The 139058-nt window shown below is 56.7% G+C and overlaps 4 protein-coding genes and 1 long non-coding RNA gene across 24 annotated transcripts; 2 read left to right on the top strand and 3 right to left on the bottom strand.

Annotated features, from left to right (window-relative positions):
• The first annotated feature begins 794 nt into the window (after nt 1–794).
• On the top strand, nt 795–3415 carry LOC116821402 (protein phosphatase 1 regulatory subunit 3C-B-like). Its single transcript, XM_032774565.2, has 2 exons — nt 795–829; nt 1316–3415. The coding sequence occupies exons 1-2, from the start codon at nt 816–818 to the stop codon at nt 2211–2213; spliced, it is 912 nt and encodes a 303-aa protein (XP_032630456.1). The 5' UTR covers nt 795–815; the 3' UTR covers nt 2214–3415.
• Nucleotides 3416–7262: 3847 nt separating this feature from the next.
• Nucleotides 7263–19664, top strand: GPAT4 (glycerol-3-phosphate acyltransferase 4). 2 transcript variants are annotated; one of them, XM_032774563.2, is made up of 13 exons: nt 7263–7410; nt 10296–11162; nt 14046–14115; nt 14579–14876; nt 15345–15419; nt 16004–16093; nt 16200–16293; nt 16872–16987; nt 17300–17355; nt 17682–17767; nt 18193–18321; nt 18409–18488; nt 19293–19664. In XM_032774563.2, the coding sequence occupies exons 2-13, from the start codon at nt 10998–11000 to the stop codon at nt 19399–19401; spliced, it is 1368 nt and encodes a 455-aa protein (XP_032630454.1). In that variant the 5' UTR covers nt 7263–7410; nt 10296–10997; the 3' UTR covers nt 19402–19664. The 2 variants fall into 2 exon arrangements, with proteins under 2 accessions (XP_032630454.1, XP_032630455.1); XM_032774564.2 differs by lacking the exon at nt 18193–18321 and having other exon boundaries at nt 7310–7410.
• Nucleotides 19665–29677: 10013 nt separating this feature from the next.
• NKX6-3 (NK6 homeobox 3) lies at nt 29678–33035 on the bottom strand. The gene is made up of 3 exons (XM_032774625.2): nt 32465–33035; nt 30491–30660; nt 29678–30224 (listed from the first exon to the last, which is right to left on the bottom strand). The coding sequence occupies exons 1-3, from the start codon at nt 32832–32834 to the stop codon at nt 30006–30008; spliced, it is 759 nt and encodes a 252-aa protein (XP_032630516.1). The 5' UTR covers nt 32835–33035; the 3' UTR covers nt 29678–30005.
• A 1792-nt stretch (nt 33036–34827) lies between these two features.
• ANK1 (ankyrin 1) lies at nt 34828–115130 on the bottom strand. Of its 19 annotated transcripts, none has more exons than XM_032774556.2 (45): nt 115011–115129; nt 99072–99173; nt 87174–87272; nt 79737–79835; nt 73853–73951; nt 73550–73735; nt 73170–73268; nt 71725–71823; nt 71254–71352; nt 70440–70637; nt 69542–69640; nt 68548–68646; nt 67738–67836; nt 66913–67110; nt 66589–66687; nt 66414–66512; nt 65048–65245; nt 64321–64419; nt 63792–63890; nt 62972–63070; nt 62653–62745; nt 62231–62303; nt 61559–61582; nt 60482–60575; nt 59625–59703; nt 58629–58726; nt 58320–58544; nt 56433–56587; nt 55945–56156; nt 55476–55680; nt 54308–54404; nt 52202–52430; nt 51795–51920; nt 51586–51705; nt 51100–51184; nt 50636–50710; nt 49251–49382; nt 48464–48610; nt 44507–44896; nt 44341–44413; nt 43347–43626; nt 41410–41493; nt 40992–41144; nt 40590–40711; nt 34828–37056 (listed from the first exon to the last, which is right to left on the bottom strand). In XM_032774556.2, the coding sequence occupies exons 1-44, from the start codon at nt 115062–115064 to the stop codon at nt 40613–40615; spliced, it is 5670 nt and encodes a 1889-aa protein (XP_032630447.1). In that variant the 5' UTR covers nt 115065–115129; the 3' UTR covers nt 34828–37056; nt 40590–40612. The 19 variants fall into 19 exon arrangements, with proteins under 19 accessions (XP_032630447.1, XP_074918890.1, XP_032630442.1 ...); XM_075062789.1 differs by having other exon boundaries at nt 70440–70655; XM_032774551.2 differs by having other exon boundaries at nt 44341–44896; nt 70440–70655; nt 115011–115130.
• On the bottom strand, nt 92320–96753 carry LOC142046366 (uncharacterized). The gene is made up of 2 exons (XR_012655303.1): nt 94569–96753; nt 92320–94385 (listed from the first exon to the last, which is right to left on the bottom strand). It is a non-coding gene; the product is annotated as an uncharacterized LOC142046366 (long non-coding RNA).
• Nucleotides 115131–139058: the final 23928 nt, after the last annotated feature.

Consider the following 139058-nt stretch of genomic DNA (forward strand, 5'->3'; position numbering starts at 1 on the left):
TTTCCCACCTCACTAGGTGCTCCACTATTACAGTGCTGAAGGTTATGTTAGCATCCACCTGGATAATACCAGAGTCCTGATCTTCATGGGGCCCTCTGTGGCCTGCAGTGATACACTGCAAAAATCATGAACTTCCCTAGCAGAGAGACCAGACCCTGCACTCAGGTGCTGCACCCTTGTCCTCTGGAGTGCTCAGCAATCCCTGGCACCCAGGGCGGCTGCTGGGTCTAGCTGGTCACAGAGCGCATTATGGGGCTGTTAAGCCTGGCGGATGGATTTAGCAGCAGTGTCTCGGGGCGGGTGTCAGTGGCTGGGTTAGCAGGGAAGGATTAGCCATTAGCCGCCGAGCCCAGGCTAAAGCTAATTCCAAGTGGGCAGTGACCGGCTCCTGAGCCCGGCCGGCGGGGAGGCGGGGCGCGACTGGCGCGCGCAGCAGCATTTCAGGTCCGGGAAGGGGGTTGAGCAATAACCCGTTCCCCGAAGGGAAGTGACGGGCGGCCCCTTTCCTCATCCCAGCTGCCACGGGCCCAGCACGTGTCCCGGGTGCGGGATCTGGAGCGGGACCCCCGGCCCGCTGCGGGGCCCGGGCCTGACAGGCCGCGCTGGCACCCCGGGACCCCGGCCCCTGAGACCGCAGCGCAAGCCCCGCGCCAGCTCCCGGGGCCGGGCTCCGAGGGCGGGGCTGCAGTGTCACTCTCAGATCTCATTGGTCGCGCTGTCCCGAGGGGGCGTGTCCCTCACGCTGATTGGCCGACGGGGGGGTGTACCTGCGGCTCGTGGGTCCCAGGCGTAGCAGTGGGGCGAGGAGAGGAGTCATGAGCTGCGGCGAGTGAGTGAGAGCGGGTGCGGGTAGCTGGTCCGTGAGACGAAGGGGGATGGGGTTGGTCTAGGGGGCGAAGGGGAGCAGTGGGAGTTGGGGGCTGGGTCAGTGGGGAGCAGGGGACTGGTCGGTGGGGTGAAGGTGGGCTGGGGGTGCTGGCAGTGAATTGGGAGGTGGAGGTTGGTTGGTTTCTCTGGCGAAGTGACTGCTGGTCTCTGGTGGGGTGTGTGGGGCTGGTGGGTGGTTAGTGTGCAGAGGAGTTTGGGGGTTGCTGACTGGCCGCTGGGCCATTGGTTGCAGGTCTCTGGCAGTGGGGTTGCTGGTGATTTGCAGTGAGTGGGTCTGGAAGGTTCGAGGGGGCGAGGGGTTGTTGCTAGGGATTCATTCAGCTCTTCTCAGTCTGATCACAATGTCCTCTGGCCCTGCTAGATATCTGTTCTCAGCTCTCCCATCCCCAGGCTACACCCCTAACCCTATGTCTGTGCTTCTTTCCAGGCTGTTCCAGGTGTTTAGCACACCCCCAGCCATGCCTGTGGATTTTGCCATGCGGCTCTGCCTGACCCACTCTCCTCCCATCCGCAAGCTGCTGAACTCCTATGAGGAGCTGCGGGGTGGCCGGGGGCGCAAACCCCTCCGCTCCTGCCTGAACCAGAAGCCCAGTGCAGAGCCAGAGCGGCGGGACAGCGCCAAGGGCAGCCGGAGCAAGAAGAAGAAGGTGGTGTTTGCTGACATGAAGGGACTTTCGTTGACAGCTGTCCGCTTCTTCTCCAAGATTGAGGAGGACCTGTGCGACCTGCAGCAAGCCCTGTCCGACCTGACCTGCCTCAGGCCCAAGCTGCGAGACCCTCGCCCGGAGACAAAGAAGTACACGCTGGACTTCCCACAGCCCTCTGCTGACTACACGGCCTTCCGCAACCGTCTGCACACCAACCTGATCTGCCTGGAGAACTGTCTGATCCAGGAGCGCTCCCTGTCAGGGACCGTCAAGGTCAGGAACATCAGCTACGAGAAGAAGGTGCTCGTCCGCATCACCTTTGACTCCTGGAGGAGTTTCCGGGATGTCTGCTGCCAATACATGCACAATACCTACGGCACTGCTGATGCAGACACGTTCTCCTTCGACATCACTCTGCCCAAAGCACCCAGCCTCCGTGGAGCCATCGAGTTCTGCATTTCCTTCCAATGTGGGCAGAAAACTTACTGGGACAACAATGGTGGGAGCAACTATAAGGTATGCCACACAAGTTCCTCGTCCCCTCCCAGCACCTTCTGCCAGCTAGTAAGGGGGGCCAGTGTGGCTGGAGAGCAGCTGGGCCCCTCCAAGGCAGCAGCGCTGGTCCTCTCTCACTGGCAGACCTGGAGGTGTTCGGAAAACCATGGTCCGTACTGGTAGGAACGAGCATTCTAGGTGTGAGTACCAATGCTCCGCTCCGGCAGAGGCAATGCCATGTGGGAGCCCCGCTGCGGAAGACACTGCTTGCTACTTCACTAGCTTGTCTGTGTCCATTCTGATCTTCGCGGACGCTGTTTCAGCACCAAGACCTGCCATAGAAGCTGGAGGTCGTAGCTCAGCTTGAATCCCAGGTCTGGGTTCTCCATGCAGAACGCATCACTAGCAGAGATTGCCAGGGAGGCTAGGCAGGGATTGTGCGGGGGCATCTCCTGCTGCTGTCTCATCACTTGCGAAAGTCACTGGGGAAGGGCCAGGCCAGACCTTGGCTTGTTTGCAGAGGCCGGCAAAGCTGCTGGCTGATCAAACGACTAACCTGCAATACAAACTGACCAGCCAGCCTAGCAACCAAGGGCTTTTGGACTTGGGGGGGGGGGGGGGGAGGTGAGAATGGCAGACCCGGTGGGCGTATAAACAGGAATGGGAGAGGCTGCCTAAGTGCCTTGTAATTGGGGACAAATAGGCATCCAGGCCCGTGCTGCAGATAATGGTATGACTTTCTGCTGCACCCAATGGCCAGCATGTGTACCATGAGCTATGCCTGCATCTCCCCGAAGGGAACCAGTGGCTGTCACTTTAAATCCCCTCATAAACAGCAAGGGGCTGTGGGACAAGGCATCGACCTGGCTGTTGGGGCTTCTGTCTCATTTACCATGGTGGGGGTGGCTGGCAGGTTCTTCACATTAAAGATGACAGACTGAGGGTGGTCTGACATGGTGGTGAGAGGCTCATTGAGATGTGCTCCTTCAGGACCTGCTGCTGTGGGAAGAAGGCTGGCCGGGGCTTGGCTGACTTTCGCTGAGGGCGCTAGTGACAGCACATGGGTCGATGCATCAGTTCGTATCACGCCTCTGTAGGTGACCGTGCTCACCTGTGTCTGGTGTTACTGGCCGCCCTCCGGGAGTGCAGTGACTCAGCGCAGTGCAGTGACAGTTTGCAAAGTATAAGTGTCCAGGGTAGCCTGGCTCACTCTGAGGTCTGTGTGTCTGCAGCCCGTGCAGGGCACAGGCTGAGCTGGACTGGCTGTCAGTGCTCAGCGGGACCAGCTGCCGCTGTGGTTTCGGTCCTGGGCCACTGGGAAACCTTCTGGTTTTAGCTGTTGTGAATAGATTTAGAACCTTAATAAAGTCTCTGTATTTTGTGAACCCTGTTCCTCTGTCTCTCCAGCCGATGGACAGCGCCTCCCACCCCTCTAGCACACGCCAGGCCCTGCACTAAGCAGTCTCCACCTCAGGTCCATCCTCCACGGGTGCTCTGCTCTTTGGTGAGAGGTGGGAGCAGTGCCTGCCTGTAGCTTCACTGAAGGGCACAAGAGCATGAAAGTTGCCCCGCAGACTGCCCCCTGCTGGCCAAGCTGCAGAGCTTGTGACTAGCTGAAGTTTTTTCAGAAGGTTAGTTTCATTCTGTTTCATGGAGCTGCAGACCAGTAAGCAGATAGACCTGTCTTCTTGGGGCTACAACCTAACCAGCTAAATGCTGATAGTTTCCAGCCCAAGGAATAGGTCCAGCACCCACTGCTCCAATAATGGGCTGAACCCCTTTCCCTCCGTCCCCACAATCAAACACAGGACGGTGAGTTGTGATCTCCCTGGTATTGCTGAGATAGCCCACTCCCTCAAGGAATCACATGGAAGTAGAGTCACAGACCCCCTGGCTGCATGGAGTGTGTTGTCCCCGAGCTGGGTTACTGCTGGGGAGAATTGTAGGTGGATGATAGGCACAAACCTGCCTTTAAGTTTCCTATCCCCTTGGTGAAATGGGATAAGCTCAGTTTAGGGGAGGAAGGAGCAATTTTGCAAACCAGAGAAATGGCAACACCTTCCTCCTCATCCGTCCAACTGCACTTCCTGCTTGCAGCTTCTGGTCACTGCATCAAGCTTAGCAAGAGCAGTGAATCCTTCCCTGCCCACCATCTGCCCTGCCTCCACCACTCTGCTCAGGGCTGGGTGCTTGGAGGCAGGAGGAACTGTGACCAAAATCTCTCTCTCCCTTGCCCTAGTGCTGTGGGAAGAAATGCCAAACCCACACTGCCTCCTAGAGTTTCAACCCAATTGCCATGTGCCAGTAACTTCAATGGTGTTGCAGCGTCTAGGGCTGTGCCAGAAGCCTCTTCTCCCTGGCTTTCCTGTGTTACCTGGTTGCTGGTGCAGCCCCAGGCTCTCTTGCCCCTCTTGTGGCATGTGTGTCTGTTCAAGGTCCCTTTTTCTTATGCCCTTCTCCACTCCTCACCTTTAAGTGGTAAGCTGCCCCAAGGAGCCAGGATTTCAGGGGCTTGCGTCATGGAACTGAAAGCCCGTTAGCTCCTGTGTCCTTTGCCAGTGATTAGGAGGCAGCTGGGATTGGAAGGTGACACAGCAGTGATATCTATAGCTCCTAATTCCTCAGTCCATTAGAGCAAAAGCCTCTTTGGTTGGACTGTGGCCCAGTGACTACTCTGCAGCACCAGCACATAACTCACCCTGGGCCTTGGTAAGTTGCAGCTCCAGGCAGGTACATGGGTCCCAGGTGACTCGCCTTGCATGGACCCAGCTCCTACCACCAAACACCGTCCCTTTCTGCTCCTTGCATACCCCTCTGCAGCTTGCGGCCTTTAGAGCTCCACGGACGTGTTACAGAACAAGCAGCCTTGGCCGTTATTGCCCCTAGGGTGGGCAGCCCCCATTCCTCTCAACAGCTGCCAGAGCTCCCTGTGCCACTGGGAGGAGCCAAGCAAGTTTAGGCTGATCCAGGCCCTTCCCGTTGGGAGAGGTGGTCAGTGGGGCTAGGGGCTTGTCTACACTGGCAAGTTTTGTCACCAAAAACTGCCTTTTAGTTACAAAACAGCGAAAGCATACAAGCTACAATGAGACTTTTGTCGCCAAACACCCAGTTTTGGCGACAAGAAACTTCCACCCCTATGAGAGACTTTTGTCTTTTCCCCTCCCGTTATTGTTGACAAAGAGCCAGCGTAGATGCTGCTGATTGTTTTGTTGACAAAACTGGCTTCCGCCAGTATCCCACAATGCCTGCTCTGATTGCTCTGCTCAGTGTTTTGATCTCTGCTGCCCTGCAGGCTGGCGCCCCTCCCCTATCAAAGCTCCAGGAAATATCTGTGTGCTGCTCCCTTTGGGGAACAAAGAGCAAATCATTGGGCTGCTCCTGTTCTGCCCTGCACTAGGAACACAGCAGCAGGCGGACTGCTGTGCTGCTTTGCCATTCCTCAGCACTGAAAGCTCACAGAGCTACTCGTGATGCTGCTCTTGGCAGCTGAGGGGGCTGTGGGAGAACTGGGAGAGACTCCCAAGATGGGCAGCGCTCTGCTTTTCCTTCCCACAACACTGCACTATGGGATCCATACCCAGGGTGCATTTCTCACCCTGTCCATGATGGTGTCCAGTGTGGACATGATCTATTGACAGAGGGAGCAAGCGTGAACACCCTTTAGCGATTTCTGTTTTGTTGACTTTTGGGTGTTAACAAAACTGAGTAGAGTGAACAAGCCCTAGGAAGAGCCACAGATCTGCCATGACTGCAGCCAAACAGGCATCTCTCTCCCCCGTTACTCCTGTGTCCCCTGCTTAGCGGGGAAACCTGACTTCACTGGTAGCTTGGTAAGTAAATTAAAGCACCTCTGGCTGCAACATCCTTGACCATTATCACAAATAGACAAACGAGGTTTGGCTGTGTGACTTGCAATCTGCAGGTTAGCAAAGCCAAGGTGTTCAGATGGTGTGTGGCTATTGAGTTAGGCCTAAAACCCTTGAAAGCCCCCAACCTTAACCCTAGCTAGGAGGTGCAAAGAGCAGCAATGTTCTCTCATCATAAACAGCTTCTCCCCTGCCAGGGGTGGGTCCAGGACTGAGGCTTGGGGTTAAAAGTTTTTTTTTTTATGTGCCCTAGGTCATGTTATATAACTAACAATTGCCCCCTTAGCCTCAACGAGGTGTCATTAAACCTCTTCCCTCGCCCACCCCATCAGTGGTTTCACAGGCCAGAGGAAGAAATTGAGGGATGTGGAAGGGAGCAGTGCCTCAGTAACAGAACTGGAGCCCAGGACTCAGAACTTGTACTGCACCCCTCTCAATGCACCTGATAAAAGGAAAGAAGGCTACAGACGTAGTTCGTAACATTGCCAGCCCTCTGAATGGAGTTTGCCTGGCTGGGTGGGAGGTGGGACTGGATTGCCCAGGATTGTAGCTTCCAAAGGACGGGACCTCGCTCTGGCCTGAGAAACAGCTGGCGTGAGGGGTTCCCAGCTGGGGGCAGGGGGGGCGGAATGTGGAAACACCCAGATGTCACTTGGGCCTGTGCTGCTTGGGGGGATGACCACGAGCCCGTGACGGGGCCCTGCTGCGCTGCATGCTGGGTGATTACTGGTTGCAAAGGCTCCTGGGATCTGTCAGCACCTGCCCCCTGCACAAGCCTTGGCTCCTAGACCCTGTGCTGCTCTCAGCCGGGCAAGGTGGCAGTTATCCCCCACCCCAGGGTGATCCCGTGTGCTGCTCCCCAAGACTGACCCTCCCAGGCCAGGGCCCCCGGCAACACATGGCGGCCTCCCAGGCCTGCCCGCCGGACGCGAGCCGGGGGGGAGGGGGGGCACTGCGGAACTGGGGTGACAAGACAGCAAATGTGAAAAATCGGGACAGAGAGTGGGGGGCAATAGGAGCCTATATAAGAAAAAGACCCAAAAATCAGGACTGTCCCTATAAAATCGGGACATCTGGTCACCCTGTGCGGAACCCAGGTCCTCCCCCCCACGTGTCCCTTTGCCAGAAGGAGGCGGCGCCGCACGGCCGCCCTGCGCCCTCTGCTGGGCCGGGGGCGTCACTACAACGGGCGGCTCCGCGCGACAGGCCGGGGTGGGCGGGGCCAGGTCTCCTGCCGAGGGCCGCTCTCGCGCGGCTTCTCTGAATACGTCACCACGTCGTGGCCATGTGACATGCGTGACGAGGCTGAGACGGCCCCGCCCCGCTCCCTCACAGCGGCTCCCAGTTCCACGGCCCGCCCCGCGCAGCCCCTGACGCCAAGGCTGCTCGCAGACCGCTGACTCGTCACTGTGCGCGACCCCGCGAGTTGCGCGTGGCTTAATACGTAACCTAGGGCGGGCGCACGCACGATACGTGGTGGGGGCGGAGTTGGAGCCCGGCGGTAGCGGCGGCAGGTGAGTGACAGTGGCTCGGTTCGGCCTGGCTTCACATACCACCCCCCAACCTCCGATCCCTGGGAGCTTCCTGCCGCCGAGCCCGGAGGAGAGCCTCGCGCGGCCGGGAAGCGCCAGCCCCACCCGGGCGGTGATGGAAAACCGTTATCCTCCCGTCCCGGCCTGCACTGAGTGCGCGCAGCGCCCCCCCCCGCCGTGGTGTGGGATGGGACCGTCCGCGCCGCGCTCTCTCACCCCCCCGCCGTCCTGTGAAATGGGACCGTCCGCGCAGCGCCCCCCCCTTCATCCTCCCTCGCCGTGCTGTGAGATGGGACCGTCCGCGCAACGCCCCCACCTTTATCCCCCTTGTCCTGGGTGATGGGACCGTCCTCGCAGTTCCCTCTCCCCCCTACCGTCCCCTGAGATGGAATCGTCCGCGCAGCGCCCGCCCCCCCCCCCCGATTGGCGAGTCCCCCAATCCTCTGTTCCCCAGAGGTGGAAATGGGCCGCAGCCTCCGCTGCGGGAGGGTTTTCTGGTCGCAGTGTCGCGCACCCGCTGGCCTGGGCAGTCTCCAGCGATGGGCCGTTCTGTGCCATCCCCTCCCCGTCCCGAGGCACCCTGACTCCAGAGGGGGACAGTCCCTGCGACACGCCCATCCCCCTCCCCTGGCATCCCACCCCCAGGCACCCTGACTCCAGAGGGGGACAGTCCCTGCGACACGCCCATCCCCCTCCCCTGGCATCCCACCCCCAGGCACCCTGACTCCAGAGGGGGACAGTCCCTGCGACACGCCCTTCCCCAGCAGCCCGCCCCCAAACACCCAACGTTCTGCACAACCTCAAGCTCTGAGCGGGAAAAATATTGGGTGGTTCACCTCAGGGGGCCCGTTTAGCCTGGTTTCCTCTCTTCCGCTACTGTGCTGGGTGGAACCAGTAGGCTCACTTAGCCCTGTGTCTGCTGCATTGGATCAGACCGGCAGAGTCATGTCTCCCCGCCACACACACACACTATGCAGGATCAGATCAATGGAGCCATCTAGCTCAGTGTTACCAGGTGTCACCAACTCCGTGCTACCAGATAAGGCCATCCGATCCCGCATCCCATTTCGGAAAACACACCTGCATTGGAACTGCTGCCAAGCCTTTGAAACCAGGCTGATGCCTTGGGCAGGGACTCTTCATGTCATTTGGCTGTTATGTTGTGTGTTATTCAGAGGAAGCTGTTACCTGTCCTAGCTCAATCCATTTCCTCCAGCATGCTTTTCACTTCCTTGCAGCATGACCTTGGGCTGGTCCTTTTCTTCCTGCTGCTATTGCTTATGAGTAAAGTGGGCAGAATGCTGCTTCCCTGACTGGTTCCCAGGGGCTTGTGAGGAGTAATTGTAGTTTGTACAACATTATACTATGAAAATCTGGTTGTTGGGATAAAAGTTCCTCATCCAACCCTGCTGGTGGTGGAGGACAGGAGCCTGCACTCTGTGGGGTTTCAGCATGAGATCCCCGCAGGGCGTGGACCCTTTGAGCTATCTTAGGAAAGCAGCCAGCTATGCAGCTTGATCTGGGCTGTGCTCACAGGGCCTCTGAGACAATCATTCCAGCAGTTGAGTTCCACAGGGAGAGCATGAGAGTGACACCAACTAGAGATCCCACTGACAATGTCACCACCCTGTCTGGAGACTTCTGTGGCTGAAGCTTGTAAGCAAAGCTGAACAGGGCTGCCTCATACTATGCCTGGTGCTGCTGGCCATTGCCAGAGCATGACTTGAACTGGGCCATTAGGCGAGGACATGGTGTTACATGGAAGGAATGTGCTAATTAAGTCCTGTAATTCTTTCTCTTCTCCACCCAGGCACCTTCGGCTGAGTCAGGGTGGTGGTGGGTAGGCTGGTTGGGCTGACTGGTTAGTTTGCCATGTGAGATTCCTGGGTTTGGTGCTGATATTCTGGGGAGTTAGGTGACATCTTTGGGGAGCAGGGTTTACTGGTGCATGTATTTCATGTGGCACTGAGGATGCTCTTAGCAGTGCCCAATACAGTGGTGCTGAATCAGCAGCCAGAGCCTCCAGTGTACCCCCACCTATTGCCTGTCACTGTGTATCAGAGGGTCAGGTCAGGGCAGTAGGTTAATGGGACCTGCCCCCTCACTCCCCCCCAGTGATCCAGCGAGAGACGCTCTCCACAGAGTGGGAATTGAGCTGTGGCCCAGCATGATGCAAAGGATGCTGTGCACCTGGAGGTGCCATCTCTCAGATGAGATATAACGCTGAGACGCTGACCTTGGTTTTAGTCACAGTATCCTGGCAAGTTCCAATTTGGATAAACATATTTAGCCTCCTTTAATTCTCGCTGCAGGATTACTTCACTTCCTCTCCTAAACTCCATTGTAGTGCTGCCCTGTGTCAAACAGCTGCCAAGCCCCACCCCAGGGAGGCTGTGTTCAGTGGTGGAAGAAATGTTTCTGGGTGTAGCTAGTAAAGTTCTTGGGGATCCCTCAGGATAGAGGTGCTGAGTGGTGATATCCGTATCAGTAGGGTTGGGGTCCCTCGCTCCATTTGCTCCTCTCCTGCTCTGGGAGACTCACCAGCCTCATGCAGTACCTCTGTGAGCCAGGGCAAGGTACAGAAGGCTCCTGCACTGATCTGAATTGCAGACCTGGACTGAAAATGCAGGGCCCCGGAGGGTAGTGAGCCCACTTCCCAGCTCTTTGCGCTGTACCAGTGTGAGGCAGGAGCTGAGGAGTCAGACCCTGCTGACTCCAGAACCCTGCACTGTGAGCAGTGTCTCCTCAGCCTGATCTCTGCCCTCTCAGATCCAGCGCTTACTGCTCCCAGGCCTCAGGAGACCCTCTGTGCGTTGACGTCTCGCTACCTGATTTGCCCTGACTCTGGTTTTTCTTCCCTCCCCTAGCACTGGTGGCATGTGAGGGGCTCTCTTGCCAAGCTCACAGTTCAGGGGCCCTCACAGGGGCAGAGGCACTGTCCCTTTCTGCAAGGACTCCAGCATGGGTGGATGCCAGAGGTCTCTGGAACAACACTTGTTACTGGCGGTGGGAGAGGCTCCGAACTAGTGCCTGCGTCCTGGTGGCAAAGACAGTAGCTCCGCACGCGGCAGGCTCCTAGAAATACTGATTTTTCCAGCGCTCCCCCAATGCGGGATCAGGGATGGACCCCACCTCACCCCTGTGAAGAGACCTTTCTTTCTCTCAACAAGCCAAAGGGAATTCCTCTGCCCGGCCACGCAGGAGTCACCCTGCAACAAGACTTGTTTGGTGGGCCCCAGAGGGAATCCCCGTTCACACAGCTGCCTTGTTCCAGTGCCACTCACAAACCCTCTAAGAACTCGCCCTCCATGTTCCAGCTGCTCTGAGCCCCAGAGCCCAAGCCGCTCAGTCTCACCTGACGGTCCTCTCACCTGGTTCCCTCGCATTCCTCCTCCCACGGGCTGCGAGAAAAGGATGTGAACTTTGGAATGGAGTCTGTGACCAGCTGGGGACTCGGAGCATGCATGGGACTGTTGCTGAGTAGCAGGAGGACTGGCTGATCGCTGTGGACAGCCCTTCTCTCCTGGCTCCAGGGTCGCAGGGCGTTGGCCTTGCCTGGACCCTCCATCATGTTCCTCCTGCTCCCCTTTGACAGCCTGGTTGTTAACCTGCTGGGAATCTCTCTGACCGTTCTCTTCACACTGCTTCTGGTTTTCATCATTGTGCCAGCCATTTTTGGGGTCTCCTTTGGCATCCGCAGGATTTACATGAAAACGCTCTTAAAGATTTTCCGGGTAAGTCATGCTTCCGGGATGTACTGTGCAGGAGCTCGGGTGCCCTGACCACTGTCCATGTGCCTGGGGGAGATCCCTGCCAGGGGCACGTGCCTTTGAGTAGGGGGTGTCCCTGTCCCTGGATGGTGATGGTGTGAGCTGGTGAGAGAGCTGGGCTATTGGTGGTGCAAGTGTTGGTGCTAGAAACCTCCAGAGGGGTCCTTGGAATGGCTCCGGTATCTCAGCTCCATAGATCTGTGCTTGTGGGTCATTCCAGAGGGCCCCCATGCTGAGGACACAGGCCTTGTAAACAAGTGCTGCAGAGTCCGTATTGTCACTGGCTGCCTGGAGCAGAGCCCCTTGGAGAGAGAAGGCCTGAGTCTCACACATGGCAGACCCAAGCAAGGGCAGATTTCAGCACCTCTCAAGAACAGCGCAGTGGTGGGAGGAGACCAAGGGGAGCAGGGCCTGGGGGCGGGTGAGGAGCAGGTGCCTTGTTCCTGGGGATTGGGACAGCTGCTTATCTGGGGCAGTAGAAACAGCATCTCTTCTTTAGAGAGAGTCAGCTGGGCTCTCAGGAAACCCTGGCCCCTTGAGGTCGGTGTGTTCTTTGCTGCCATCTGCCCATCGACCCAAGGAGACATGCCTGGCACCAAGGCCTGCTGCCAGCTGTAGAGCCAGTGTGGAGCTCTCTGGGTGGTGCTGTTTCCAGAAGCCCTCTCTGGACCTGCCCTTCTTGGCTCAGAGAAGCCAAGTGGAATTTCCCCGTCTGTTCCTGCCTGCCCTTGGCAGTCTGATCTCCTGGGCTGTCTTAGAGCTGGGGCCTCCCCCGAGACAGGGTCCATGCAGGTCCAGGACTCTGCTGAGCTCCCAGGAGGTGGGGCTAGAGGAGGCCAAGGCCGCAGGAGAGTGGTGCTGTGTCCTCTACACTCAGCAGTGAAGTTCCATGCAGGGAACCGGAGCACAGTGTGACAATGCTCATGCCCAGCCATCGGTGTCTATAATAGGAAGGAGGGTGCTGCCTGGGGTGATGGGTCTCAGGACTGGCCAGCATGCTCAGCTCTGCAAGTTCTAACGACAGCTAGGTCATTCTCCCAAAGTCAGACTGTTGGTCTGTCCAGCTCCTTCCACTCCTGTTCTCGCCTCTGGCAGTGGCAGGGCTCCATGACACACGTAGCCAGCGGGTGGGAGGTTTCAGGGGAGACTCCTAGCCCAAGAGGCAGTGTTTCCTCTGAGCCCTGGCAAAGCCTGGGGCATGGCCAGGATTTAGCTCGTGGGGATTGGAGACTGCCCTAGGACATGCTCTCAGCCAGCCTTTCTGGGCATAGGGCTGGCTTAGTGCTGCCAGCTCAGCAGGCGTGAGCAGAACTCTGCAAGGGCCCTTTCCCCCTAAACCTTGGTAACAGGGACTGACCTCAGACAGGAACCTCTCCAGAGGCCTCCAGGCCACCAGTTCCTGCCATTATCCCAGTACTTCCTCCCCATAGCCGGTGTTCCTGCTGGGAGCGACTGGGGCTGGGAGTTTTCCGCAGCCAGCATTCCTGCCCTGCTCCCTACTGGGAGAGATGGGGCTGGAGTAGGTGTGCACATCTTGTTCTCCTTTAGCATTTGTTTTCCAGGCCCATATTGAGAAGGCAGGTGTGATAGAATTCTGCTTTTCATTGCTCTCATTTTGACAAGTGATAGCGATGTTTATTTTTAAGCATTTTTTATTTTTATCCGTTTAATTTTTCACTGTTGTGGGAAATTGGGGGGCGGGGGAGCAGACCGTTATAGAATGACACTAGACATTGAGATTCATAAAGTCAAAGCTTTATAATGGTTCCAACACAAATTTGTCAATATCACACGTCAGCATTTACAAAGCAAATCTCTGTAAGTCAGACTCCGATAGGTTCTCAAGCAGCCTTTTTTCCTTTGCTTAGCTATACATTTTGATTGTTATTGATGGAATGATTTTTTCTGGGGTTTGCATGTGTATGGTGAAATAGACATTAGAAAAATCTAACCCTCCCCAGTCTAGCTATTGTGAAGGTTCCGTGGAGGGCAGGCTGACTGGCTGGAAATCTAACCCGTGTGTTTATCTGGTGTCCTTGGGGAGCAGCTGAGGGGGGAGATTTCTGTGAATAAGGGTGATCTGGGCATTGATTCTGGCTGTTGCTGCCAGATAGCTGCTTGGGGGCTGCTCAGCGCTGCTGTTTGTGAGCAATGGTGCACAGAGAAGTAGGAGCAGCTGTTAGCCAAGTGGGAGGAGGGAGGGGTCCCAGCCCCACACACTATTGGCCTGCTGGTTCCATCAGCAACCTTGAAATGCAGCCTCTGATTCCAGGAGGGAGGAAATGAGAATTGGAAAATAGTGCTGGGTTAGTCACCCGCTCACCTTATGCTGGAGCCCTCTCTGCCAAGGGGCGAGAACAAGTGACCAGGGTCCATATGGAGTCCAGCCAATGGCACCCAGTGAGGGAGCAGCAGAGTGCCATGGGACTGCCTGAAAGCAGCAGAGGATGCTCTGGGGCTGGGGAGAGGTATTCCATAACTTCCTCCCCCTGCCCTGGGGTAGGTGTTGCTCTTCTCTAAAGTCCCTCTGTGCTCTGTCAGTATCTCTCAGGTAACACAGTGCCCAGAACTGAATGCAGATGCCTTTACAACAGTCTCCCCCAGTGGGGCTCTCCCCCAGCTCCATGCCATGCACCATCCTCATTAGCAGCCAGGTCCCGCAGGTGTGGGCTAGTGGACTTTCCCAGCCCAATCCCTGTTCTCATGTCAGTGCTGTGCTGAGAACCCCTCTTCAAGCTCCTGGAATCCTCTGTCTGCACAGCCAGGGACTTGGAGGGGAAGAAGCCCTGGAAGATGAGGGTTCTCGAGGGCGGGGTGGAAGCTTTGCTTACCTTGTATCTCTTTCAGTGGGCGACGCTGAGGATAGAGCGTGGCGCCAAGGAGAAGAACCACCCACTGTACAAGCCCTATGTAAATGGTGAGAGCCTGCTGTCCCCTCCCATCAGCAGCTCCGTGTCTGTGTGTGCATGTGGGAGGTCTCTGTCGTGGGACTGCCTCATCTCTAGGCAAAGGAGATAAGTGGGGCACATCTGGTCTGTGGGTGTCCCATGTCTAGGACAGGGCCTGCGGCTGGCTCCACCTGCAGCCAGGGGGTGGTAGGGAGGGTGAGCGGGCCCGGCGCTGGCCCCGCCTGTAGCCAGGGGGCAGGAGGGAGAGTGAGCCCGGGGCTGGCCCCGCCTGCAGGCAGGGGGCGGGAGGGAGAATGGGCCTTGGGCTGGCCCCACCTGCAGGCAGGGAGGTGTGAGGGAGGGTAGGCCCAGGGCTGGCCCTGCCTGCAGCCAAGGGGTGGGAGAGAGAGTGGGCCTGGGGCTGGCCCCACCTGCAGCCAGGGGGTGGGCCTGTCAGGCTGCCATCACTGGAGCACCTGGCCCGTGTTGCAGGTATTATTGCAAAGGAGCCCACGTCCCTGGAGGAGGAGATCAAAGAGATCCGCCGGAGCGGCAGCAGCAAAGCCCTGGACACGCCTGAGTTCGAGCTCTCTGACATCTTCTACTTCTGCCGCAAGGGCATTGAGACCATCATGGACGATGAGGTGACCAAGCGGTTCTCAGCTGAGGAGCTGGAGTCTTGGAACTTGCTTAGCCGGACCAACTACAACTTTCAGTACATCAGCCTGCGCCTCACTGTGCTGTGGGGGCTGGGCGTCCTCATCCGGTACTGCTTCCTGCTACCACTCAGGTTAGGAGCTGCCCCTGGCAACAGCCTCCCTGCCAGGGACCCTGGCACTGCACTGGCTGGTGCATTGCCTGCTTCCAGTTGTCTTGCCCACAATAAGAGAGGGGCCGGGGCTGATGGTTAGAGCCAGGGGCTGGGACTTGGGGCTCCTGCCTCTGTCTTTGGCCCCGGGAGAAGTGTTGTCTGGTGGTTAGAGCAGTGGTGGGGAGCCTGGGTAGCGTGAGCTGGGGTGGGAGTTCCCAAGATGGCCACATGCATTCCCATGGGCCCATCCTCTCTGCAGCAATCCCAGCTGGCGCTGGGGAGCCAGAGGTGCTGGGTCCTCGTGGCAGCACAAGGACACAGAGAGACACCCACCCTGCAGCCGGGTCCATTGAGAGACTGCTGCCTGGCAGACAGGAGCAGGCTTGACGCCCAAAACACTGCATGTTATTTGTTCACCGGCCTGTAACATCCCTCTCCCTCCTGCAGGATTGCCCTGGCCTTCACAGGCATCAGCTTGTTGGTGGTTGGCACCACAGTGGTGGGATATTTGCCCAATGGAAGGTGAGTTGGCCCTTCACTGAACATGGAGGAGTATGGATGGGGGGGCAGGGTGTCTCCCTCTCGACATCCCAGCCACTGTCGAGATGTATGTCTGTGGGCAAGGGGCCAAGGTGACTTGCACCCGCATCCCTGGGGGGCGGACACAACAGGATCTATGCCACTACGGCGCTCCTGTGGCAAACCTCACAGTCCTGAACTCTACAAAGCCCAGCTCAAATCAGCAAAGTGTCACTCTCAGTTCATGGGTTTCTGTCTCGGCTTGTGACTAGCTTGGAAAGAGGTCAGGCTGGACGGATGGATGGGATGGGAGCCAGCCTGCATGGTGTCCCAGTTGGACTGCGTTAGTACAGTTACAAACACCTCTGCCCTTCGCATGCTCCATGAGGGATGGGGAAGTTATTGATCCCTCTTACGTGGGATACACAGTCAGATCAGCCTTGTCACTCCCCCACCCTGTGTCGTCAAGCTCCCCCAGCCCAGCTCACCACGTGGCCCTTGCAGCAGCTCCTAGCTCAGGGTAGGGCGCTCCAGCGTGAGTGGCTTGTGAGCAGTGGGGGATAACAATCTCTGCTCTGACCCTGCAGGTGGAAGGAGTTCCTGAGCAAGCACGTTCACCTGATGTGTTACCGGATCTGCGTGCGTGCTCTCACCGCCATCATCACCTACCATGACCAGTAAGGGACAGCACCAGCTCCCGGCCTGCCTTGCCGTTCTCTTCCCTGGCTCAGGCCGGGCTCCCGCTGCCCTTGTCACCCCATCTTGGTTTTGTGTTATGTTTAGGGAAAACAGACCCCAAAATGGAGGTATCTGCGTGGCTAATCACACCTCCCCCATTGACGTGATCATCCTGGCCAGCGATGGCTACTATGCTATGGTAAGGGCCACTCCCTCTGTCCCCAGGGAGGGCTGAGCTCGGAGCCCAGCTTTGGCCTGGGCAGGTCACCGTGCTGCTGTACGATGGAGCTGATGCTCTCGGGGAAGGAGGGGGTTCTGTGGCTTAGTGAGTTTACAAAACGCGTGGACTTGATTGGGCTTGTCTGGGGCCCGGGCCTGGATGTCCAGCACTGCCTGTGTGCACAGCCCCTCTCACATCTGTTGATGCCCCGCAGTGGTTCAGCAGCCTCTGGGCGCCCCGGCTGCAGAGGCCAGTGCTCCTTTGGTGCGGGGACGCAGGACTTCCAGAGGCCCCAGCACATGGGCTTTGTTGGCTGTGGAAAGGGCAGGTCCCAGTCTCAGCCTACCTGCCCTGAGCACAAAGTGTATGATGGGGGTCTGGGCTCCTCCCAGACCCCCCCTCAGGTGTGACCTTCCCCTAACAGTCACCTGTGAGGGGGAGGGCTGTCCCTCCAGCACTCTGCTGGGAAGCAAACCTGTCTCCTTGAGTCTAGGAGCTGCTTGGTGACTCCTGCAAGCTGAGGCAAAGACTGTAACCTGTGTCTTCCTCTGGCTCAGGTGGGTCAGATCCACGGAGGGCTCATGGGTGTGATCCAGAGGGCCGTGGTGAAGGCGTGTCCCCATGTCTGGTTTGAACGCTCTGAGGTCAAAGATCGCCACCTCGTGGCTAAAAGGTAGGATAGCAAGCAATAGCTTCCTCCCAGGCAGGGGAGGGGAGGGCCTGCTGGAGACAGCGCGTTCTCCTGAACCCACACAGATGTGGCTGGGGAGGGGGAGCCAAGGCTGTCCAGCTCCAGTGGAGGAGGAACCTGCTTCCTGTCAGGGTGCTGGTTGTCCTAGGTGGTTCTTGGGCATTACTTGCATCCAACTAGTGTACCCTGACTGAAGGTTAGTGGGTGCGCACTGTAAGTTCAGGGCTGCTGGATGCAGAGCCGGCAGTGCAGCCCAGGGAGCCGTGCCAGTCAGTGACTTTCTCTTCCCTGCAGGCTGACAGAGCACGTCCAGGACAAGAGCAAACTGCCCATCCTCATCTTCCCGGAAGGTGAGCTGCAGGCCAAGCCACACCGACCCATGGCGGGTTGTGAAGGACACCGTATGGCTGATGCCAGCATGAGTGTCATCCCCTCTCCTCTGGGGCCAGGCAAGGGGGGCTGCATCCTCTGTGTTGCCAGAGCTCTGAGGCTGTCCCTCAGGTCGGGGCTGAGCAACGTGAGCCCGCGACAGCGCTGGGAACTGACTGCCATGGTGGGGGGACCCCATGGGGCTGGCCCTTGAGGAGCCCTAGGGCACAGTCCTCACATTCCCAGCCAGGACTCCGGCATGTGCTCACTGTTGGAGGCTGAAGCAGCTGCACTCGTCTCTTCACAGGCACCTGCATCAACAACACATCTGTGATGATGTTCAAGAAGGGAAGCTTTGAAATTGGAGCCACAGTCTACCCGGTAGCCATCAAGGTGCGAGCGGCTCCGTGCCTGGGGCAGACAGCAGTGTCCCTCCACCCCACGCTTTGGGAAGTTGGCTGCAATGAGCCCATCCCACTAGGGCTGCTTATGGAGGGTGGGGGCAGGGGTGCTATAGAACAAGGCCCTTCCAGGGGCAGTGCGGGGAACTGGAGGAGCATAGGCCCAGCTTCCCTCACCAGGGCCCCAAAGCTATGCAGCCCCGATTGGCCTGAGGGGCTGTTCTCAGCTTTGAGCAGTAGGGAGATGGTCCTGGATCTCTGGGACTCATCTCGTGAGCCTGTCCTGTGGGGGTGGGGAAGCCGAGAACTGGCCAATCTTTTAGGCTGGGGAACCTGAGACTGAGGCCTTGCCCAGGATGATGCCCTGGCCAGCCCTGCTGTAGGTCTCAGTCCCATGGGTGCTCTCCCCCTGTGCAGTATGACCCACAGTTCGGAGATGCCTTTTGGAACAGCAGCAAGTACGGAATGGTGACCTATCTGCTGAGGATGATGACCAGCTGGGCCATCGTCTGCAGCGTCTGGTACCTGCCCCCCATGACCAGGCAGGTGAGTGAGGGGGCTGTGCCAGGCCTGTGGGGGAGCTGCTGAGGGTCGGGTCCCTTGCTCATATTAAACAGCTTTGCTCTCCCACAGCCTGAAGAGGATGCTGTCCAGTTTGCCAACCGGGTGAAGTCAGCAATTGCCAGGCAGGGAGGCCTTGTGGATCTACTATGGTGAGTCAGAATCAGAACTTCTCCTCCCAGTGCTGGGTCCAAGGTCTCAGAGGTGTCCGGCTTGCTCTGCTCCAAGGCTCCAGCCCACAGGAGGGAGGCCCAGCTGCAGATCCAGCCTTCTGGCTGCCTGGTTCAGGGGGGCGATCCTTGTGAGGCAGGCAGCGACTCCTAGCTGCAGTGTGCTGAGGCACACGAAGTCCCACTGAACTGTGCTGGGGCAGGGTGGAGTTTTCTGGGGGATCCTGGGAGGACAGGGCTGTCGGGGGTGCTGGAAGCAATCCACAGAGCCCTGCTTGGAGGTATGTATGCCCCAGATCCATGCTGTAGAGAAGCATGTGCTGAGCACGCCACGGCAGTGCCCTCTGGAGCCTGCAGCTGCCTCTTGCTCATGCCATGTGGGCCTTACTCGTAGATGGCAGCTGGCAGTGAGGCACCCTGCTCTGCACAGCCTCTCCCCTGGGTGCTGTCCTGGAAGAGCAAGCCAGGCAGGTGTCCTTTCCCGATCACTGGGGCTTCTGAGAATGAAAGTCCAGCAGCCAGGCTCCTGTATCGTAGCCAATAGCTGAGCAGCTTGGTCCCTCTGCTGCCCTGGGGGTCTGATGGTTGAGCACGGCCAGGAGCACCGGGACTCCTGAGTTCTGGCCCTGGTTCAGCGAGTCACTGGAAAATGAAGACAGTGTTCCCACTCCAGGCGTGTGAGAGCTGGTCTGGGCAGCCCCAGCATGAACAGGGCTTGGGGAAAGGTACTGTGAGTCCAGGGGTAGTCCTCCTCCACGGCCTGTCTGATCACCCGACTCTCCCCAGGGACGGGGGTCTGAAGAGGGAAAAAGTGAAGGACACATTCAAGGAGGAGCAGCAGAAACTCTACAGCAAGACGATCGTTGGCAACCATGAGGACCGGAGCCGCTCCTGAGCTCTCTGCCTGCACGCTGTCCCCAGGCCCATCCGGAGCACTCTGCCTCCAGTGCTGCCCCGGGCCCCTCTGGATCCACGTTGTATGCTGGACCTCAGGCTGCTCCAGAGCTGCTCAGCCCACTCCTCCATCCTCTGGCTCTGCCCCAGAGACACTTCGCTGCCTGGAGCCTGCAGGCCCTGAGTGGCTGCTGGCAAAGATGCCGCCTTGTTACTGTTACAGCTCAGCCCGTTGCAGGGCCAGCATTAAATGGAACACTGACAGCTGTGCTGTGGTCTGCGGGTCCAGTGGGAGGGGCTGAGGGTGCGAGTGGATCAGTGCCAGGCTACTGCCAGCAGCCAGGAGAGGGGTCCCTGCTGCCACAGATGCCTCAACAGCAGGAAGGGACCTTGTAGACCTGACTTCTGAATGGCACCTCAGAGCTGCGCAGCTTGGGCACATTGCATTGCCCTGTGCCCAGATGGCTGCGGTGTAGGGTTCCCTCCCCCAGTTCAGCAATCCCCTATGGCCCTGGATGTGTCAGCCCCCCAGGCTCTCCTCTCTGGGGGAAGCCAGGGGATAGAGGAACCCGCCTGCACTCAGAGCTGCTATACCGATACGTGCGCCCCCCTCACCCCCAGCTTCTTCCCTGGATGGTGGGGTGGGGCAGGGAGGACACTGTGGCAAGAGGGCCCTGCTGGTGACTCTTGGCCCTGTGTCAGCATCAGGCCTTGTGGGGAGAGGAGTTCTGCGCAGACACATATGAAGCTGAAAGATCATGAGCGCAACCTTTGGCACACTGGCTGCTTGTGTAATGTCAAATTACTGCCAGTCTCCTGTGTCCTTAGTGATTTCCAGGCCCAGGGTTGCACCCCATACTCCCTTCTTTTAGCCCCACACATGCAACCAACTCTGGGGTAGAGGACATCAGCCATTTCACAGCCCACAGCACCACAAGGAAAGCCTGTGCATGGCAGGACCACCTCTAGGGTGAGAGGAGAGTTCAGTCCCCAGGTGGAGCCTGCCAGGGGCTGAGTGCAGCTTGTGCATTTGCCTCTGGCATTCCTTGGAACTACCAGCCCCCCAATTGCTGTGTGAGCAGAGTGCTGTGGGCATGGCTGCGCAGGGCATGGAGCCGTCCTGCTGCAGCCCTTTCTCCTTGGCTGTGTGCTATGCATCCTCCAAGCTACAGTGAGTGCAAAGTCTAGCACTGGCCCCTGCATTCCTGATGCCAGGGGGGCTATCACCTGACTTAACGGGGAGGGAGTCAGGGAAGGCTGGGCCAGGCATGGGTTGGAGAGCAGCAGCCAGGGAACAGGAGAGTAGCTGGATTTGGAATGGAGGTGAAAAGGGATGGGCTGCTCTCCCTGGCCACTGGGCAGCCAGTCCCCCTCTATCCTGGCTCTGCTGCCTAATCGGGGGACTGGATGGATGGATTTCTGTGGCTAATTCCTTGGCCATGTGCTCTGAATATGTTCCCTGATGGGATGAGGCTGCTGGTGATTATGAAGTGGAAGTTAGGTGTCCAGAAGTGCTGATTCAGCTGCAGTGGGCCAGTGAGTGCTCACGGGATCAGCACACGGGTGGCCTGGGGAAGGCTGGCAGTGCAGCTTAGAAGGGGGCCTGGCAGGCTTGTGCCTCCCCAGAGCCATGGCCTTAGTCCCTTGGGAGCCTTAGAGCCATTCCCACCTGCCCTCAGGAGAGCTTGGTGCTGTCTCTGGCTCTGAGCACCCCCCAGGCCTGAGCCTCATAGGGACTCTTCTCCTTTTGTGCTGTGAGCCTGGGCCCAGGCCCACATTAGTCCTGAATTCGCTGCTGCCTCCATGTGCTATGCTCAAGCCCCCAGCTCTCTGGATCTCCCTAGGCCAGCTGCAGGGGGTCCTGGATTGAGGTTGCCCAGAGCCCTATTCTCCTCCCTCTGGTCTGGTTTATTGTGCCTCCTACATGGGGGCTGGAGGGCTTGGCTCCTTGTTCCCTCTGCCCCAGTGCTGGGCTGCTGCCACTCCCCTGCGCCGATACCACCAAATACTGAGGCCTGGAGCCCTATTGTGAGTCCTTGCTGTGTTGGAGGCCTCCCCCAGGCCCTGCTCCAGCCAGCCTCCCACACAGTGCCTGGGGCCTGGCCCCTCCACACCTGGGCCTTTCCCCTGGAGATGAGTGGACTGTGCTCCAGCACCCTTGCCATGGGCACTGCACACCCCAACGTGCCTGCTTAACCCAGGCAAGGGGCTCCAGCGCTGCTCCACTAGGCCCCTCTAACCTGGGGGTAGGAAGAGCCAGTGGGAGTCACTCCAAGGGGAGTCTTTGCCCCCCAGGCCAGGGTCTGGGCTCTCTGTGGGGGATCCCTCCTGCTACCCTCCACCCTCGTTGCAGGCCCCCACCTCAAGGCAGAGAGGCTTTAGCCCCAGCTGTAGCCTAGTTCCAGCTGCATTGCAAGGTATTTTGAAGCACTTCAGGGCCCTCTGTCCACAGGGGTTGGTGTGAGCACCAGGCCCACCCCATTGCAGCATCTGGGTACCCACAGGGGTTGGGGTGAGCACCAGGCACCCCTGGCCAGGGCACCTGTGTACCCAGAGGGGCCACCAGCAGCCAGGGTGACTGGACAATGTGTGAACAATGGGGGCACTGGTTTTTTTGGGGGGTGGGGGAGGAACAGGAACTGCCTATATAAGACAAAGCCCCTAATATCGGAATATCTGGTCACCTTACATGAGTGCCAGGCCCCCCAACCAGACACCCATGTGGGTGTGTGGGGGGGGGGGGGTGGCGAAAGCCTGGGCCCAACTACCTAGTGAGGTCAGTGTAGAGCTGAGCAAGTCACCCAGGCAGCAGGTGGAAGGGGCAGGGCCCTTGCTGAGCCTTTGCTGATAGGTGGGAGCAAGGCCTTTGCCCCACAGAGATGTCCCTGTTCTCACTGGCTGTGTTGCTGGCCCTTGGCCTCTCACCGTCTCCCAGGCTCCCCTGCTTCAGCTGTGAACTGCTGCAGGGATCGGGCCTTCCATGTGCACACCTGGTCATGTCACGCTCTCCAGGCCGGCTTTAGCAAGTGTGGGCCTGATCCGTGGGGCTTGTACTCACCGGGCGGTGCCCCAGTCTTCGGAGCCACTTCGGATTGCCGCATGCCAGCCGGGGTTCTCCCGGGCCCTGCTCCCCGGGCGTTGGCTCGGGAGATAAAGGAGGAACCAGCATAGCAGTGCGCTGTCTGTGCACAGCCAGGCCCCCAGTGCTGAGAGTGGCAATAGGCTGTCCATGCCAGTCTGGGTTCCCCGTGCGGGAGCACAACAATCCCCGCGACCCCAATCCCCCAGCCAGAGCACGGCAAGTCCCACGACCCCGGCCGGAACCCAGCAACCCCGGGGCCCTGATCCCCTGGCCTGAGCGCAGCAATCCCCACGGCCCCGCGACCGCGATCCCCCGGCCGGAGCGCAGCAAACCTTGTGGCCCCACAACCCCGAATGGAGCGGCATTGGCTTGGAAGGTAAAGGAGGAACCGGCAAACTCGGAGAGAAAGGACTAAGCCTGCTGTGAGCTCCCCCAGCACAGTGTCCAGTGCAGATGCTAGTGCTGTGAGCTTCTCTCCAGCAGTACCCTACACTGCCTCACGGGGCCTCCAGTGTGGTGAGCTTCTGCACAGCAGTGCCCTGTCTGTGCCCAGTCAGGCCCCCCGTGCTAAGCGTGGCAATAGGCTGTCCATGCCAGTCTGGGCTCCCCCAGCCCGAACGCGGAAAGTCCCTGCAGTCCCGCAACTCCGGCCGGAGCGCAGCAACCCCGCGACCCCGATCCCCCGGCCAGAGCGTGGCAAGTCCCGTGGCGCCGCTTCCCCCGCACTCCAACCGGGGGATCGGGGCCGCGAGACTCTCCGTGCTTAGGCTGAGGGAGCGGGGTCGCGGGACTCAACATGCTCCGGCTGGGCCTGATCGGGGCAATCAGCCTAAAGCCAGCCGTGTGCGCTGTCCGGGCCCTGCAGGGGGCGCCCTTCCCCCACACACCAGAGCCCTGCCCCGAAGGCTGGGGGAGGAGAGGGGCCTAGCTGCTGCAGGGAGGGGAGCAGCCTCTGGGGGCGGGGTGGGCACACAGCCTGCCCTGCCTATGGCAGCAACCCCTTCCCAGCCCTGGCCCAGGCCCCTGCAAGCTCACGCCATTTGGTGCTGCTAATATGTTCCAACAAGAGGCCTCCCCCCTTGCTGGGCCTTTCCCAGGTCTCTCCACAGGAGATCCCGAGGACTGCAGAGCATGGGCCTCCTGCAGCTCTCCGGCATTGCTCATGTGTGGGCCTGGCCCGTGGGGCTGCGGAGAGCAGTGGCTGGATCCTTCCCTCCATGCAATGGGGCTGGGCTCGGAATGCGAGGACAGCCAAAGCTTTCCAGCACCCGCTTAACCAGCGTGGTTACCTGGGCACCGTGGCTCTGATGCCAGGCCCCAGATGGGACTTAGAAGTGCCTGCCCTGGGGGCAGTGGGTGCGTGGGGGGGGTCTTTATGGACAATGGCCTTGTCCCCAGGAGTGCCTAATCACAAGGCTCCATTCATTCTCCTCACCATTACAGGGCCCCAGGCCTGCTCCCCCTAGGATAAGGAGAGCAGCCAGGCCGCAGTGGTAATGTCTGGGGAGTCCCTGCTCCTGGCCTCAGCTCTTAGGTGCTGCAAGTGTCTCCATGCTGCAGAGCCACGCGCCATGTCTTCCCCGCCAGCCAGGATGGCTGCTCCTGCCTGCTGCCTGGGCAGGCTCTGGCAGGCAAGGTGCGTGCTGGCCAGGTTACCATCCATCTTGGCATGCTCCCCCCTTCCTGCGGCCCCAGTCAATATGTCTCTTTCCGATGGGAAAGTTAATAAATTTAGCTCTAGATTAAAAGTATCGATCATTTCATTTGTAAACGATAAATAAACAGGGGGCGCTCTGGGCAGCCCACAAGGCAGCTGCTGCTGGCTCTGGCTGCGCAGCAGTGGGGAGATGGGGACGGAGGGCACTTGGCCCTTCATCTGCATTCTGCCCTGCTACCGGCATTGATTTCCTATTAGTCTCCCTGCACCACCCTGTAACACATCATTCCGGGAGCCGCTATTAATGGCCTTTTGATAAATAATCACTTGTAAGTCAATAAATTTTTATTAAACAGTGTGGCGCTTTGATTTATGAAAATCTGACGCGGTTTGTCTGGGAGAAAAGGGATGTGGAATTGAAGTGGAGACACCATCCATCTGCCTGCCAGGCCGGCCTGCCTGCCCGCACTCACCACCCGCAAACAATCGTCTTTTAACACAGCCAGCCCAACCGGCCAGGGAGCTGGGGTCCAGAGAAACTTTGTCTGAGTCAAGCTTCTCTGCTCGGCGCAGCTGCCAGCCTGCGTTTCGGTGAACACCTAACTTGGGCAGCGTCCACGTCCCTGCAGGCCTGAGCACAGACCACTCCTGCAGCCTTGGATCAGGAGGTAAAGGAGGAATCAGCAAACTCAGGAACTGACAGCTTGCTGTGAGCTCCCCCAGCACAGTGTCCAGCTCAGATGCTGTGAGCTTCTCGCTAGCAGTGCCCTGCACTGCTTTGCTGGGCCTCTAGTGCTGTGAGCATCTACATAGCAGTGTCCTGTCTGTGCCTAGCCAGGCCCCCAGTGCTGAGAGTGGCAATAGGCTGTCCATGCCAGTCTGGGCTAGGGTACACCCCCCACACCCATCCAAGCAGTCTGAGCTCCCTGCAGGTGACCAGTGGATGGCGCAGGAAGCGGGGACCGAGGGAATGGAAGGGATGACTTTTTTTCAGAGTAGTAGTGTGTCCCCACATTGGGGGCGGGGGGGGCCTGCCTAGCCATGGACATTGTCTGAGCCCCATGGCTGAGGGAGGAGCTTCCACCCTGTTGCCCAGGTGTAACCCAGGGCAGGTAGAGCAGCTCCATTATGTAGTGACCAGTCAATGGCCGCACGTCTAAATCTGTGGGCGGGGGTGGGAGGGGGGACCTTCTGGCCCCATTGTGTTGCCTGGCTTGGAGACATGAGCATGGCTAGGCCAGAGGGTGATGGGGGGCGGGGGAGGCTTGGAAGGGGGAGGGCGAAGGGAGTGAGCTAGCCCTGCTTGGCAGGACAGTGGTCTGTGGGACAGAGCCGGCCTCTCTGGAAGGGCTGAGGCAGAGGAGGCTGGCTACAGCTGCTATTTGTCACTCTCCCTGGCTGGAGGAGGCCCTTTGCCACCTGCTTTATTTGTCTCCTGGTGCTGACGTGGCAGCAGACAGGTGTTAAACTACTTAATCACTTTAAAATTGTTTTAATTTTCTGTTTTGTATTGATCTCCCCAGCACCAATTAATCAGCTCACTGGACCAGGCAGTTAGTACATTAAAAATTGTCAGCCACACCAGGCAGCCTAGAAAATGTCAAAAAAAATATCCCGCCAGCTTCCTCGCAGAGCAGAGCCCAGGCTCCTGGCCAAGCGGCTGCCTCTGGGGCTCAGGGCTGCCAAGACCCCCAAGAACCCACTGACCAGAGGAGTTTGCAGGGGGAGCCCCATATTCCTAGGGCCTGGCTTCTCCAACCACCAGCTTACCTGAGTTTCTGGGCAGGACCTGGGCACGATGCTCTTGGCACGCTGGTGTGAGGCTCCCCCTCCCTGGCTTTCTTTGGGGCTGCTTCTGTCGCTGGTGTTCCTTCAGCCCCACCTGTACCCCAGGAGGAGTGGGGGATGGCACAAGATGGGCAGGGTTGCTGCCCCTGGCACCTCTTCGTTACGTGGGAGAGGGCTGTGGGGGGGGGCGTGCTGGCCCAGACACCCAGGGGACCCCACTGAGAGGGTGGGGTCTGTGCTCAGAGTGGGGCCAGCCGAGGGGCCTGCGAGGCCTGTGCCTGCAGGGCAGGGAGAGTCCCTCTCTGCCGGGCACCTGGCTTTGGGCTCAGCCCCTTACATGAGAGGCTGAGGGAGCCGGGGCAGTTCAAGGAGGCGCGGCGCCAGCAGAGAGACTGGCAGCAGGGAGGTACGTGAATGCAGGCACCACAGGGCCCGAGTGGAGACTGAGGGCGAAGGGGAGGGATGCCAGGGCCAGAGCCGGCAGGAGCCCGGTGCTGGGGGAAGGGGCATCGGCTCCTGGGGAGGGGACTCAGGACAGTTATGTTGCTCTGTCCCAACTGATGGTCACAACTCACCTGGCCAGGCTCATGCATGCTCCAGCTGGGGCTGTGCGGCCTGAGGCTCAGCACAGGGCTGGCCACCAGCGCCCGTGCGCCTGGAGCCAGCAGTGGAGCCTGGCGGGGCCAGAGTCCTCCCTGGCCTGGGAGCGGCACTGGCACCAGGGCTGGGCAGCCAGCGGCAGTGCCCTGGGGACGGGGGGCTTTGCACACGTGCAGCCCAGCCAGGCTCATGGGACCGTTAGTCTCCATGCCACATGCCTCAACCTGTCACCTGGGCCACCTCCCCCAACGGAGTTCCCTGGGGCTACCCCCAACCCTGACGAGATCCCGCCCTGCACCCCTGCAGCGCCACAACAGAGATTTTTCTGTAGCCCATCATTCACCTGGAAGGTGCTGCCAGGAGTCAGGCTGTGCTGGGAGTGGCGGGGGATGTAGGGCCTGGGGCTGTGTTAGAGATTACTGTAGAGTCAGGTTGGGTGTTCACAGGCTGGGCTGCGCAGTGGCGATAGGGGCCGTGGGGTGGCTGGGCTGTGTGTGTGGGGGTGGGGTGGGAGTCCATGCTGTGGCATTGGGTTTGAGGGCTGGGGGTGGGGGCATGGTATGGGGGAGCCTTGCAGTGGCACTGGGGAGGCTTTGCATTGGGGGGGGGTGTCTAGGCAGGGGACTGTGGCATGGGGGGGCTGGGCAGTTGCACTTGGGGGGGGTGTACTGTGGCGAGGGGACTGGGCAGGGGGCTGTACCGTGGCGCCAGCAGACAGGCTGTGCTGCGATCCTGGGGCTGCATTGCATTGGCGGTGGGTGCAGGGCTGTGAGGACTGGTGGGGGCTGCTGGGGGTGCGTTGGGGTCCAACCCCGAGTGGGTCATGGCAGCTGGGCTGTGCTGCCTGGCTAAAAGGTGCCCCCTCGCTACTAATCGCTATATGATGGGCCCACACCACCTTATCTCCGATCGATTTCCTCCCCGGGACACTGCAGCGTGTTTGCTCCCAGCTGGCTGCTGTCATTGGCTCGCACAGTTGGAAAGTGGGTGAGCTTATCGGGGCTGGTTATTTGCCAGTGCACAGTGACGCATACATGGCTCACAATTGGGGGTGCCCAGGTCCATCGCATGTGCCTGGCTAGGGCCCCCTGTCCCCCTGCCTTGGCACAGCCAACATCATGAGGCCCAAACCATGTACCAAGGTGACCCACCAACTACAGTCTGTCTTTTTTGCAGTTCACCCAGGGGCCACATTTTTTGTGGGGAGGCACCTAAAGTCAGGCCAGCCTCCTCCTCCACCACTGCCTCGCCCTCCTGGCACCTGCCTTCTGCCCTGGCATCACCACCTTAATCCCTCGCGGGCAATGGAACAGGAGCCTGCCCCACCCTCACCCTGCAGCAGGAGCTCCTGTCCTGGGGCTGTAGCCAGCTCCCCACCAGCGGTATTGTGCATGACGGAGGGGCAGCCAGGCCAAAACTGAGTAGCATTGTAACCCCCTGCGCCAGTTTGCGTTGCCTGGAACTGAGAGGAAAGCCCAAGCCCAAGCCCACAGGAAAAGAGCTGCAGTGGGGCTGGCTTGTATGACAATAGCCTCCCCCTCCGACCCACTCCAAAGTACCCACCCCACCCCACCCCCCAGGGGCTACCGCACCCAGGCCCGTGGCCGCACAGTCAGATTCTGGCCAGCCCGTGGTTGGTGCAGTAAGAGCAGGAGACCTGTCTTTACATGGGAGTGTTACATGCTTGCACAAGTGTGCACACATCCCCTGGTGCAGGGGCTGTGTCAGTACTTCAACTGAACACGGTGTGTAGCCCACCCCCCGGTGCACCTCACAGCAAGCCTGACTCCAGCTCTGAGTGCAGGCCAGGCCAGGCCAGGCCAGCCCCCTGGGGGCAGCCCATATGCGCCCTGCAGGCAGCGCTGTGCCCAAGAGGGGCTGGGCAAGCCGGCCCAGGGCCTAGCAAGGGCGACCACACACATGCCCACAAACGCTGCTCTGCACACGCCCGCTTGTGACCTGTGCACAGGGCGGACGGAGGCCGTGCGCAGGCTGGAGTGGCAGTAAACACTCCTTTGCTATTGACACAGCATCAATCGTGTGGCTGCGACAGGTGAATGGGCTTTCACTCACCGCCCCAAGATAAATGGTATTTATTTGCTGCTAATATGTTCCAACAAGAGGCCTAACGAGCGACTTTTGAACTGGTGCCTCATGCAGCAGCTCAGGGTATGCTGAGCACCCGAGAGCTACCTGCTGCAAAGAAACCCAGAGCTCCCCTCCCGCTCCAGGGCGCTGACCCTGCTCCCCACAGCACCCCGGCTGGGAGAGGCTGGTGTACAACAGTGTCTCTGCAGCTGTTGGCCTATCCTCCCACCTGGGACTGGTCATGCTGCTCCTAGCCTGTCTGGGTGGTTCCCCAGCACCCCTTGGCCATCGCCCCTTACTGCTGGGCTGGGTCTCTGTGGCTCAGGGCAGCAGCACCCCCAGCATTAGTGCCTGTGCATGAACAGTGCCACAGCAACCGCCACTGGCCTGGCCTTGGCTTCAAACCCCGCCTGCCGCAGTACCCACCCCGCATGGAGCCGCCTGGGGCGGGTGCGACTGAGCCAGGGAGCCGCGCGGGTTGGGTGCGTCTGGGCCAGTGACCGGCCTGACTCAGGCGTGAGCAAGGTGACGGCACGCAGGGCCTGCTGAGTCCATGGGGCAGAGAGCAGGGCTGGGTAATGAGGAAAGATGGGGCAACGCCCCAGGTCAAACTTCAAATTAATTAATTAATAAATAATGTACCCGCAGGAATCTAGTGTTGGCGGCTCCAGGACTGCGCCCTTCCTCGCGGCAGTGCTATCAGGACTGCGTGCCAGCATCACCATGGCAGTGCCAGCGTCTTTTTGGCTGCGCCCCAGTGAGTGTCCCCAGCGCCTCCTCCCAGTTGTGTTCTGAGCCGAGGCCCAGGCCAGCCATCTCTCAGTGCAGCCCCCGCAGGGACCCTTTGCTCAGTGCAAGGTAAAATGGGTTACAGCTTAACCTTCCCCCCCCCACCATCACCAGGCAGCCTAGCTGTCAACACTCTGCTACCGCCCACGGACACGCCACAGTCAAATAACTGCCCAGATGCAGGGCGGGCTGGGACCTTTATTTCATCACTGCTCATGGCCCGGCAAGATCTGTAACACCAACAGCCCGGGACATGCTGGAGCCCGGCTCCCTTCTGCCCACGTTGGGGACAGCCCCCTCCCACCATGGGGCAATGACAGAGGCAGAGCCCCTTTCCCATTCGCAGCCTGGCTCTATGGCCCAAGGCTGCGCCGGCAGCTCCTGTGGGGTCAGGGCTGCTCCTGTCCCCTCACGACTCAGCCGGGGAGGAGGCAGGCTCCAGGACCCAGTACCTCAAGGCTCGACCCCTCCCGCTCAGAGCAGCCCCTGCCAGCTCGGGTGCTGCTCTGTGTGTCTCTGGCTCCGAGCAGTCGGTGTGCAGGCTGGTGCACAGGCATCTTGGGCATGGGGCCAGTGCCAGGCACTGCAGGGGGCCAGGGGCTCAGCCGCTGTGGGTTCCCAGGCTGAGCACCGAGAAGGCAGCCCGGTGCTTCCTCAGCAGCAGACGGATCTTCTCGTCGTCCGAGTCGGGGTCTAGGGGCTTGTTGTACTCGTCATCCTCAGTCTCAGAGGCGGCCCGCTCCTCCGCCCGCTGTGAGGAGGATGAGGGCTCTAGCGCGCTCTTCTTCCGCCACTTGGTCCGTCGGTTCTGGAACCACACCTGGCCCAGGATGGGGAGTGCGTTAGGGCTGCACTGAGCTGATGGGCCCCCATCCCAGCTCCCTGCTGCTGGGGACTGACAAGCCCCCCCTGCCCTGGCCAGGTCCCTCAGTGCCCAGCGAACTAGCGCCCCACACAGGCCAGTTTGCCTAAGGATCCAGCCTGGCCATGAGGGGGCTCGGATCAGTTTCCACTGGCCCCTTTAACAAGACAGCCCTGGGCAGCCCGGCCCTTGAGTCCCAGCGCTGGCCCCGGGCCCTCACTCACCTTCACCTGCGACTCGGTCATGCCAAGGGAATAGGCCAGACGCGCCCGCTCGGGCCCTGCCAGGTACTTGGTCTGCTCAAAGGTTTTCTCCAGCGCAAAGATCTGGTGGCCAGTGAAGGTGGGGCGCGTGTGCTTCTTCTTGTGGATGCTGTCGGGCAGGTGAGCCGGGGCTGGCGGAGGGAGGGGACCAGTCAGTGCAGGGGGCTGGTGCACCTACTGCCCTAGAGGGTGTGGCTGGGCAGGACGTGAGAAGCCCTAACAGAGCCCAGGGGAGCTGAGCCTCCAGCCCCCTCCCAAGGCTAATGCTAGCCCCCCCAGAGTGGGATGTGGCCCACGGCCCCCCTTTCCCTGGGGTGACGGTACCCCCCAAGCAGGACATGCCTCATGCCCCCAGGGTAACAGTAACCTCCCAGAGGGGAATGTGCCCTGCAGCCTTCCCCAGGGAGCTGGTAACCTCTCCAAAGCAACAGTAACACCCTCCCAGAGCAGGACGCACACACCCCCAGGGTGACAGTAACACCCCGTCCCAGCGGGCTGCTCCCTGTCAACCAAGCCCCCAGGGTGACAGTAATGCCCTGTATTGGGTGCGCCATTCTGTCCCCTGAGCAGGGTCTGGCACCTGCTGGGCCTGTTTCGGATGCTGTCATCACTGTCACATGGGATGGGCACCCCCATGCCTCCATCAGGGAAATAGGGGCCCAGCCCCACCCCCATGAGTGACACCGAATGCCCCTGAGAGGCCCAGCAGCCCTCGTGCCACAGGGCACCCTGGTGCCCGGCAGCGAGTGGGGCATGCATGCTGCCTCTCCCAGCCAGCCAGGGGCATGCAGCCAGCGGGCCATGCACCTGTAGGAGCCCATCCCGGCTGCTCCTAAGTCAGGGCCAGTTGCTCTGGCTGGCTTAAAGCAGCCACCCGTGGCCCAAGGGCTTGTGCTAGCATGAGCAATGGGGAAGTACCCCAGGGGAGCCCATCTTTCAGGGCCTGGACTCCCCCCTTGCTGGCCACCGTGGGGTTCTGGGACAGGGACTTGTGGCTGTGGGGCCAGGCTTTCCAGGGCACCCACATGCCAGGTCCATGTTGGGTGCTGAGCCCCTAAGGCGGGGTGGGGATCAATCAACCCCCTCCCCCTAGCACTCATCCAACTCATCCCTTGTCGGGGTGGGGGTGGTGCAGGCTCTGCCCCAGTCCTGCTGTCCCACCCTCTCCCCTGAGCCAGGTGGTCCCTGGGCCAGCTCCTCTCCCTGCCCGTGGGCTGAATGCAGTACGTCCTGGAGCTTGTGCTGGTGGCAAAGAGAGCAGTATTCCTGCCTGTGCAGGCACCCAGCGAGGGCAGGGGAAGGGGGGCTCTGCCCCTAGCTCAGGGTTCTGAGGCTCAGCCCCTCTCCTTGCGGGAGCTCAGCTCTATCCCTGCAGGAGGAAGGACATTGATTTCTGCCCTGCCCTAGTCCGGCTCTAACTTCTCCCCAAATCCCCCCAGCTGGTGCATAACAGTGACTCGGGTCCCAGCAGCAGTGGCCCAGGCAAGCCGTTGTACCGTCACCTACCATCCTTCCCGGGCACCTGCCATGGTGCTCAGCACGGGCATTCACCAGCCTCTGAGCACAGCTCCAGGGCCCTCCCAGCCCTGCTTCGGAGTGGGTCATGGCTGGGAACAGTGGAGGGGGCAGGGCTGGGCCCTGGTGAGCTGTCTCTGACTGCCCCAGCAGCACGGTCCCATGGGGGATGGCCCTGCCCCAAGTGCCTGGCACCTGCCCCAGGGTGGGAGCAGCGGTGGCTTTGCTGCCCAGGCAGGGAGCAGAGTCTGGGCTGTGGGGAGAAGGAGGGCTGGACTGGGGTAGTTGGTAGGGGCATGGGTTGGTGGGGACTGCTGAGCCAAACCTCTGCATCTGGCCTCATGTTGCCGAGCCCATAGGGCCCCATCAGCGTGCGGCTCCTGCCAGCCCCCCGCCTGTGGTGCCGCACCAGGTACTTACCGCTGCCGCACGGTCGGCCTCCTCGCCAGTCCTGGCCGGGGTCTGCCCAGGAGTCCCTGCCCCGAGACGGGTAGTCGCTCCCTACCTTCGCAAAGGGCCCCACCTGGGGTCCATAGTAGACGGGCTGGGAGCCCAGGCCATTGAAGCCGCCCGTGTGGGGGTAGGCTGAGAGCAGGCTGCTGTTTGGCCGGCTCAGGATATCAGTGATGCCGTGCGGCGTGCCGGCTGCCAGCTGGGCGCTGAGTCCTGGTGGGCTGAGCTTGTAGAAAGAGTTCTGCACCGCATACTGGCACATGGGGGCCTTCGCCTCTGGGAAGGGGGCCAGCGAGGGGCTGTTGAGCAGGAATGTTCCCTGCAGGTTGGAGTCCATGGCGCTGCTTCGCCCTGGCAGAGGCCAGCGAATGCACCAAGCCGACCCCTAGCGCTCCAGCTGTGTGCCACGTGCTAGCAAAGCCATCCCAGGCAGCCCTGCTCAGTGGGTGGCCGAGCCAGCTGGCCACAATCCTGCTGCTTCCCTACAGCCCAGCCTGGGCTTCAGCTGCTGGCACTGCCCAGGCAGCAGGCACCACCGCAGCCAGTGAGGACTCCCGGGGGGCAGGCTGGTCCAGGAGCACCTTGCCAGGTGCTGTCCGGGGCTGAGGCCCAAGCCCATGCGATTCTGGGGCCGGCTGGCCAGGCTGACCCCAGGCGCCCCAGACCACCTGCACCCAGGTCCCTGCTACAGAAGTTTAACTTCAGGAGAAGCAACATTTCTCTGATAAAGGTGTGGGCCATTAGAATACTGGGCCCCAATTGGCTGAGCTGCTGGAGCTAAGCTCCCATTGGCTGGGTGACAGGGCAGGCCCTGGATTGGCTTGTCCCAGACAAATTGCAATTTGAAAGATTAGCTGTAAAAAAATAATCAGCTGCTTGCTGCTGGGCTCAGAGCTTCTGGGTCTGCGCCTGTCTGCCCACAGCGAGGGATGAGGCCCAGAGCCCAGGGTGGGCAGGGCAGGGCTGGGTCATGCAGGTGTGTGCAGGGGCCACGGGGTCAGTGAGCATCAGCCTGCCTGGACCATAGGGTGCGCAGCCATGTGCGCAGTTGGGTGTAGGCAATTGTGCATGTCCGTCTGTGTGCACAGTGCATGGGGCTGCCTGTGTGTGTAGTGCCCCAGCCTCAGCCGTGGGGAGGGGGGGTCCATATCTGTGTGCACCAGTATTTGTTCATGGCTGGTGTGTACATGGCGGGGCTGCATGTGATAGAGCGTGTGTGTGGGGGGAGCTATTGTGTGTTGTGCAGGTGTGTATGGGGGGGTCTTGTGTGTGCGGGGGGTGGGAGGGCACGCATGTGTCTGGGGTGCAGCTCCCCATGCCTGCTGGCTTGTGGTTGGTGCCTGGGCCCTGCGGGGTTCCAGGGCAGAGGCCACGCCACTCCCTGTCTGACCCAAGGGCCCACGCAGCCACCTGTGCTGCCAGACAGCATCTGTGGGGCGGTGCAAGCAGCCAGCAGGCCTCATCCCTTGGGTGGCAGTGCATGGCTCTGCAGGCGCCACAGCTGGCTCCTGTGGTGTGTCAGCTCCATGACTGTGGGGGCACTTGCCCCTGCCTGGGGGCTCCATTTTCTAGTATTACTCATCCCTACTTGTACAAGCCGTGTCCTCCCGCCCCAGCCTGCCAGCCCCTGCCACACCTGTCCCTGCACGCGCCCCCGCCACGCCTGTCCTGCACACACACCCCACACCTGTCCCTGCACATGCCCCACACCCCACATCTGTCCCTGCATGCGCCTCCAGCCACACACCTGTCCTGCACATACACTCCCCACCCCGCCATACATCTGTCCCTGCATGCACAGTCATGCGTGCACACATGCAAATAAACCCTTCCCCTGCCCAGGCAGGAAAACATGCTTAACAAATGGCACCAACCGGGAAGCTGATGCCCAGCTCCCTCCCTCGAGCTGGTGCTGTTCAATCCAGCCAGACGCCTGCTGTGTCATTCCCCACACAGGGCTGGTGCTGTCCGGGTGGATATTTCTACCCTGTGTCCCACCAGAATATCGATCCTTCAGGCCTCGGCACATCCCCAGGGGATGCCACTGCTGGGGCCCAGATTCAAGGGGACAGCCCTGCGCTGGGGCAGCAGACCTGAATCTTTTGCTGCCCTGGGCACCTTTCTCTTTGCAGCTCTCCCTCCCACCCACCTGGTGAGTGGGGAAGGCAGTGGTGTGCATGCACGGCAGAACACGGACTTGACCACCAGATCTGCAGCCTTGTTACCACCTCCTTCCATTTGGCCAGGCAATGGGGAACCCAGGGAGGGAGCTGCTGTCTTCCCAGGACACCCCTGGTCCCCCACAGAGAAGCAGAGACAAGGCCCAGATTGTGTTGGTTTCTTTATTAAGTTGTAGTCTGGTAGCTGGTGTACAGGGAGAATGATCTATACATCAGAGGCTAAGATGGGGGGCAGGGAGAGCCAAAAGGCTCATTGTCATAACAGTAAAAAAAGGAAATAAAATTATTTTAAAACTTCTAAAAAGCATCTAGTGCACAGCCTGCAGCATTCTCTAGGCATGTCGAGCGTGCCCCCGCCCCTACCAGCTCCTACTAGCAATCGAGCGCGAAGCAGCGGCTCCCGTGGGGCCGGCCGAGTGCAGTGGAGCATTCCCGACGGAGTATAGAGGCCAAAGCAGGGGGCCCGCACTAGACTCTACGGAGATGCTATCAGAGTCAGCCATTCTAGGGACATTATGTTACAGAGCGGAGGGTTATGGATGGAAGGTCTGCACCCTACGTGGTTTGTTGCTCTCTGAGGAGAAGGCTGGCCTAGTCGCGTCTCTGCAGCTACCCCACCGCCTCAGCCTGCAGGGGAGCAGAGGGCTTTTCTACTAGACATGCCCACCAGCCAAGGCCTGCTGGGCATGGTGGCTGCAGCCTGGCTCCAGTGGTGGGCTCGGCCTGGGTGTTGCCACCGGGAAACACGTCAGCCCCTTTGAGATGGGGCCATGGCGACTTCCTGGGGAAAGCGCAAGTCCAATTGTTTCTGTCTGGCTCCTTCCTGCACCCTTAGGGGAGGTGAGGGACATGGCAGCCAGCACCCCCTTCCTATTACCAGCCCACCTGGGGTCACACGTCACAACAGGTTTCATCTACTGAGCGCCTTTAAATAGCCCAGGTAGCTGGCTCCCCATCCCACCCCCGGCCTCCTGCCAGGACAGAGCTGTTGGCAGGAACAGCTGAGCCAAGAGGCCAGCCTGGGACAGAGCTCTGCTGGCCCCCATTAAGGCGCCCGGGGCTGAGACTCCAGGTCTCAGGGTGACCCTGTCTGCTACCGCCGGACTGCAGCAGTAGGGTTTGTGGTGCCGACGCAGTGCAAGAGCCTGGGACAGCTGCTGTGATAGGCCTCCTTTGCCCTGGGCACTGGGGGTTGGTCCTGGAAGGGTGAGGGGACACGGGGGCTGTGCTGATTTTGGCCTTTCAGAGAGGCCACGGGACCCTGGAGGGCCTCATGAATGGTGCAGAGGACAGGGGTGCAAACCCCACTGCTGTTTCCTTGCATCTATCCTGAAGAGCCATTGTGCTGGGTAGAGCGAAGCATGGGCTGAGGCAGGTGCTGGGCTGTGCCAGTGCTTGCTACCTGCCCAGCCCGTGCCAGGGCCTGGTGGGAGGCCCTCAGCTCTACCTCATCTGTAACCAAAGTGGGCAGGGGCTGGCACAGGTGCCCTGGCCCCCTGCCTGGCCCCAGGTGGGTGTCAGGAAACGAACAAGGCCAAGGGGAGTAAAAGTGCCAGGCTGACAGTGGGAGGTTTTGCTCTGTTGCCCTCTGACACCTCCAGCTTCCCACCTGCATTGGCCAGAGCTCCTCCCTGACAGGGGCTGAGGGGCCATCCCTGTCCTACAGCCGGCGAGGTATGCGGGCACTGAGCGGGCAGCACTCTGCACATGGCTGTGTGCCCTCGGGCATTGCATAGTATTGGTTTGTTCATATACACAAGGCTGAGTACTGTACAGTTTACACTTTCAACACAAGCAAGGAGCTCAGTGCTGCTGGGAGCTGCACACTCACACTGGGGGAAGCTCCTGGAGAGACAGGGGCAGGGCAGCCACGAGCCAATCCCCTGCCCCTGCCCTTGCCAGGGGCGCCCCCTCAAGAGCTGCAATTCGGCCCTCCCCCGCAGCCCCCTTAGGCTCTGACATCCCCCCTCCTGACACACCCCTTGGAAGGGGATGAAGCAGCAAAACCCAGCCAAGGGACAACGTGAGGGATAGGTGGGAGCTGACGCCCCTGCCCTGGGCAGCCCTTCATAGCCGCAGCCTCCGTCCGAAGTCAGGGTGCACGCAGCAGAGTCCTGTCGCTGCCAGGGAAACGCTGCCCCGGGTGCTGCTGGCTCCTGGGGTCCCCGTCCGTAGTAGGAACTGTGGCTCATGCGTTGGCAGTCAGTCAATCATGCGACTAGGACGGGAAGAAAGTCTCTTACAGAAATCGTGCCATTAGCCTAGAGCAATGTGTCCAGCCAGCCCTGCTCCCGTCGCCTGTCCGCTCTCGCCTCACCTCTCCTCGTGGGGCTGGCCACACCTGGCTGCAGTTCAGTGGTTCGGGGTGGAGGTGAGATCCTGAAGGACAGAAAAGACAGAACTTGGGTTACAAACAGCGCCCTGCTGGGGGCCCCCACAGTGCAGTAGGCCAGAGCTGGGGACATGACCCAATGCTCCACTTACAGGCATGGCCACAGCAGCTCAGAGGGACTGGCTGGTGCTGGGGGCAGAAACAAAGGGAGGGAGAAGCTGGCTGGACGTGAGACCCTCTGGCACCCAACGCTGCAGCACCCAGCAAAGGACGAGATGCCAGCTGAAACCAGCCCCTGCCTGTTCATTGCCCAGGGCCTGGAGTGAGGAGGGTGCTGTAGCCATAGCTGTGAACAGCAGGAGTCAGCTACCGGCTCAAAGGGAACAGGCCCCAGCAATGACTGTCTGCACGTGCTCAGCAGAGGCAGCTGTGTGGGGGATGCAGAGGCGTGAGACAGAATGCATGGACTGTGGGTTACTGCCCTGTGGTGGTCTGGGAGGGGAAGTGGTCCCTGGGCAGGGTGTGGTGGTGAATGCACAGGGGGCATCACCGGTTTAACTGTTACTTGCAGCCTTGTGCAAGGGCCAGTTGGGCTCTCACTGGCTATTTCCCTGCATCATCTGCCCTGGTGCTACTTTGCTGGCACTCTGGGAAGACGATGAGAGGGGAGCCTGGGGGCTCTGTTACATTCATGGAGAGCGTGGCCATGAGCGCTCTGTGCAGGAACATACACCCCGCCTCAAAGCCAGCGCTGCAGCCACCAGCCTTTGCCTGGGGGAGCTGGCTCCAGTTCCTCCTGGCAGGGGCGGCTCTAGGCATTTTGCCACCCCAAGCACAGCAGGCAGGCTGCCTTCGGCTTGCCTGCAGGAGGTCCCCAGTCCCACGGATTCAGTGGCAACCTGCGGGAGGTCCGCCAAAGCCGCAAGACCAGCGGACTCTCTGCAGGTATGCCGCCGAAGGCAATCTGCCTGCCGCCCTTGCGGCGACAGGCAGAGCGCCCCCCATGGCTTGCCGCCCCAGGCACGCAGTTGGCGTGCTGGTGCATGGAGCCGCCCCAGCCTCCTGGCGGCTTAGCAGCCCTCTCAGCCCCTGCTGTTGCAGGAAAAGAACCCAGGTGTCCTGTGCAGCAGTGCAGGCAGCACAGTTGGCTGGGCCAGACTGGCAGCTCGCAGAGCATGGCTGAGAGAGCAGAGAGGCCCTGCCCCTGGGGACAGCCAGCCCCAGGACTCCCTCCCAGGAGGACTGCAGAGAACTCAGCTGGGGGATACCTATGTTCCAGCAGCACAGGCACAAACGACAGAGACCCAAGGAAGTGCCTGTCCTTGTGGGGCAGGCACCCATCCCCCAGCTCATTCGGTGCCTGGCTGTGCTCTAGCAGGATAGATGCAGCTGGGAAAGGGGTCCTGCTGCAGATCAGCCCCCTGGTCTCTGAGCAGGAACCGCAGCACTGCAGGGACAGCAGTGCAGGCTGTGTCCAAGCAGGCATCCTGCTGGGCTGGGCCATGGGAGTGATGTCTGAGCGCCAGGAAATGACCCAACACCCAGAGTCACGGCGTCCCGCACACAAGCCACACAGAGGGCAATGCAGGAGGCACTAGCCCTGTGCTCGCTCCACGGCCCTGGCATCCAGCTACCAGATCTGGCTCAGCACTCTGAGACCTGCGCAGACGTCACTGGGGACAGGCCCTGAGCAGCCGGGAGATCTGGTGGGACTGGAGCCTGGCGCTTCCACCCCGCCAGCAAAATCAACCATCTCTGTCATCACCAGGCACTGCCCACTGCCCCCTCTGCCCATTTGCCCCCCCAGGAACAATGCACCAGACACCCTGCCATGGGCATGCAGCCCCTCGCCCCTCACTACTGCAACACGCCTGCCATGGGCACACTTCCTATTCCCTCACCGCTGCCTGCTCTCTACACTCCACCCTGGGCACATGGCCCTCCCAGGCCACGGGCCACTGCCTGCACCCTCCTCCCATCACTGCTCACAGCCCCCAGCCCTACCTGCAGCCGCCTTCAAGCTGTAGGTTCCCTGCTGCCCTCTGGTGCCCAGAGCCCCTCATGATGCCCCTGAGAAGGTCCTGCATGGCATGTTACAGCAATGCCAGACAGCAACGCCCAATGGGTGCCGTGGGTGCAAGCAGCTCATGTGGCAGGAGGAGGCAGCTGTGAGTTATGGGTGCCATGAGCAGGGGCTGGCCTCCCACAGGGCAATGCGCAGCTCCCTGCGGCACCCAGCCACCGGGAAGGTGTTTGACATGAGGAGGAACCGCCGTGTGTCAGCCCCACACTCCTAGGGACGTGGTGTCACGGAGTCTGGCCCTGCACCCCTCTTCCTGGGACCCACAGTGACTTTTATCCAGCCAGTAAAACAGAAGGTTTATTGGACAGCAGGAACACAGGTTACAGCAGAGCTTGCAGGCACATCCGGACCCCTCCACTGAGGTCCTTCTGGGGGTTCAGGGTGCTTGGATCCCAGCTAGGATCCCCTGAATTCCTCCCCATAGCCCAAACCCAAACTGTCCTGCCTCTCCTCCTCCGGCCCACTCCAAAACCCCTTTGTTTCCTTCTCCCCCGCCCAGCAGCTCCCCCTCCCCCCTGCCGGCTCACATTACAACCTGACTACCTGTCCCTCACCTACAGACATCCCCTGCTTTCCCGTTCCCCACACAGACAGTCCCTACTCCATCACACGTGGCACCTCATTCCAGGAAACCTGACCCCAGACCCAGGCTCCAGGACAAGCTCCAGGTCACAGCTGACAGCGCAGGGGCTGCCTGACAGGCTCGGATGTCAACAACTTGTCACCGGGGCAGCATTCGGGGCTATTTATAGCAGCGGCACCGGTGCCTCTGCAAGCGGCAAGGTGAGCACGCAGAGCAATGGGGAATGGGACCTAGGGCAAAGCTCAGCCCGAGAGCTGGCAGGGAAGGACTGTGCCAAGGGCAATCTCCACAGCACTGCAGGCTGTAGTTACTGGTTACAATCCCCTGGAATGCTGTCACTATGGTAACACCATCGTGGCCACCACGAAATACTGTAACCCGGGGAAACAATGCCCTTGGCTGTCGTAACCGTGGTGACACCACTGTGGTCTCCACAGTACACTGTAACCTGGGGTGACAATGCCCTTGGCTGTCATAATCATGGTGACACCATCGCAGCCCCCACGGTACACAGTAATCCGGAGTAACAATGCCCTTGGCTGTCGTAACCGTGGTGACATCACTGCGGTCCCCACAGTACACTGTAACCCAGAGTAACAATCCCCCTAGCTTTTGTAACCAAGGTGACACCCTGACACACCCCTCCCCTGGAATGCCATGTGAGCCAGACAGACAGACGGCATGCAGTGTGCAGAGAAGCCCGCCCCTTTCCCCAGGAGCAGCATGGGGCTCGCAGGCTTGGCAGCAGGGGGGAAGAGGCAGCCAGCTCTGGGCTTGTTCTCCAGCATGCCCTAATGGAGCAGCTGTGTCTCCTGTCCCTCTGGGCCGGGGAAGCGCACAGTGGCTGGGTGGGCTCCACGCAGGGCACATGGCACAGAGAGCTGGATCTGTAGTCAGAACAAAGGTGGCATTACCTCAGAAGAGGCCCTGGGGGGGGTCACTGCTTTCCTCTTTTCAGGCTGGCTCGTTTCACTATGTAAGCCCCCATCCTGCCCCTGATCAGCTCCGATTCTGGGACGTGCCCTCGCGCCTCCTCCTGGGGAGAGCAGCAGAGAGAGGAAGCAGGAGGCGTCACACAGACAGACAGACACAGAGAGGACAAGGAGGAGTACAGGAGAGCAAGCTGGCAAGGAGAAGGCTGCAGCGAGGGGGGAAGCGTGGCCCCTCGCAGCCCCAGAGGTACAGCAGAAGGGCACAGGGAAGGAGAGGAGGCCAGGGAAGATCTAGCCAGAGCCCTCAGGGAGCCCTGCATGGCGGGGCGCATGGCTGTACTGCCCAGAGCTAGCGAAGGACCAGGAGAGGAGCAGGCTCTGTACCTTGGTGCTCAGATTGTCCTGATGCAGGATGGCATATTTCATTAAGTGATCTGCCTCAGCTTCCAGCTCCTGGGGCTCCTGCAGAGAGCCCTCAAGAATCACCTCCTTCTCCTCGTCGCCCGTGCTAATCCGCCGCACCACCTTCCGGATGATCTGCAGAAAGCGGGCATTAGAGCTGCCTGCCACAGGCTAGGCTAGGCCCCAGACACCCCCAGGGATTCAGCCACAGCACCCTGCAGGTCTTACTCCCACTTGGCCCTGCCCTGCCATTGGCACCTCACGCTGGGGCACGCTGCTCTCCCGAGACAGGGCTGGGGGAGGGGGTTTTCCAGGGAAGAATATCCATCCCTGGGGGCAGGGAGAGAAGGGCAGATGCTGGGAAGACACTGGGGGGGCTCTGTGTCTGGTCCGTACTCACCTTCTTGGTGACAACGTTGCCTTGTTCGTCAGTGAATTGCTCCTCGGTCACCTGCTCCCCCGGAATATCCTGAACCTGATCGCCCTGCAGCACCGGAGGGGAGAACAGAGCGAGGCAGTGAGGGGGAGGGCAGGGAGCCAATGCCCCACAGGGAGCCCCTTGTGTTCACTGCAGGGCACCAAGTGCAAAAGCTCCCAGCCCCTGCATAAGTGACACCAAATCCGACTTCCCCGCCGACTGCCAACCCCCTGCACACACCCCACCAGCCCCCTCACTGGGAAGCGCAGGAGCAGGGCCAGCACCAGGGCATGCTAGTGCTACACTCTGTGCAGGCAGGAACAAGCCAGGCTCAGTGCCCTGAGCTGGAAGAGGAGGTGCTGAGCCAGGCTGGCTCTGCATGGCTCGCCTGGGGCCAGCGACAGCGCCACAGGCAGGGCAGTGCCCGCTGCCTCGGGCCTCCCACTCCCCGCCCGGGTTACCTTCACGATGACGCGCCGACGGACCACCCTGGTGGAGATGGACTCCTCGTCGTCCGTCAGCCCTTCGCTCTCGCCCAGCTCCTTGTCCAGCTCCTGGTGGACATGCTTGAGCAGGAAGCGCACAGAGCCCTTGACAATGTGCAGGACATTCTGACAGCTGACCAGGAAGAAGCCCAGCAGCACCAGGGTGATCAGCAGCTGCGTCAGGAAGGCCAACATGGTGTGTCTGCTACGGCCACAAGTGCATGGCCACTTGCCGAGCCCAGCGCCTAGATCCCAGCCCTGGTGCTGCTCTGCGGTGGGGCGTGTGCACCCTGCCTCTGGCTCGGCTGCCCCCTGCTCTGTGCACAGCCTGGGGCAGGCTGCTGTAATTGTAGCCGCTGCATACCAGCCAGCTGTACCACTCGCTGGGCAGGCAGCTGGGTTTGTCCTCTGCACTCGGAGCTCTGTCAAAGTCATCTGGCCTCAGACTTACAGTCGCGGCCCCTCCCCCGAAGGCAGAGTGGGGGCGCCCCCCACCCAGCGCCTCTGCTGCCTGGCTGCAGATGGGGCAGGAGGGCAGCATGGGTGATAGGAGCCTAGGTTCCTGCGGGGGACTGGGGCCGAGACTTCTCACCCCCAGCTGACTTGTAAGGAGCATGGAAAAGTCACACAGCCCCTCAGTGACTCCAGCCAAGGGGCTGCAAGCCAGCCAGCCCCCAGCATCGCTGCATTCACCTCAGGGCTCTTCCTTCCAAGTCCCCTACCCTGGGGCTCCTGGGAAGTGCCCTGGGAGGAGTGGGTCCAGGGCACCCCGCAGACCCCAGGGCCCGCTACGCCATGCCCACCCTGCTCACGTGCCATTCAGTACTAGCCCTGCCCTGGTAGTGCCCAGCTCTGCCTGGCCATGGCAGGATTCTCAAAACCCCGGCCCTGCCCCAGGCCATCCCGGCCAGCTCTATTTCTGGACTCTCCATGCCTGGTGCTAGCTGACCCAGAGAGGGCAGGCGCCCCGGGAGATACCCAATTAGGAAGCATGCAGGGTGGCTGTCTGGGTTATAAATGAAGAACAGAGGAGGCTTATATGTGAAATCAAACCCCTGGGCCTAGCACAGGCCAGGCTATTCTGGGGCCCTTCCCCTGCAGGAGCCAGGGAAGGGAGGCTGGCAGGGGGCAGTGCCCGGAGCTGGGGGCAGGGCAGCGGGAGGCACTCGCTCAGCACTCTGTCCAAAGCATGGGTTATCCTGTTGAGGGACCCCAGCTGCTGGGCGGGGGGCAGGAGGGCAGATCATCAGGCTCTAGTGCCTCTGCTCAAGAAGTGCAGGTTCCCTAGACAGGGCAGCCTGGCGTTCACTCCTGTGTGTGCTCTGGCCCCAGGCAAGGGCGCCGTGGGCCTCACACACAGCGAGGGGGCTCCAGCCAGTGGCTCTATTGCAATGCCCAGCCCCCGGGGGCCGGCTCTCACTGCCACCCTCGTACCCTTGTTTGCCTGAAGAAGCTGCTATCCGCCTCCAGCCACTGGCTATAGTCCTGGCTCCTCGTGTGCTGGGGCTGCCAGTCGCTCTCCTCGGGGGGGTCGATTCGCAGACGCTCGGCTGGGGGCCCCAGAACCTGCTCCTGGCCCCTCCCCTGGGGGGCTGCACCAGGGGCCGCTCTGGGCAGCAGACGTGGGCTTCTGGGGACCCCCTCCTGCCAGGAGCCCTCAGGCAGGTCCTGTAGGCAGGAGACAAAGCAGCCTTCTGCATTCCAGTCCCTCAGCCTGGGCAGCAGAGAGAGGAACAAGGACAGAGGGAGAGACACCGTCAGTTTCTACCCTCCGGCAAACTGCCCCCCGTGTGGGCCCAGCCTCGCCCTCCTGCCCCCGCCAGGCTTTCGGCTCTCCTGACCGGCCTTTGCACTCGGAGACCCTGTTTGTAACATGGAATCCGAACTAGCCCCACATCCTACTTCCCACCCCACCCACGGAGCAACAGACGCCCTCTGGAGACACCCACGGGCGGCTGCGCCCTGTCTGATGGCACAAGGAGTAGGTGAGGAAGGGCGGGGAGCTGGCCTAGAGGCCAGCCAGGCCCTTCATTCTACACAGGGTCAGGCACGCCCTGCCCCTGCCTGCCCCAGGCACTATGGCAAGGAGTGGCAGGGACTGCCAGGCCCTCAGCCCTGGCAGAGCACCTTCGTTGGGAGCTCAGCTCCCTGCCAACGAGAGCACCATGGCCATCCCCTGGAGCTGGGCTGGCACCCCAGGTGGTTGTGAGGGATTCCCCAAAGCCACGGGCAGTCCCCTGGCTGATCCAGTCCTTCCCCTGGCCCAGTGCGCACCCAGCTCTCTGGGGCGGCATGCTCAGACGGGGGCCTACGGCGCAGCAGCTGCACTGCCCACCTTCCCCCAGCGTCCTGCCCCGTGGCATGGGCACCCCAGGTGTCCCTCGGGCTGCCCTGCCCAGCTCCAGGCAGCCTGGCCAGGGAGCATTACCTGCCCTTGCTCCTCTCTGCGACTTGGCTCACAGTTGGCGACTCCAGGATCCTGGCCTGCACCCTCTGCTGGCCTGAAACAAAAGAGACTTCATCCTCCGAGCCCTGCTCCCCCGCCAGCCCAGCCTGGCGCTCACACGCTGGCCGTTTCACCTCTGACCTCTGACCGTCCTCCTGCTCCAGCAGGTCGATAAGGCCATTCATGGCATCTGAATCCACTGTGTCGTCCTCAGCCAGATCCAGTGAGCCCAGGTGGTTCGGGCCGTGCGCGTCATCCAGCAGCTGCCCCAGGAAGCGGCCTTCACTCACGGCGTCCGAGTCCTCGGCCTTGCTGCACTCCAGGGAGGAGTCTTCAGCAGTCACCAGCGAGGGGGTGAGCCCCGAGGACCACACCTGCATGTCAGACAGCTCCAGCAGGGCGTCCTGCTCGGTGGAGGCCATGGGGATGGCATCCAGGATGGCCACCTCGTTCCAGTACTGATCTGCACGCAGCGGGGACGGCGGCGTGTACTGCAGGGAGGCAGGAGAGAGGAGCTCATCCTGCAGCGAAGTGTAACCTGCAGGGGCAGACAGAGGCGACAGCTCCAGCAGCCGTTCTCCGCAGACACGGAGAGGAGGGGACAGGCCCACGCTGCCCTCAGCCCCTGGGGCAGCGCTGCGCTCCCTGTGTCCCAGTCCAGGGCAGAGGAGTGCCCCAGAGCAGCCACTGCCCCAGCGCCCTACACTGCTCCCCTAGCGGCTCTGCCTGTGCCCCAGTGGGAGGGTCTGAGATGGGAGCACAGGCAGCCTGAGGGCAGGCAGGCAGGCAGGTGCCTCGGGCAGCCCCTGGTCCTGGGCTGGTCCCAGTGAGTTAGACAACAGGACCCCCTTGGCAGGGTGAGCTGCCTCCAGCCGGGTTCCTGGAAGGGGCGGGGACACCTGCTCGTGTTGTACTTCTCTGGAGCCTGAGTGCATGGTGTGGTGCTGTGCCAGCTCCCCCGCCCCACCCCAACTCTGCCAGTGCCTCCAACCCCCTGCTATAACCACCCCGGGCTCTCCTGCCCCACAGCTCTGCCGGTGCCCCCTGCTAACCCTGCCCTGGACTCCCCTGCCTCACAGCTCTGCCGGTGTCCCCTGCTAACCCTGTCCTGGGCTCCCCTGCCCCACAGCTCTGCCAGTGTCCCCCAGCCCCCTGCTAGCCCTGCCTGGGCTCCCTCCCCATCCCTGCTGAGATCTCTCAATTCTGACCCGCAGCTCCCCCTTGCCAATCTTCTGCGTTCACATAGCTAAGCCTCCAGGCTGAATTCTGCCTGGCTCTGTGAGAGACGGTACGGGATCCCCCTGGACTGAGCTCCCAAACAGAATGGGGCAGAGGCAGGAGGGTGGGGACTTCAGGAGCCCCTCTGATCAGGGCTGGCTGGTTTGTGGGCTGCGGGCAGAGCTAGACAGCCAGGCCCCTACTGCCCTATAGGCGCAGCGCAGCAGCTGTGCATGGGAGAGGCTGAGTGCACAGGGACCCAATGCCCTGGCAGCAGCCGCTCAATTCTCGAGCCACCCGCTGAGCCCCAGGTGGGCATTAAAATGGAGATGCAGCTGGGCAGTGGTGGGGCACGGATGGGCCATGGTCAGAGACCCTGCAGGCCCTGGAGGACTCTGGACATCTCTCCTACCCAACAGCCCTGAGGCAATCATCAGTGATGGCCACAGGGCAGGGTAGGGTCATCCCAGTAGCACCTGTGGTGGGCAGGATAGGGGCATCCCAGTAGCACCTGGTGGCACCTCCGCTGCCATTTGCATGTCCATGGAGAGCATGTCATGGGCATTTCCCCAGGAAGCTGTGCCCTAACACTGAGGCTGAGCCAGCGCTTTGCCCTGTAACCAAATCGGTTCCACCCAGCCCTGGGGCTCCGGCACAAAGGGCCCCACCCCAATCACTCTGGGGCTGTGAGTGCGGCCAGTCCTTGCACCTTGTGGCCGAGTGCATGGGGCAGCCCTGCACATCACGCTGCCTCCGCCTGTTCATGCCCTGCTCTGTCCAGGTGCCAGGCACCCAGTCACTGGCTCTGATCTGAACTCGTGTCTGCAGCACAAAGCCGTCCTTCCCCTGCAGCAGGGCACTCACCAGCACTAGCCAAGACATGCCCAATGCTGGGCACACCCTGACCAGACCTCCAGAGCCATCACCTCTCGCCCAACCCAGGGAACAGGCCTAGGTTGCTCCCTACAGACTGGCCAGGCTACAATGGCTCTGGCACCCCTGTGGGCTGCCCCACTCCTGTCTCTCAGCTCCCCTGAGCCATGCCAACCTCCTCTCCCCCAACATCAGCATCCAGAGAATATGTCACCTGCCTAGTCACCTGCATGGCCCCTGCAATTCTGCTGCCCACACAGCCTGGGGGCTCTGCTGGCTGGGCCCAGAGCTGGTGCTGCCCAGGGCTCTGCAGGGCCCTGCTGCGCTGGCAGCTCGCTGCTAACTGAGGCAGCCAGGTGCACCACAGCTGTTCCAGGGTGTCCAGCAACACTTCCTTGCAGGGGGCACAACTCCGAGGGGCATTTGGCTACTAACCCTTCTGAGCCATGGGCTTGGTGCTGGGCACAGGCCATCACCCCCTGGGCAGGGCACAGAGTGAGTTAGGGCCAGGCCTGGCACAACACAGCAGCGCCCGGGTTCTTCGCCAGGCAGGTGGCTTTGCTCGCCCAGCTCCCACTCAGAGACACTGTTCTCTGTGCTGGGGGTGCCGTGTGGAGCTGGCCCTGGGGCATTGCTGGGGGAAGCACACGGAGGGCCACGCAGACACACACAGCCATGAGGTGGGGGCAGTGCCTTGGTGCCATGCACTCGCTGGAGCAGGACGGCTCTCCCAGGGCTCAGCTGAGGTGGAGACAGTGGAGACAGGCAGTGGAGGAGGATGAGAGAACAAGAGGTCAGGAGGAGGTCAGAGGAGAAAGGTGACAGGATGTGATCAACAGGAGCAGCCTGCACCTGGCAGCCCTGAATGGCGTGTATGAGAGAACAAAGAACAAGGGGGAAGAGAGCATTCAGCACGCAGAGCTCATGGCCACGGCCCAGGGCAAGGCACAGGGGCCCAAAGGGACTCCTGCCGCCAAGGCTGGCACCCTACCACATCCCCAGCACCCAGCCTCACCCCCTCGCCTGGGCCCAAAGGGACACCAGACCACAACGTTGACTGCAGGTGCCTGACTGTGCCCCCGGCACCCAGCCCTGTCTGATCACACGCTGCTGCCCAGAACAGGGGTCACAGGTTACAAGAGAAGTGTTGTGAGCCTAGCTCGCAGCAGAAGGCAGGCAGAGGGCAGAGACCTGCCAGCAGGGCATGTCCGCTCACTAGTAACACACTGCAACCGAGGCTGAGCCTGAAGAGCCTGAGGGGCCCAAGGAGGATGGGAGTGCAGGCTGGAGAGCTGGGGTCAGGCCTTGCAGGGCGGGGTACGTCTACACTGGAGCTGGAGGGGTCGTTTCCAGCACAGGCAGACGTATGAGTGTGTTAAGTGTGGCTGCTGCAGGCTGGGCGGCAGGAGGGGCTGGCCACTCCCAGGACATTCCTAGAGCCTGGTTGGGACTGGCCCTGGGGCACTTAGCTCCTCGCAGCTGCACTTCTCCCAGAGCGCTAGCAGGGGCATCCCCACCCCCACTGCAGTGCAGACGTCCCCTATGGCGCCTGCAGCACGGGAGGCTGCAAATCGTGCAGACGCAGTGGTGCAGACTTCGGCCCAGGCTAGCAACCCAGCTATGGACCCAGGGTGCCACATCGACACTTTCTTAGCCATGCTGAGGCAGGGATGTCTACCTGTGTCGTACTCACACCTGGTCACAGCACAGAGCCACACAAGCAGGGCCCTTGGTCTGAGGCTGCTGTCTCTGCCCACACGCTCAGGCAGTCTGTGGGCAACCCAGGCAGGCTAAAAAGTCCTGCCCCAGGCCCCCGAGGCTCCCCTGCCTTGACATCAGTGGGAACTCGCATTTCCTCGACACGGCTGAAGCAGAGCAGCCTGGCAGGGCCGCTGGTCTCAGTGATGTGTCTGTCACCCTGCACCAGGGCAATGTCACGCCCGCCCTGCCGAGGGACTCACTCGCGGGAGCATGGGGTCCCCAGTGGGTCCACAGCCGAGTGACAGGGACTCACCATTCATCTGGGAGGGAGAGAGGGAATAGTCCTTGTCAGTGTAACTCCGGTTGCCCTTCAGGCTGCGGCTCTGCCGGCCCGAGCCCTCCAGCATGTTGACAATCTCACTGCGGTCGATGCTCCTCAGGGCCGTGTACAGATTCTCCACTGTCAGGGGGTGCAGCTGGTGTCATCAAAAGGCAGCAAAGGCCCATCCCTGCCAGGCCAATCTATCCCCGCTGCCCCCATCCACGGCACGCCAGCCTCACCCACCCTCTAGAAAGAGGGCCCAGCCCAAGGACTCGGCCATCCTCATACTGCGAACCGCCTGGGAACAGATACCCATGCAGACCTGTGACCAAGCGCAGGCCAGCTGTGCACAGGAGCCAGCAGCTCACATCTGCACACGTATGAGCCAGTGTAGCATGGCGTGTGCAAGGAATCACTGCATGTCTGTGGACGGGCCGCCCCACAGCTCTGTCATGGGATGGGCAAACGGGCCCAGCCTCTTTTGAGGGGAAAGACTGGATAGGATATAGTGGTCCCCTGTTCCCCAACCTGCCTTGCCTACCCATGCCTGGCCCGGCTCCATGGCATGCTGTGCATATCCACCACCTGTCCCAGCTCTCTGGCCCGCCCTGCCTACTCACACCTGGCCTGGCGCCCCAGCCCGCCCTGCCTACCCACTCCCGGCCCAGCTTCTTGGCCAACACTCCTGCTAGAGCCCCGGGCTGGTGGCACAGAGCACCTGTGGAACCTTGGGGGGCTAGCTGTGCCCTCGCCCCTGCAGAAGGAGGCAAATACCCACTCTTGGCATTCTTGCCCTCACGGCTGACCCACAGGTTGAGCAGGGCCACGCTCTGCTCCAGCAGGGAGTTGGGGTTCTCCACTCGGATCCTGTTGATATCGTCCACCCCAAACTGCAGCTCCCGGGCCAGCTCTGTAGGAAACACGGCTTGTGTGTTAGGCATCGTCCCAGGCTCCCGTGCAGCAAAGAGAGCAGGGGGAAGCACCTCTGCTCGAGACACTTCTAGGCAAGTAGCTCTGGGGATGCCACCCGGGTCCAACCGTCCCCCATATGTCTCCACCCATGTCCACCCAGAGCTGCTGACATCCTGCCCGTGCGACAGAACAATGGGAAGGGGTGGAGAGTAAAAGGGCAGAAGGTCCAAATTTAGTGTCACTGGGTGCGAAACTGGGCCCGCTAGGCTCAGCCTGGCTGCCTGCACTGGGTCACAAACTGCTCCAGCTAGGGAGAAGCTGGGAAGGATGGTTCCTGAGCCTCCTGGTAGCCATGGCTGCAATGTAACAAGCGATATCAGCACTGCCCCTGCCGGGTTGGGACCCACTGCCAAAGACCTTGCTACCCTGCTTCAGGAAGCAGGAAAACTTACAAATGCAGAGCAAAATCCTGTCCTGGCTGACACAGAGATGGGGGGGGGGCGTGCATGCTAGCAGGTGTGCAGGGTGCACAGGTGTGTGCTTGCGTGTATGGAAGAGGGCAGTGCACAAGAGTGTACATCTACGCCACCGGGCGGTGCACAGCAGTGTGTGCATATGAAGGTGTGTGTGCACATCCACGCAAGAGGGCAGTGCACCAGAGTACATGGGCACACAAGGCAGTGGTGCACTGGTGTGCATGCAAAAAGGTAGAGCACAGGGGACAATGCATCAGCATGTGGGGACGTGCAAGGGGACGGTGCACTGGTGTGCAGAGGTGTGCAAGGGGATGGTGCACTGGCATGTGGAAACGTGTAAGGGGACAGTGCACTGGCGTGTGGAGACGTGCAAGGGGACAGGGCACCAGCGTGCATGCACATTGGCTGGGACTGTACTCTCTTTCCTAGTCCCACTAGGACCCGGTGCTCCTAGTGAACACACCCAGCAGCCTAGCCATGTGCTGCTGTTGGGGTGCACACAGATGTAGGAGGCTGCCGAAGCAAAGCTTCTAATTGCTCCACAGCCTCCAGAACAGTCCCACCACCGGACAGGCAGCGCAAACTCACATCTGCTGTCAGCCCAGCTACCTGATTTGATGTCAGAGTGAGCTGGGCCGGGCAGCGCCCCGCACTGCATTTCCCTGCCCTGCTGGAAGCTGGGCGCAGCACAAGCAAAGCCTGCCCTGGTGCACTGAGCAGCAGAGAGCCGGAGTCTGCATCCCCGTGGTGCAGAGAGCGCCAGGCACAAACTCACCAGCCCAGCTGAGGCCCAGTTGCTCCGAGATAACAGCCATCTTCTCGTCAGCCTTCTCCGTGCCGCTGAGAGAGCCTAGGGGATATGAGCATGTCACAGCTGTCCCTGCTCAGGCCCTGCTACTTACTCACAGCCCGGTGTGGTCACAGGCAGGGAACCCGGCCAGAATCCAGAGAAAGCACTGCACTCCCCTCTGTGTGGGGTAGGGCAGAGGCAGCCGAGCCACTGGGCCCAGCCCCTCCCTCTTGTGACCAGTGGGCTGTGGAGGGCCAGGCGGAGAAGCCAGGCCAGGGGTGGATAGGCAGGGGGGTGGGGAGCCACGCCGCAGGGCAGATAAGCAGGGCAGGCTCGGGGGTGGATAGGCAGGGCAGGCTCAGGGGTGGATAGGTGGGGCAGGCTCGAGGGTGGATAGGCGGGATGGGCCGGTGCCCAGATGGGCGTGGTAGCCAGGGCGGGCTGCATACCCAGAGTGCTCTCACTGAGGATGCTGTATCTCTCTCGCAGAGCCAACGGTGTCAGAGTCCTCCTTCGCTCCTCACTGCCAGTCCCCTGGAGGAGAAGCCACCATGGGTCACCAACCCCTCAACCTGGGAGCACCCTGGGGGTGACTGGTAGGCCCCAGGGAGCCAAGCCCACCTCAGGGGTTTGGACTGGATCCCCAGTAACTCCCCAGCGGGGCCATGGCGCAAGGGCAGGGGCAGGAGCTCAGCACGCCTGGGAGAACATTGGAACCAGCCCCAGCCGTCACTGTCAGGGACACATTAAAGCATGCTGTGGTGCCGCAGCAGATCCTGGCCGGGCGTGTCTCATGCTGGCATGAAATGCAGTGTGGGGCACGCAGCTCCCCTAGGGCTGAGTGTGGGGGAGGCCCCGGTGCCCAGCACCTCCCTGCATGGCTGGAGGAAGGCATCAGGAATGCTGCCCAGGCCCGTGGCCCAGCGCTCACTGACCTTGGTGCATGGCGGCATGGTGATGTTCAGGTGGCACAGGCTATGCTGCAAGTCCTCGTACTTCATGGCCTTGCGCAGGAAGGAGAGAGATCCACCTGCCTCCCGGCTGCTGTCCCGCACCTAGACACCACAACACAAGTGGGCATGGAGCAGAGATGGGCCCACGGCCCAATCCGGCCCAGCCGCTCAAACCCTCGGGTGGCTGTTACCTTGACGGGGATGGCCAGCCGGTTCTCCTGGAAGGACTGGAAGTGGAAGCTGCGCTGTTGCGTGGCCTTCTTGACAGGCACCAGGTTCCCCGAGAGCTCAACATGCAGAGGCATACCCTCCAGCACCTGGGGAGAGCGGGGAGGGGGTCAGGCTCAGAGCTCCCTTCTCCCCTGCCCCACAGGGCCCCAGCACGGTGTGGGGGGCTCAGGCAAAGCTGGGTGCAGAGACTCCTCCTTGACGTCCCTTAGCCAAGGAGCAGGCAGTTCCCAGCTCCCCCAAGCGCCCAGCACAACAGCTGAGTGAGCAAGTGGGGGCCACACAGACCAGGCCTTGCTGTGGAGTGAGCAGGGCAGGGCTGGGACACCCCGAGGGCCACCCGCACACCAGGTGGGAGGAGGGGCGCTACCTCGATGTCCCTGCTGCGGGCCACTTCATGGAAGTTCTCGTGCTGCTCCAGGGTCTTGTCCACCTTGTCGTCGGTTATGCAGTAGCAGCGCAGTCGCCCCTCCCGTGCATTGTTCATCTTGGCAAACACCACGAACTTGGCCATGTAGGGCACGGCCGTCAGCTCCTTGTACAGCATGGTGGCAAAATGGACGGCCTCGGCTGTGCGCGGGCAATCCGCCAGCCAGAACCTGCAGGGCACAGGCCCCAAGCTGGTCGTTACGGTCCAGCCGGGGGCCCCTCGAGCCTGACATGCCCAGGCCAGCCCTCCCCCAGCACTGAACACCAGCGGCACTCGCTGGCTTCCCATAATCCACATCGCAAGAACAAAGATGTCAGCTATTCCGGGCCGTCCCGGGGCACCAGACCAGCATTGCAGTGCATGGCACGCCAGGCACTGGATGGTCACGAGAGAGCAGCAAAGGAAGAGAACAGAAAGATGGGGGAAACCCCATAAAATAAAATGAACTCCAAGGCAACCCTCCAGCATGACTGCGTGGGCTCTCTGCTCACTCACAGCCCACAGCAGACTCACCCTGGGGGACTGCTCGGCCCCTGCGCCCCCTGCTGGACGTCACCGTGTTCACAAAGACCGGGCAGGCCTGCATTTGCACATATGTGATAGTACAAGCATGCAAGGCTTGCAGTCGCCTAGGCACGTGGGAGCTTTTGTTCAGATGCCACCGGGGCTTGGTGGTTCAGGGGCTTGAGGTGCCAGAGGTCCTGGGTTCACAGCCTGGGGGAACCCTGGGAAATGCTGGCACTTTTCCCTTCGGGCAGCAAGAGCTGGGACTCAGGAGTGCTGGGTTCAGGTCCCAGCTCTGGGACTGCGGCTGAGTCACTGAATCACCTGGGCCTCAGCCCTGCTCTGTGACCCGCTGTGACGTTATTGATATAATCTGGGACCATATAGAACATGGTTGCAACCAAGGTCCTGCAGTGGCACCAAATCTTATGTAAAGGGGGTCATATAAGGTGTCTAAGACCAGGTTATAGGTTGCTGGTTATGATTATGCTGTCTGTATGCATGTGTCATTTTTTTAGTTGAAGTTATGAATATCGGCTCTATCTTGTCTGTATTTCAAACTTATGCTGTGCTTTTGGTTAACACCCCAGACAAGTGGGTGTAAGCTCTGCCTAGCCTGCTTGATGGCCCATTAAGGACCATCAGCTATACAACTGACCCATCGAGACAAGGCAGATAACGCCTTGTAACTCAGCAAAGTATGCAGGGACTTGCCATGTGACTCCAGACTCCATTTTGCTGTAATTTTCCACAGTAAGAACAAAGAGGTGTTCTTACATCTGGAAAAGGCTATAAAAGGCTGATGCCTCATCTCCATCTGGTCTTCAGTCCTGCTTGTTACTTCTGGAGGGACTTTGCTACAAACTGAAGCTCTACACAAAGGACTGAACGACCCATCCCAGCAGGGAATGTACTCTAGAGACTTGATTTGAACTTGCAGTTTGCTCCATCACTGCTACAAGCCTGAACTAAGAACTTTGCCATTACTGTATGTAATTGGTTCCATTTAACCAATTCTAGCTCTCATCTATATCTTTTTCCTTTTACGAATAAACCTTTAGATTTTTGATTTTAAAGGATTGGCAACTGCGTGATTTGTGGGTAAGATCTGATTTGTATATTGACCTGGGTCTGGGGCTTGATTCTTTGGGATGGAGAAAACCTTCTTCTTTTATTGGGGTGTTGGTTTTCATAACCATTCATCCCCTGACAAGTGGCACTGGTGGTGATACTGGGAGACTGGAGTGTCTAAGGAAATTGCTTGTGTGACTTGTGGTTAGCCAGTGGGGTGAAACCAAAGTCCTCTGTGTCTGGCTGGTTTGGTTTGCCTTAGAGGTGGAAAAACCCCAGCCTTGGGCTGTAACTGCCCTGTTTTAAGCAATTTGTCCTGAATTGGCACTTTCAGTTGGGTCCCGCCAGAACCGCATCGTTACACCCGGCCCCTGGATGGCCCGCTCTCTCTGGTCAAGCTCCACACACCCCAGAGCACCAGCCAAGTCACCAGCCCCAGGCCACACGAGGCACCGTGCAACCGTCGCTCACCTGGCAGACACGTTGGTGGTGAAGTTGGCACACTCGTTGGCATAGACCAGCTTTGTGGTTCCTGTGATATCTTCCCACTGTGCTCGGTCTGTGCCTCCTGTTACAACACAACAGGGCCTGACACACCGTCCCAGCCCGCAGAATCTGTCCCTGGCCCCTTTACAGCTTGTGATCTGCCCCTGTCCACCCCCGAGATCCGCCCCCTGGCCTCCTTGATGCTTGGAATCTGCCCCTGGCTACTTCATCCCTTGGGATCTGACTCTCCACTCCCCCACCACTCAGGATTCACCCCCTTGTCCCCCGGGATCCTCCACAGGCCCCCTCCGTCCCCCAGGCTCCGCCCCCTGGCTCCCTCATCAACCAGAATATGACCCCCCAGTGCCCTGTGATCTGCCCCCTACTCTACTGCGATCTGCCCCCAAGCACCCTCACTGCCCAGGATGAACCCCTTGTCTGCCTGCCCCCAGCTCCTTTAGCTCCATCCCACCTCCTCAGCACCTTCCCCTCACCACCCCCACCAAGCCACTGCCAGAGCCGCCTGTCTGCACAGAGACCCCACAGCCCTGGAGACACCGGCTTCCACCCCCTAGCTCCCACCCAGCAGGGGAAGAGTAAATCTCATTTGCAGCAAAGCAGGGGAGAGCACGGGGAGGGGGAAGGACCCTGTGGAGCAGGGAGCCGGGAAGGGAGAAGGACCCCAGGGAGCCGTGCAGGGGGGAAGGGGGAAGGACCCCAGGGAGCAGGGAGCCGTGCAGGGGGGAAGGGGAAAGGACCCTAGGGAGCCATGCAGGGGGGAAGGGGAAAGGACCCTAGGGAGCCATGCAGGGGGGAAGGACCCCAGGGAGCAGTGCAGGGGGGGAAGGACCCCAGGGAGAAGTGCAGGGGGGGAAGGGAGAAGGACCCCAGGGAGCAGGGAGCCGTCCGGGGGGGGAAGGACCCCAGGAAGCCATGCAGAGGGAAGGGGGAAGGACCCCAGGGAACAGGGAGCCATGCAGGGGGGAAGGACCCCACGCAGCAGAGAGCTGTGCAGGGGGAAAGGGGGAAGGATCCCAGGGAACCGTGCAGAGGGGAAGGGGAGGAGAAGGAGCCTGGGGGTGGGTGGGGGAGCAGTGCCATGGAAAGGAGCCCCAGCACGGCGGCTGCAGGAGGGCGAGGCAGGTGCTCTCACCGATAACGCTGCAGAGCAGGCGCAGGCTGGTTGTGTCGCCCTCCCCGCTGTCCCGGGGATTGTCTTTCCAGGAGGGCGGGAGTGGGATGCGGAGCCCGATAGGCCGATGGAACTTCCTGCGGCGCGGCTCCACAGTGACAATGGGACTGAAGGTCGCCTGGTTCCCCAGCAGCTTTGTCACCAGCTCATCCGGGACGGGCTGCGCCTGTGGCACAGAACAGGCAGGGCCATGAGGGCCAGCTCCCCCAACCCCAGCTCAGAACCGGTCGCCGGCTGGCACTCCTTGCCCTGGGAGACGATGGAATAACTGCTGCCCAGCACGGCTGGTCCGGAACCAGCCCGCTGCGTTGGAAGAGCCCGCCTCTTCTTCGCCTGCCCATCCACCACAGGGGCAGGGACACCCGGTACCTGCACAGCTGGCCCAGGCCCCGTCCCTCTGTCCGTCCCCAGGGGCAGGGACACCCGGTACCTGCAGAGCCAGTTTGACTCCCTTGGTGACAGCTGTCTCCGGGAAGGTGGCCTGCACCATGGGAACCAGTGTACTCTTCAAACACCCCCCATCGGGGCCAATCAGGTCGCGGTCCTGGCAGACACGGGACATAACCACGAAGTAGAGGGGGAAATCGGTACAGATGATGCGGCAGATCCTCTTCTTCTCCAGCTCCTCCAGGCTCTCCAGCTCTGCAACGGGAGCCCTGCCGTGAGAAAGCAGGGCCCAGCCATACACTGGCCCCACCTCCACTTTGCCCAGCCCCATGTCACCCAGTTCCGTGCCAGCCTTGTTAACACTCTGCACCAACCCCATTCCTGCCCCTACTCTGCCCAACCAAGCCTCAGCCCTGCCTGCATGTGCCAGCCCTGCCCAGGCACACTCTGCCTACTGCCCTGGCTGTCCCCTGCAGCCAGGCAGAGCCACCTTGCCCCACAGGGAGCCTGCCTCCAGCCTAGCGCACTCACCTTCATCCATGCCGTTGAGCACCTGGTCCAGGTTGCTCTCGTTGTAGCGGCTATGGTGCTCCTTCCAGACGGAGCCGTTCTCGCTGCGCAGCACCACTAGCTCCCGATCCTGCCGCCCATACGACGCAAAGTGTGGGATCTCCACAATCACAGGGCTGCAGGAGAGCACGGCGCTGAGAGGGGCCTGGGGCTGAGGTGTGTCACTGCCACAGCACCGAGCGCCACTCAGCAGGGCCAAGCCAGGAGCAAATCAAGCTGTCCAGATGGGGGAGGGCAGGGGAGCCTAGTGGCGAAAGCCCAGAAGAGGGAGCCAGGGTATCTGTGATTTGGGACTCACCCTATGGACTTGAGCAAGTCTCTTCACACTGATCCTCAGCCTTCCCCTGCCCCAAAGGTGCAAATGCCCCCTAGGGGTCACGGGACTCGCTGCTTGCAAAGGATTCCACGGATCCTACTGGCCCATTATAATGGGTCCTACCTGCCTGCAGCACTTGATGTCAGTGTGCTGGGCTCCAGGGCCAAGCCCCTGCCTATGGGGTGTGATGCTGGCAGGCCATGTGCCAGCTCATGCTAAGGGCCCATGTCTCTGCTGCACACTGACAAATACGTGGCTGGCACCTGTCCGGCTCACCTGTGTGTTAGTATTGTTAAAATGGGCATTAGGCTTCTCAGCCTGTGTTTAGACTTTAAGAATGCTGGTGAGTGGCTGCCTGCATAGATCTCATAGCATCTGTATCCCAGACTATACGGTAATATTTGAGCATTTGTTCTGTAAGCATCTCTGCCATCGCCAAGCACCAGCCAGGAGAGAGACATTAACTAGTGTAATGTGCTGCTCTCCAACAAAAGCTGTTACGTCCTGGCCAACAAGGAAGCCTCATCGACACAAGACGGACTAAAGTGGGACACTAAAGAGGACAGAAGAGTTTCTAGCTCTGTTCTTCCCCCCATGAACATGAGTCACAGAAGTAGATTCCTCCCAGCAGTTGACTTCTCAGCTCAGAGCAAGGAGGTCAGGGAAGGGAATGAAAACCTCTGACAAGAAGGAACTGGATCTCTCTGCTGCTTGAACTCTGGAGACAAGGTTTCTAGGGATCCCCAGCTGCTCAGCCTGGGTAGCCCTAAAGGACGTACGGAGCTTGCTTATTACAGAAGCTTCTAATACTTTCTGAAACTTCAGACTGGAACTCTGTGTGTACCTATGTGTATCTGCTTTAACCTTGTAAATATCTTTCTTGTTTCCTTTCCCTGGTAACAAATCTGTACATCATTTACTACAGGACTGGCTACAAGCACTGGCTTTGGTGTGAGCTCTGAGGTGCAACTGATCTGGGGTAAGAGGCTGGTCCTTGGGACTGGGAGTGACCTGCACTGCTGTGATTAGTGCTGTAAGGGACCATCTGCCACAAAGGCAGGCCCCCTTGGGCGCCAAGAGCCTTAGGAACCGGTCTGTGACTCATGTTAAGGCTCTTACAGTGCCCAAGGAGTTAACCTTGATAACTGGCTGGTTCTAAGGGCAGAACTCACCACTAATGGGGACTTGCACCCAGGTGCCGTGAGGTCACGCGCTCATGTCACTGCAGGGCAGCTCAACACAGGGCACAGACCATGTGTAAAATCCCTGGGCCTGATCCTCAGCTGGTGCAAACAGCCACAGAGCCACTGGTTCTGGCAGTGCCACTGGCCACAGGGTGGTTCGGCACCCTTGGCCTGGGCAGTGCCTGTGGCTCCAGTGGGGCTGTGCCAGTCGACCCCAGCAGAGGGCCAGGCCCCTCTCTACCACTGCTTGCAACACAGTGAAGCAGAGGCCTGGCTGTCATCTCCCCTGCTCCTCCAGGGGGCTGAGATGGGGGCTATGGCTGGAACTGACACCTCCCCACCGCTCACCTCAGGAACGGGGCGCCAATGGGCCCCAGTGTGATGATCCTACTAGCCAGACCCTCCTCCTCAGCCAGGGGCGGTGGAGTTGTCAGTTTCTGCAGCTTGACCAGGCGGCAGGTAATGCGGGTGGGCGCGGCGCAGGTTCGGGGGGGGATTATCACTCGCAGCCCGTTGTGTCGACTGCCCCTCATGGAGCCACCACGGGCGTCCACCATGAAGCTCACCAGGAACCTGCAAGGACAGACAAACCCAGGTGTCCTACCAAGACTCACCAACTGCCAGGCATGTGGGTGCGCATGGGAGCCGGGCACTCACCCTGTGTGCACGGGGCTCGCCACCGGGCTGATGTTGTCTGAGGTCTCTGTCGCGGGGCTGCTGGGGATTAGGGAGTCTTCGTCAAACTCCTTGGACGGCTGAGCGAATAGGAAACAACTCGTTAGACACAGCTCGCTTGCTCTTCCCATCTTGCTATGCTGGGGCTCCTGGCGAAACCCTAGCTCCCGTACGGCTGGCTATCACCACTCCCACGCCAGCTGAGACCTTGCTCACGACAGGGCCAGGCCCACTGAAGGCCGAGGGGAGCAAATGTTGCTTCTCATTATGGCCCATTATGAAACTTCAGCCAAGGGGCTGGTACTGGGACCTGGTGAGGCTCAGAGCCAGCTTGGGAAGGGCCTGAATACTGGAAACCTGAGGAACCAAGAGGCAGTGGCCTTGGACTCCTGCAGGCCCTGTGGCTGGGAATTTCAGCACCCTCATCTCTCCCAGCAGCTCTGCCTCTCGCCACCAGCCAGAGAGGGCCTGGCCTCAGCTCCATCCTCCTCTGAGGCCCCTGGAATCCAGCACACACCCAGAGATACAGCCACAGCACCCCTGTCTGCCAGGGGCCCCTTAAAGCTGCCCCAGCTGGCCTCCCAGCCTGGGCCCGGCCTGCCCACAGGGCATTGCTGGGGATGCAGCTCGGGATGGCACCCACTCTGCATGGGTGGGAATAGGGACACGAGAGAGAGGGGGCTTGCTAGGCCAGGCTGGCTGGGGAAAGCCCCTACCCAGAGCACAGCTTTGAGCCAGACCCCACAAGAGCTGGATGGTCAGCACCACGTGAGGGCAGAGGTGTGGTGGCTGCAAGCCCCGTCTCTCCAGGGCAGGTGAAGGAAGCAGCTCCTCTGCAGCTCCTGCTCCCCACGTCCCCAGCCGTTCTCTCACTAGACAAGGTGTTTGGAATAGACCAGGCCTGACCTCGGCTGTGCCGGGAATTACCCTGCAGTGCAGCTAGCTGGACTCCCTGGCACTGGGTGGGGCAGAACCTACCTGCTCAGAGTCCTCCCGTCTGACCACCATGGTCTCAGGTGTGACGCAGGGGATCCACGGGATGGCTGGAGACTCCACCCTGGGCAGGTGATAAGGGATACGGTCACAAGGAGCCTCGTGTGCTATGATTTCTCTGTGGGCCCCAAGCCCTGGAGCAGCCGCCAGGCGTGGGGTGTCCCTGAAAGAGGGCTCTGTACAGCCCCCAGGCCCATGAGCACCAACTCTTGCAAAGGACCAGGCCATGAGTGACCTGCACTCCCCGGCGCTGGCCTCACCCCACCGTGTCTCTGGGGAGCAGGCCCCGTGCTGAGCACTGGTTGGGCAGGGGGCGTCTCCATGCTCCCAGCAACCCCCGTGTGAGCCACTGGCTTGGGGGGAACGGTTGTCTCCATTACCCTGGGGACAGCAGCAGGGAGGTAAAGCTCAGGCTGGAAAGGGCCTCGCAACCTGAGTCCCTCCACCTGCCCCACCATGCCACCTCTGTCCCACAGCTCCTGTCCCAAAGCCCCATCACACCACCTCTGCCCCACAGCACCACACCTGCCTCACCACATCACAGCCACCCCACAGCACCCACCTGCCCTGCCATGCCTGCTCTGCCCTAGAGCACCCTCCCAGCAACATGCCACCTCTGCCCCACAGCACTTGCCCCACAGCCCCACGCTTGCCCCACCATGCCACCTCTGCCCCACAGCACCACACCTGACTCACCATGTCACAGCCACCCATAGCACCCTCCTGCCCTGATATGCCTGCTCTGCCCTAGAGCACTCTCCCAGCAACACGCCACCTCTGTCCCACAGCGCCTGCCCCACTGTGCCATCACTGCCCCCACACCGCTGTGCAGTGCTTCTTACACTTGATCCAGCTTGGGGACAATCTCTATCTCCTTCTCCTCATCCTGCTCCCTGGAATCCTGCTTCTCAGGCCTGAGGTCAGCCAGCTCCTCTCCTGGAACCAAGACACGGCTCAGCCCATGGGGGCAGAACAGCAGAGGGCCAGATGTCAGGGTCTCTCCCCACCCCTGGCCTGGGCTGGCGCAGAGCTAAGCTGGTTTTGCCCAGCTCCACATGGGCTGGCGTCTCCATCTCCAAACCAGGGCTTGTTCCTTGGCTCCTGGTGTCAGCCAGCAACGCCCCCCATGTCGCTGCGTCATTTTTGGCCAGCCTGGCTCCAGGGGACACTGTCTGCCAGTTGGGCTGCCTTGTCGCTGGGCGCAAGGCCCATGCTGCGGGTTAGCATGACATGAGCTGTGGTTGATGTCAGATCTGCCCAGGGAGCTGCCGGCCCCTCTCCCAACAGATCCTTACTTTTCCTGTGGATGGGTGCTCTCCTGCCTGGCCTGACCCTGAGTGCTCTGCCGAGGGTGTGGTGCATGGGACGGGAGAGACCCGGGCTCCCCACTCACCAGCCCAATTTACACTTGGGACAGGGGGCTCAGCCCACTCTGATGGGATTCCCCCAGGAACAAAACCCACGTGCTGGTGTCAGAAAGGCCAGAACCCTGGGGCAGAAGGGCCCTGGACACAGCAGCCCAGGGACATCTCGGCACCCAGGCACCCAGATGAAATCAGGAGCCCTGCAGTGGGCAGTCCCTGCTGGGCAAACGTGGGCGCCTATCTCCTACACAACCCAGGCTCAGGTGCTTCTCTCTTTCTCCAGCGAGTGCCCCTTGCCTGGGGCTTTGCCTGCCCCTGGCTGGCCTGGGAGCCCCTGGGAGTGGGGGGCAGGCAGGAGAAGACAATGCCCATTCATGCAATCAGCACAAGGACGGCAGCTTGGGCACAGACACAGATGGGCAGGGAGCGATGGTGTTAGGGCCGAGGCTGGCTTCAGGGCCGATGGGAAGCCCCACGCAGTGGGATGGGTCAGTGAGCGTGTGTGAGTGAAATGGGGCGGTGAAGTGGGGCCACAGTGACACACACAGTCCATACCCATGGCCGTGACCTGAGCAGAGCCTGCAAAGCAAGAAGAGTCAGAGTTGAGGAGCAGGTGGGAGAGGCGCATGAGCCACACGTGATACTCACTGCCCTGCGGATACCAGGCACGGCTCCTGTCATGCTTGTGGGGCAGCTCACCAGGGCTCGCTGCAGCGGGGAACATGGTAAACATGGGACCCCTGACAGCATGGCCTGACAGGGAGCAGCGGTTTGTGCTGCCAGCACCCACCCTCCCTGGGCAGCCTCAGCCATGGGCAGCTCTGCACCCATGGTGAGAGCCCCTGGGTCTGGGCAGGGGCTACAGGGCTCTGGGGTGTCTCTCCTTGGTGTGCAAATCTCTGATGTGACAGGTCCCCAAGAGACCCCACCCGGCACGGCTCCCCCCTTCACCTCCAGGAATACCCCATCTGGCACAGCTCCCCCCTTCACCCCCAAGGGAGACCTCGACCATCAGAGCTCCCCCCTTCACCTCCAGGGAGATCCTACCCATCAGAACTCCCCACTGTACCCCTCAGGGAGACCCCTCCCATCAGAGCTCCCCCTACTTCCACTGCCAAGACTCTGCCTGGCACTTTTCCTATCTGTCCTCCAGAGACACTGTGCCTGGCAGAGCCCCCAGCCTGGGGGGCTCCCTGGCCAGCTGGAGCTCTGCTCTCCTGCCCTCACCTTCGTCCTCGGACACATCCAGGATCTCATCCACTGTCTCAGGGAAGCTCATGCGGTGCTTGTCACTGACCATCTGTGAGAGGGAGAGAGAGTCAGACCTGGGCTGATCCCAGAGCCTCAGCCGGGCACACCCAGCCCACCCAGTGCAGCCCGCTGGGCCAACCTGGAGCGAATGGAGCTGGGCCTTTAGCTCGCCCCAGAGGTTCACAAGTCCTGGGTTCAAACCTCTCCACCGATGACCCAACCCAGGGCGGAAGCTGACACCACAACTGGGCAGCGGGAGCCTCACCAGCCCGGGCTGCTGTGGGCAGCACTGGCTGAGCCAACCCCCATGGGATCCTCTCCCCAAGGCCAGACCCAAGGATCATCCCAGAGTGTGTGCAGGGAGCGCCCAGCGCTGTGAGGGATGGGCAGAGACTCACCGGGATGCTGGTTTCTTCTGTAACTAATTTTAGCACGTCTGTGACAGAGATGTAGCCGAGGTGCTTAGCAATGGCCAGAGGCGTGGAGCCATTCTGCTCACGGAGAGAAGGGGCAGGATTAGCCGGGTGTGGGGGCAGGATCCCAGAGAGTGGGAGTGCGAGGGGCAGTGGAGGGGGCAAGCGAGAGGATGCGTGTAAGAGAGAGCACATGTGAGCAAGGGGAGGCATGAGCCACAGGGCCGGGCGTGTGAATGGAACATCTCAGAGAGCAGCCTCGTGGCTGGTGTCACCCGCAGTGCTGGGGACTGGGAGTACTCACCGTGTTGACCTCGTTGGGAGAGGCCCCGTGCTTCAGCAGCAGCGTGACAATATCCGTGTGACCCTGCTGCGCGGCCTGATGCAGAGGGGTGTACCCTAGCTGCAAAGGGAGGAGGAGAGCTGTGACAAAGCAACAGGTTGCAATAGTTTTATGATCCCAGAGTGTGCCTCAGATTCCCCTATAAGCTACCCTGTTACCCGGCGGGGGGCAGGGGGACTGCTTGCTCTTAGGGCAGGACAAGAGACATAGGCAGGAATGTCACCTCCTGGCCTGAAGCTTGAATGGGTCATTCGAAAAGACCGGCTGTGGCTAACCCCAGATCAATGGAGCATCTCAAAAGATAACGGCAAATACAAGCCCCAGAACATGACACGCAGCAGCCAATGACTCAGAGGGAGAGGGATTTCTCTACCTCTCCAGGTGCCCAGGATCAGAGGCACAGGGGGCTGGGCCCTTTCTCCCAGACACGCTGGATGGTCCCAGGCTGCTCTACCTTCTCCCATGCTGCCCCTCCCAGCCAGAAACACGTGGGCTGCTCAAAGCAGCTGGGCTGTGGGGAGATGCCTGGCAGAGCCTGCTGCTGGCACTGGGTGCCCAGGAAGGCTCAGTCAGCCATACTCTGTGCTGGGCCCAGCCACCACCTGACCCCTGCAAGCAGTAGCCAACAGGCCAAGGCATGAGATGGAGCCAAACGCAGGTGCCCTGCCCCCTCCCACAGCCTGTGGGGGCATCCTCCAGAGTAGAGAGGTGGCGGGCATGACTGCCAACTGCAGGCAGGCGTGGCAGGTGGGCAGAGAGAAGGTTTGGGGGCTCTCTGTACCTTGGTCTTTGCATTGACATCTGCCTGGTGCTGCAGCAAAAATTTCACCAGCTTGATGTTCCCGTAATGGCTGGCTATGTGCAGCGGGGTGAAGCCCATCTGAAAGGCAGACCAGGGACCTGGTCTCACACAACCATCGCACGCCAACCACCCCCTCACCCCGACTCAGGGTGCACCATCCACATGGGGCTGGGGGTCCCACAGGGCAGCAGGCACATCAGATTGGAGCCACTCCTGGCACCAACCTTCTGCCCTGGCAGCACCATGCCAAGAGCTCAGAGTCATTGCAGAGTGCCCAAGCACCCCACCCCCTTGCTGTGCCAGGAGCCGCCTCCTATCAGCGTGGCCTTTGGGGCGGGAGAGGAGCAGTGGGGCAAGGGCCCTGAGCGGTAAGCCGAGGAGACAGTGTCAGAAGGAGAAATACCCTCTGCTGTTGGCTTTCAGGAACAGGGAACTAGGAGTTAGAGAGCAGTGCTGGGGGGCTAACCCCCTGCATGTCTGCTCTGAGAGCATGTGCCTGCCTCTTTACCCGGGTTGCTGGATCCACTGTGACGCCATGCCTGATCAGAACATCCGCGACTGGCACATGACCCTCTTGGGCTACCAGGTGCAGAGGAGTCAGGCCACTCTGAAACAAAAGCCAGGTCACATATTATGGCTGGGCTACCTGCCTCCATGGTGGTCAGGGCCGTGGCACGCCCCCTCTACGAAGGGCAGGGCCGTAGCAACCCCTCTCCATGGGGGCGCTGCCGTGTGATGCAATGCAGAGTTGGTTGTCAAGACGTCAGACACACGACCGTGGGCACTGCCATCCAGCGCGGCACAAAACTGGAGGCAAGCGTCCAGCGAGCCCAGCTCCAGTGTAACCCAGAGAAGCTGGCACAGCGGTTCTGGGGAACGTCAGTTTGAATTTGGCATCCAAATACGCGGTTCAAACACAGCGCACCCAGCGATGTCTTTAAAGATCCCCTGGGGCAGGAGCGAGGCAGGTCCCCCTGGGCACAACCACTGCCCCTGCCTCAGGGGGCTCCCCAACGTACCCAGATGGCAGGACTTGCCCAGGGCCAGCAGGGCAGCGCAGGGATCAGGACGTGGGGGCCCTGCACTCCAGCCACTAGCCCTTGCTGCCTCCTTGGCTCCTTCCCACCCTGGAGGGCTCCCACTGTGCCAGGAAAGGCTGGCAAAGCAGGTTGTTCGCAGCCTGCCAGGCAAGAGCCCATGTCCCTGGCTCCACAGGGGGCAGCGTCTCTGCTCACCTTGTTGCCCAGGTTCCCATTGGCCTGTTTGGAGATGAGCAGCACCGCCATGTCTGCGTGCCCCTCCTGGGCAGCAAGGTGCAGAGGCATCACGCCTTGCATGGACTCAGCATTAGCAGAGGCCCCATACTGCAGCAGGCTGCTGGCCATCTCCAGCTGGTTCTGCTTGGCCGCAATGTGCAGGGGGGTGTAGCCGTTCTGCAGGGAGAGAGGAGTAACTCACTCAGCAAACGCTGAGGAGCAAACAGCCCTGCTAGGTCTCAGCCAGTCCACCCCTGGGCTGGGCTTGTGGCAGGACTGCTTCCCACAGCACGTATCCAGGGCCCCGAGGCTTCCCTCTCTGCCGGAGCCAGCGTCTCCCAGCCAGGCAGCCGAAGTTCAAAGCAGGGCATGGATCTGAGAGACCACCTGTTCCAACACTGACCAGGGCCAGCCAGGGACTCCCCAAGAACTGGCAGTTATTGCTCCTGCCTGCTTCTGGCTCAGCCTTTGACCAGTGTCCCAGGGACGGGGTGCAGACCAGGCCTCCCCCACTCGCTGTCCTGTGCTTTGTCATGTGTGAGAGCAGAGCGGGAGCCCGTTCAGTGCAGCACCCCTCTCTCCGGGGTGTCAGCGGGGCCGTCAGGCCAGGAGGGTATTGGTGTGCAGGCCAGGCAGTGGGAGAGGCAGGCACAGGAGGCTGCGTGCACATTCGGAGAATATTGCTTCTGAAATGACCCTGTCTCTGAGGTGGCTGGACAGGTATATGGGACCCCTTCCAGGCCTGGCCAGTGGCTCAGAGCAGGGGCGAGCCTGGCCCACTGGCTGCCAGCATGGAGGTTCCTAACATTGGTGGTTCCCCTGGAAGGTGCACAGGCCACATGCAATTTCCCAAACTGCCAGACAGCAGCACGTCTAACAGCGCTCGCCATGGAGGCCACATTCCTTGCTGATGGCCTGCATGGGGCTCTTGTCTGAGGGTGATCCTCCCACGCAGCCGGCTCCCAGCCCCCAGCCCAGGAGCCCAGAGCCAGTCAAGGGCTCTGGCCATTGGAGGAAGTGGCAGAGCAGGGAGCCGGGCAGGCTGCAGGGGAAGGAGGGGCAGAGAGCTGGGCAGGCTGTGGATGAAAAGGGAAAGAGGGGAGGGTGCCACGGGGCTGGCAGAGGGATAGGGCATGTTCAGGGTTAATTGGCTCAGCACACCTTGGTCCCAAGTGGGCCTGCTGGTCCCTGGTGTGGCTCTGTGCCCAGTCATGGTGGAAGGGCCAGGGGCAGCCGGAGGAGGCCAGTCCTGCACACAACAGGGCTGGACCACGTGGGTTCTTCTCCCAATCACACACAGCCCAAGCCCCCAAGGTCGATCGTCACAACCCCACCAGTGCCTTACCCAGGCCGAGTAGTGAGGGGAGCTCCCCTTGGGCAGCAGCAACCTCACAATCTCCAGGTTGTTGTGCTGGACAGCCACGTGCAGCGGGGTCAGGCCGTTCTGGGGGGAAGCACAGACAGGTCAGTCGCAGCCCAGGCCCTCGGCTCCCTGGGTCCCGTGGCTGGGTGGCACTCACCTTCCCTGCCACATTGGGGTGGGCATCATGCTCTAGCAGCACTCTGGCCACGTCCACCTTCCCGTATTTGGCTGCAACGTGGAGAGGGGTAAATCCTTTCTGAGGAGAAACACAGAGCGTCAGGGGCATGCACAGCAGGGCCGGGACCTGAGATGCAGGGTGGAGACTAGCCGGGACGTGAGGGAGCTCTCCTCTCTCTCCTCTCGGGAAGGCACTTAGGAGACACATGGCCCAGGCTTCCCCAGCAGCGGCCTGACCCAGCCCCACCTCAGCACTGCCCAGAAACCCCTGCCTGGGCTGTGAGCAAAGGCCGCACCAACCTACCTTGGTCATGCAGGCCTGCGAGGCCTCCTTGTCCAACAGTGCCAGGGCGGTGTCCACATGCCCCTCCCGGGCAGTGATGTGTAGGGGGGTGTGCCCGGCTGTGGTGGCCAGGCTGGGGTTGGCGTTGTTCTCCAGCAGAAGCTTCACCATGCTCGTGTGGCCAATGCGTGCGGCGCAGTGCAATGGGGTCTGGTCGTCCTGGGAGAGGAGCAGACAGCGGTTAGGGAGGGACACACTGCCCTCTCCCAGCCCAGCCAGGGGCATGGAGGGAAGCCCACCCTCCCACGCTCGGCAGGGGCTGGCCCAAGTCAGATCAGACAGGCCACACGTCTGATCTCCTCTTCCCAACTGAGCTCTGTGCCTTGGCAGCAGGCGGGGTGGTGCTCGGGGCAGCTCTTGCTCACCCGGTGGGCGCCTCCATCAGGCCAGGAACAGCTGCTTTGGGGACAGATGTGCCCTGTCAGAATACGGATCCCTCCCCCTGAGTGACAGCCCTTAGTGCTCAGACCTGCCACTGGGGCATTGCATGGCACTCTGGAGAGAGACCAGCACTCATTGCTCCCAGTACCCAGACTGGCCTCAGGGAAAGGGGGAGACCCATAGAGCTGGGGACACCAACCTGCCCAGGGAGCCTGGCCTCAGTGCGCCCTGCCCCACAGGCACCTGCCTATATTTGCAACTCCCCATGGCTAAAGGCAGCTCCTGGTTCAGGAAAGTCCAAAACCGCAAGGGGAACCAATAAACCATTTCCCGCCATTGCACAACCCCAGGCCTGGCTCAGTCCCAGGCAGGTGGAAGGAGAGAGGTGACCCAGCTGAGACGTACCTTGGCTTTGGCATTTACTTTGGCTTTGTTCTGCAGCAGGTACTTGGCCACGTCCGTGTGCCCAGCTCTGGCCGCCATGTGCAGGGGTGTCTCCACCTTCTGCATCCATGGACAAGGAAGAGGAGAGCTGTCACCGTGTGGGGGGGACACAAGGCCCTACACCCCCGGCTTCCTACGATTCACCATGACTCTCAGCAAGCCAGTAAAGCAGAAGGTTTATTTAGATGACAGGAACACAGTCCAAGACAGGTCTTGCAGGCACAGACAACAGGATCCTCCCCAATTAGGTCCATATTGGGGTCCCAGGGGCACCACAGCCCCACTGGGGAATCAGAGCCATGTCTGGTCTTCCCTCCATTCCCCAGACACCTCCTGCAAACTCCCACCCTCCCCACAGGGTCTCCTCTCCCAGCCTTTGTTCAGCTTCCCGGACAGAGGTGTCACCTGGCCTCTAACCCCTTCCTGGGTTCTCACGTTATATGCTCAAGTATCTTTCCTCAAGGCCAGTCTCCCATCCCTCAATGCAGATCATCATCCCAGGCCAACCCTCCCCACTCAGCATTCGAAGACCACATTAAGAACAGCCCCAGTTCATCACAAGAGTGAATTGGGCGCTCGGTGCTCCCTGGGGAGCTGCCCCAGTGCAGCCTGTCAGTCACTGCACGCAGGCTTCACCCCGTGGAGAGCCTCAGGCCAGACACATGCGAGGGAGGACCCAGGGAGACCCCTTTGGAGCCTCTGCAGCTTGGATGCCCAAATGGGGATGGCAGGACCCCACACGACACACCCTCTTCCCCTGATGGGACTCACCACATTGGAGACGTTGGGGGACGCGCCGCGCTGGACCAAGATCTTGATGATGGACAGGTGCCCCATGAAGGCGGCCACGTGCAGAGGGGTCAAGCCAGACTGTGAGAGAGACAAGGAGGGAGTCAGCACAGCCGGTGCGGTGCCCACATATGGGGGATGAGCGAGACAGGGAGGGAGTCAGCACAGTTAGCATGGTGCCTGCACACGGGGGACGAGAGTCCTCCTCCACCCCCCACTTCCAGGGGCTGACACTGGCACCGACAGACCAGGGTCTTGCTGCCAGGCGGGCTCTGCTTCCCAAGCACTGACATCAGTACCAGCTGAGACAGGCTAGCCCCTCTTATCTCCCATGTTATCTGCTGGGCCTAGGGTGGGATCTGGGGCCTGGGAAGAGCCCAGGCAGATGGTATCTGAGCTCCTGCACACAGCTCTGCTCCAGGCCGCCAGCAGCCCCTGCAGGGAGCGTGGGGAAGCCCTCCTGATACAAGCAGCAGCCACGGCCTTGCCCATTCCAGGGTTGTCACCTTGGCTCAGTGATGGGGAGTTTCCCACGTACCCCAAGATCAGGCCTCAGGCCCAGAAGCCCTGGGGTGTCTCATGCTGGCGCTCACATCACAGGCCGCGGGTGAGGGAGAACGGTGTCCCGGCTCCCAGATCCGGAAGGTGCTGCCGCCCAGCCCATCCAGTCCAGCTCCCCGGGCCCGTTGGCCAGGCTGGCAGAGGGGAGCTCCCTGCTCCCTCCCACCATGGGCAGTGAGCCTGGGGCACTGCTCCAATGTGCTGCTCAGCCATGGCCTTTCTGCTCACCACATCAGAGATGGTAGCGCCACCAGAGCAAGGCACCTGGCAGGACTGGGGCCACCACCTCATGGACCACAGCCTCCCCCCGGGCTGGCCCATCTTGCCGCATGCAGGCTTGCCGGCAGCAGTGCCTTGAACACTGGAAGGGCAGCCCAGGCAAGTGTGTCTCCGCAGCTGGGGCACGGCGGTGTACCTCTGTGACAGCATCGATGGAGGCACCGGTCTTCAGCAGCAGCTCCATCACCCGGATGTGGTTCTTCTTGCAGGCGATGTGCAGGGGCGTAAAGCCATTCTACAGACAGACAGGGAGGCGGCCGGTATGACGAAGTGGGAATGTTCTTAATGTTTTCTCTGAATACTGTGTGGGTGCCTCAGTTTCCCCTATGTAGTTCTTAGGTATCTAGGTGGGGGGATCAGGGTGTGTGATTGTTGCAGAACCCAAGAAGGCCCCTGTGATACTGTCTGCACAGAGAATGGCCGGCACTCTGACTCCTGGTAACTAATGGCCTGGGCCCTCCCCTTCAAGATGCCAACTAAAGGTGTTGGAGAACAAAGAGATCAGGTGCCTCTTGGCCTGGGAAAGAGACAAAGTCCAGAGGATAAGGGGCTGGAGGGTGAGTCAGTTTGGGGCTGGCTGGGGATATGGAGTGAGCACAGATGTGGGTGTCTGGCTCACTGCACCTCAAAATGGACCCGGATGAGGAGTCCTGTTCTCTGTACCTACAAGCTCTGTTTTAGCCCGTGTTCCTGTCATCTAAAAAACCTGTTTTACTGGCTGGCTGAGTGTCGCATCTGACTGCGAAGAGTGGGGGCAGGACCCTCTGGCTTCCCCAGGACCCCACCAGGGCGACTCGCTGTGGGAAGCACACGGAGGGACAGAGGATGCTGAATGCTCCAAGGTCAGACCCAGGAAGGTGGAAGCTGTGTGAGCTGCTTGCTCTGAAGACAGTTTGCTCACAGAGAGGAGATTTCACCAGAGTTCTCCCTGGCTTCGTAGGGAGCAGTTCCAGAGCATCGCCTGGGGACTCCATGACAGCTGGTCAGACCCTTGGGGCTCCCATCGGGCCCCCTGCCCAGCCCATGCTGCTCACCAGTGCTCGGGCATTGGGCTTGGCCCCCTTGTCCAGCAGCATCTTGGCCACGCGATGGTGCCCGCAGTGCGCGGCCACGTGCAGCGGCGTGAGGTGGTCCAGCGTGATGTCATCGATCTCAGCGTTGTACTGCAGCAGCAGCCGCACGCAGTCCAGGTGGTCTCCCTGAGCCGCCATGTGAATGGGTGACAGGCCGTTCTGAGGGCAGGGAACAGCCTGGGTATTAAGGCAGAGTCAGGCAGGACACAGGGGCTTCCCCTGGGCCAGTGAGGCAGAAATCTGGTCCCTGCTGGAGATCCACGGCAGGGAGGGCGGCTGGGGGCCCCGCACAGGCACTGAGATTCCTGCAAAGGGGCAGAGGATGCACGGGGCTGGGCTGGGGCCAGGGAACAAGCTGCAGCCCTACTGCCTGGCTGGCTGCGGTATGGGACTGCACCTTTCTCAGAAGCTTGAGCCCACAGCAGGGGATGTTCGTGGCCTGGCCCCGGGAGGCAGCAGGCAGTGCGCCGAGTGAGGGGCACTGCTCGGTGAGGCCGGGGATGCCCACACTGCCTTGTGCATCAAATCAGAGCTGCTCTTCCCTCCCACGGAGCGCCAGAAGCCCATTCCAGGCTGCCGGGGCAGGCCCATGCACACACTATGGCTCAGGGAGCCTCTGAGACGTGGGGACTTCCCAGGTCTCTGCCCGCTAGCGCCCAGCTAGCATGGGCCGCTCAGGGCCCTCGCTTCCCCAGCGCCCAGGGAGCAGGCCCAGGCTCTGAGGCAGAGCCGAGGCGAGGCAACACTCAGAGGCTTACAGGCCAGGGCCAGGCACCTTGGTTTTTGCTTGGATGGGAGCCCCGTGGTCCAGCAGGATCTCCATGATTCGCACGTGTCCATTCCTGGCTGCACAGTGCAGGGGAGTCAGCTCGTCCTAGAGAACAGAGAGGGAGATCAGGACTTGTGGGGGGGGGGGGGGGGGGGGGGGGCCGGGAAGTGGCGAGAGACTCTGTGGACCTCAGGGATGTGAAATCAAGCGCACAGGATACGGGAGGCTTGTGCCAGCCTGACGCTCCCTGCCCGCTCCGGGAGCCAGCCACACATCTCCGTCATGCTGCCCCCGCCCCAGGGCCCAGCGACACGCCCACTCACCAGCCCGTCTGGACATTGCACGCACGTGGCCAGTGGCTCCCACCACACAAGAGCTCTGATCTGCAAGAGGAGGGGGCGGGAGGTGGTGGTGTCTCGGGCCCATGCACGCACTGGGATGGGGGGGAACACAAGCTGGGGACATGGTGAGTCTCACCTTGGTCCTTATCTCTATCTGGGCCCCTCGGTCCAGCAGCAGCCGCACCATGATGATGTTGCCCCGGCGGGAGGCCACATGCAGTGGAGTAATCCCGTTCTAGGGGCAGAGAAACAGCATTAGAGAGCTTCGAGCTGGGAACCCCACAGGCCGTCAGAGCCCACTGCCCCACGGAGCTGGAGGAAGGACAGTCAGCATCCATTCCCCTCGGAGCTGGGGGAGGCAGGTCGGCATCCACTGCCCCATGGAGCTGATGGAAGGACAGTCACTGTCCACTGCCCCACGGAGATTGGCGGGGGGCAGGGCAGTGTGACGAACTGGTAATGTTCTTGATGTGTTCTTTGAATACTGAGTGGGGAGTATTGACCTGGGAAGGTTGCAGGGGAGTTTTGTTGGGACTGTCTGCATTGGGGATGGGAGACTTTCCTTGAGGGAAGATACCTGAGCATGTAACAGGAGAACCCAGCAAGGGGTTTGGAGGCCAGGTGACACCTCTGCCCGGGAAACTGGACAAAGGCTGGGGAAGGAGCCGGCGGGAGGCTGAGTGAGACAGCCAGAGGGAGTTTCAGTTTGGATCTGGCTGGGGAAATGGAGGGGAGCCCAGATGAGGCTCTGGCCTCCCTGCCCCACCCCCAAGAGAGATCTAACTAAGGGGGTCCTGTTGTCTGTACCTGCAAGACCCATCTTGGACTGTGTTCCTGTCGTCTGAATAAACCTTCTGTTTTACTGGCTGGTTGAGAGTCCTGGTGAATCGCAGGAAGCCGGGGGTGCAGGGCCTTGTCTCCCCCACGCTCCGTGACAGGCAGTCAGAGCAGAGGGAGGTGCAGGGCAGGTCAGTGCCCACTGCCCTATGGAGCTGGGGGAGGTGCGGGGCAGTCAGCACCCACTGCCCCCCAGAGCTGTCAGACAGCAGCACAGGCTTGACGCAGAGAAAAGCCTCCCAACCCAGCCACTGCTGAGCACGTGTGATGGAAAGTTCTCCAGTCACACAGCGTGTGCTTAACTCTGCCCCCTGTGGAGAGTTCAGCAAGTCTTCACTGGGCCCCAGGCAGCAGGATATGGGTCAGCTCCTGCTCTGTTCCTCCAGGCCACACGCTTGTCGTGAGGACATGGCTCATTTGTGTGCCGCATGCCAGTGGGGCTGCTAGGGGGCAGCTGCCAGCAGAGCTGGGAGAGGCTGGAGGTCCCCAGCTGGGCGAAGGCAGCTGGGACAGGCGGGAGGGGAGGGGCTCCATGTGGGCAGGGGTAGTAATTGCTGACTGCCATTAGGAGTTCCTGGTGAGGCGGCTGTCTGCCCCGCCCAGGGGATCTCTGCCTTCCACACACCCCAGAGCAGCCGGGCAAACTCCTGGCAGATTGTGCCATTCTGACAGCACAGCGAGATGTCCCTGAACCCCTGCCCCTCGTTGCTGAACGCATGCGGCGCTGGGCTGTCTCTGACCCACCTGTGGGGTGAAGTTGATGCTAGCACCGCGGTTCAGCAGGAACTGGGCCACGTTGAGGTTCTCGTAGTGAGCCGCAATGTGCAGGGGAGTAAATCCGGTCTGGGGAGAGAAAGGGCAGATCAATGCAGCCTCACAGACAGACCAACCCACTGCAGACAGGCTCAGACCCTGACTGCAGCCGATTCCCTGCCCCAGCATGCTCTGCAGTGCGCTCTGAGCCGGCCTGGGGCTGCAGGGCCTGGGAGGAAATGGGGCTTGCAAACCCTTCAGTGGGGAGAGGGGAGTGAGGCGGAAGTGCCAGGCTCTGGGCAGCTGCTGCAGCATGGCTTCTGGTGGGAGTGCCAGGCTGACACCAGTCCTTGCAGGGGAGCCCACAGTACCTTGGAGAGGACATCAGCGTTGGGGTCGTTTTGCAGAAGCACCGCGGCCGTTCTGGTGTCATCGTTGCGGGCAGCAATGTGCAGGGCGGGAAGACGGACCTTCCCCTTCGTCCCATAGTTGATGAGGTGGGCGACCACGTTCTCATGCCCCTGCTGCAGAGCGACGGCCAGCGGCGTGAAGCCATCCTGCCAGAGACAGAGAGGGAGGTGAGATGCAGAACAAGGGGGAGCCAGTGCAGGAAACGATAGCCCGACAGCAGCATTGGCCACGGGCTCTGGGCACCAGCCCCTGCAGGGTCTCACCTCTGTGGCTACATTTTGGTTGGCACCGCTCTCCAGCAGGAATTTGACGACTTCCAGGTGATTTTCCTGTGCTGCCATGTAGAGGGGCGTGAAGCCTTTCTGCAAACACAGAGCCATGCATGACCGTCACGGACTGCTCCTCACCCTGTAGGACCCAGAGCTCCCTGCAAGCCTGCAGCCACCCCTACCCCACATGGTGAAACACAGCAAGGGTGGGAGGAGGAGTGAAACCCCAATGGCATTTGGGGAGCAGAATGGATGCTGGGACTGGCCCAGGAAACCTGCCAGGGTAACACCCCCAGTCTTCAGAAAGTGCCATAGGATATCTGAGGAGAGAAAAGGGTCAAGTGCTTGGTCCATACAAGATGGGAAAGCGTCTCTACTCGCTAATGCTAGTGAATAGCCACACCTCAGCAGCACCCAGCGGCTCCATACGGGGCCCTGTTGTGCCGGGCACTGCGCAGACACAGCCAAGTTATGCACCTTGCCAGATGGGACCAGTGACAGGGAAGTGATCAAATCAATGCCATCTCCCTGTCACATACCCAGTTCCTGGGTGGCTCTGTGCGTGAAGTGTGGTAACATCCTTTCCCCATCCCCGCCCCTACTCTCTAGTTCGAGCTGTGCTCAGCATGCTGGGTGTATGCTGGGAGGCTGAGCCTTTGGAAACCTGGCCCTGGATGTCTCTCTCTCTCTCTTGTTAAGATGAGTTCCTGTCTGCATCCTGTAGAATTTGCCCATACCGGTATTGCCCTGGCCTCTTCTTTTGTCATTCAGTGTTGAACGCATTCTACAACAATGTGCATTTCCTCATCCTTTGGGGGCGAAGCCAGACTTTTAGGCACCTGCTCCCCTACTTGGTGTAAACTTTGCTTGTGCCAATCAGAAACGAACACACGCAGGTTTGGGCCCCGTCCCTTATGACACTTCTATGATGTCATAGTAGGTACTTTAGGCCGGCCTGCCATGTGCAGCAGGGAGAGGAGAAAGAAAACGAATCCTGGTGTATCTGTGTACACCCGTAACGAGCCTGATCAACCTCGAAGCCTCTCTCTCAGCTCACGTGTTTCAAACAGGGTTTCTACGTTTGCCGGTCGTTATGCGTTGGTTGTATTGTAAGTATCAATTAGTACTAAATGCTGGCATCTTTGTTTATAAATATTGTTATAGATATTTTGTCATTGTGTGTTTGAAGTTTATTTAACTCTATTAACTAATCATACGCTGCTCCCCTACCCCTTGTAACTATCCCCAATAAAACTTTAAATTGATTAATTTGTTGTGTGTGTCTGCAGTTGCATCGTAGCCCATACTCTCCTTGCATCCCTTACCTATACAGTCCATTGCACGTGCAGCCTGGTAAATAACAGGCCTGCATTTCCTTTTGCCCCTGCGAATACGGGGCAATTTACATGCGTCACGAACAGGATGCAGGGGATTGGGCCATGCCCGTGACACGCTGCAGACACGCGCGCAGATAATGAAACTGAACATTCCACATTGCAATTTCACCTTTTAGCTACCAAAATTCGATCTAATCCAAGTAATGGAAATGGATCTGTTCCCTGGCTTGGTAAAACTCTAAAAGGCTATACTGTACCATTAACCCTGGCAGATACGGATGCCTCCTTCGGTGCCACCTGAGCTTTAGGTGTCAGCCAGCCGATTGTTCCCGCAGCCTCAGTGCACGGAGGCTGTGGAGAACCTCTGTGGCTGCAGAATCCCTCTCAGCTTTGGAGAGAATGTAGCCGCATTGTTAGAAAATCTGGATGTACCGTTTCCAAATGATTCCCCGACCTCGGTAATACCTGATGATCGGACACAAATTATTATGCCAAATGATAAATGAATTAAATTTAGTAAGAAAACGCAAAATTGCGACCAATGAATCAAAATCCTGAGGATGTTTCCACCGTCCTGTTTAGCATGATATGCAAGGCCCTCGATCTGTGCTCTGTCCTCCACGGGGGCCAATGTTTGCAGCCAAACTGGCAGCCCCAGGCTCTCCTAAAGATGATAATGAGAGAAGACGGAAAGGTAGAGCCCATCAACTACCCCCCCCCCCAAGTCCCTCCGGAAAATTTTGCCACCCCCATAGAAGCCCTATAACTCCTCGTGTCCAGCTCTGCCAACAGCCCAGATTACTGAATCTGAAACTGTAGCAGAAGCTTTGCCTATTGCGATAACTAAACTAAATAGACACAAAACAGCAACACAACGCAGTTACGAACGCCGAACACGTACTAACACGAACTTAAAGAGTTTTTAAGGAAACGAACGAAAAAACCGATGAGCACCAATGGTTTGGGTCGGGCGCTAGCCTTAGAAACGGAGCAGAATTGGTGGAGCCGCGAGGAGCCGGCATCTTACCAAAAGGCCAATTGGGCACGAGGCTTTCCCGGGTCATGCTTTATTAAATAATCTGCATTTGGCCACTTACCACGCCGGCAGCTGCCATTTTAGCAATGCAAGCAGTTTTTAAAGGATATATATCCCCCGGAGCCTTAGTTTACTCCACATGATTTAATATGGGCAAACGCAGGAGCTTCCATAGCCCTGTGGGATCCACTAACAAATCCACTTAATTTACAGTTCAACGCAATTGTGGCCACACCCTTTATACATGTTACTGATCCCACCAAATTCCTGTCTCAGCAGAGCAGTTGATTTAGCATTAGAAGCTGCCCCTGAGCTGACACCTGTGCCATGCTGCACTTGCATGCGGCCGTACGCAGATCCATCTTAACGTTATTTAAGTGGTAGTAAAATTAAGTTTTTACTGCAACACCGCCTGTTGTCCTCATTGATTCGCACAAAAAAACCTCAAAGAGTCAGTTTAATCCCCAAAAATATCAGGAGTGAACTAAAGCTGAACGGCACGATTTGGCTTCTTCTAACAAAGATCACCCAAAGAAGCCCTGCGTAAAATGTCAGAACCAAGAGCAGCAAAATGTAGCCGAACACAGGCTGGAAAATTGGGAGGACTATGTTAGGGTCAAAAAAACGAATAGGGGCTGGATGCTGCCGGCCCAAATAAGATCCACCCGAAGATGAACGCCCATAACGCCACGCCTGTTAGTAACGGGTACACCCACCTCCTTATTTATTAGACACTGGACTCACGTTAGCATTATTGAGCCAGCGTTCCCCACTGTCTCTAGCTGGCTCCTTTATGTTTGTTCAAGGCCTCAATGCAGTACAAGAAAACCACCTGGTTTGGGTTAAATTACCATGGAAATACGTAAGAAAATAAAAAGCCTGTAGGATCAAAAACCTGCTAGGTGTCTCAGATATTAAAAAATTAACTGCATAATCAAATTCTGCAAGCCCTCCCTATAACCCGTAGGCGATCATCCCCTATACCCCGAAATAGTTAACTCCAGCCATGGAAATTTCCCCCTATCCCACAAATCCAAAGGGCTTCCCCTTATTGAAGCTTTGCTCACTCAGCTCTAGAAAGAAAAAGATGAAAGGGTTATTGCATCCAGCCTTTCTGTCCGCAGTTGGGGTATCCCAGCCCGGCAACCCCTCTAAATATCGCCTTTGTCATATAGACTATCGACAAGCTAACAGCCGTGTAAAGCCTATCGCATTTTCCAGCTCTGTCACCATTCCAGAAATACAGCGGCAACTAAGCGTGCAAGTAATGCAGTGGGCATGCATCTCTGATTTAAAAGACAGTGTTTTAACAAATCCCACTCCAGGACACAAAGGAAAATGCCTTAAACTTTGTTTTAAGGGTGTCCAATAGATGGAGAAGTGCCCACGAGGGGTTCTGTAATCACCTGCACTTGCATCGATCCCATTCAATATCACATTAAACAAAGTAAAACCCCTACAGGATGTGTCCGTGTTAGCCTATGTAGATGACATTGTCCATTTTGTGGGCCCAATCCCAACGCAGTTCAAATGTACCCCCAAATATATATATAGATGCATTTAGAAGCAGATGGGTGGCAATTAACAAAAACAAAGAGCCACCTGCAGGCCAGCCACAATTCTCATCTTGGCGACTAGCCATTGTCCTCCCACCACTCACACACATGCCCCGCCAGCGATTAGCCCTTGAGACAGAAGCCCTCCAAAAAATAAACGAGAGCTTCAGCAGCTACTAGGTCTCTTAATTATCACCGCCAGATATACCCAGGCGCAATAATTTCTTACTTAGAAACCTCAAAGCTCTTCTCTCTTCTAAACGCTCCTGAGAAGTCTGGAATGACACCAGCACAAAAAAGCTTAGAGACAGCTGGCTGGTTGTCCCTCTACAACGCCCCCTCGCACCGTTTTAATGTCCAAGGAACCCCTCAACATCAATCGGTTTATTACAAAACACAATGTAGGATTTCATGTATTGCAACGTGGTAATGCCATTTTTAACAACTGGTCCATCGCCTATCTGGGGGGGGGGGGGGCCAGTACAACTACGGTCTAGTGGGACTAACTATGCTCCGCGTTCAGTTGCTCGTCACTGGTCCCAAGTCCTATCCCAGGTACCCTGTTCCTGACCACGTGTTCATTTAAATCCCGTGCTTCAAGTACCCCCTCCAACCCGGTTTCATGGCATAACTACCGCACTGGCCGCTTCTGTGTTTCCAGGTTGAAGTGTAGCTTGGCAGGCATGGACCCTAACTCCCGCAATACATCTTAGGCCCCCCCATCTCACCAAACCGTTATGCATTGAAGTTAAATATGATCCCTGGGTTTGTCTGACGGGGCACCTCACCTCACCTGGGCGGGAGTTCTTTGTGCCACATGTAATCACTTTAATGTGAGTTTACTGCCCCCTCTGCTCCGCACAAAGAAGGGAAAGTGCAGGGGCGTTTCTTTTAGCTGTCCAGCATGTTGCTAATGCCACTCTGCAACAAGCAAGTTGTTTTAGGTATCGATTTGTCTCAATTGTTTGTTTATGATATTTTAATGAGCAAGCTCTCCCTCAGCTTTTGTTGTAAATGTGGGGTCCAATTTTTTACACCTTAATTCGTAAATTCTCTCACCTGGTTCGTTACGCACTGTCCCTCTCATCTTCCAGCTCTACCCCTTGCAGTTCCAGTCTTGATCCGAGAATGAGAGAGATCTCCCAGTTCATATGGCAGATCCCGCCCTACATGGCCGACCCGATGTTGCGCTGGCTCCACGAAGAATGGGGACCTTTACCACCCACAAAAAATGGTACGGCCTGTTTATCTGACTTTTCTAGTGCCAAAACCTCGACGTTAGCAGCAGTCAGTGCGAGCTCATTGTTTCAATCCTGCTTGCAGTGTGTGCAGTAAAACTATGAATCGTCCCCGATATGAGCGCTCTGCTAATACGTGGCTGCAGAACACTTTGCCCCAGGTAGTTACGTAGGCAAATTGACTTAATAGGATCCCCTCCTGCCAGTGTGCTCGTTGTTTTCCAAAAGGCCTTAGTTACTGTCAATCGGGGTCTCGACAAACCTTTTGTGTCCCTCTTACTAAAACCAATGCTGCTTCTGTCTCTGTGGCTCTTAAGCAAACAGCAGCTGCCTGGGGCACTCCCACCGAAGTCCAAGCAGATGGTGGGCCACGCTTTACCAGCAAAAGCATTGAACATCTCTCTCTCTCTCTCTCTCTCTCCAGCTCTTACTGACCTTCCAGGGGAGCAGCAGCTGCAGGCCAGCACTGGTAGCATGGCCGTGTCCCCCTGCCATGACATTTCTAACCCTTCCCGGCCGGCCAGAGGCGCCATGTCTGCTCAGGCACAAGGCTTGCCAATTGTTCAAAGGAAAACAGGCAGAGAAAAGCCAGCCCAGGAGTGGCCATCAGCACTGCGGGGCTGGGCAGCGGGCGGGCTCTAGGGCATGGCTGCCAGCCCTGTCAGGGGCCAAGCCTGGACCAGCGCACCTGCCTGGGAGAGCATGCTTTACCTGCGACTGAGCGTTGACGTTTGCCCCATAGTTCACCAGCTCCCGGACCACATCCTCCTGTCCCGCCAGGGCCGCGATGTGCAGGGCCGTGTTCCCCTTCTGAAACACAGCAGGACAGGGCAAGTCAGGGTGCAGCACACGGGGCAGGGTCTGAGAGCGGCTGTGCATGGGGAAGCCAGGTAGGTGTGCTTGGAGCTGGTGTTCTCAGGTGTGAGCTACTGGGAAGTGCGCACACTAGCCACACAGGCCAAGTCTGGACTCAGGGAAACGTGTAATTCAACATGTGTTAGCTGACACCTAACCAACATGTGCAAACCCCATGCGCAGACAAGCCACGGCATTTCCACACGTTTCCTGGGGGAGGGAGGAGGGCGCAGAGAGTTAATTTGCAAACAAGCACTGCAGGGTGGGCAAATCCAGCGTGCACGCAGGAGGACTATGTGCACTAGCCATGGGCATAGATTCTGTGCCAGGGAGGTGGACAAAGCATGTATGTCTGTGTGTCCCTGGTCCTGGGAGCCGGGAAGCCACTCTGGGGCCATGTGGGCTGGTGGCTGTTTCCATGCTGGAGAGACACATAGGAGGTGACTGGGAGGATTCACAGTGTGCAGGCGGCTGTGGAGACCCTGCTTCCTGGAGAAGATCAGTGTGGGACAGGGCGCTGCTGAACGCCCATCCCAGGTGCCCCTTGCTGAGCTGGGCTTGCCTGAGACCAGGGCTGCCCCCCTGCTAACTCACCCAGCAGGCATGGGTGGCAAGTTTGTAGAAATTTTGGTGGTGCCCAGAACCCACCCCCCAACTCTGCCCCCACCTGCCTAAGGCTCTGGGCAGAGTTTCGGGGGGGGAGGTCTGAGGTGCAGGTCCTGGGCTGGGGATTAGGGTGCAGGAGGGGTGCAGGCTTTCGGATGGAGTTTGGGTGCTGGGTGCAGGTTCCGGGCTGGGGTAGGGGGTGAGTGTGCAGGAGGGGGTGAGAGGTGCAGGCTTTGGGATGGAGTTTGGGTTCAGGCTCTGGACTGGGGGTGGGGGCGTAGGAAGGGGGAGGTGGTGCACACTCTGGGAGGGAGTTTGGGGATAGGAGGGAGTGCAGGGGTGAAGGTTGTGGGGCTGAGGATGAGGGCTTCATGATGTGGGGGGGCTCAGGGCTAGAGAAGAGGGTTGGGCTGTGGGGTGAGGACTGTGGGGCTGGGGATGAAGGGTTCATGCTGCGGAGGGCAGCTCAGAGCTGGGGCAGAGGATCAGGGGAATGAGGTTTGGGGCTGAGGATGAGGGGTTCATGATGTGGCGGGGCTCAGGGCTGGGGCAGAGGATTAGGGTGTGGAGGGATGAGGGCTGTGGCTGGGTTTGAGGGGTTCATGCTGCGGGGGGGGCTCAGGGCTGAGGCAGAGGATTAGGGTGCAGGGGGATGAGGGCTGTGGCTGGGGATGAGGGGTTCATGCTGCTGGCGGGGGGCTCAGGGCTGAGGCAGAGGATTAGGGTGCAGGGGGATGAGGGCTGTGGCTGGGGATGAGGGGTTTGGGGCGTTGGAAGGGCTCAGGGCTAGGTTCGAAGGGCAGGGTAAGGGCAGCTTGCCCTGCCATTAGCAGATGGCAGGCACTAGGACCCCGGGACAGCAGTCAGCAGTTCTGCCGGGAGCCGACAGGGACACGCAGGGGGAGGGGTGGCAGGCGGAGGCCGGGACCCGCTCCAGGCAGGGACGCGGCAGCGTGGGGGTGACCCACAGGGGCCAGGGCCCGATCCAGAGAGGGCCGGGGGAGAGACCCAGCTCCAAATATTGCTGGAGCAGGGCCCCCAGCCTGAACATTCCTGGTGCTCGGGCACCACAAATGTATATAACTTGCCACCTATGCCGGCAGGCTGTTCTCCCTGCACCCCCAAGCTGCTCCTGCCGCCCTGACTGCATCTATTCTGTGAGCAGCTCTGCAGAGCCCCAGTCTGCCTGAGTCCCTGGGCCAGTGTGAGGGGCCCTGCTGAATCTGGCCAGCTGGCACCTCACCAGGCAGGGGAAACAGGGCTCGTGTGGGGGCGAGGGCACAGCAGGGGAGTGAAACACAAAAGCAAAGAGGCAAAGGTGTGACGGGGGGATAGACAGCGCAGGGAGGGAGGAAGGCGGTGCAGGGAGGGGAAGGAGGCAGAGGAAGGGAGACAATAAACAAGAGAGAACAAGAGACTGGAGCCAGCTCACCTGCCTGGCTACTAGTGACAGAGGAAAGGCAAGAGGGCCCCAAGTCAGCAGACAGAGCCAGTCGTGGCTAGGAGCGAGTACTGGAGCAGGCAGGGCCCCAGCCCCCCAGCACTGGGGCGGGGAGGGGAGAGCAGAGCCTGGCCCCCTCAGGAGCAAATACTCCTGAGCCAGCCCGACGGCTCAGTGCAGCATACACAGGATGCTTGGCCCACATCCTTTTTTTAAGCACAAGGAGGAGGAGGATTTCGTATTCCACATTAAATCAATGGCAGCGCAGCCAGAATACCCTGAGTCAGGCTCAACGGGCCTCAACTGCTAGAGCCCAAGCAGGGGGAGTGGGAGCAGGAGCCGATCCATCTCCAGGCCGCGCTGCATCCCCTTTGCGGATATCATGCCAGGGATGTCAACGCCCTCCCAACCCCGAAATGCTGGGACCATGCCGGCAGGGAGATGCAGACACAGGCCTCTGCAGCGTTTGCCTCTGGCTGACAGGGCAGAACACTGACGCCACGGACACTGTGCAGTGATGTGGTGCACACAGAGCCAGGCAGCCTCGCAGTCCCGGATCACTTCAGACTATGCTGGAGGTTGCTCATTCATCAGCCTGCTCGCTAAAGCCTTTGTCCTGCCTGTCACGAGTGAGCGCTGCTCTCCTCCGCGGTGGCTTTCGGGTGAGCAAGGTGACAGTGACTCGTTATTCAGAGAGCCACAGAATAGGGCTGGCCCAGGCTGGGCCTGAGCAGCTCAGCCCTGTTACTGACTAATTAGACAGGAGGGAGCCTCCAGCAGCCCTAATCAGGATAGGGGCCCATTGTGCTTGGGCCAGCTCTGCAAGCACTAGGCACGTGTGACTAGCAGCCCCCGATGCCTGCGGGGAGACTTGGAAATGGGTGGCAAGTTTGTAGAAATTTTGGTGGTGCCCAGAAACCACCCCCCCAACTCCTTCCCCACAAACTCCGCCCCCACCTGCCTAAGGCTCTGGGAGGGGTTTGGGGGGGGGTCTGGGTGCAGATCCTGGGCTGGGGATTAGGGTGCAGGAGGGGTACAGGTGCAGGCTTTGGGATGGAGTTTGGGTGCTGGGTGCAGGCTCCAGGCTGGGACAGGGGGTGGGTGTGCAGGAGGGGATGAGGGGTGTAGGCTTTGGGATGGAGTTTGGGTGCAGGCTCTGGGCTGGGGGTGGGGGTCTAGGAAGCGGTGAGGAGTGCAGGCTCTGGGAGGGAGTTTGGGGGTGGGAAGGGGTGTACGGGAAAGGGGAGGAGTTGCATGCTCTGGGAGGGGGTGCATGCTCTGGGAGGGAGTTTGGGATAAGAGGGAGTGCAGGGGTGAGGGCTGTGGGGCTGAGGATGAGAGATTCATGATGCAGGACAGGGCTCAGGGCTAGGGCAGAGAGTTTGGGTGTGGGATGAGGGCTGTGGGGCTGAGGATGAGGGGTTCATGATGTGGAGGGGCTCAGGGCTGGAGCAGAGGATCAGGGTGCAGGGGGATGAGGGTTGGGGCTGAGGATGAGGGATTCATGCTGCGGGGGTGCACAGAGCTGGGGCAGAGGATCAAGGTGCAGGGGAATGAGGGTTGGGGCTGAGGATGAGGGGTTCATGATGCGGGGGGGCTCGGCTGGGGCAGAGGGTTGAGGTGTGGGGTTAGGGCTGTGGGGCTGAAGATGAGGGATTCATGATGTGGAGGGGCTCAGGGCTGGGGCAGAGGATCAGGGTGCTGGGGGATGAGGGTTGGGGCTAAGGATGAGGGGTTCATGATGCGGGGGGGCTCAGGGCTGGGGAAGAGGATTAGGGTGTAGGGGGCTGACGGGTTTGGGGTATTGGAGAGGCTCAGGGCTAGGGCCAAAGGGCATGGTAAGGGCAGCCTGCCCTGCCAGGGGGGCATGGCAGGCACTAGGACCCTGGGGCAGCAGACAGCAGTTCTGCCAGGAGCTGTTCTACTCTGGCAGCAGAAGCAGGCAGGGGAGAGGCGCTGCGCCGCCTGCTTTCTGTCAGGCAGGGACATGGCAGGGTCCGGGGGGAGACCCGCGGGGGCTGGGGGCCGATCCAGGCAGGGCCAGGGGAGAGACCCAGGTCCAAATATTGCTGGAGCAGGGCCCCCAGCCCTGAATATTCCTGTGCTCGAGCACCGCAAACTTATATAACCTGCCAACTATGAACTTGGATGGTGTGTAATGACCTCTGTGCTGAGGGCTGCAGGGCTCTAAGCCTGCTCAGAAAACTGGTGTGAATGGCAGCGTGTAAGCGAGGCTGGCTGGGCTCTCAGCAGGCATGCAATGGTAGTGATTCACCAGTCCAGGGCACACACGTTTGCACTCCCATGGAATGTCAATTGGTGCAAGTGACACCACGTTAGTCCTCAGCCCCATTTCCCAGCCAGCTCACACCAGGGCTGTGATGCCAGGGCTGGGAGAGGCCCAGAAACGCCTGCAATGCCAGGCTGGGGGTCACAACCCCTACTCTTGGCTTCCAGGGCCAGGCGGGGAGCCCAGAGAGCTAGCTAGCGAACAGACCCTTGAGCAGGTTTGCCAGTCCCTACATGCTGTGCATCCTCTCAGGGTGAGAGGGTGCAGTGCCTGGCACTGCCAATTACACTCATTGCCCAGTCACTTCATAAACGAGGGATGGAAACTAGACAGGCAGGGAAAGGACAATGGGAGAAAGGGAAAAGGAGTTAGCAGAGACCTGGTAGCGAGGTAGGAGCTGCCGGAGGGCTGTCCTCCCCATGCTCTCAGCAGGAATTGGTAGGGGAAGTAGAAGCAGCAACCTGGGCAGCGGTGACCATGAGATGGTCGAGTGCAGGATCCTGACACAAGGAAGAAAGGAGAGCAGCAGAATATGGACCCTGGACTTCAGAAAAACAGACTTAGACTCCCTCAGAGAACAGATGGGCAAGATCCCCTGGGAGGCTAATATGAGAGGGAAAGGAGTCCAGGAGAGCTGGCTGTATTTTAAAGAAGCTTTATTGAGGTTGCAGGAACAAACCATCCCGATGTGCAGAAAGAATAGTAAATATGGCAGATGACCTGCTTGGCTTAACAGTGAATCTTCGGTGAGCTTAAACACAAAAAGGAAGCTTACAAGAAGTGGAAACTTGGACAGATGACTAGGAGGAGTATAAAAATATTGCTCAGCATGCAGGGGTAAATCAGGAAGGCCAAAGCACAACTGGAGTTGCAGCTAGCAAGGGATGTGAAGGGTAACAAGAAGGGTTTCTACAGGTATGTTAGCAACAAGAAGAAGGTCAGGAAAGTGTGGGACCCTTACTGAATGGGGGAGGCAACCTAGTGACAGATATGCTTTTTTTGCCTCAGTCTTCACAGACAAGGTCAGCTCCCAGACTGCTGCACTGGGCAGCACAGTATGGGGAGGAGGTGAGCAGCCCTCAGTGGTGAAAGAACAGGTTAAGGACTATTTAGAAAAGCTGGACATGCACAAGTCCATGGGCCCAGGATCTAATGCATCCGAGGGTGCTGAGGGAGTTGGCTGATGTGATTGCAGAGCCATTGGCCATTATCTTTGAAAACTCATGGTGATCGGGGGAGGTCCCGATGATTGGAAAAAGGCAAATATAGTGCCCATCTTTAAAAAAGGGAAGAAGGAGAATCCAGGGAACTACAGACCAGTCAGCCTCACCTCAGTCCCTGGAAAAATCATGGAGCAGGTCCTCAAGGAATCCATTTTGAAGCACTTGGAGGAGAGGAAGGTGATCAGGAACAGTCAACATGGATTCACCAAGGGCAAGTCATGCCTGACCAACCTGATTGCCTTCTATGATGAGATAAACTGGCTCTGTGGATATGGGGAAAGCGGTGGATGTGATATATCTTGACTTTAGCAAAGCTTTTGATATGGTCTCCCACAGTATTCTTGCCAGCAAGTTAAAAAAAGTATGGATTGGATGAATGGACTATAAGGTGGATAGAAAGCTGGCTAGATCGTCGGGCTCAACAGGGGTAGTGATCAATGGCTCAATGTCTAGTTGGCAGCCGGTATCAAGAGAGTGCCCCAGGGGTCGGTCCTGGGGCCAGTTTTGTTCAACATCTTCATTAATGATCTGGATGATGGGATGGATTGCACCCTCAGCAAGTTTGCAGATGACACTAAATGGGGAGAGAGGTAGATATGCTGGAGGGGGTAGGGATAGGGTCCAGAGTGACCTAGACAAATTGGAGGATTGGGCCAAAAGAAATCTGATGAGGTTCAACAAGGACAAGTGCAGAGTCCTGCACTTAGGATGGAAGAATCCCATGCACTGCTACAGTGTTGTGGAGTCACTGGCTAAGTGTCAGTTCTGCAGAAAAGGACCTCGGGATTACAGTGGACGAGAAGCTGGACATGAGTCAACAATGTGCCCTTGTTGCCAAGAAGGCTAACAGCATATTGGGCTGCATTAGTAGGAGCATTGCCAGCAGATTGAGGGAAGTGATTATTCCCCTCTATTAGGCACTGGTGAGGCAAATCTCGAATACTGCATCCAGTTTTGGGGCCCCCATTACAGAAAGGATGTGGACAAATTGGAGAGAGTCCAGCAGAAGGCAATGAAAATTATTAGGGGGCAGGGGGATGTGGCTTATGAGGAGAGGCTGAGGGAACTGGGCTTGTTTAGTCTGCAGAAGAGAAGAGTGAGGGAGGATTTCATAGCAGACTTCAACTACCTTAAGGGGGGTTCCAAAGAGGATGGAGCTCAGCTGTTCTCAGTGGTGGAAGACGATAGAACAAGGAGCAATGGTCTCAAGTTGCAGTGGGGAGGTGTAGGTTGGATATTAGGAAAAACTATTTCACTAGGAGGGTGGTGAAGAACTGGAATGGATTACCTAAGGAGGTGGTGGAATCTCCTTCCTTAGAGGTTTTCAAGGCCTGGCTTGACAAAGCCCTGGCTGGGATGATTTAGTTGGGAACTGGTCCTGCTTTGAGCAGGGGGTTGGACTAGATGACCTCCTGAGGTCTCTTCCAACCCTAATCTTCTATGATTCCTCTAGCCTTGCCATCCAACTGGGAATCCCGCAGTGCTTCACACATGACATGGACAAAGGCCCCTGCGCCCCGGGAGGCAGGTCAGTATCCCCCACCCCAGTTTATAGAGCAGAGAGGGGAAGGAACCTGCCAAGGCTGCAGAGAAAAGCTGTGGCAGAGACAGAAACAGAACCCACGTCTCCTGAGTGTCACCCCAGTGCCATTGCTACAAGCCCAGCCTCCCCCAGGTACAATGTGGGCAAAGGATGTGTTGAGCCCCCATCTCCCGCCAGTGCCAGCCCTTACCTTGGTTGTCGTTTCTAAAACAATTTCCTTGTGCAGCAGCTCAGCCACCATCTTCACGTGGCCTTCTTTGGAGGCCAGATGCAGGGCGTTCAGTCCGTTCTGGAAAGAGCAGAGAGAAGGGCTGGTTAGCCAGGTTGGGGAATGCACTCAGGGAAGCTGGGGGCAGCAGAGGGGAACCCTGCTGCCATAGAGCCCATGGAGACAGGGCTGCAAACACAAAGCCCACGAGGCTGCACAGAGCAGAGCAAAGCCCTGGGCCACCAGCTGCTAACAGCGTTAAGCCTTTAGATACCAGCTCCCCCAGATCCAATGCAGATCTGTCGTGCTGCCCCATGATACAGACAGGGAAACAGAGGCAGGTGTAACTTGCTCGAGGCCTCAGAGTGGGACTATGATTCAGCAGTTCCTGGTGCCCAGCCAGTTTGCTCTCTCTGTGAATTGCTCCTCTCGAAGCAGGGACATCAGAATCCCAGAGCTATAAACCCCAGTGAGGAGCTGCTGCCTCAGGAGATCGGCTTACATCAGCATCCAGATGGAGCAGGGAGAATCCGCTGACACCTGGTGTTTTGGTGCCTGCCATCTGCCCACCCATAGTGCTCCTATGCCAGACAAACCCACCAGCATCTGGCAGTAGCATCACCGCCCCCAGCATCGTTCCTCCAGCAATGCCCCAGTGCTAACACTCTGCACAGCGGGCTACTAGGTTTAGCAGAAACCCCCACCAGCCACGCCAACACCAGGACTCCCAGCGACACCCACCCCCCAGTGGGTCCAAACGCCTTGTGGTGCTGCTCTGACGGCTGCCTGCTCTGCTCACACACACCGTGCTGCCTGTCAGGGCCCAAATCTCTGCCCAGGTCGCTTTATGCCCGGACACTGATTGGGCCCAACTCTGCTCTCACACCAGTTCCCGCTGCCTTAGACCATGACAGCGCCCTCGGCCCTGCCCAAAGGCTCTTGCTACAAGAGAGGGTTTCCGCAGCAGGAAGCTCCTGCGTTGAGGCTGCCTCTGAGCAGATGCCACCCCCATGTGCCCACCCCTCCCCCTGCAGATGGTGCTGCAATCAATATGTGTGGTGGGCCCTGCACTGGCAGGGCGTCCCCAGCTCAGGTCTCCCTGGCCCCTGGTTTCTGGGATGCCACTGGCTGCTGCACGGTGAACACAAGCGCCCTAACTGTATTCCCTTTGCCAGCACAATGCTCCATTCCTCCAGGCATTCACTCCTAGTATCGGCACAGCAGCAGCACCAGGGGCCCCACTCAGAGACCAGGAACCCTCGGGCTGGACACAGTACAAACCCCAGCTCACTCCCAGTACATTGGACCCAGAGCTGTGGGCTCCAAAGCCTCAGCTGGGAGCAGCCCTCCCTACCCCTGGGGAGTCCTGCCCAGAGCCCCTTTCCAGAGGGTGTCTTTACAAGGCAGGCGTGGCAGCAGGGGAAGCAGTGGGAGTGTTTGCCCTGCTGTCAGAGCCCGATGCCGAAAGCCACACAGCAGCTGCTGATGCAGTCTTCTCCCTGCAGGAGCACCTTGCACTAGAGGATGAAGGCTGACTTAGTGCTTGGCGCTGGAGCTTACTTGAGAGCCGTGGACACCGTGAGGGGCATGTGTTATGGATTAGGCTCAATGAACTCCGGGAGCCATCAGCAGCTCCATGAGAAAGATAAGGATGCTACAACAATGCAGCTCTAGTCTCCCTGCCCATGCAGAGCCCCAGGGCCCATCTGCTCACTTTGCAGGTCCTGGAAAATTCCCACTCTGGCACAATGACATTAATATGATGGGCTCAGCTCAACCCCCACAGCGCACAACTGGGAATGACTTATTGTCCCTACTGAAGAGGGCCCAGCACTAGGTGCTGCAGGTCAGCATCACAGTGCCTTGGCAGGGCGAAGGTGGGTGTGCATGTGCCCAGAGCTCGGCTAGCAGGGGCTGCAGGTTAGGACTGAGCTGCATTGGACAAGCCGGGAGGGACAAGTCTGCAGAAGCCCGAACATTCACCAACCTTGAAGTAAAAACTTTAAATGTAGCTTGGTGCTCTGTCTGGGCCACTGATCATATCAGAAGCAGCAGCTGCCGCTAACCTTGGCTCCAGATACAGGCACACAAAATCCACCAGGTATTAGAGGAAATGCCCCAGGGGAACATTTTTCACTGAAGTTACCATAAAAAACATTAGCTGCAAATATTAGGTCATTTTTTTCATCAGCAGAAGAACCAGTTGCAGAGGCCTATGTCCAATGGCAAATGACTTTCACATGTCTCCGTTACCCTGACACAATGTACAGCTCATTCACCTTCCCCTTTGATACTGTTTGTTCTCCCCTTCACTCAGCTGAGAACCATTCCTAGCCAACCTTGCCTTGTGGTTCCCGTGCACCCCCTCCCCCCTCCCCCTGCCAGTGCTGCACTACTGGGGCTGCAAACCCTGCAAGGGGAGGTCAAACCCAAACAAGGTGCTATCTTTTTCCTTGCTTTGCAAGCTGCACAGGTAGGGCCCAGGCGTGCTGCTCTCACTCAGTTACAGCTTCCATTGTCTTCACTGGTAGTGAGGAGTGCAGGGTCAGGAGGAGACTGTGCGGCTGTTAAGCTGCACACACTCCAGGAAACTGTGTCATCAATAAAACAACGCCCCCCAGGGACATTTCTACTAGTCCTCAGTTTGACATCTCTCCTACACACAGCCTCTGTGTGGAGTCTGGCTGCCCAGCCAGCGATCCGGTAGCATCCCACCACAGCCAGCTGTCAGCACAGTCAGCACCCGAGAGTCCACTTCTGCTCTTATTTCTGGTGCCCAGTTCGGTTTCCCAGGGGTGACCACCAGGGCTGGGGTGGTGGATGGGGAGGGGCTTAAACCCTCCTAGGCCATTTCAACCGGGACTTCTGCCTCCAGAGAATGCCTTCCACACATGAGTGCTTCCTCATTCCTGCAGCTGGGTGTGTGGAGCCCATCTGAGCTGTGAGCATCCGCTGTGGGGACACACTCCTGCCTGGTGCATCACACATGCTGGCTGTCTGCTGGTGCTTCTCTAAACCGGTAAAAGGTCACTTTAGGGCACTGATTTGTCTCCACAGAAATCCGGCTTTGGGGGAGACACAAGGAAGGGCTCCCAGCAGCACCCCTGGGGTTCCAGCTCCAACCAGCTTTCAGGGAATACTCAGCACTAACATTCAACTTAAAAAAACCCTCATGGTTGAGTAATTTTACTAAAAATATTACAACAAAAAAACTTCAAAAACAGACTCCAAGGAGAGACTGCTGAATTGGAATTAATTTGCAAATTGGACACCATTAAATCAGGCTTGAATAAAGACTGGGAGTGGATGGGCCATTTGTGACGAAGTGGGACCGTTCTTAATGCTTCCCCTAATACTGTGTGGGTGCCTCAGTTTCCCCTATGCATTTCTTAAGTCTCTAGGGCCTTGGCTACACTGGCACTTTACAGCGCTGCAACTTTCTCGCTAATGGGTGTGAAAAACACCCCCCCCGAGTGCTGCAAGATACAGCGCTGTAAAGCACCAGTGTAAACAGTGCCGCAGCACTGGGAGCGTGGCTCCCAGCGCTGCAAGCTAAACCCCATGAGGATGTGGAGTACGTGCAGCGCTGGGGTGCCACGACCACACTCGGCGGCAGCGCTTTGAAGTTTCAAGTGTAGCCATACCCTAGGTGGTGGGATAAAGGCTAGTGTGCATAAATCACCAACACTCTATCTCTTAGCAACAAATGGCCAGGGCCTTTCCCCCCTGCAAGGAAATAGCTAAAGGTGAACAAAGAGATCAGGTGACCTCCTGGCCCGGGAAAGAGACAAAGCCCAGAGGAGGAGGGGATGGAGGGGGTTTCAATTTGGAGTTGGCTGGGGACTAGGCCTGAGGGCAGACGGGGGTGTCGGGCTCGGTAGGCCCCAGAATGGAGCCTGGCTGAGGGTCTCGTTCGCTAGACCAACAAGCCCTGGTTTAGCCCGTGTTCCTGTCATCTAATAAACCTCTGTTTTACTGGCTGGCGAAGAGTCACGTCTGACTGCAAGGTGGGGATGCAGGACCCTCTGGCTTCCCCAGGACCCCGCCTGGGCAGACTCATTGTGGGAAGCGCACGGAGGGGCATATGCTGAATGCTCCCAGGAGAGACCAGGAGGTGAAGATGTGTGAGCTTCTTGCCCTGAACAAGTCTGCTCCATGGGAGAGGAGGCTCCCCAAAGTCCTGACTGGCTTTGTGGGGAGCAGTTCCAGAGCATCGCCCAGGGACTCCGTGACACCATTACACAAAGTAAAACTATTTCCCCAGGCTTATTTTTCTCCCCCTACAGTTCCTCATATCTCCTTGTCAATTGCTGGAAATGGGCCGTTTTCATTACCACTACAAACAGTTCTTTTTCTCTCCTGCTGATAAAAGCTCACCTTAACTGATTACTCTCCTTACAGTATGCATGGTAACATCCATTGTTTCAAGTCCTCTGTGTATATATATATATCTTCCTACTGTATTTTCCACTACATGCATCCAATGAAGTGGGCTGTAGCCCATGAAAGCTTATGCTGAAATAAATTTGTTAGTCTCTAAGGTGCCGCAAGTACTCCTGTTCTTTTTTGCTACTCTGCTGAAGACTAAGAGGCTTTCCCTCTATCTCCTGTTAGAAAGGCCCCTTGCAAAGTACCAGAGCCAAGAGATGAATTTATTCCTTATAAAATATTCTTCTATTCAGCTTTGGCAACAGCCCCAATCGTACCAGAGTAAAACCTACAAATTCACACACATTTGCTGAAAATTGACTTGAAAGACTTTCAGATCCCATGAAGGGAGAGGAATCATGCCAAGCGGAAATGCATCTAGCCTGGGAGGATGCAAAGCTCCTAGAAAAAAGCTGAAATGGAGAGATGGATGTTATGCAGTGAAAGCAGATTCTGTAACACACACACACATATGGCCATAGACACACTCACTCTGTAACTAATACACACACACACAGAGCGAGAGAGCGCATGAGTATAGAGACATTCTGGAATATTTGCATATCAGGCACGTGAACATAGACACACAGGTGCTCTGTCCATGACAAACACACGACAATAAACACACTCAGATTCTCCCTCTGTAACACACACATCCTATCACTTACAGGGGTAGTAAATATCCTCTCAGGTGCTGGGAAACCTGTGAAAAATCTTTATTCTCCGGCCCCAGAGTGACAAGCTGAGTGTTTACAAAGTCTGTATCCAAGCCTCAAGAACAACGCAATCTGTTCGATCATTTGCCCCAAACCAACCTGCAGGACCGGAGCCTGTGCAGTGCCCTAATCGGAGAGCATCATGTTCCCGCACCTAACTGCTGTGAATGCCACCCAGAAATACGCTGCCCCGTGGCTACATGCACAAAACACTCAACCATTTGGAAAACATGAGAGATGGGGCTTTGCTCTCCACAGGGAGCGAGGTACAGGGCCTGGGTGAAGTTACAGATTAGGAGATTGACCTGGCTGCATACCTGGACAGACTAGAATGCTAGCTCCTATTGACCAGGGAGCTGGCAGCAACGCACCTTCCCTGTTCTCAGGTCTCGAACGGGAAGTGAGGGCAGCAAAGTGCTCGGGAATCGGACAGGCATACGGAGGAAGGAGATGCACAGTGAAGATGCTGGTACTGGTGCCGACGATGACGATGGAATCGGAAGGATGGGGATGAAGATCAGATGGCATGTTAAGGTCTCTGCATTTGGGTAAGAATACAGGGCCTGTGGGATAGGTCTGACCACATATATCCCCTTTATTACATACAGGACATGTGAGGTTGGACCTTTCCCACAGGTTTGATATTCCATAGGAGGAAAACCCAAAGGTGCCATCTAACCACAGCGAGATGCACAAAGCAACGGGAACCAGGCTGAAGACATCACTGACGGAGGCTCCTGGCTGCTGCACTCACACACTCCCAGGTCCTCTTAGTCCAGGCAGTACAACATCTCACCAGCAGCAGGCTTGGCAGCGCTCCCTGCACATCACCAAATGGAGACTCTGGCAGAAGGGAACCCCATCGTGCTAGGAAAGGGCAGTTCAGAACCAGGCGCATGAGCTCTGCTCTCCGCCCGCATAGCCTCCTCCAGGCCCTGGCATTCTTCCTCTCTGGGAATAACGCAATGGGGCAGGGCACGTTCCCAGGTCTCCTCAGGAGCTTTCAGCTAGTCTCAAAGGTGAAGTAGCAGCATGGTTCAAGTCACCCTCTATTCATGGCCTCTCACACCCTGGATGTAGCCGCAGCCCCTTCAGCTCACTCTCACCTGCTACCCCCTAGCCTTGGGGATGCCCAAAGCTGAGTGCAGAGCAGGCAGAATGAATGGATCCCAGCTTCCCTTTGCATCCAGCGACGCTGTGCTGCACCGGGCCGGGAGCTCCAGAACTCGTAGGAAAAGAACGTGACTCAGAATTAAACTTCCCTTGCCCCCCTCTAAACCCTACCCCACACACCCATTCCCAGTGATCTGAGGGAGCAGCAGGCCTGTTCAATACCCTCACTGAGGGGTGACTGAATGTACCCAGGAGCAAGGCGAATGCGCCAAGTAACCGGCGTCATGCTGCAGCTCAGTACCAGGGCTCTGCTCCCCCGGGGAGCCTACACGAGAGAGCAGCAGTTGGGTTTCATAAGCGTGCTGGATTCAGAAACGAAAGCACAGCCACTCGGAAGATCCTGCCTGGATTTAGTGTAAGTCTGTGATCTACCTAGCGTGGAGCCTGGCACAAAGCCCAGGGGCCTGGTGCTAAGGTGAGGGTGAACTGCAAAACTGTTCAGATCTACAAACCCTTCACATGCTGGAGACTCAATAGCAGCATCCCCATGGAGACTTACACAGTAGCAAAATACACAATCAGTTCCTGCTTTGCTTACCTGCCAAGACCTAGGCAGGGGTCCGAGTCTCCGTCCCAGAGGAAGGAGCCCAGGAAAGGGGAGAGCCCAAGGGAACAGCTTTCATTCAAAGAGTTTAAAGGATCAGCAAAGGTAGAGACTTTCTGCAAGTCAACTCTGGGCCAATTCACTTCTGACTTCCACCCCTGCAAGCCCACACACACAGCACCATGCATACACGCAGCACCATGCACACACACACGCAGCACCATGCACACAGTGCACACACGTGCACGCACACACACACACACAGCTCTATGCACACAGTGAACACACACACACACAGCACCATGCACACAGTGCACACACACATACACAGAGCTCTATGCACACAGTGAACACACACACACAGAGCACTATGCACACAGTGAACACACGCACACACAGTGCCGTGCACACAGTGCACACACACACACACACACAGCCACGCATACACACATACACACCCAGCACCATGCACACAGCACTGTGCACGCACACACACAGTACCATGCACACACACACACACACAGAGAGCACCGTGCACACAGTGCACACACACAGAGCTCCATGCACACAGACACACACACACAGAGCGCCCTACCATGCACTCCAGCCCTGGGAAGCACACCTATGCCTGTCTGTGCCCACAGGTGCCACCCCCCACACCGCTCCAGACCCTGTGACGTTATTGATATAATCTGGAACCATATAGAACATGGTTGCAACCAAGGCACTGCAATGGTACCAAATCTTATGTAAAGGGGGTCATATAAGGTGTCTAAGACCAGGTTATAGGTTGCTGGTTATGATTATGCTGTCTGTATGTGTCATTTTTTTAGCTGAAGTTATGAATATCGGCTCTATCCTGTCTGTACTTCAAACTTGTGCTGTGCTTCTGGGTAACACCCCAGACAAGTGGGTGTAAGCTCTGCCTAGCCTGCTTGATGGTCCATTAAGGACCATCAGCTATACAATTGACCCATTGAGAGAAGGCAGATACACCTTGTAACTCAGCATAGTATGCAGGGACTTGCCCATGTGACTCCAGACTCCATTTTGCTGTAATTTTCCACAGTAAGAACAAAGAGGTGTTCTTACATCTGGAAAAGGCTATAAAAGGCTGATGCCTCATCTCCATCTGGTCTTCAATCCTGCTTCTTACTTCTGGAGGGACTTTCCTACAAACTGAAGCTCTACACAAAGGACTGATGACCCAACCCAGCAGGGGATGTACTCCAGAGACTTGATTTGAACTTGCAGTTTGCTCCATCACTGCTACAAGCCTGAACTAAGAACTTTGCCATTACTGTATGTAATCGATTCCATTTAACCAATTCTAGCTCTCATCTATATCTTTTTCCTTTTACGAATAAACCTTTAGATTTTTGATTCTAAAGGATTGGCAACTGCGTGATTTGTGGGTAAGATCTGATTTGTATATTGACCTGGGTCTGGGGCTTGATTCTTTGGGATGGAGAGAACCTTCTTCTTTTATTGGGGTGTTGGTTTTCATAACCATTCATCCCCTGACAAGTGGCACTGGTGGTGATACTGGGAGACTGGAGTGTCTAAGAAAATTGCTTTTGTGACTTGTGGTTAGCCAGTGGGGTGAGACCAAAGTCCTCTGTGTCTGGCTGGTTTGATTTGTCTTAGAGGTGGAAAAACCCCAGCCTTGGGCTGTAACTTCCCTGTTTAAGTGATTTGTCCTGAATTGGCACTCTCAGTTGGGTCCCGCCAGAACCGCATCATCACAGACCCCGGTCCCCGAGCCAGCCCAGCAGCAATCCCTGCGGGGCTCACTCCACAGCCCCATGTGCTGGGCAGAAATTGCTGAGGCACGCTCTCCTGCTGCTCTCGCTCTAACTCGGACTGGCTAATGGCACCTACAGGGAACAAGTGCATGGCTGAACCCAGTGAGCACACAGCAGGGGGCCGGGCCTGGGGCTGGGCCAGGTCCACACCGGAGGGTCAGAACTACCAGGGACAGCCAACGTTCTGGTCACAAGCTGAAGTCTCTGGGCTCTGCCAAGCACCCGCCAAGGGGCCTGTTCCTTCTTACAGGGCAGTGAGCCAAGGCTCTAGCAGAGCTAGCAGATGCTACAATGGCCTTTGTTGCCGGTCCCAGGAGCTGGAAAGGGTGCATGACCCTCAGTGGGAGCAGCAGTGCCAGGGTGAGGGTCCCATGGCAAGAGTCTGCATGGGGACAGAGGCTCCTGCCAGAGCAACAGGACTGGGAGCTCCATGACCTGCTGTGATCTCATCGTATCTGTCAGGACGTGCAGACACAAGTATGAGCCAATGTCCCTGCAAACATCAGAGTCTCAGTGGGCAAGTCTGAGTCCACACGAAAGCAGAAGCGCGTGGGTGCACATCTGTCTGGGGGGAGCGTGCGAACGGGAGCCCGTGGGTGCACATCTGTCTGGGGGGAGCGTGCGCGTGGGTGCACATCTGTCTAGGGGGAGCTTGTACATTTGCATGAGCCATGTACACGTCTGACAGACCAATTGGTGAAGAGAACTGTTAGAATGAGTTCCTGTCTGCATCCTGTAGAACTTGCCATACCAGTATTGCCCTGGCCTCTTCCTTTGTCATTCAGTGTTGAACGCATTCTACAACAATATGCATTACCTCACCTTTTGGGGGCGAAGCCAGACCTTTTGGCACCTGCTCCCCTATTTGGTGTAAACATTGCTTGTGCCAATCAGAGGCGAACACACACAGGTTTTGGGCCCGTCCCCTATGACACTTCTGTGATGTCATAGTAAGTATTTTTAGAGTCGCCCTCCACTGCAGGCAGGGAGAGGAGAAAACGAATCCCGTGTATTCCCTTGTACCCCCGTAACCGAGCCTGATCACCTCGAAGCCTCTCTCTCAGCTCACGTGTTTTCAAATAGAGCTTTCTACGTTTGCCGGTCGTGATGCGTTGGTTGTATTTGTAAGTATCAGTTATTACCTAGAGATGCTAGCCATCTCTCTCGCTCTCTATAACAATTGTTACGCTCAAAATATATATCTCGGCGTTTGTTGTGTTCTAGGTTTTGTTAACTCTTTAGCTTAATCATACGCTGCTCCCTTACCCCTTGTAACTATCCCCAATAAAACTTTAAATTGATTAATTTTAGTTGTGTGTGTCTGCAGTTTGCATCGTGACCCATACTCTCCTTGCATCACTTACCTATATAGTCTGTTGCCACGTGCAGCCTGGTAAATAACAGGCCTGCATTTTCTTTTGCCCCTGCGAATACGTGACAATCTACAAGAACATCAACTCATCCAGCTGCAACAGAGACATGGTAACTTTCTCTTTCCTCTGCCCACGCTGCAAGGGCCCAGCCCAGAGCTGGATACTGGGAGCAGAGGAGTTCTCTCCAAGCTGGGAGAGACAGCAGGTGCGTGCTCCCTCCTCAGGAACAAATTCTTACAGAGAGCTGGGGCTGGGCTGGGCTCTCGGTGACAACAATTACCCCCTGCAGCCAATGGAGTTTGCTCGGTGTCACTGGGAGCGGAGCGCAGCCTTTGATGTACCCCTCCGAGGGGCTCGCTGGAGTCAGGGAATGGCAGCACTGTACAGGTACCCCCCACCCAGCAGTGTCGAAAAGGCACTGTCGGGGCAACCTGCCTGTAGCACCTGCTCCCGTAGCTGCAGTGGCTGAATCAATGGGAGTGGTGAGTAAGAATGGGGCGGCTCAGAGCCGCCCATACACTGACACTGTCTGCAGAGTCTGCACGTCAGAGCTCACTCCCCTCTAGCCCAGCCTCTGAGAGCTGCCACTGCAGCCTGAGCCATCCCGCCCCCCGCAGGCGCCTCCCCCTGCTCAGCTGGGGCCTTGCTCTTTAGTAGCTGCCCCGCTGTTGTTGACAATCCCTCTGGGACTGCAGCTCTCACTGCCTGGACAGAGGAGCCGGGCCTGGCAGTGTGAGTGGCTCCACCAGCCCAGCACCTCCAGGGACCCCGAAGGGCCTGGCATTACAGCAACACCCCTCTCCATCTTCATCTAATGTGCTGAGAGCCAGATGACCAAGTGCTGGGGGTGGGGGAGGTCCATCAAAGGCCCTGAGGATGGGCCTCCAGGCCCCCACACTTCACCTGCCACTGCTGATCTGCCGTCTATCTGGTGAGGAGCACTCTGCGCCCCACCCAGCGGCCTCAGCCCCCCATACACCTCAGGGGAGCTACAAGCCACTTTCCCTGCCCGCCAATTCACTCCCCTTGTTACCCAGCAAACACCCTGTGATGTTATTGATATAATCTGGGACCATATAGAACATGGTTGCAACCAAGGTCCTGCAGTGGCACCAAATCTCATGTAAAGGGGATCATATAAGGTGTCTAAGACCAGGTTATGGGTTGCTGGTTATGATTATGCTGTCTGTATGCATGTGTCATTTTTTAGTTGAAGTTATGAATATTGGCTCTATCCTGTCTGTATTTCAAACTTGTGCTGTGCTTCTGGTTAACACCCCAGACAAGTGGATGTTAGCTCTGCCTAGCCTGCTTGATGGCCCATTAAGGACCATCAGCTATACAACTGACCCATTGAGAGGAGGCAGATACCCTTGTAACTCAGCAAAGTATGCAGGGACTTGCCCATGTGACTCCAGACTCCATTTTGCTGTAATTTTCCACAGTAAGGACAAAGAGGTTCTTACACCTGGAAAAAAACTATAAAAGGCTGATGTAATTGATTCCATTTAACCAATTTTAGCTCTCATCTATATCTTTTTCCTTTTATGAATAAACCTTTAGATTTTAGATTCTAAAGGATTGGCAACAGCATGATTTGTGGGTAAGATCTGATTTGTATATTGACCTGGGTCTGGGGCTTGATTCTTTGGGATCGAGAGAACCTTGGGCTATAACTGCCCTCTTTAAGGAATTAGTCCTGAATTGGCACTCTCAGTTGGCTCCTGCCAGAACCGCATTGTCACACACCCCCACTCAGGGGCGGTCATATGTGGGCTAAGAGGGCACACGATTATAGGACCTCAGGGGCTGATACCAGAATCCTAGTGACCTTAACCTACCTGATTGCAGGTGTTAATATCTACCCCATTCCTCAGGTGATCCAAGGCTTTGTCCAGGTTCCCAGATCTCGCAGCCCTCAGAAAGCTGGTTGCAGCATCAGCCTAGGGGAGAAAAGAGAGCACATGAGTCAGCATGTGCCCTGGCTCCTACCAGTCCGATGTCAGGGCAGGGTATCCATTGCAGGGCTAGGGGTATGAGTCATTCCCAGAACTGAGCACACGCTGTAGGGAACAAACTGCACCAGCCAGCTCCAGGGCACCTAGCAGGGACCTTCCGGAAACAGTGGGCTCAATCACCCCATCCCCCCAATTCCTGCTGCCCCTGTTCCACACCAGCACAGGGCCTGTCGCTAGCAGGCACCCTTTTCAGTGCTGGAGCCTGGCTGGGGGTCTGTGGTGAAGCAGAAGAAGCTGTGGCTGAAGTGCCCCCCAGCAAAGCTGCCATTTATATGCAGACCCAGCTCAGGAACACGAGGGAAACGGCTTCTTTCCCCAGTGCTCTCACCCCTCCTGGCTCTCACTGGCGCTGAAAGGCCTGAGCCAGCTGCTGGATGTGCAAGAAAAGGGAGCAGGGCTCTCAGTGCTGCAACAACAGGCAATGCCCCATTCAAACCCTCCACTGTGCCTGTCCCAACCCCGCTTCCCCTCCCAGCCCCTGCCAGCGGGGCAGGCTCTCCCAGCTGTGCTCGGAGGGGATCTCATTGGGTCAATGGAAGGGATGGGAGGAGAGCTCTGTCACGCCCAATGTGTTTGTGCACCTCGCAGAAAGAAGGCCTAGGGTGCTACTGCAGTGCAAACATTCCAGCATCATGACAATCTCGGTGTGAGGCAGTTAAAGAACCAGCCGCCTGACCGGGGCTGCACCTCCCAGCAGCAATGGCTGCACTGTGACCAGGAGAGAAGGGAATGGATGATGCGGCGTCATGAGGGACGCGGTCCCTGGCCACTTCATGGCGAGGCTCCCAAGGCTGGCCTGACACAAAGCTGCTAGGGAGAGATGGAGAAGCTAGTCACAGAGCCAGGCTTTCCACAGCTACAAAGTTTATAACCCAGCCATACCCCTGACCACAGCTGGGCACATCTGTCTGGCCCAGGGTCCTGTTCCCCTGGCCAGGAAAAATCAGTGGGGGAGGGACATGGACTATTTCTCCATTCTTGGCATGGAAATCAGTAAAAAATCCCTTGAAATAGACATGCCACGAATCAACAATGAACCCAAGCTTGCTACAGAGCCCTTCTTCTCCACATCAGACATCTCACCAGTTTATCCAGAACCATTTCCAGCCACTACTGGTCCTGCTTGGCACTGCAGGGCCCCCTCCCAGCTCTGTACACTTGTCTGGAACACAACCCCTGTCCCTGGCCCCCAGCCTGAGCAGGAATGCAATGCCCCTCAGGAAGTGAAGCAGGCACAGCCCCCCGGTGAGACATGGCTAACTGAGACACTTGGGCTATTATTAACCTTGCACTTCCTGTGAAGGGTGATGTTAATATAGTCACGGGTCATAAAACAGGAGGTGACAGAGCACAGGGCGGGGGAAGGGGGGGCAAGGAGAAGCTCTTTGCATGCTGATGCAGACCCTGAGCCTCTGATCATAGCCCCCTAGGAGTGCGTGCTTGGGGCTGCAGCTTGCTGCCGTGTCGGCGTTAGGAAGAAGGGGCGTTAGCTAACATGAGGGAAAGACGAGAGCTGGTTAGCAAGTCAAACCCTTGGCTAGGCCCATCCCCAGGCCACACCTGGCGGCTTCCCTCGATACTAGAACTGCCTGTGGACATTAGGGTGCGTATTATGGCAGCACCCAGGGGTCTGGGCTCTGCACAGATACACAGAGACAGTCCCTGCCCTAAAGAGCTTATGCTGTAAACAGGCCAGACTGGCTGGGTGGAAAGATAACCACTCTTCTGTCGCAGGCCTAGAGAGATTTGCCCAGAATCACATAGGCAATCTATGGCAGAGCCAGGAACCCAGATGGCCAGCGTTCCAGCCCAGAGTTGTAAGCTCACGGCCACCCTTTCTCTACGGACGAACACCTATTGGCAGAGCTGGCCAAGGGCTGGCAGGTCCCAGCCACGGTTCAGTAACATTGTCAAAGCAAATCATGACTTGCTAGCAGCAGAGCAAAGTGAGACTGGGGCGGAGATGCTCAAAGGTTGTGAGAAGTGACTTGGGATGAGCCGGGTCTCTTGGCACAGAAACTATAACAACCGGTGTGGGTTAAACTACAATGTGTGATGGGGCAAGGCCAGATGGCTACAGTAAAGTACTGAGAAACAGGTATGTTAGCCCCAGGCTAAACAAATCCCTAGGACCATGGTAACAAATGGCAGTTGCTCCAGGTTAATCAAGGCACCTGGAGCCAATTAAGATCTTTCTAGAAGGCAGTGGATATAGCTACTTTAATTAGAACACCTGCAGCCAATCAGGGCAGGCTAATCAGGGCACCTGGGTTTAAAAAGGAGCTCACCCCAGTCAGGCGGGAGGAGCCAGAGGAGAGTGCGAGTGAGGAGCTGGGAAGCAAGAGCAGCAGGACTGAGGGGAGAGAGTGTACTTCGGAGGATTTAGGAGACAAGCATTTCAGACATCAGGAGGAGATCCGTGTGAGGAGAAAAGAAGTGTTTGGAGGAGGCCATGGGAAGTAGCCCAGGAGTTGTAGCTGTCATTCAGTGCTTACAGGAGGCACTATAGACAGCTGCAATCCACAGGGCCCTGGGCTGGAACCCGGAGTAGAGGGCGGGCCTGGGTTCCCCCCAAACCTCCCAACTCCTGATCAGACACAGGAGGAGTTGACCCAGACTGTGGGGAAGATCACTGAGGTGAGCAAATCTGCCAAGAGGCGCAGGACCCCCCAAGGTAGAGGAGGAACTTTGTCACAAAAGATAATAAAACCAACTCTGCTCTCTGAAGAAAACCCTTCAAATGGGCCTAGAAGGGACCCCAGTGTCACAGAGCTGAGCTGCTCTGTACTAAAGCAACGGAAGTAATGACAGTAACACACATTGATTGGGCGCTTTGCACCCCGAAGGATCACACAACGCTTCACAAACAGGAACTAGGAATCCAGCTACCACTGAAATGTAGCCACCTCTGGAGTGATGCAGCAGCTGTTTAAGTAACACTATGCAACAACTTGGGATAGGAAGTGAACAATGGATCCAGTTGAAACTATGGGACAAATGCTGAGTGGCAGTAGGTGATGACCCAGGCTGGGACTTGCTCAGGATACCAGAGTTCACACATCCAGGGCCAGATATTCAGGTAAGCATGGCACACGAAGTCTGAGCTCTTAGCAATCTGACCCCTAGAGTCATCTTTCACCAGGTGCCTTGGAACATGCCCGTCAAGTGAGCAAGCCCGCTCAGTGGAAAGGCAGCCACTTCTGCAGCACAGCACCCCTCATGCCAGGCAGGGGCACTGCTCTGTTCTGACCCAGCATGAGGCAGCACGTAATCACCGGTGCCTGGCCCACCTCAGACCGGTCCATGAGCAAAGCTGGGTGCTCCCCTGAGACTGCAAGGCCCTCAGGGCAGGGACGATCCCTTCTGGAACACATGACGCACAGCACGGGTGCTGCTACGCAAGCCAGCAGTACCATGGCTGCAGGCTGAAGCAGTGTCTAGGCTTGGGGCTCCGTTCTTCTCTCTCTGTTGTAGTTGTGGGTTCACTCAGTAGAATGAGGACATGCCAATCACCCAGCTCTCTCTCCACTGCAACTGCAGCCTCCTGGTCCGATAATCCAGTGCCGACTGACCTCTCTGCTCCCACTTCAGGGACATGCAGCCAAGCCCCAGCTATTGCTATCGATCCAATCCCACACGCCAGAGAAACAAGAGTCTGATTATTACTTGGGCAGCCGTCCCATCAAAGCTGCACTGGCTGCCCCCAGTAGCACCCAGCCCACCAGGCTCACCCAGTCCTTGCCACCATTCAGCCCCATGTGCAGCAAGTTCCTCAGCCGCATTTCTTGCAGGAGCCGCTGGACTCAGCACTGGCTAACAACAAGGAAGAGGTGCTGGAGGCAGCGCTACGGTTTCCAATCACAGCAGAGCAGCCTGCTCATGCCAGCGAGCGTGTGCGGTCTGTGTGAACCCCTCTGCCTGCTGACCCCCTCCAGCCCTCCGAGGAAGGCCCAACTCCAAGGGACTGACCTGCTGTTTATGGTGCAGAGTAACGAGGGAGGCATCACGTGGCACTGAGATGCCTTCTGCTTAATCAGGTTTATCCACTGTGATAGACAGGACCCGCAGCCAGACACGTGCCCATGCCGTGCTTGGCAGTGCACAGTTTGCATGCTGAGCCCGGGGTGCTGAGCTGGAGAGCCCACGATTCACAGCAGGGCTGAGCTGAGCATTTTATGTTGCAGCCTCAATGCAGAGGGATTTTCCAGCTCTGGAGCCTGCTAGAAGCCTCCTTTGCTCAGTCAGGAGCAGCGGAAGGGCAGCACCTCAGCTTGCTGTGGGCATTTCAGCCATTGCCCGGAGACCTTGCAGAGAAATCCCCTTGGAAGTGCAGAGCACAGTACAGCTTCCCCGTCCATAACACACAGCGCTGCGATGATTAAAATGAGATAACTTCAGGGCTCCAACAGCCCGTGGCTGCCAAAGCCCGGGCACAGAGCGGAGCAGGGAGGTGGCCAGGAATGCAGCTAGAAAGCAAACAGAAAAGCAAAGCAGAGCTCGCCTGGTGCACAAAGGAGAGGTGTGTTGAATACTCACAGCCATGTCTGGACCAGACCTTCCCTGCCGAACTGCCATAGTCCAGCACTTGAGCTGAAACCCGAACCTGGTCTCCACTCGCCCCCTCCTTAACTAGCTACTCCCCGGCTTTGTGCGAGCCAGTAAGTTACACTGCATTCTGGCTAAAAATACAGACTCCCTCCTTGCTCCAGCGCGGGCCCTGCAGGGCTCGCCAGACGCTAATGGAATTTGTTCATTTTCTCTCCATTATTCTGTCAGTCGGGATATTTACTACTGAGCCTCCTCCAGAAAGCAGCTGGCTGCTGCCCAGGCCAGGGCCTGGGTTGGAGCTGCTGGTGCCCTCCTGAGAATGGCAGAGAGGATGAGCTCAGAAGACATGCCAAGGAGCCTAGCTTTCAATGGGTCAATGCATGCCACCAAGGAGGGGGGCTGCGGTGTCCTTGTGGCCACCAACTGCTGGGGGACAGGGCACTGCAGACCAGGCTGAGGCCAGGGGGAGCCAGGCAAACTGTTGCTTTTCTCCCCACAACCCACATGCATGTCTCAGGGATGCATATCGCATCCTAGGATGTCAGACAGCAGCAGCCAGACAACGCAGGCAGCCTGAGAAGAGGGGACAATTCAGCTTGGATGTGAGCAGCACGGAAACGGATCTGTGATTCTACTGTCTTCTTGGCACTATAGTGCGTCTGTCTGTCACTTCTGGGTGTCTTTTCTTGGAGACTCTCTTCTACATCACTGAGTCACCATGTCAGAGGCCAGAGCAGATGAACTCAGTCATTGAAAAAGTACCAAAGGGATAATAATTTCCAACAAAAGGACCTTCCGCATCATTCTTAAAATAAGGGCAGGCAGGTCGAGAGGAGCTCAGAGTGGTGTGTCTGCCATCAGCCCTGCACACACACACCCCGGCATGTTCACTCACCACTTACACAAGTGCTTGCACGCCCACATGCGCACACGCACTCACTGCCTCCATACACAGAGAAGCCATTTGCATTTTTCTGTCTTCAAACTGTCTGGACTGAGTCTCTGTGCCTTTCTGTCTCCTGGGCAGTTTTCCGGGACAGTTTAGTCCAATGGGAGGAGATTTCTTCCTGGCATTGCCCACTGAACGCAAAGACGAGAGAGATTCGATGGGAGAAGGACCAGACCCAGACTTTGCCGAGGGCTTTGCAACGCCCAGGACACTACTCTTATTCTACCTGCTTTTTGCTGGCGATTTACTCCCCCTTTGTCCCTCCCCGGCACGGGGCTTTCCCTTCAGTCCTAAGCGCTGGGCTCTACCCAGCAGTCCAGCCCAATGCAACCAGGGGTGGCTCTAGGCATTTTGCTGCCCCAAGCATGGCAGTCAGGCTGCCTTCGGTGGCTTGCCTGCGGAGGGTCCACTGGTCCCGCCTGCGGGAGGTCCTCTGAAGCTGCGGAACCAGCAGACCCTCCGCAGGCAAGCCACCAAAGGCAACCTGCCTGCTACCCTCACAGCGACCAGCAGAGCACCCCCCCGAGGCTTGCTGCCCCAAGCACACGCTTGGCATGCTGGGACCTGGAGCCGCCCCTGAATGCAACACACACGTCAGACTCTCGATTTAGACTCACTTTGCACTCGCTGCATCAGCCTTTGTGGAACTCACCCAAATTGAGAGCCACTTTTGAAACACAGGCCCAAGTATCTGCCCAAAGCCCGCGGTGAGCAGCTGGAAGAGCCAGCGGGGGAACCTCAGCCCTGGCGCCTAGTCCTCTGCAGTAACCCCTGCTCTGGGGCACTGCTGGAGCTAGCTGCAAACAGAAAGCTACGAACTTTCTGTAGTTAACAAATACATACGAGAGACTGTTGAAGTCCCTAAACCTGGGCTCAGGCTGGGTTTCCAGGCCCGTGGTCGGAGGATCGATGTCCCAGATCCCTGCTCAGGACACTGGACAGGGACAGAGTCCTGCTTTCATCTCCTCCCCTTCAGTCCCACCCAGGCAGCTCTGCAGAAAGCTGATAAAGGAAGGGAGGTTACTAGTAACTCCACCTTGTTCCATGAAACACAGACACATTTATATCAGCCCAGGGAGCCCACCCAGCCTTTGGAAGCTCTGAGCAGATAATGTTTTCCATGCAAACACCCAGCACTGTGAGTTCAGCCCCCATTGCTAGGGTCCCTGGAGGCTAAGGCTGCTTCAGCAATGTTACCTTAGTCTCTGACCTGGGCAGGTAGGATGTAGTGATCCTAAGGGAAGGCACATGTAGGACACTTGTTACCCCACTCTCCCCGCCTGCTTGTCTGCTGGACTGTATGTGACTTGGGGCAGGGACTGTTTGTACAGGACTGAGCACAAAGTCCCTCCCCCGTCTGCCGGACTGCACTGGCACGGTGCATATCTGCCATATTTATTGGTGGACAGCAGCAGCGGAATAATCATTATAGCTTCCAATTTGCTAAGGACCTTTCCTGTGATGGAGGGGAGATGTGCACATGGAGGATCCAGGGAGATGACCTGGCTAGGAACGTGGCAGAGAAGAGATCCCAAAGTCTGTGACCCGAGTCTCGCCGTCCAGCACATCTATGCACTGTACTCTTCCCAGGCTGGCGGTCCCAGAGAAAGGTGTCTGAGGAATCCACCAAGAGCAATCCCCAGATCCTGCATAATGAAGGGAGAGCAAAAGGAGAGAAGGGAAAGAAGGTCCAGGGCTTCCTCTCCACAGAGTTCCCCAGTGTCCTGCTCAGGAGCCGGCCTCGACAGCTCTGCCAAGGGCAGCACTGACTACTTACACGAGTCGACAGAGAGGGTGCTGGGGAAAGCGCTGGCACCTGCCAGACGGCTCCCAGGAAGCTCCAATACCTAGATCGGTTTTTCTGGCACCTCCCCACGGGTTTTCTTGTATGAACCCAGTGTTTGCTGCTGCAGAGATCCCCAGACCCCTCCACCACCTGTAGTAGAATGGCCTAAGCACAGCAAGCAGCTAGCCAAACCAGCCTCTCCGCCTGGCTCTGTGGGAAGAGATGCACTTATCATGGGCCAAGAGCTGGTGAATTTGCCACTCTGAAAGGGTGTGATGGAGTAGGGGCTGTCGGTGTGGGGAATGGGAGAGCAGGGGATGTCTTTAGGTGAAGGACAGGATCTTTAAGCCTGTAACCTGAGCCAGGCAGGGGGGAGGGGGGTCAGCACCTTTGCCCAGGAAGCGGGACAAAGGGATCGGCTGACGGGAGGAGGGGCAGGTCAGTTTGGGTTTGGGGCTGTGTGGGCGGAATTCAGGGTATCCTAGCTAGGATCCAAGCACCCTGAAAGCCTAGAAGGACTGGATGGAGGGGTCCTGACTGGGCCTGCAAGCTCTGCTGTAGCCTGCGTTCCTGTTGTCCAATAAACCTTCTGTTTTACTGGCTGGCTAAGAGTCACTGTGGAGTCCAGGAAGAGGGGTGCAGGGCCAGACTCCCCCAGACTCCGTGACAAAGGGCCTTTACGCTTTCCCCATATGGCCAGTGATATGCAGCACAGCTGGGGCCTGCACAGAGTGCTCCTGCTTCTGGAGTCCCTCCCCACACAAACAGAGCCACCAGCGAGTCCTGCAGCAGCACCACCAGTTCTGTTCTGGGAACTGAGAAGGAATAAATGGGCTATAGATGTTAATACCATTTAATACTGTTTGATGCTGAACGCAGGGGCGGCTCCAGGCACCACCACACCAAGCACATGCTTGGGGTGGCAAGCCGCAGGGGGCGCTCTGCTGGCGCCACGAGGGCGGCAGGCAGATTGCCTTCAGCGGCTTGCCTGCGGAGGGTCCGCTGGTCCCGCAGCTTTGGAGGACCTCCCACAGGCAAGCCACCGAAGGCAGCGTGCCTGCTGTGCTTGGGGCGGCAAAATGCCTAGAGCCACCCCTGGTTGAATGGTGACTAAGTTAAGAGGGGGAGGGATAGTTTAGTGGTTTGAGCACTGGCCTGCTAAACCCAGGGTTGTGAGTTCAATCCTTGAGGGGGCCACTTAGGAATCTAGGGCAAAAATCAGTACTTGGTCTTGCTAGTAAAGGGAGGGGGCTGGACTTGATGACCTTTCAAGGTCCCTTCCAGTTCTAGGAGATAAGTATCTCTCCAACTATTTTAAATTTTTTTAACCCCTAAACCCTTTTATTCCACCTCAATCAGTACAATTATTATAACAGTTTTCACCCATCTAGTTAAGCCCCTCCCCCTTACCCCAGCATCTCTGTGGTGCATCTTCAGAGATCCTAGCCAGCCCGCAGGGACAGTGGCAATGGACCCACTGCAACTTAGACATCTCCTCTGATGCTAAATATCCCCCAGACACCATTTCTCAGCTTCTAGCCCCATGCCAGCAGACGAGTGACCCATCAAATTGCACACAGCCTTGTCCGCCTCGGGATCCAGGAGCCTGCCGTGACAGCCCCAGACTACTCTGCAACCTAAGAGAATGGGCAGATGCCTCCTCACTCACACGTGGGCTCAGGAGGGGAGCCCTGCAGCTGCCTGTGTGCTAGTCCCGATCCCCCGAGAGGCAGTGGCTGCAGACATGAAATGGGCTCCACTCTCCTAGGAGCATTCAAGGACAATGTTGGCACAAGAACAAATGGGTAAAAACTGGCCACGCAGAAATTCAGGCTGGAAATTGGAAGGAGGTTTCTCCCCGTCAGAGGGCAAGGTTCTGGAGCAGCCTCCCAATAGGAGTGGTGGGCCAAACAACTAGTTTGAAGAGACAGCTGTACGAACGTATGAGTCCGATTGTCTGACAAGTCTCTGTATGATGGAAGGGGCAGGGCTCAGCAGCCCTGGGGCTCACTTTCAGTTTGTCTTATGTTCCTAACAGCTCAAGCATCAGGGCTTCAATCTGGGTCAGGAAAGGGCCCCCCCTCCCAGAAGAGGCTGGTATCCTTCCTCTGGAGCATCAGCAATGGTGACAGGTGGGGCTGGGACATTGGGCAGGGTGGCCCAGGGCTCTGCGGACTGTGGTGGCACCCAGTATTCTCTGTATCTGGTGTTTGGCTGGCTGGTTCTAGTTTACACACTTGGGGTCTCACTGACCCTATGTGTGGGGCTGGGAAGGAATTTCCCCCCAGGTCAGACTGACAGTGACCTTGGGAGGTTTCACCTTCCTCTGCACTATGTGGGTGTGGGTGACTTGCCAGGATTCTACTCTGCAAGTGGGTTTACCTCTTTTAATCATTTCCGTGGCAGGGCGAGGCTCAGGCACTGGGGCACCTTGGTCCCCACTGTTCGCTGCCTGTGGCGCACAGCAGTCTAGTCTACTGTGGACTGTGACACTTCAGTCTCACTTTGGTTGTTGGGTTACTGTGCGGGTGTTGGTGGCCAGTGAAATACAGGAGCTCAGACTAGACGACCTGGTGTCCCTTCTGGCCTTGAACTCTCAGTATGTCTACACTGCGACAAAAACCCTGCACACCAAGTCTGAGCCCAGCTTGGCTAACTCGGGCTTGGGCTGCAAGGCTAAAAATAGCAGTGTAGGGATTTGGGCTGGGCCTGGGCTTAGAGACCCTCCCCCCTTGCAGGGTCTGAGAGCCAGGGCAGTCATGGCCGGGCAGCAGTGTAGACATCTCCTAGGACTCTGCACTCCTTGCTGGCAAGGAAGCACGCAGCAGAGCTGGCTCTATCACAGGGCTTTGCTAAGTGAAGTTTCCCTGGGCTGCTCCCAGGCGGAGAACTTGAAAGCAATTCAACCCAATTAAACCACTAAATGCACGTCTGTCTCTTGAGTTTTACCACTTGTGATAACATTACAGCTTCAAACTCCTGTCTCCTCCACGTCCTTTGGACAGCCATGTGCTCTTATCAGCAAGGTACTTAGCAGCTCCTGTTCAGCGTCCTGCTGACATCTGCTTGCAAATCCACATGTCTGAGGCTCAGGAGCAGCATGTGGCATCCTTTATCTTAGCTAAATCAGACACAAGACAGGGTGTAAAGCTGCTCCCATCACAGACATGAGTCAACCTGGAGGAACCAGGTCAGGACAGTCCACTGCCCCAAACCCACCTTGTCCCTGCCACATAAGCTGCTTGGCAGACAGACTGTGCATGCTAGCGAAGGGCTGGGCCTGTAATGGAGTCACTGATCACAGGGCAGCAGCCCCATGCCAGAGACACGCTGCAGTGCTAAGGGGAAGAGGCAGTTTTGCCTTTGCCTGCACGCAGGTATCCCCACTGCTCAACAGCACCAGGGGTGAGTGATGGCCAGCCACACAGCCAAGCTGATGGAGAGCCAACCCTGCATGCTGCTGGACAGTGCTGGCCTTGGACACAAAGCAGCCAGAGAAGCCTGCCAATGACGTGAAACAAAGCCAGAGGTTCGCAGACTTGGTGTTAGGAACGGAGCAAGGGTAGGAAGGACTCCTGTCCAGTCCCTGGAGACCAGTGCAAGACACTCCCCTCCAGCGCATTAGCCTGTGCTTCATCCCATGCAGTATGGCTCACTGCTGGCACGCAGCTGTGTTGTACATAACACAGACAGAGAAGGCCCCTGCTCCAAGAAGCTGACACCTGCCACTCACTGGAATACTAATTAACATGGGGGTTATGTGGTCCCAGTAGCCGGGGCTTCCACTGCTTCCCTGGGGTATGACTCTGCCATCTGATAGATGGCTCCAGAGAGAAATGATTTTTTGAGGTTCAGCTCTTTCTTCATTTCCATCCAGTGCTCCTAGCTTCACCCTAAACAAATTCTCTCCACGTGTTCACAACCTTCACCACCTGGCCAGTTATCACAGATCCCTTCGGCTGGGTCTATCTGCCTCTGCCCTCCAGATCTCCAACCACTGCCTCTCACAGTGCAGCTCCCCTACTAGTGGAGGGCTGTGCTCTGTCACTCTGCTCAAAGCAGACCTGCAGTGGGGTGAACATGCTGGCAGCACTGGCCTATTGCTCCCTCCTTGGGTTCGAGGGGAGGGGAAGGCTAACGTAGCCATAGTCCCTGTGGTCATTTAGCCAAGTTAGACACAAGCAGCATTTCTAATCTCCATAAATCCATCCCACCTTCTCTCTGACCTCATCATGCTCTTCTGCATGGCCCCTCCCTCCCGCTGTTGCCTTGCTGGTATCAAGGTGCCCAGATCAACAACCGAGTCCTTTCTCACCCGGCTGCTTACGCTGAGAAGCTGCAGCCCCTTAGAACACATGCTGTCAGGTCTAACAGAGAGCCGGTCATGGTTCACCCTCTATGGTCCCCCCGGGGCTCCACACAACCAACTGACACGGCGTGGAACAGGTCCGCCCTTGTCTACACTACACTATGGCAGGTTTTACAGCCTATTCTAACACAATGAAACTTCCCAACACAGACAATCCCCACTCCCCGGGCTCTTGGTGCCTCTGCACAGGCAGCCCAAACAAACAGCATCGTCTTACTTATCACCCTGAAAGCTCCTCCCTGACTGGTGCTCCATTGCTGTCCAGTCCACCAGCTTTCCGAGTGGCATGTCTGCCATCTGGACAGAGCTTCCCAGATGTTGTAGCTGCACCTCCCCCAGGTTGCTATTTTCTGCCCCATGTTTCTAAGCCCTCAGTGGGTCCTTTGTTCTACTATAGCCTCCCGAGTGTCCGCTCCCTGCCCCTGCAAACAGCACTGAGATGATGCTGCTTCGCTCCCCCATCAGGTTCCCTAGTACAGGGGCCCGACACCAAGCTCCTTGGTCCAATCTCAGCACTGTGACCATGGCCTGGCAGACAGTTAGGGTGACCAGATGTCCTGATTTTATAGGGACAGTCCCAATTTTGGGGTCTTATTCTTATTTTTCTTATATATTTTTCACATTTGCTGTCTGGTCACCCTACAGGCACCACCTGTACTAAGGGGCCCAGGAAGAAACAGCATTAACACTGCTGTACAATGTATCCATATTGCACTTCCCCAACTATCGCAAATCATTTGGGGGAGAGAGAGGGGCTGAAGCTTTTCTCAACCTCCAGACATTTTATTTTGCTGCTTTCATTACCTTTCCCCCATTTCTCAGGTTACATGCACCTTCTGTATCTGAAACTTTCTAGCCCCGGATCTCCAGCCCAGGCGTTTATGCCAGCTGAGATGCTTTTTAATTCCCCTTTAATGCCCCAGTTTAACCATTTTACTGGGAAATGGTATTTTGAACTGGCTAAGACACCAGCGTAAGGCAGTGGGGCTGGCTGGGCTGGGACATGAGCGCCGTGGCCTGTCTGATGTTCCACAGCAAGCAAAGGATCACTGCCATCAGCAGCACTTCTCTGGCCCCCAGAACCTTCCCCTTCACAACCAGAGAAAGACGTGTGGCATCAGTTGAATTCCTCTCGCATAGCTCCAGAACCAGAGGCAGCAAGCCAGGGGTGAAGGGGAAAGGGACTGGCACAGGGACCAAGGAAGGCTGCTAGCTGACCCAGCTTGCTGAGGTCTGTGCCAAATAAAACGCTACGAGAGCCTCTCTAGAGTGCACGACCCAGGCTAGCTCCAAGGATTCTGTGTTACTCACCAACACAAGAGAACACCCAAAGCCCCAGATCATCCACTGACCAAATCCACATTGTTCTCAACTATAAAGCGGTTCCATTAATCCTTAGGGCTCCAGGCACCATTTAACAGCCAGTTTGTAGGTCAAGGATTAATGCAAACCACAAGTCCTATAGGGATCAGGGATAAACCTTCCCAACTGTCCTGGGTTACAGGGAGGAAGATCAAAGACAGAGACATGAAGTGATTTGTTCCAGGTCTCTCAGCTGCTTAGTCACAGAGGCAGGAACAGAACTCAGGACTCCTGACTCTCACTCCGCTGTGCTCCCTCTCTCTTGCCAGGGAACACAGACCCTGGCAGGATTGTGAGAGAGGAAACCATATTTCAAATATTTCATTTGGGGGCCAAATTCTCAGGAACTGCTTCTAGTTTGTCACCTCTGTTGTATATGTGCAGTCGCTTGCGACCACAAATAATGACACAGACACTCTTGGTGACTGCCGTGCGGCCTGCCATTCACCGATGCACAGTGCACTCAGTCCCTGCTCAGATCTCTGGTGAGCCATTTAGGGTCTTAAACAGCTGCTGTGGCTGAGGATTAGAAACGCTCCTCAGCTCCCCCGTGTGGGTGGGTCCCACTTGGCTGGCAGCTGCAGCCAGAGCAGCTTTGGGGACACAGAGAGGGAGGGTGCCACAAGGAGCAGTTTGGAGGAAACAGCCTGCGCCGGTGTGTCAAAACCCTTTGATAAGGGTGTAAATCCTGCAGCTCTGAGCAGATTTGTTCCCAGACTACGCCCATGTGACACGAATGGGTTTTCTGAGCAACAGAATTAAGAGTCTGACCTGTTATTCACAAATCACGATCGCCCTGGATCAACAGCTGGGCAGCCAGCACCAGCAGAGGTGTCAATAGAATACCATCCCATGGTGTTTGACCAGGGGAGCCAAGGCTATGAAAGAGTTAACATGGCTGCAGCTCCTGTCAGCATGGGCCATGGCATGCACACCCCAGTGAAACCTGTTGCTCCCTCCTGAGGCTAGCAGGAGCCTCTCACAATTTTGTGCCTCCTGAGCGGGGAATGCTATTTTTATATCACTGGGTTCTGACTTAAGACAAACCTCTAGAGCTTGCTGTTCATGCACTACACCTTATTACAACCTACCAGGGCTTACAGCTGGTTAGAGAGACACAGCAGCAACGTGACTACTTGATTTTTTACCTCTTACTCTCCTAATGCACTTTCTTTCTGGACCATGACAGCAAACAAATATAGCTGAGTTTGTGCAGACGGGGGTGTGCAGAGAACACACCAGGAAAACCCAGTGCACAGAAGGTATGTGACAGATTGCCACTTGCAGGTAAAAAACAGGGACAAATTCTGGGCCTGCCTGGTGCAGCCCAGAGAGTGGGGGCAGCCTTTCCAGCGAAGGGCATGTATGGTGGACCCAGCCTCATCTATCCCAGACACTGCACATGGCTCCCAGCACTGAGGAGAGGGGCTGGGTTCCAGCACCCACCGCCAGTGCCCCAGACCCAAATCTGGTTGCTTCCAAACAGATTCATTCTATGCCCAGGGGAAGGCTTTTAAATGTTGCTTGGGAGCAGCTTCTAATTTCTACAATCTGTTCCCACTCGTTTTTTCTAGCCCTGCTTCAGCAGGACTGATTCACATCTGCTCTGCCTGGATGCAGAGGGCAAAGGCCCTGAGCAGGGAACTGTCTGTTAGAATCTGTACAGCAGTGACTGATCAGTGTGCTAGAACTGCGGGAGAGGCAGGCGCTGTGCTGTGGCTGAGACACAAGGGCTCTGCCAGGGGTTCTCAACCTCTTTCTTTCTGAGCCCCCTCCCAACCTGCTATAAAAACTCCACGGCCCAGTTGTGCCACAACAACTGGTTTTCTGCATATAAAAGCCAGGGCCAGCGTTAAGGAGTAGCAAGCAAGGCAATTGCCCAGGGCCCTATGCCACTGGGGGCACCGTGAAGGCTTCGGCTTCGTCCCCAGGTAGTGGGGCTCAGAGCCGCAAGCTGCAGTACTGTGTGGCGGGGCTTTGGCTTTCTGCCCTGGGCCCTAGCGAGTCTAACGCCAGCCATGCTTGGCAGACCCCCTGAAACCTGCTCGCAGCGCCCTCGGACACCTGGTTGGGAACCACTGCTCTAAGCCATCTAGGGGAGAAGGCCCCAAGTAAGGCTGCCTGCAGCACGGCTCTTAGACAATATCCCCCCTTGCACTGGCAAGAGGAGCTGTGCTAGGACCCTGCGAGAAACGCCTGCGCCTAGTGAAGGAAAGTTGCTGCTAACATGGTTTCAAAGGCATTTGGAGCTTCCTTGGAAACCCCACTCAGTGCGCCTGACCCAGTGCTTTAGGTGGGCAGCAAAGATGACAATGTGGCAGCTGCTGTTTACCATTAGAAAAGAAAACTGGCAGCTAATCTCCCTTCCCCCTCACCTATATCAGCTCAGAATACGCTGGCGTGGAGAGCAGGGATGGTCTTGCTTTTAACTCTCCAGCCTGGAAACAAGGGGCTCAGATCAGTTCCTGGCTGTGACACTGACTCCCTGTGTGACCCTGGCCAAGTCCCCCATCTGTACAATGATCCATCCTGTATCTCTCGTCTGTTTGGTCTGCAAGCTCTCTGGGGCAGGGGCTGTCTCACCACGTGCACACAGCTGCCCAGCACCATGGGGCCCTGATCCCATGCTACCAGTTCTGACAGACACATGCCAGGCAGGATAGGTGAACAGCCTCCCAGCTATTCTTCTCCCAGGAATTGAGCTGCAAGAGCCCCCTGCGGCCCTTTAGAGGCTGCCCAAGTACTCACTCTCCGTAGGTGCAGCAGGTCTGGCATCCCTATTGGTGAAAGGGAAGCTCCCATGTCCGTGCTTGGGGTCTGCACAGATGCACAGCGAGTTCTGCCTCCAAAACAAGTGCCCAAGATCCCAGCAGGCACAGGGCTTTATCAGCAGCGGCAGGCCTCCGCCCTATCACCACTCACACGTGCAGATGCTGAGGGGAGGCTCCTGCCTGGGGACTGGAGATTACAGGGGCTGCCCCATGCCAGGGCCCATGGTAAACAGTGGCTGGGCTCTTCTCCGAGCATTTGAGATGGCAGGGTGTCTGGAACATGCTTTCTAAACACATCTGCAGGCTTGTGAATGGGCTCCGACCTCGGGCACTTGAACCCTGCCTTTCAAACAGGAAAAGTGCAGGGCAGGCTTCGGAAACGTGAGACACAGTAAGGACAGAATTCCTTGTCTGAAAGCTGCTCAGGGCCAGGACTGCCTCTGACCTTGTGTGTGTAGCACCCATCGCAAGGGGACCGGATCCCTACATGTTACTGCAACACAATGAAACTCACTTCTCCTAGTCACAGGGCAGATCCAGCGCCAGCCTTCCCTCCTGGAGATCCCTGCATGCAGGGAGATGGGGAGTGAGCCCGAAGCCATTTGGAGCAGGGTCTCTCCACCTGCTCTACTGGGAAGTCACATCACAGCTCATGAAAACAGACCCCTTGGAAACAGCCCCTCCAGACGGTCTGTGCTCCAGTACCATGACAACGGGTGCACTATGAATACTGACAGGGGAGCGTTTACTTGGCACTCCAGGCTGGAAGACCAGATTCTGCTCTCCATTAAAGGGTGCCAGTGGCTTTGTTCACCTTGCTTAGGTGCCCAGTGATTAATTAGCTGATGTTTGCAAAGTGAACGCAGGACAGCGCAGTGCTCCATTTCTGTTTTTAGCTCCCATTCATCAGGAACCCATGTGCTGACTGCAGACCTGTGGTGATCTGGATGCCTTGGGGCCATGCCAGCAGATGCCTCAGAACCTGAGGTGACTACACGTGGGCAGGTCATCGAGCATAAATGTGACTATAGGGTGCTCACAGGAATGGCTGAGCCAGCTGCTCCCACCTGGATGCTTGCAAGTCAGCTAAGCCCATCCCTGGGAAAGCACTCATTGCAGCAAGTGCTTTGGGATGTACTCAGATGCAGGCACAAAAAATGGAGCCTGCCAAATGCTTTACATGATAGAGAGATGCGGGTTGACCCCAGCAGGGACTGTGCTCCAAGTTACAGCAGTGGCAGCAGAGCTGAGGCCTTATCAGAAAAAGTTCCTTAAAAAAAAAATCCCCTTTGCACACGTGCATGCGCACACTGCGACCCCAAGGCTCTGATGGAAACACTGGCAGAGCCTTCACTCTAGCAATAGGTGCCACAATGTAGCAGGCAGGTTCCTAGAGCCAGAGTGCAATTATCAGGCAACTTGTGCATGTGCCACCCTGGCGTAGGTATGCAGTTGGCTCAAGAGCTCTAGTTCCTCCACAGTAGTTGGGTTTATTCACTTCCCCTCTTCTGCTTTGAGCTGCAAACTCAGCTGATGGGAGGGGGAGAGTAAACAAGACTCATTTTCACTGGCGGGGGAGCGTAAACAACAAGGTCTTTTGTCCTCTTTAATGTCCCACTCTAGTCTGTCTGGTGTTGAGGGGCCTTCTTTGTGGGGCAGGACAAAATACCATCTGCTGAGAGACCAGCATTTCACACTCCTTAATCCCTCTCTCCTGCCCAGTGATTTACACAGCTACCAAGGCTCACAATGCAAATGCTCAGATATTACCATACAATGTGAGATACAGATGCTATGAGATCAATGCAGGCAGCCACTCACCAGCATTCCATAAAGTCTAAACACTAAGCAGATTCTTATAATCCTAAGACCTATCGTAACAATCTCAATGCGCAAGTGAACCAGACTTGTTCTATCGATGGATTTGTCAGTGTTCAGCTAAGCCACGGGGACCTTGGCTTGAGCTGGCACCTGGCCTGCCAGCATCACATCATCTTCCGTGTTCTTGTCTAGCCAGAACAGATGCCCCAGTGCTTGAAATGCTGACAGCCACTCGTTGACCATCTTCACCCAGCCGCCCTGCATCAGTAACACAGTGGAGATGAACTGTTGCTAGCAAGGGCAGGACATGTTTGCATTGTCTTCTTGGTGCCGAATGTCTCCCCCTTTTAGGCCCCCTTTCAGATTTTTATTCCCCTCTTCATTCGCAGCTAATCCTGCTCCACTGACCAGTTCCAATTTCTCCTGAGATTAGCCAGGAGTCCTTTGCAGACACTGCACAGACTCTGGCAGGAGCATGCCGTTTGCAGACTCTCATGTAGACACAGAGGAGAGATCCAGAAAGGGCTATAAAAACCCTTTGTGTTCATTAACTTTCCAGGATCAAATGAGCAGAAGACACTGCCCAGCTCTGCTACCCAGGAGAGGTTATTGGGTGGAAGATGCTCTGCCAGACTCTGGCCTGGGGACAGGGGAAATGCATGAGAACCAGCGAGCAAACCTTCAGGGAATGCCGTTCTAGGGAGCCTGTCGTGCTCTGGGAGGCCAGAACAAGGGACCTGAAATTAAACTACTTGCCTGCTCCATAACATAAGATACCTGCAGCTCTGAATCACAGCCTTGCGGAGTCCCTGCTGATGCACAGCACTGTCACTTTCACCACACAGCTGCCGACACCAGTGCAGGCTGGTGACCCCAATCCCTTCCAGGGCGTCTAGTGTCCTGTATCTCATGTCAATCAGTTCAGTGACAATCCCCTACTGTGATAAAAGTGCAGGAACGTCCACTGTGTGTGAGTGGGGCACAAACAAAACAGTGAGTGGCCTGTCCCTCAGAACCAAGCCTTCCCTGGTATTCCATTCACATTCCCTTTCTTCCGTGAATGATTGGAGTACATTGGTCCTGCACTGACAGATGCTGCTAGCTAGCTAGCCATCCAGCTGTTACTGAACTGTGGATCTGTGCAGAGTCCTGTCCAAGCATTCAGGGTCAGCCCTTTTCCCCTCAAAGGTCCTTCACCTGCATTTCTGAGTTGTTTGGTGGGAGGAAAAGCAAGAGAGAGTATAAAGAGCAAAGGGAGAGGCGACTGAGCATTCGGGATAGGCTTGGTGGGAAAGTCCAGCTTTATCGGTGGCCACTGGCTCTTCAGTCTACACATAGAACCTTGTAGGGTACAGACTCCTTCGAATACATAACTAGCTGCTGCTCCATGCTACACCAACCCCATAGTGGCCACTCCAACGGAGACTGAAGCATGTTCTCAATTACCGATGCACAGTGTGTAATTTCCGAGCTGACCAGGTGTGTGCAATGAGCGTTAGAAGAGCAGAGGAAACGATGGGATGCAGAGTGCTAGGAAGAGCACTGCGGCCATAGCACGCTCCCAGCCCAGGGTGATGCATTGGTTTGTAAGTTAATGTTGGGCTGCTGAAAGGTGTTTGCTAGAAAGCCTAGGAGCTGAAGACCACTACGTATGCCGGGACAGATACAGGGCAAGGAGCAACATCATGGGCTTCACCCTCCCCCCCAACAGCCTCCCCCTGGACCTGAGCCAACCACCTTTGGGGGGCAAAGCTGTTTGGGCTCTGTGCTCACTCTGCCAATAGGGATAATGACAGTGCAGTCAGCTGTCCACTAGGTGCTGGACCAGGCTCACCAAACTCTTTAGACAGACAGCTAACTGCACAGGGGACTGAACGGTCACTGCACACACACCAGACTGTAACTGGGGGCTGAGGGGAGCGGCTCACACACACACCCCCCCCACGCAAGTCAGGCATTGTCTCTCAGGCCATGCATTTCTTTTTAATAGGAAACGCATGCACCCAGCTATCATTGTTCACTCTATTTGTGGGTTCTCCCTCTCCCCCACCCTGGTCTGCCTGGTCCATCATGACTGTCAGCTCTTTGGGGCAGTGACAGCTGCTGCTCAGTGTCTGCACAGTGCTGGCACGAGTGGGGGGGCCTCGCTGCTAGCTGACCCTAGCCTCTACCCTGACAAACCCTTACATTACGGCAGAAGCCAAAGTCCCCAGCAGACCGAGGCTCCATGGCAGTGGGTGCTAAGAAGGGAGAGACAGTGGGGGTCAGGCCGGGGCTAGGAGGCACTCCCCATGCTCACCACAGAGAAGAGAGCAGAGCCTAGGGATAGGTGCAGGGCACCAAACCCTCCCTAGGAGCCTGCAATCTTTCTGGAGTTTGTTCCCTGGCACACTTGGCCACCTGCTTTAAAATGCTAGAGAAGTTGAATGTATCCCGTTTATTTTCAAACTCTGGAAAGTCCATGGTTCCTGCCTGGCAGTAGATGCTGCTGCTCCTAAGCTAGGAAGCAGTATCACCAGTTTATGCAATGCTGCATTTTTTTCTGCATAACTGCATGTCATGAATATAGATCAAAGTCCGAAGGCTGGTGGTGTCTGGGAGAGATATGGGGCCACTCCAAAACACCGGGAGCAGGCCCATGCAGACAGACCACCCTTCCACAAGGCCAAGGCTATGGCTGAATGTGGCTAGCTCTGTGGGCAAGCACAGGGGGTGAGCAGCAATGAACCTTAGAAACCTGCCATCAGCAGCCTCTCTCCACACAAACCCATTAAAAGCTCACTTTTAAACCAAGTCATTTTTAAACCACTGCTGAAAGGGCCCCAGAGACAGGCATGTGCATATGGCTGGGGCTAACCCACCTGTCTCTAAGGAACACACCGCCAGCCATGCAAACATATCACCTCACACCATCTCTTTTAGCCTGCCTATTGTCTGGCCACTACCTCTGCATGCTGGATCCTCTCCTCTTCCCCTTTGCTGTGTCCTTTGAGAACATGAGCTCCTCAGGGCTGGGGCCAGGCCTTTATTTAGGGTTTGTACAGCACCCGGCATATTATGGCTGCCACCAGAAACCACTAACGAGAGTCAGAAGAGCAACTTTTCTGCTGCTGCAGAGAGGCCCCCAGAGGACAGGCCATCTCTTGGGTGTGATTTCCTTGGTGAGGGAACCCATTCCTTAGCAGGGCAACAGCTAGAGACTGGGTCACCAGAATGGGAGCCTGGGTTTTCCTGCTCGCCCAGGAAGTCATTTTCTGCATGATAAAGCATCATGGCTGTACTGGGCAGAGTCACTGCTGCCTGCAGTTCCTTCAGGCCCAGTGAGCAGCCAGAAGCAGAGAACACCCAGCCTGCATAACAGAGACTCCACTCAGAACCCTTCATCCCTTCAGAATTCTCTTAAAGGCCCACAGCTAGGGCACAGCAGTGAATGGGACGCTCTGGGCCCAGAGCAGGAAATAGCTGCGGGGACTGTGTAGTATCTTAATGGTGACAAACGGATGGATTTGTAGAAGTCTCTGGAGCACTAGAGATAGGTGCAGTCTTTGGAGCAAGCTGTGGGCAAGAGCACAGTGAGAGTGACTGCCGCTTAGCACTACCAGCCCACAAGAACTTTCCTTGGACTGCAAAAATGGGAAAGCAGCACAAATTGGGTCCTTCACAGGGCTACTGGCAGGCTGGAACTCCCCTGAGAAAGCCAAGTGCTTCGCCCCCTGGCTCCACGCCCACTGGGGCCTGGTGCAGGATTGGGAGGCAACTCGAATTCCGTCATTTAAATCTTTCATCCACCCCATTAAGAACTGAACCTCTGCCCAGATCCAGTGCCATGTAACCTCCCACCTAGCCATCCCCAGAACCAGTCCCGTTCAGCCTTGCACCCTGTCCACCTCGGAGTGTGCCCCAGAACCAACCCCAGGCAGCTTGGAACCTGTCCTGCCTCCGCTATTATGTGCAGTGATTGGAGGAGACATTTGCAGACTCCTAGGGCCAAATCAGCTGTACTCCTACCATCCTATGAAAATCACGAGGCACCCAGTGGTAATGGGCTCTGTCATTTTTCACCCTCCTGGCTCTCTCTTCTCACCAGTCAGCTCTGTGGTTCAGCACATTTAATAAATTAATCCCTAATTGTTTTTGTTGCTATTTGTAGATGAAGCAGGCTCAGCTCCCAGTGGAACCATTCTCCTTGCTACATTAATTGCATTCCCATTTTTATCACACTTCCTAAGACCTCCCATTGATCCCTCATCCCTGTATTACACCTTATCTCACCTCACCCACTAGCATGGGAGCTGCAACAAGCTCCATCTCTGCACTCCTTCCTGCCCTCGCCGCAGATGGGCTACGGCTGCATGTGGCTATCTGTGTGGGCAAGCACAAGGGGTGAATGGCAATGAGCCTTAGAAACCTTCCATCAGCAGCTTCTCTCCACAGAGAAAAGTAAAAGTTCCAGTGCTGCGGGTTCTGGAGAAGGCTACCGTCTGCACAGGAGAGCAATCCCTTCCAGGGAGCCAGGGCTGAGAAGGGTTTAAACCTTTCACAATAGGATTGTCCCAATAAAGCTGGAGGTCTGAGCCTGGAAAGCAGTCCCCATCCCCATTCAACCACCCAACAAAGTCAGTGCTGGTGGGAGGGAGTTTCTCCTCAGGGGATACACTAACACTGAGGGCCTGTTTACACTGCAGTGAGACCCCTGAGGGCGGCTGGCCCTGGCCAGCTGGCTCAGGCCAGCTGGCTCATGCTAAGGGGTTGTTTAATTGCAGTGTAGATGTTTGGGCTCTGGCTGCAGTCTGAGCTACGGGACCCTCCCTCCACACAGGACCCTAGAGCCTGGGCTCCAGCCTGAGCCTGAATTTCTACACAGCAATTAATCAGTCCCTTAGCCTGAGTCAGCTGGCCTGGGCCAACCACAAGCTTTTACTTGCAATGTAGACCTGTCCTAAGAGGCCTCATCTGTCTACTTCCAGACCCTAAACCCCATGGGTGTGGGTGTGTGACTCTTTGCTTAAGGTTCAATACCATGCCCCTATCTCTGGTGACTGAGCACCTGGAGTTCTCCTTACAGAGACCCTCGACGAGTGTTTGCAAAGGAAAGCCATTTACAATGCACACAACAAGATGTCCTTTATGGAAGGTCAAACTTGTGGCAGGAAACAGAAGTTCAAGAAAACTCACAATTAGTACCAGTTATCATTTCCGGTTTACACTGTTCCCTCTGCCCCCAGGGGACTCTATACACTTTGCAAACTAGGATCCAAATCTGGGCTAGAAAAACGTGCAGTTCCCTTAATTCAGCCATGGTCACCTGATGCTAGGATATGGCCATATTACACACACACACAGGCCATACAACTTCCCCCACTGAAATGCAGACACATCTGGGCTGGAACACTGCAGCCATTCTGCCACCATTATACTGTACTACAGTTTTAGGTAGGAAATGAGAAGAATACTATATTCCAACTGCAACTGCAGGGGGAATATAGGGCAGCAGAAAGCAGTTACCAGATTAGGATTTGGTCAGGACCCCAGCAATCAGAGCCTGGCTTTTATGACAGGAGCGAGAAGGAAAAGGTGACCTGCAAAGATAACTTTTTCTTTAGCTACAAAAAGAGTTTTTTAAAGCTGCAAAGTTCTGTCCCTGAGTTTCTCTTCAGAGACTTTGAAGAAAACCTTCAACTGTGCTCAGATATAGTCCTGAAAGAATGCAAGGCTCATTCCTCTGACCGCGCTGTTATCATCTGTGTACTGTAACTAGAGCAGAGAAATCTGGGCATTACTGTTTATTGCCTGGTGCCAATATTCAAGACACCATCCTCAGCTGTCCTTTTTCTTTCACTTAAGGGAATGGGGAGGCCATGCGGCAAAGAGCTCTTAAATACAATGCCTTGGGGAAGAGTAAAAGCCTTCTTTTAACAGCTTGCTATGGTATTTAGGGGAAGCCATGTGTTTTGCTGCACTGATGGGAACTGGTACGATAATGCAGCAGCTTTCTGTATTTACATAAGAACATAAGACTGGCCCTAGTGGGTTAGACCAAAGGTCCATCTAGCCCAGTAGCCTGTCTGCCGACAGTGGCCAGTGCCAGGTGCCCCAGAGGGAATGAACAGAACAGGGAATCATCAAGTGATCCATCCCCTGTCGCTCATTCCCAGCTTCTGGCAGACAGGCTAGAGACACCATTCCTGCCCATCCTGGCTAACAGTCATTGATGGACCTATCCTCCATGAACTTATCTAGTTCTTTTTTGAACGCTATCATGGTCTTGGTGCAACCACAGCTGTGCAGATCTGAATCTCTCAGAAGGTGATTGCACTTTTCCCATCAGACATTTGCAACGGATCCTGCGTGTTGGGTAAGTTTGTGTCAGGTGACTGCAATGTGAGTGTATCCACCATGCACTGGTGGATCAACACCCACCTGGTCCCTGCACTGTATCACCTCTTTAATACTGTCTGGTGATAATCCCTGTTTTCCACTCACCCACCTGTGGCTTCAGGGAGCAGCCAGCACCTCAGGTTTTGGCCACCAGGCTGTTATTGTAAGAAACATGCATATTGTTTTAAAGCTGAGTCAGCAGTTGAAGCTAAATAATTTAAATCCTTAGCAATTCCATTACTGCTGCCTAGCTCTGGATACAGAAAGGTGCTCGGCTTGGGGTGCAGAGGGAGCTGGGATGGAAAACAGTGCAGCAGTCATGCAGGCAGGGATGAGAAGATCAGCAATGCCCTGCAGTGCTGCACACAGACCCTTAAAGCAGAGCAGGAAGCTCTTTGTGGGCTGCAGGTCCTCTGCAGTTTGGAATAAGGTTCCACAAGCCTTATCTAGCCACCTGCTTTGCTGCTGCATTGGTTAGTCGTGGGAGGTGCTGAGAACCCATAGCTCCAAGGGACCTCAAGGGGTGTGGCCACAGCTCTGCCCTTCTGACACCCAGCCCCTCCGCTTCCAAACAGCCACCCAAGACAGACTGCTGACAACACGCATGGGACACCTGGCCTGGTCTATGTCTGTTGGTTAGCTCTGCGTTAGAGCAGGCAGGCCAGTAGTCTGATGAACACACACACAGAGGAGAGGTTATAGCTCTTATTACCCACCCTTCTGGTCTCTCTCCTTTATGGAGAGAAAGCACCGTGCAACAAGTGCCTCGGCCAAACTAGGCCAATTTCCAGCTCCCAGAAACATGGGGCAGACCACACCTTCCTGGAAAAAGCCTGGGCCAATTTTACTCACCCCAGCAAGTCAGGGGCACTTTCCTCCAGGACCTGGAAACCTCTCCCCCTCTCTCTTTACTTAGCAAACCCTTCTGCCGCTTTTACTCCTGAGGGAATTCTGTGCCAACAAATTAAAAATTCTGTGCACAATATTTTAAAATTCTGCAAAATTCTGAAAGTTTTATTTGTCAATACATAAATGCAGAGGTTCCAGCATGGCAGTGGGGAGCACAGGCCACTGGCTGCATGAAGGTGGGAGATCACCCTGTAGCCTCCCCAATATCCCCAACCCCTACCCTGGGAACACGGACTCAGTGGTGAGGTTGCACTCGACCCTGACACAGCACAAGGCCTGGGCCCGCCCCAGAAACACCCTTGGTCCCTGCCGCTCTCTGCTAGTAGCACCTGGTGTGGGGCAGGCAGGCAGGCTCAACAAGGCAGGATCCAAGTGTGGAGGGGCTCAGTGTGGGGGGATCCAGGTGTGGGGTGAGAGGATTCTGTGTGGGACAGTCTGGGTGCAGGTAGCTCAGTGGGGAGTCTAGGTGTGGGGGGATCTGGAGACACAGAGGCTTGTTGGGGTGTGGGGGGGTGTTCCAAGTGCAGGGGCAACTGGATTCCTGGACTCTGCAGGGGCTTCCAGGTAAAAGTGGTTTGGGCTCAGCAGAGGGGTCTGGGGGAGCCTCAGCAGGGGGTGCTGGGTGACTGGGGCTTGGTGGGGTGGGTGTCTAGGTGTAGCTAATTGGGTGTCAGCAGCATGGGGGTCTGGAGGTGGGGGCTCAGGGTGGTGCAGGGGGTGGGGCTCATCAGAGTGGAAGCTGAGTGCAGGGAACTCAGTGGAGAGTGCTCTGGGTGCAGGGGTCAGGGTCCGGAGGAAGGGGATGTGGGAACAGAGGGCTTCAGATGCAGGAGTTGAGGTTTAATGAGGTGAGCTTTGAGTATGGAGGGCTAGGAAGGTTCTGGGTGTATGGGGTGAGGCTTGGTGGGGGTGTCTGGGTATGGGTGGTCTGGATGGCATCAGGGGGTTGGATGGATGGGGGAACAGCTCCCTGTACAATAACTCCTCACCTGCAGCTGAGGAGTGATGGGGGCAGAAAGCAGGGGAGGATGCTGAGCTTCCTGGAGCTGGGGCAGGTTGCTGGAGGTGGATCTGATGCAGCCACAGACACTCTTTGCAGTGGAAGAGGAAGTCCCATCCTCTCCTGCCTCCAGCCCAGCCAGGACTAGCAGCTGATCCCGGCTCAGGGTAGGAGCCACTGGCTGGGGTGTCCCCAGTCCTGCGGTGTTTTACCTCTCCGCTGGCTGCGCTGGGTTCCTGAAGTGATGCACCTGACTGCTAGGGAATGGTGTATCACTGCTCTTGCAACTTCCCTTTCTTCCCTGTCAGAAAGTTATTTTTCTGTGGGGAAGCAAAGAAATCTGCGGGGGTCATGAATGCTGCACACGTGCAGTGGCACAGAATTCCCCCAGGAGTAAACTGCTTTACATCAACCTTGAGGTGGTTGGGTGGCTCCCCTCCAAGTCAACTTCCATAAACCCCCCTAGGGAGCCCCCAGAAATAACCCAGAGAAGCAGAATCTGAAAGACACTCTGATTTGGACCTGGTTTTCTAAGTCTCTTTCTGGCAGCTCAGCCTGAACAGTGCAACATCCAGCGCGACAGCCCAATGTTAGAAACTACACTTGCTGCCCAGCTGCTCTCCTGGGAGTTCTGCACACCCAGCAGATACCAAAGTTACTGCTGTGCTTATCAGCTGGGTGGGGCAGGTCTGAGCTGGGGCAGGTGGCTTGGAGCAATGGCTCTCAACCTCTCCAGGCTACTGTACCCCTTTCAGGAGTCTGATTTGTCTTGCGTACCCCCAGTTTCAGCTCACTTAAAACCTACTTGCTTATAAAATCAGACATAAAAATACAGAAGTGTCACAGCACATTATTACTGGAAAAAGACTGACTTTCTCATTTTTTCCCATATAATTATAAAATAAATCAATTGGAATATAAATATTGCACTTACATTTCAGTGTATAGTATATAGAGCAGAATAAACCAGTCATTGTCTGCGTGGAATTTTCATTTGTACTGACTTCACTAGTGCTTTTTATGTAGCGTATTGTAAAACTAGGCAAATATCTAGCTGAGTTGATGTACCCCCTGAAAGACCTTTGCATACCACAGGAAGACATATACTCCTGGTTGAGAACCACTGACTTGGAGGACTCAGGCTGACAGCTAGAAAGTTGCCTCCCTCATGCTGGACGCTCTCATTACAGCAGAGCTGGCCCAGGCAACCCAGGAGTGCAAAGCAGAGGGTAAAAAACCTAGCATGGCACAGCAAGATCTGGGGCTCACCATTCACCAGGAGTTAGCTCAGAGTGGAACTGCAGGGTTACCAGTTTCCTGCTCTATTTAGAATAGCAAGAGCCACAGTAACTGTACAGTCATATCAGCAAATGCTGCCCTAATGGCTCTTACCGTGCCAGATCTGACTGTGCTGTGAAGAGTTCCCCAACTGGATATTTTTTCTTTACAGCAGTGGGAGTAGAGAAGGCCTCTCTGTGAGAATAAGGCAGGGGAAAGGGTGGAAACAGCCCTTCCTAGAATTGGGCCAACCAGGTGCTTTGGGACTTCAGAGCTGATAGCAATTAGCTGGGACAATGCACCAGCAGCTGGGAGAGACATGCTGCACAGACAGAGGCATAACAAGATTGTGACATGAACTCACATGGGTCTGCACTGACTGATGTCCTGCAGCTAGACATAAAGAGCATCCCTCAGCTACTCAGTGACAGGGACAGCCATGGAGAGACAAGAGAAATTTGAACAAAGTTTGAGAAATCAATCAGCTTTCACTCAGGTTTACAGCAAACTCTGTGTGCAGTAACACAGCCTTAGAACATGAAAGCCAGACTTTTCAACTGTACATATACTGAGTCACCAGATCACACTTGAAAGCCAGAAACACATTACAAAACCATACAGTAGATAAAGGTATTAAAGAACAGTAACAACTGAGAAACAACTTAAAACTGCAGGGCCAGATAGTCTGAGCCAATTGCAAAGACCTTTCCAAATTAATCAATTCCAACACTGGCAGAAGTTCTCAGTTAAACAAACAGGAGAGTTCCCTATCCTTCCTCTTGGCAAGGATCCCAATAGGGAAAAACCCAGAGGCATGGAACCCCCTAGCCCCTGAATAGATTTCTTCTATCATTCAAATCTAACTAGAAGGTGCCTCACAGGCAATATTTAGATTATAAGGCCTACAGATTCCTACTTTGTGGGAGTACAGCACCCAGCTCAAGGGGTTGTGTTCTGGGCTGGGGTCCCAAGGCACTATCATAACACACACAACACTAATACACATAAACCGATGGAATTACATGACATTTGACAGAGCTGAATGTGGAGCAATTTCAGTGATACATTGAATCCTTGCCATTCACAAACCCTTCCTTACAGCAAGCACCAAGAGAATAATGTCCCCTCAGGCACAAGATCTAGGGCCTGACCCTGCAAATCGCTGTTTCACACAAACAGTCCCACTGACTGCAGTGAGTAAGAGCTGCCCTTACTTCCAGGAGTAAGGGTTTGAGGGGCAAGGAGGTGACATCTCTCCAAGCCAAAGGTTAACATGTAACTGTCTCCCATTCTCTGCTGCTGCTGTTTTCTCTCCCTCCACTGGCTTGGAGAGCTGTCACCTCCTTAACCCCTCTAAAATCTCAGTACATTAGTAAATGATGTATAATAAAAAAGAACTGCAATAAATTAGACAGACATATAGACAACTGCATTTCCATGTCTGTGGACAACATGCTGCTAGGAGGCAACGCGCCTAGCACAATGTACTCCTGATCTTAGGTTGGTCTCCAGGAATGCCTGCAATACACACAGTACATGAATCATGATAATGAAACACCACTTGACCTGGCTAAGCGAAAAGGAGAGGCATGCCTTTTAAATAGCTTTAAATGCTACCGTGATATCAAGGATTTCTCCAGAACTTGACTGACGTGAGGAAGGCCATCACCTCATCCTACTTGTGTACCCCAGAGAGTGTCTATGATAGTTAAAAATAATCCCAGCTGAAATACATATGATGGTATTCTGGCAGAGCCAGTCAGGAGCAGGGGGCTTTAGGTAGGGTGAGCAGACAGCAAATGTGTGGGGTAATACGAGCCTATCTAAGAAAAAGACCCCAAAATCAGGACATTTGGTCACCTTAGCTTTAGGAGAGGGGATGTGGTGAGGCTAGTCCCCATTAGAGTCTGGCTGACAAAGTCTATAGAAAAGGAACAGGCCTCAGTGTGAAATTGACTGATACCAAATACACATGGATTGGGGGCCTGAAGTTTGAACTGTTTTTTAATTATTATTTTTTAAATCTTTTGACCTGTATATTTGGCTTCATTTGGGGACAGTGGGCTCCTCACCAGCACCTGGCTGCTAATCCATCATGGCACGTTATACCAATTGGATTGGCTCATATCTCCAGGGCCAAAGGAATTCTCCTAGAACTGAGTAAATAATTCACAACACCCCACTTTCCGGTACATCGCTCCTTTTTGTGCCTGTTCTTGAACCAATCACAAGCAGATGGTGAAGTTTTCAAACACATGAAATATTCTATGTTCTCTGTGAATTTCTCTAGTGGATAGTTCTTGGTCTGGGAATTATATGTACACAGCACATTGAGAATAAGCGCTGCATTGGCTTGTTACATGACTCACTTTGCTATTCTTTTCATTCCCTGACTGGATGACTTAGCTAATGAAAACTGTCAATTTTACCACTGCACATACCATCTGGGTCACATGCATTTTGTGCAAGTAAAGCTCAAGAGCTCACATGTTCACAGAATGTAAACATGAAAGGGGAGCAAACCCAGCTGCTGCTGAGTCGAATGAATATTCACGGATAAGCATTTATGCTGCTAGCTCAGCTCTAGATTCGCCCCTGAATGGAGAAGGCAATTTTTGTACTTGTAGAGGAGTGCCCATTGGATTACTCCATTCCCCTCTTCCATCCCCCCAGGGCAGGGAGCAGCCTACCCCCAGGTTTAACACTCACTGTTGTTTCCCAGCTAAAGGCCAGGCTGGTCAAGCAACCACGTGGCACCTGTCTCAGTCTGAGTGTCTTCTGAAAAATCTCAGCTCTGGGAACTTGCAGAGTTTGGCACTGTGCCCAGCAGCATGGGCCAAGAGCAAACTGCTTCTTAATTACTGCTTACAGTGCAGGTTTATGCTTTCACTTGGGCAGCCACCGGTCTGAGAGACATGCTGAGCCCCTCATCAGCCTGCAATTAATCGATTCCAGCTATAGATCCTGGTTGGATTCATTGGTCCTGTTGTAACTGGAGAGATTACAGCTGCACCTGGGTGCTCAGACAGCACGCCTGCCTGGGGAGCTCAAGATGAATGGAAGACCAGCACTTTGCTCTTGGTGGCCAGGAATGATGTATGCCAGTGTGCAGGGCAGACTGGGAATCTTGAGGGTGCAGAAGGAACATGAAACGCCACCGGCTCCTGCTCCTCACGCTCTCCTGCAGGAAGGAGAGTGGGAACTCTCCACAGGAGCAATAGGAGACCCAGGGTTCAGGACTAGTCCCACAGGTGGGCTCAAGCCCTTCCTAATATGCCCTTTACTCTCTTCACAGCCTCCTGGATTCTCTAGGCCTACAACATGCCAGGATGTCAGGCCCTGCAAACCAGGGCCCTTTATTGGGTCACATGGGCTCAGACAGCTGGAAAGAAGCCATCTTTATAAATTTGGTTCTGCTTTGCATTTTGTCAAACCCTTTCCAACCTAGGCCTGCGTCAGGGAGCAGGCTGTCAAAGACCCAGCCTCTCCATAGGGCTTTGCCACCTGGGCTGGCCAATCCCCACCCGCAGAAGGAAATACTTTCTCACACAGCCTATAATTTAGCAAGCAGAAATCGCTGCCACCAGATAACTCAGGGCAACATTCACCAGGCTTGAGACTGTACAAGTACATGGATAACAGAAACACCCAGAGTTATGAGAATAAATATTAAATGGAAAAATGAGTGTTCAGAAAGGGCTACAAATCCTCCTATGGCAAGGCATGCATCCCCTCTACCCACTGGAGATTAGGGAAGAAATGGCCACTGAGGGCAGGTTAGCCCACCACTGCCCCCGCTGCAGTTAGTGCTGGTCACTGCCAGACACAGGTTAACTGGAGCCCTGGTCTGATCTCATCCAGAAACTTCTATGCTCCTCTTGAGTTCGGGGGGTGAAATCTACTCCACTCCCATCCTGCAAAGCCCCAGAGTCGGGCACTGGGTATGTGGATTGCTCAACATGGAGTCAGTGAGCAGGGCTGCTGTGCAGCCCCCTCCCCTGCTATTCCAGGCTAGGAGCTGGAAAGAGGCTGCAGCTGCTCGAAGCTAGCTGTATCCCCATCATGTCCTTCCAGGACACCCCATGCAGGGCTGCTGTGGAGACCCTTTCCACTGTGCACAGCCCCCCGAGTTCCTCCCATGGCAGTGATGCAGAAGCCTAGCCAGGGTCTCAATCATGAACCCAGGCTAAACTCACTCTCTCCTCCTACCCACCCGTATGCCTTCCTCTTGCTACCACCCTTCTGTCCCGCCTGCTCCTCAGTCCTCTTCCCTCCAACCATCCATGAGTGCCAAGGCTCTGTCACTGGGAAGCGGGATTAGCTCTGTTGGGTAAAGCTGCTCTCTGGAGTAGCGTTGTGGCGTGGTCTCTCCTGAGCTCTGCATTGCCACTGCTCGCAGCCACAGAAAACAGTGTTCACATTTCCAGCAGAAGTACAGAGGGGTGCCACACTTGCCCTCTGCTATAGGAATTGTTTAATGTCTGAGGAAGGGCTCAGATATCAATATCAGGGCAGGAATGTTCACACCAGAAATTCAATTAATTCTAATCTATATTCAAACCACGACATCTGCTGCAGCTTATTCAGCTCTTCACTTCTCTGAACAGATGTGACAAGTGGCTGGGCAGACATAAGAAAATGATGATCTGCAGGAAACATTCTGGAATTGCACGAGCTGCCCAGCCTTTCGGAGGCAATGCTGTCAAGCGGCTGGCATTGGAGGGCAGCTGGACACAGAATTTCCATCCTAATAAAACTTTGAGGAAAATAGTCGTAAGGAATTTCCATTTTCTGACTAACTGTAGTTGACCCGCCCCTCAGGCAGCCCCAGAGGCCATCTGCACACAGCAATACAAACTGGGTGAATGCCACTAACATCAGAGGAGAACAAACTCCACAACAAACACTGCTCGGGATAGCCACCAAAACAATGAAGTGTCAGGGAAATCCATTTCTCACTGAGACACACTCCTTGGGGCTTTATTCAAGGAGATTCCTGGAGACCATTATATAATATTTATACTGCAGTCACTCACAGAGCAGAACAGGCCCCTATTGTTCTCAGTGAGACACAAGCAAAGAGAAAGCCCCTGCACTTAAGAGTTCCCAGTCTAGCCTTCCCTTACACTAGTCTCCCTCCACTCATTAAAGACCAACCCCACACACCACCCAAAACCCCTCATCTTACACCCAAAGGGGCATGTTTGAGGGACTGTGTGCCAACAAGCCGGCACATACAAGCAGCGCCGTTGGTGCTTTGTAACTAATCGTAGGTTCTGTTGTCTAGATTGCAAGTCTAGCATCTCCTGCCCAGTGCTGTGCTGCAATATGGCCAAATGTAAAGTCATACACCTAGGAACAAAGTCTGTAGGCCCTGCTTATAGGATGGGGGATTCTACCCAGGGACTCTGAAAGAGATTTGGGGGATTGTGGTGGATAATCAGCTGAACATGAGCTCCCAGAGTGACACTGTAGCAAAAGGACTAATGTGATCCTTGATGTATAAACAGGGGAATATTGAGCAGGAGTAGGTAGTTATGTTATGTCTCTGTTTGGCTCCGGTGCAACTGCTACTGGAATACCATGTCCAGTTCTGGTGTCCTCAGTTCAGGAAGGATGTTGATAAACAGGAGAGGGTTCAAAGAAGAGCCACGAGAATGATTAAGGGGTTGGGAAATATGCCTTAGAGTGATAGGCTCAATCTCAATCTCTTTAGTTTACAAAGAGAAAGTTAAAGGGTGACTTGATCATAGTCTACAAATACCTGCATGGAGAGCACAACTTTGAAAAGCATTTCTAGTGCTTCAGCTTAGCAGACAAAGTTATAGCAAGATCCCATGCCTGGAAGTTGAAGCTAGATAAATTCAGACTAGAAAGAAGATGTAAATTTTTACCAGTTAAGATAATTTATCACTGGAACGATTCACCAAGGGTCATGGTGGAGCCTCCATCACTTGCAGTTTTAAAATCAAAATTGGATGTTTTTTCAAAAAGCTCTGCTCAAGTTCAAACGGAAATGAATTCAGGGCAGTCTTATGGTCCATGTTATACAAGAAGTCAGGCTAGATGATCACAGTGATCTCATCTGGCTTTATAATCTGTGTCTATTCATCCCTTCCTTGGCAGCTACATCCAAAAAGAAGGGCAGTCACTGGAGAAGATGTTTCCAAGTCAAACAACCGGATTCTTGTGCTGGGTCACACCTGCAGCAGTGGAGCAATGAAGGGGTATGGGCTGGGCTCAGGCTTGTGATTGAGGTGAATGGGCTGCTCCACTTCAGGAAAAGACCAAGTGCCATGTTTAAAATGACATTGTCTAGGCAGGATGACCAAAGAGCCATTTTCATCTCACACATACAAGGGGTCCATTCCTCCAGCCACAGAGTTAGCAAGACATCCAGGTGCTGGTTCTCCCCTGCCTTGGATCTTATGGTATCACACACCCCTGTGCAACACCACTGCCTTCAAATGCTGGCCTTCATTATACCTGTGTCACCCCTGCACCTACAAGTAGCTCAACCCAGAATTAGACTCTGTAACTGGAACTCAGTCAGCTTTTCAGCCAATGATGCAATCCCTCTGCAGTTGTATGGTGTGGACAATACTACCAGGAGACATGGGCTGTTCAGCAGATAGGACACTGCAGATGTTTCATGGGGCAGCTCGGAGTAGGGTGGTGTTATTGCTACAGTCGCTCTGCAGTGGAAAACCAAACTTACAAATTAAAAACAAAAAAGGGCAAAACAAGGTAATTACTATAGATGGAAAACTGAAGGCCTGTTGACTGAAGCTTAGAGTAGAAACCTACATCTCGGTAGGGCTCTTGTGGGAGCACAAAAGCCAGACCCCGTCACCCCATGGTCTTTATAGGGAAATTCCTACCTGAACTGCCATTCTTTCAATACCAAGGAAGACTCTGTTTCTATTAATTAGATACAAAAGGACTATGTGAAAAATTTTATGGTTACGAAGTCAAGCACTGAAAAGTAACAAATTGCCAGAATTAAGGTTGCCCATGCAACCACTTTGTGTGTGCACATTATCAAATAATACTGTCTTTAATTACATGATCACACACTTCACCCACTACCCCCATGCAGTCCACACAGGACCCGGTGCTCACTGAATGGATAGCTATTCAGTATTTCTTTTTATCCTCCTCACTCTGCGTGCAGTCCTAGGCCTTATTTCTCGTACCATCCAAACCTTGTACCGATTACCAATTTATAAACTTTGTTGTGGGCTTTCCATGGTGCTCTCACCAGAGTATCTGAGTATTCACAAACATTAACAGATGTATCTTCACAATACTTTTGTGGGGTTAGAGGGCATTATCACCATTTTATAGGCAGGGAACTTAGACCCAGAAAGATTATGGCCAAAACTGTTAGAAGTGTCAGATAATTTTGGGTGCCCAACGTGAAACACCTGGAACATCAGGCCCTAGAGAACTTAGCACTTTTATAGTACTTTATATCATCAAAACCAGGGGGGCCGGAACAATTTGCATAGTGTGCGTGCTGAGAGCCATTGATCCCAACTGTAAACCCTGTGTATGATGAAAACCCCTTCAAGCCTGGGGGTGTGGCAGCACCTCTAGCTCCAGCACCTATTTTCAAAGTCCAGCTCCCCTTTCCCTCCACTGTAGTCGTGAGTTCACCGCAATTCTGCAAATCTGGCACCAGGTGTCTCAAGGCAGATAACCAGAAAACAAGGCCTATGCAATTAGTGGCCAGTTACAAACATTTTGGTTTAACTCTGTGGCAGAGGCAGGGATGGAATCCAGGTCCCCAGGACAGCTTTCAGCTGCCGTAGCCACGATACCACCCTTATTCTTCCTGCAATCTCCTGCCTTATTCACAACACACTTCCACTCTTCTGAAACAACCAAGACAGGGCTTCTGGGATGACAGCCTTCTTTAACACCAGGGGCGGTTCCAGGCACAAGCACACCAAGCGTGTGCTTGGGGCGGCAAGCCACGGGGGGTGCTCTGCCGACGCCGCAAGGGCGACAGCCTGCCTGCAGAGGGTCCGCTGGTCCCGCGGCTTCAGCGGACCTCCCGCAGGCTGCCGCCAAATTCGCGGGACCGGGGACCTTCTGCAGGCAAGCTGCCGAAGGCAGCCTGCCTGCCGTGCTTGGGGTGGCAAAATACCTAGAGCCGCCCCTGTTTACCACACAACCCAGAGACAGCAGGGGGAGCATTGAGAACACTCCTGGCATTTCACTGCCCAACACCCCAGCAGTGCCTGTCTGCCAGGAGGAGAAACAATTGCAGAGAAAGTCCCGATCAGCTCCTATTCCCTCTCAATGGTGCACATTCACTGCCTCTATGGGGATGGCATACACTCTGTCTGCTTCATAGGAGCTGGGTGGGGATGGAGCATGCTCAAGGCAGAAAGATGCTTTGCAGAATAATGCTGCCAGCCTCACAAACCTCTATAAAGCATGTGTGAATTACAGTTCAGCAGAGGCTTGTAATTGGGTACATTTTCATGGGGGTGGCAAAAGACAAATTCCTGACACAAGGGCAAAACCTGTCCTATGTCGAGTCCCTTCTCCAAAGCATGAAGATGCTAGAGCTCCTCAATGAAATGGCTGTGAGAATGTTTTTAAAACATGGGCAAAACAATGTATTTTCCCCAATTCTCATTGTTGGAAATGGCCAAACTTTTAGTTAAAATTAAAAAAAAAATTAAAAAATCAGCCTAAGGCAGACAGGCAGAGTGGGAAGTTTCAGCCCAGACCGTTAACATTGGGCACATATATGCAACAGAACACACGACTCCTAGAGGGCCCCTCGGAAGATGGCAGCTGAGTGACACGGGGAGCAAAAGGCTCACTTCCCCTGTGAGGACTCATCCTCAGCAAAGGACAGAGCCAACCTCATTAACTAAGCAGAACTGATCTTGCGCCTAGTGGTTTGACAGCCCCACTTTATCCAGCCGCACCAAGGAGAAGAGACAAACACACACCTGCATTTTTTAGGACAATCTGTGGAGCACCGGGCAGAGAAGGTGCAGGCTCGGACTCCTGAGCAGAGCCTCAGCCTCCGGACTTCAATGGACGAAAGTGTGCTCTGACCTTTCCTTTTGCTGTCATTCTGGCTCTGACTATTCTGAGGCTGCGTTATTTAGCAGGAGCATCCTCAGATTTGCTCTTTGGATGGTTGTTTTTACTCTGAGATGTATTGAAATTTAGGCATAATGCAGCCCAACCTGAGGAAACCTACCAGGGGGGGGCAGGGTACAAAAGCATTCTGTTTTCTCCTGCTTTCCCATGTATCATTACACTACTTACTATGCAAGTAACTGAGCTTTGAGGCCTGGGCTCTGGGGTGCCATGGGATGTTACAGCTAGTGGGATTTTAGGATCAATCCCACAGATCTGTTGAATTAGATGCTTTGCAATCTGCAGGAACAGGTCTCCCCTGTGCCCTCATAGACAATGCAACAAGCCTCTCTGGAAGGAGTGTCCCATGTGCTGGAGTGTTTTGCATTGCAAAGGGTGAAGCTGCAGAAAGATTAGAGCACCTGGCTTTAGGTACCTCCCTGCTAAGAAACTGACGTGACAAATGCTGGCTCCCAGGCAAGCCTGACCTATAACTGGGTAGCCAGTGGCTGTGCCATCCCTCACAGCACAGCACACACAGGTGCACAAGAGCAGGTGCTTTCTTATTTTGGTAACATAAACCCAAAGGAGACGGTGCTGTTCCCAGTTAGTAAATGGCAGGTTTGGGACAATTCTTGGGCCTCTCGGTTCTGCACAGGCCTCACTCCTATAAGGCCTGATCCAGAACACACTGAGGAAGGAAGATTCCCACTTGCTGCCCTGTGGTAGCTGCACAACAGGACTTAGCAAAGAGCAGCCACCTGTCCCCAGGAGTGGGGAAACCTGTCCGAAATCCTGAGTGCACATGTGTACACAGGGAGACGAATGCTTCCTCCTAGAAGCAGATCCACCCCAAGCACTGATGGTTGTGCACAGCTTCCAGGCTGAATTAACTTTCCCATTGAACACTGATTTTCCTTTAGCCAGCTCTCCTACCCCCTGGCCTGTGTATCATATGGTATAAACATTACTGCAAGAGCCCAGCCCTATGTTACCAAATTCCACTTCAGTAGACACTAACCTGAGCCCTTCTCCCATTAATGCAATGTTCTGGAGGAAAAAGTAGTTCTGATATGGAGAAAATCTACTTTAGAACTGATTAAATCCTATGCGTTCCAAGGGAGGGTAATTAATGAATGATCTGAGAGAGATGTGCACATTTCTGCTGTATACCCACAGTCCTGCTCTCACTGAGCAGCATTTAGGATGATTTCATTTTGTGGTAGCTTTTCCTAAGATCTAATTCAATTACTTAAGATGCCTCCGGATGTGAACAGCAGAGTCCCAGAAACGCTCGCTCAGGCTCTACTTTGGGAAGTGAGCACAAAGCTCTGCTGACCCAGCTGAGTTAATGGGAGCCTCAGTATTATTCTAAAATGGAAAGAGATCGACTATTTTATTTCACCCTAGCTGACAACTTTTCACCGCTGCCACCATGTCATAAAGCCTATTCCCAATTCTGAACCTTAGCGTCCAAAAGGTGGGTGCCTGCATGAACCCCCAAGCTTAATTACCAGCTTGGATCTGATAGCGCTGCCACCAGCCAAAAATTCCAGTGTTTGGCTCACTCTGGTCTCCCCAAACCATTCTGGGACCAAACTCAATTGCCAGTTCACACAAAGGAAATAACCCCTCTTTTGCCTTAATCATCTCCAGGCTCCTCCGTGGTTCATCCTGGAAGATTACGTATTTAAATAAACTGATTACAAACAAGAGTGCAATTACCTCCCCTCTCTCTTTTTCCCTCCATCGTTTCCTGAAGAAACCGTATCTGGCACGGAATCTCCTAGACGCTCACTTAGAAAGAAAATCAACGTTTAAAAGACAGCTTATATAAAAGAAAAACAAGACATAAAAATGTCTAGTAACAAGATGAAAATAACAGGTCATGCTTAAAAGAAATGAATAACAGCCTTATTCAAAAAGAAACTACATTTAAACATCAGCATACACAATGTATAAAAAAAAAATAAAAAAACCTATTGCTTTCACCTTTGTACTTCAAATTGGAAAGAAGATATAAGTAAGAGCTGAGAGAAAGACACCGCTCGTAGACGAAAGCAAGACGAGCGAAACAAGGAACAAAAAAATTCCCTCCCTGAGCTTTGAAAAATCTGGTTTCCTGATTGGTCCTCTGGTCAGGTGTTTGGTTCCCTTTGTTAACCCTTTACAGGTAAAAGAAACATTAACCCTTAGCTATCTGTTTATGACAAGGCTCTACTTTGGGAAGTGAGCACAAAGCTCTGCTGACCCAGCTGAGCTAATGGGAGCCTCACTATTATTCTAAAATGGAAAGAGATCGATTATTTTATTTCACCCTAGCTGACAACTTTTCACTGAGCACTTGCAGCACCAGTGCTCTTCTCTGGCCTCAGGAACAAGACTAGAATGCATTCACTCTGGAACCAGAGCCTCTTCTGGAACCTGCCTCGTAACACACACTACTAGCTACTGAGCAAGGGGGCAGGGGGCCATGTACTGCAGGAAGTGGAACCTGACACTGCCCACTGCAAAATGCCACCCCAACTGCTCCCATGCCACATGCAAGCACTATCCGAACTGGCATGAAATGGACAGAGGCTAGACTGAAATCTCTCCTTTGAAGCTGCCTCTTACGTGCCCAGATTTTAGCATTTCTGGTTTAAAAAGGAGTGGCACTCCCCCACTGCCATCCCCATCCTGTGCTGTGAACTGACAGGCACGTCGGTTAGGGACTTGTGACAGGCAGCACCTGTGCCACATCCCTGCATGACACTGCCAGCTAGTTGCATGTTAACTCTTGCTCAGACCCTTGAAAACAAAGCTCTTGGACCCTCAGCCAGAGGGCTTTTCCTGCAGCACTTTGAACGAGTGCCCTGCAGCAGCAGGAAGACATCAGTGGAACCAGCAGGGGCAGCGATCGCACTTTGCTTCCTTATCTCCCCGGGCCAAAGAAAACCAGTGAGTTTAGGGTAAGGGGCAAAGGTCGGAGGCACACCGATGGAAGAGGAATCCCTAACAGGCCCAGAGCAGCACCAGAAGAATAAGTGTGTTCCAGGAGGCAGGGGACCTGTGACTAACCTGCACATGGGGATGGGTTCTGAGTGCATTCTGGCAAGGACCAGAGTTCACAGAAAGGCATCAAGGCTGGGGAGCTCAGAACTGTGATAGGAGCGAAAGAGGGAAGACGTCCAACCAGCCATGTGCTTGTCCAGTCCCCAGCCCTGTGTCACACACAACACCCTTTAAAAACCATCATTCTCTGCACCTCAGTAAACAAACAGACCCACTCGGAGCCCTGCCCCCTGAGGCTCCCAACCCCCTGAGGCTCAGAACCATTGCATCCAGCTCATCTGGAAGTCAATGATGCCTTGTAAAGGGAAGCATTTCTCTCCCCATTTTTGTTCTGGACTCAGTTTAGGGCAAACCAGGGGTACACAGAGGTCTTCCAGGGGGTACATCAACTCATCTAGATATTTGCCTTGTTTTACAACAGGCTGCATAAAAGGCACTAGCGCAGTCAGTACAAACTATAATTTCCTATAGACAAAA

The sequence above is a fragment of the Chelonoidis abingdonii genome, chromosome 2 (genome assembly GCF_003597395.2).
Source record: "Chelonoidis abingdonii isolate Lonesome George chromosome 2, CheloAbing_2.0, whole genome shotgun sequence".
NCBI lineage: Eukaryota > Metazoa > Chordata > Testudines > Testudinidae > Chelonoidis > Chelonoidis abingdonii.

Coding starts and splice junctions, on each gene's coding strand:
- ANK1 (XM_032774551.2), bottom strand. CDS start 115,064: ATGGGAGCTTCCCTTTCACCAATAGGGATGCCAGACCTGCTGCACCTA. Junction 52,431..54,307: donor ACCACCAACGTGTCTGCCAG/GTGAGCGACGGT, acceptor TGTGCCCTGCAG/GTTCTGGCTGGCGGATTGCC. Junction 49,383..50,635: donor ACTGGGCCTCAGCTGGGCTG/GTGAGTTTGTGC, acceptor TGTTTCCTACAG/AGCTGGCCCGGGAGCTGCAG.
- GPAT4 (XM_032774563.2), top strand. CDS start 10,998: ATGTTCCTCCTGCTCCCCTTTGACAGCCTGGTTGTTAACCTGCTGGGA. Junction 16,094..16,199: donor ATCATCACCTACCATGACCA/GTAAGGGACAGC, acceptor TGTTATGTTTAG/GGAAAACAGACCCCAAAATG. Junction 18,322..18,408: donor TGCCCCCCATGACCAGGCAG/GTGAGTGAGGGG, acceptor GCTCTCCCACAG/CCTGAAGAGGATGCTGTCCA.
- NKX6-3 (XM_032774625.2), bottom strand. CDS start 32,834: ATGGACTCCAACCTGCAGGGAACATTCCTGCTCAACAGCCCCTCGCTG. Junction 30,661..32,464: donor AGGCCGACCGTGCGGCAGCG/GTAAGTACCTGG, acceptor TCCCTCCGCCAG/CCCCGGCTCACCTGCCCGAC. Junction 30,225..30,490: donor TGACCGAGTCGCAGGTGAAG/GTGAGTGAGGGC, acceptor ATCCTGGGCCAG/GTGTGGTTCCAGAACCGACG.